General features: G+C 44.9%; 2 protein-coding genes and 1 pseudogene across 4 annotated transcripts; 2 read left to right on the top strand and 1 right to left on the bottom strand.

The window, feature by feature from the left end:
* Positions 1–11,078: 11,078 nt before the first annotated feature.
* On the bottom strand, positions 11,079–11,699 carry LOC147443717 (2-C-methyl-D-erythritol 2,4-cyclodiphosphate synthase, chloroplastic pseudogene; annotated as a pseudogene).
* Positions 11,700–13,761: 2,062 nt separating this feature from the next.
* Positions 13,762–14,566, top strand: LOC147443716 (uncharacterized). The gene is made up of 3 exons (XM_086528033.1): positions 13,762–13,766; positions 13,812–14,006; positions 14,129–14,566. The coding sequence occupies exons 1-3, from the start codon at positions 13,762–13,764 to the stop codon at positions 14,340–14,342; spliced, it is 414 nt and encodes a 137-aa protein (XP_086384159.1). The 3' UTR covers positions 14,343–14,566.
* A 14,585-nt stretch (positions 14,567–29,151) lies between these two features.
* LOC147443715 (uncharacterized) lies at positions 29,152–127,033 on the top strand. 3 transcript variants are annotated; one of them, XM_086526517.1, is made up of 18 exons: positions 29,152–29,507; positions 54,582–54,661; positions 55,681–55,731; positions 82,182–82,673; positions 82,779–83,039; positions 83,681–83,749; positions 84,408–84,599; positions 84,710–84,761; positions 84,850–85,215; positions 85,353–85,463; positions 85,596–85,787; positions 85,948–86,226; positions 106,344–106,982; positions 107,060–107,574; positions 107,656–107,716; positions 107,935–108,003; positions 108,092–108,295; positions 126,761–127,033. In XM_086526517.1, exons 1-17 carry the CDS (start codon positions 29,259–29,261, stop codon positions 108,191–108,193), a joined length of 3,780 nt encoding a protein of 1,259 aa, XP_086382643.1. In that variant the 5' UTR covers positions 29,152–29,258; the 3' UTR covers positions 108,194–108,295; positions 126,761–127,033. The 3 variants fall into 3 exon arrangements, with proteins under 3 accessions (XP_086382643.1, XP_086382645.1, XP_086382644.1); XM_086526518.1 differs by lacking the exons at positions 29,152–29,507; positions 54,582–54,661 and adding an exon at positions 54,670–54,798; XM_086526519.1 differs by lacking the exons at positions 82,182–82,673; positions 82,779–83,039 and having other exon boundaries at positions 29,153–29,507.
* The last annotated feature ends 17,146 nt before the right edge of the window (positions 127,034–144,179 follow it).

Here is a 144,179-nt window from a genome sequence, read left to right as displayed (position 1 = left end):
TCCCTCTGGCTTGCCAAAGTATATTCATTCTTTTAGATAGGATCGGAGAGTGGTGGACTCTTTTGGTCTTAGAGGGAGTCTAGGGAGCGTGTGTCTGGCCTAGATCCTTCGTCTTAGGTAGTATTAGGTGGTAGTTGGTTGTGGTGTAGAGAGTAGGAGTTGGAGTGGTAGATGTGGTGGTAGGTTGACTTGAGAGTCCGTGTGAGGCCAGGAAGCAACCGAGACATCAAAATCACCATCTCACATTGATGAGTAGGAGTAGGGGAAGTAGGATATCTTGATTGCTGATCTAGAGTACTTTATGCATGTCTTATTTGCTGTTAGGCTCATCAGAGAAGTGGGAAACGCTAAGTAGGAAAGACAGTAAATTGTGTTTGGAAACTGATTTGAAGTCCAAAATTTTCTGTGATTATTGCTGAGAGCTCTACAGAGCATAGGGAGTACTACTGCCAGAAAAAAATTGCATTTTAAGACAGTAGACATCCTACGCGTAGGATGTCTCCAGGGCATTTTTTGCAAGGAATTTGGGAAAACTAAGGTTATCAGTGTGTTCAGAAGGGGGGGTTTACCCTATGGATACATTGAAACTAAAGTTTTGACCAACTCTTGACACCCAAAAGACCAAAGACGGAGTGTCAAAAACGGGAAAACAAGAAACTTAAGATTCTAAGCACAATTTTGCATAAAAACTGGTAGGAATGCTTGAAAAGTAGTGCTCAAGACTTGGGGATGCCTGTGGATGAATTATGCCACAAATTTTATCAGTAGACATCCTACGCGTAGGATGTCTAGAGAGTGATTCTGGAAGCAAAAATAAATCGTACCCATATTCTGCATGTTGTGTTGGACACACACACCAAAGTTCATGTTATTTGGACATATAGACTGAGAGTTAAGGGGATGTTACTCTTTCACAGAAATATTTTCCCAAAAGTGGTGATTCTGAGCAATTTTGACATCCAAAATTTGCTGTGATCACATATTCTTGTTATATGCATCAAGAAGCACCTTGGGTAGAAACAGAAGTCCATTCTGAGAAAAAAAGACATCCTACGTGTAGGATGTCTATAGGGTGATCTTGTGGAAATTTTGAAATTCTGAGTTGACCAGTGTGTTCAGAAGGTAGGTTTTACCCTATTTTCACCTGGAAAGTGGAAATTTGACCATATCCTGACAGGATAAGGCCAGATAGACTGAAATTGCCAGACATCCTACCCAAATTGTTCCAAGGCATTATTCCAAGACCAAAACCATAGGATGGCTGCAGGAGCATGATCTCCATGATATATTGGGTGACACTGAGAGTTTTCAACTCATTTGGGTGAGAAAATTGGGTTTTAAGCTGACTTTAGCACTTTTGACTGAAAAAGACTAGAACAGCTAAAATTGGGATTTTTTGAAATCCAAACCAAAATCTGAGCATACCATTGGGTTGCTGACATCAAGGGGAAGCTGTGGGACAAGTCTGGGGTCAAACAGGCCAAAAAGACATCCTACGCGTAGGATGTCTTTTGTGTGATTTTGAACTCTAAACAAAATTCTAAGCATACCACAGTGATCAACACCTTAAGGAGAGTCTGTGGTTCAAATTTGGGGCAATTCTGATCAGTTAGACATCCTACGCGTAAGATGTCTAAGGCATGATTTAGAGGCCAAATTCAAACTGTGGACATACCATGCTGTCATATAGCCTTAGGCAAGCCTTCTAGTCAAATTTGGTCAAATTTGGAGCTGATTTGACTTGGAAATTCATCAGAACAGACATCAGGCTTTTGGAACAGATTCTTGATTATTTGACCAACCTATAGGTGTCAGAATCAAAAAGTAAAAATAGCTGTGAGTTTAGCACATCAAGGGGAAGCTACAGTGCAAGTTTGAGCTGAAACAGAGCAAAAAGACATCTTACGCGTAGGATGTCTCCAGCTTGATTTAGGACTCCAAACCAACTTATAAGCACACCATTGTGATCAGCACATCAAGGAGAAGCTGGGGTGAAAATTTCAAGTCATTCTGAGCAAAAAGACATCCTACGCGTAATGTCTCAACGAAATATTTAGGTCCAAATGAAATTCTGAGCATACCATTGTGTTGTTGGACTTAAGGGGAGTCTCTGGACCAAATTTTGTTAAATTCTGAGCATATAGACATCCTACGCGTAGGATGTCTCTAGGTCAGTTTTAGGGTCCAAGTGAAATTTTGACCATACAGAAGTGTTCACAGTGTCACAAAGATCCCAAATCTTCTTCCATTCTAAACTGCATTTCACTGTTTTGGCCATAACTTTCACAAACGGTAGTGGATTGGAAAAGTTTTTATATCAAAACGTAGCTTGAGAGCGACTCTACAAATCTTAGAGCAGAACTTGAACTAAATGTATGCCAATGGCAACCATTTCGTTCAACTTTGAAAAAAACGTCGTTTAAGGCCTCAAAATGCATCCGGAAGTCAGGGGTGTCTAAAACCGACAGTTCGAAAGAATTGTGAGGAAACGGTCACGGTTTTGAAGACTGCTAAGTTAGCATATTGAAATTATCTTTTGGGAAAACCATTGGTCACCCGCTGGAAGGTGCTCAAGGAACAAGTGTGGCAGTTAAAGGTACATCAAGGATTTATGCATTCATTGTGAAAAAGTTTGCCAGCTAAATAGAATTTTGTAGATTGTGTGCTAAAGTGAACACAGGTTAGCTCGACTCAAGAATCTCTACAAAGGGAGCAGTCGTTGCAGTATAGTGGTAAGTTGCATAACTTATCACAGTGCTTCCACTAGATTGAGGCCTACTAAAAAGCTCTAGGAAAAGCAAGCAGCCAGACAAGACAGTATCAGTCTTGGCAAGCAAGGGAGCTAAGAAGTTCAAGCAAAGCCCAATTCAGAAAACTCACAGATTAAGGCATCCACAACAGCTGAAGAACCTCAAGCGAAAAAAACACCGACACAAGGGTGCTAATAATTTTTATTAGCATTGAGGCAAGCAATTAGAGCTATCATTGAACAGGTACAACAAGGGAGTCAAGACGAAAGCAATGGCGTCTCAAAGGAATCATACCAGTCAGGAAGAAGCTTCAAGTACATCCAGAGATATTACAAGAGAGCAAATTCGGATCTATCGGATTGGATACTACAAAGGACTGCCATGCTATGAGGATGACAATCGGAATTTGTACATCAAGACAAAGAAAGATACAGAGGAAACTCGGACATCTCAATATGTGGAAGTTGAAACAGCGAAGAATGTACTACACCCACATCAAGATTTCATGGAAGACTGTCTGGGATCAATTTACATGAGGCACGGAAAATACATCGACAATGAGATAGAAATGTTGTACAAGGATCAACTTACAGAACTCTACGCATATCCTCCAAGTATTTTTCTGTACAAAGCACAAGATGGAAAACGAAAAATTGGTACCCTCTATGGAGACGAAGATGGTCAATACTACAGGGCTGTCTCAAGTCACGAAGTTCCTGTAGAAAACAATCATTACTTTACAACAGAAGCGTTTGGCTCGAGAGGAGAAGACTACATGTCTAAAGGTGGTAATGTATACCATCTCGTCATGGGTTTACCTCTAACTATGCACTTGGAAGAGTCAACAACTACAACTGTCACTACACAAATGGGTGGCACAACACAAGGCACAACATGGAAAGACACAACACAAGTCTCGTGCGCTGCACCAGCACAAGAGGTACCAGCTATGAAGATAGCCCAACTTCAAAAAGAACTATCTTGGTCTCAAGAGCTACTTAACAAAGCACAAGAAGTCATATCATCAGGCATTGAACAGATGCTAACATCAGATATGGAACACTCTCAAATGGGGGGAGTTCAAACTCAACAAAGAGACCCTATGTCTTCAAGAGTGGGATTAAGAAGTCCAGTTTTACAAGAAGCAGTGTCATTTTCAGGAGTCCAAGTGGAATTTCAAGAAGCATTGGAAGATGCCGAGCCGGAGGAGAGACCGCTGGAAATTCACAATGCCCAATATAAAAGGCCAGGTCAAGATGTCATTGTGGTCGACAAATACGATAGGCACTATGAAATAGCCGATGTGAAAAAGATGGATGAGTTTAGCAATTGTGGGCAACTTGTAAGTCACATACTTGGACCCCGTCCAAAAGCACCATCAAGGGAAACGGAAAACAAAGATTCGGTTCAATCTTCACCCTCGATGCAGAACTCGCCAAAATCAACTCGGAAACATAGCCCTAAGGCTATGCAGAAGCCCCACGTCAAAGACCATATACTGATGGAAGAATTAGCATCACAACTTCTAGAAAGCATGGATAGTGATTTGATCTTGTATGCAAGCAATAATGGAAGCTATTTTCAACTTCTCAAGGACAAGACGATGAAGGATAAAGAGACAAAGCCAGTGGATACACCTAAGTCAGTCGTAACAACAGGTTCATGCATGCAAAGAAGAGGTCATATCTGTATCTAGATACCACAGGAAACCATTATCAGCAGTATTATGGAAAGCTGCCTCGTCCAAAGGGTGCACATGTTGAGATAACAACATATTGCAACCAATGTGCCATTGGTCATTTAGTGAAGGACTGCCCAGTAAAGCTCTACATGGAAAAGAAGAAGCAACAAGCCAAAAGCAAAGTTCAGACAGTGACAACAAGGGAACGGAAGAAAGAATCCCCAACAAGATCTCCGAAAAAGAAGCAGATCTTGTCGCAGAGCACAAAAGATAGGCTCAAGACACAGTTGCTTGAAGTCAAGGGTGTCAACGACATTATCATAGAGAATCAGGCTTTCAAAAAAGATCAATTGAATCAGCTGATTCAAGATCGTTTAAGGAACCTCAGTGAGGACAAGTCAGAGCATCCACAAGGTGATGAAGATGAAGCTCGTAGTTCAAGGTTCGAGAGCAAAAGAAGCCAAGATTCTGACGATAGTGAGCCAACGTAAGAAGAGGTGGCAGAGGTAACAAAAAATCTTAGTGCCACATCAGAAGTGGAAGACATGCAAATAGAGTCAATGGATGAAGCTGAAAGTCTACCAAATAAATTTTCTATTGTGGACTCTTCATTGGTGATTGAACAAATCAAAGAGTATGAGAAGCTAAAAGAAGATGTAACTGAAGACATACAATGCACAGAAGAACGGGAAATGACTGAGTCCAAGATTGACTACCAAGGACAAGCAATATACGATATGAATGAATATTTTCAAGAAGAGACTCTACAAAAACCCATGGAACAATGGAAACCAAAGGCCACGGCGACCATTGCATCAGAAGAAGAGAGTAAACCTCAACATCCTTCTACACAAGCTTCAAGACATTTCCAAGAAGAAAAGTCACCATTGAATGACCTTCAAGTGCTAGAAGAAGTAAATAGTGACAGAGAGCTTCTAAAATCAAGAATCAAGGCGTCACAGTCAGAAACTAGCAATGAACACCAACAAGCAGCTACAGCAGAAGATAGTAAGCACTTGGGACATGCTACAACCAGTCAAATGACAAAGAAGTTCAACATACAAGAGGATGACAAAGCTTCCAAGGCACAAAAGTCCAAGACAAGTACCAAAAGCAAAGAGGACATCAGTTACTTGGCAGCCAACAAGAAGATTAAATTCTCGTTGGATGTGTATGAGAAACTAAAATTCAACTTTACAGCAGAGATAGATTGCACTGCCACGACTAATGTCATGTCTTATGGGCTATGGTTACTTCTAGGTAAGCCAGAACTGTATGAAATTCAGGTACAGGTTCCTATATCACATGGAATAGCCATCACAAGTTTAGGGATTGTGAAAGCTACCCTTAAACTACGGTCAAAGGTAATCAAAGACAAATTTCTAGTGGTGGATTCCTCCAAAATGAATACGCATTTGATTTTGTCCAAGCACTGGGCAAAAACATTGGCAGAAGAACTTGGATTTTCAACAATGGTCATAATGACTAGCTCTCAAGAAATCCAGCCTACTACTGCTCCAAGATTATCGGCTTCCGACAAAGGCAAAGCCAGAATGAGCCCACAAATGTCCTACCAACAGAAGCGGCCCCTTAAATCAGAGTCTTCAATCCAGCCCCGAAAAGTTCAAGACAGAGCTTCAACATCAACTGACCACATGCTTCCACATGAAAGACAGACTCCAAAGAAAATATTTCAACCAAAATACCCTACACTGCACGATCATCGTCGACAAAAATCTTCAAAGGTCTACATCAAAGCTGAAGAAATCAAGGTTAAGGACCCAATATGGGTAAATGAGCCTAGCCGATTGACGAAAGGTAAACACATGGGATGGATAGCCTCCCACTACAACTTAGCAGAGCGAGGCTATTATGAGGGTCAAAAGAAACTTTGGTTACCAAAACCACAGACCTCGGCTTATGTGGTGGATAAAGGTTTCAAAAAGCGTCCCCAAAAGCAACAAAGCTCATATTTATATCGCCAAAGGAGACCAACCAACAAGGCTTGCCAAAGGGATGCAGGAAATTTCAAATCCAACTGGCCTTCATACCAACATAGGACTTCATCGATAAATAATCCCAAAAATGGCACTCTTGTACATCTCAATACGACATCAAAAACATCATGGGAAGTGCCATCTACAATTCTTCAAGCACAAGGTTACTATCAAGGAAATCGAAGAATCTCGCTACCAAAGATGCCAGGTAAACATTCTTCAAGCAAACGACTTCAGCTTGAAAATAATCGCAATTTCACGGAAGGCAAAATCAATGACAATGTCACACTCAAGGCAAAGGATATCTGCAAAGACACGCTAATCACACGATGCAGATACAAATGGGTGCCAAAAGAAAAACACATACCGAAGAAGATTGAAGTCGTCTCTAGCTCTCAAGAAATGTCAAGACATGATAGACAAAGTGTTACGGGGAATGGAGCGAGCCAATCTTCTCAACCAAGGGACCAACAACAACAAAAAGAAATTTTGACAACCAAGGTCACCCAGGTATGGCAAAAGAAACCAATATTGCCAGTATGGTCCTTTACAAATCCTCTCTTCGAGGATGGGAGTTTTGAATTTCAAAGCCTATTCTTGGTCGAAAGCTCCCGAGAGTAAGTCAAGTCGCCATAACAATCATGGCATAAGAGTCAAGAGTCGGGCAGCTGAGCCACTAAATGAGCAAGCGTCAGACCCAAGCTTCATGTCTTAATATTCTTTGTGGTCTATGAGTCTAGACATTTAGATTAAAGCTCAAGCTGGAGAGTTGAGCATACATAAAGTCATGTCACTCATGCTGGAAGAGGTGAGCATAAGAGTCAAAGTCTACTATTTTAAATGGTGGAGTGGCGGAGTAGTCCAGGAAACACTCACGCACATGAACACAGTGAGGAGAGTGGAAAAAACCTCGTCGACAAAAACCCTTCTTGTGAGTAACGGTAGCTCTTGAAGTCAAATATATTTTTGCTTCTCTAGCTACGTTCACTCTGGAAGCACCCATTCAAACTCCTCTCACACCGCATATTGTTTCCCATGCATCTATCTGTGCAAGCATATATAATGTCCCATCATTGGACATTTGCATTTGACACGATTTGTGTTCCACCCATGCACTTACACAACAAAATGACGATGACGAAGTGGTAACAGGTTTCATAAGCATTTGCTCAACAACAATGACTGTGACTTCAAGCAACTAACTCTTATCCATTGTATATCCAGTAATAGTAGCCATACGGCCATAAGTACTTTAACTCAACAAAACTCGGTTACATCAATCAATAAGTACATATAGCCTGACATTTAATGGTGACTAAAGGCATTTTTTTCCCACTGGGTTTTTCCCTTTAGTCCTATCCTGGTATCCAAGACCTTCATTTTGTAATATACGCCACATTTTATTTTTACTATTTTATTTTTCTTATAAAAACACAGAAAAGCAGACCAACGACATCCCCAAACAACTGCATGCTCATCAACTACAGGATCAAAGGGGAGCGGCCTAGAAAAAATTCAAAAAGGCTTCAAGTTTACAGGTACACGTGCAGGATGACACCCAAAGAACAAACAATGTAGAGCTGCCATGATAAAGCCTTGCTGCAACAACAAACCTCACTCGACTTATTCACGCTACAACAACCAATCGGAGGGGGAGAGCTATGGCTTCAACTACACTACATGTACAAGAAAAAGGTAACTCTACAACATACAAAGCATCTGGTAGAAGCAACTGCAACAACAAAAGATTCAACCAACACCAAAACATAAACCACTTGTCAAGGCCACTGCAGACGTAGGGTCTTGTCGGGGATGACAAGACTTCAGAGGGGGAGAGTGTTAAAAGATCAACCTTTCAACAACGCTTCCACAAAGATTCCATAAATATTCCTCAAAGATTCTCTAAAGATTCTAAATAAAGATGCTGATGAAGTGATGAAGACGAAGATGGATGCTGTAATGTGAAGATACAAGCTCATGGACATCATCGAATATCCCGTTATTATTATTTTGAGCCATTACGGCCACTTTTGTAATGTTTACGGAAACTTCATATTTTAAGTCGGCAATTGTATTTTGGCCACATATGCTTGTTGGATGAGCAAAGCCAGCTCACAGTGTTGTAATTAAGCTCTATAGAAGCCTAGGGACAAATCAGGTCATTTTGGTCAGACATTAGGTTTTCCAAGGCTTAGTATATAAGCCAAAACCTAAAACTTTGTAAGGGACTTCTAATAAATCTGATCTTTTGTGTCGTTGGGAGACTGCGAGAGAGTGAGAGAGTGTGTGTGTGTGCTAAAGGAGCTACGGTGGTCGGAATCGCAAACGGAGAGCAGTAGTGTGTTGCCCACGAGGAGAGCTACGCGTTGATGCTTACATCACCCGCGTTCGCCTGTGTTTTGGCAGATTCACCCGCGAGCTACTTTTGGAGTTTCGGTGAGTAACTGTTGTCCGTTTTTGCATTTCAGCATATCCACGCGATCAGAGCGAGTAGAGCTATACATTAGGCACTTTAGTTTTCAAAAATGTCGACCTGCAAAAACCGGCCAGACATCCTACGCGTTTCTGCACGGAGGGTATTGAGTAGGTTTTTATGGTCACGGACCTTAGGGAGAGTGGCCTATTGGTGTTGATAGGATATCCCTCAAGTTTCGTAACGTTTCAAGAACGTCTAATGGGCTTTTGGCTTGCGGTAGCATCATAGGAGACTCTCACATTCACAGAACCGATGGCATGTAGAGTTGATATCTCTGTAGGAAGTAGTCATTAGTCGGTCGAGTAGAGGTTGACACCCTTTGCTTGCTTCCACGCGCCTGCGGGTCGAGCTTCGTCCTCAGTTGACATTATATGTTAGGTGAGTTCTCGCTATGCTGACGTCCGTCGTGGCGTATCCGTCCAACACAGGGATACTCGGGCTTGACATAACGTTGTCATGTCACCGTTAGTCAATGAGTACGCATCAACCAAAAAGTTGGAGTTTTTGATACACTGATTTGACATCCTCAACATCTCCCCGTAGTTGACACATATGATGCTTGCCATAATCGTGAATCACACATTGCACTTGCACAACAAAATGATACCAAGCAATATTAGAATCAAGATAAATTTGGGTGACCAAAAGGGGAATAACATGATGAATCATCTCTCAAAATGCCTCATGAGAGAGGTAGGCATTATTGATGTGTAGTAAACGTTTTTGAGAGAGAGGCTGGTCACAATGTAGACCCCCCAAGTGCAAGGTCATCAGAAGGAGCATGATCGGACAACAACAATGTGTGATCAATGCTCACCTCGCATCCAAATTCATCATATTGTTTCATATGCAGGATATACCGCGGATCTAATCTTGCACGATACAAGGATTGAGCATTGTGCCAAAAAGTGTATCCAAAAACATTCGGATGCAATAAACTCCACAAATCCAACATATGTGTGTGTGAAATAAAATATGTCCAAGCGTGCAATTCCACACCCAACATGTGTGAATGACCTATAGTGTTATCGGAAGATGCGGGGGCATTATTAAAGTCATCACAAAGCAAAGCATTGGAGAGCCATGGATATGAAGAGATATCATGCCATAAAGCAGCCCGTTGACCGAGGCTATATGCGCATAGACCCCCCCAAACTCATACACTTGGCCATTAATCATACATTGAACCACCATCTAGTGACCCACTAAATCCTTGTACATAAGAACTGGTTGCAGCTCATCCCTAACCATCATCAAAACACCTGAAAAGCTTGTCAAACTAGCATATGCAATCTAGTAACCCACAAAGTACAAGCATTGCCTAGCAAACTCATGTTGATTGTGTTCTTACAAAACAACAATACCTGCCTTACATGTATGTACATAGTGCCAAGGTTGCATAACCCACACACATTGTATAAAATGCATTTAACACAACTATGCATTCTAAGGATGAGTTCTACCAAACATCGAGCGAACTTATCCGAGCAAGCTCAAAACTGAGCAAAGTTATTAAGTGATTTGACACACAGAGAGAGAGAGAGAGAGAGAGAGAGAGAGAGAGAGAGAGAGAGAGAGAGAGAGAGAGAGATTTCTTTGAAACCAAATAGTAAATGTCAACACCATTGCTAGCAAAAACATAATTTTTGGAAACTTAGAAATACTTAATGTGGAAAGTTCTAGAAGTTTATGGACCATGTTTTGAAGTTAGGTCACCATTATACAAATCTAGTGATCGACTTTACTATTAGTATGAGTACCAGCAACTGCAAGGCATCTTCACAAGTGTGCTATGTGTGAAAGAAGACACAAATTTACTAACACATATATCATGTGACTATGCATTAAATCTCTCTGAGTTATTTCTCATAAGGCACGTCTCTCTCAGGCTCTCCCCTTCCTTACCTTCCCTTTAGAGAAGCACTTCAAGACTTGTCGATAGAAATGTGAAGTATCTTGTGGAATGTTCCTATGACATTAAAACGTCTCTTCCTCTTCCTCTTTTGCCCCTCTCTCTCTCTTCTCTCTCTCTCTCTCTCTCTCTCTCTCTCTCTCTCTCTCTCTCTCTCTCTCTCTTTCTCTCTCTCTCTTTGAATCATTGCTTAATCAATAATTAATTGGTAAAAACACCAGTAGCAATTAAAGCCTAAAAATATTTACTATATATTGTTTTCTTATTTCTTCATCAATAACATAACAGTGTGGGCAACAATGCTACGATTCTCTCCCAAGCTATCGACCTTTTCATGGGTTTTGACCTTAACATCAACTAGTAAAGGATCTATGCTAAGAAGCTCATAGAGGTTTGACTTTATGGCCTCCTTATGGGGACTCCACTTTGGCCTTCGTAATAAGCAGGTGACATCTAAATTGCCCATAGTATATCTCGCTTCATGCCTCAAATATTGAACAACTTCTTTCACAAAAATTGAAGATGCAGTTCCTTTCCATTTTGAATCATTGTTTGGAAAAATCTAGCAGATGTCAAAAGGAAATAGCATCTACCACACAATGAACAAGCACATCACTGTTGAAATATGCTTCACATCATGGTGTTGCCAATTATAAGAGATCATTGTTTGGAAAAATCTGGCAGATGTCAGAAGGAATCTACCACACAATGGACAAGCACATCACTATTGAAATATGCTTCACATCCTGGTGTCGCCAATTATAAGAGGCAAATTTGGCTCCAATTTGTGAAGATCAAAACCAGACCCTACTCTTAAAGGTAGTACAAGAGGCTTATCCACATCTCGAATGACAGTTTCAACAAGATGGACTTTCCATACCATTTTTTTTGCAGCAAAATTTAGTCTGTTTTGAGCTTGTGTCTGCTCAAGATGAGGTGGTAAGAAAATCTTGCTACCTGGACGATCATGTCACCCACTAGGAAGAATGCTACTAAGTGAGAGAAGATGCTTAGATCTCTCTCTCTCTCTCTCTCTCTCTCTCTCTCTCTCTCTCTCTCTCTCTCTCTCTCTCTCTCTCTCTCTCTCTCTCTCTCAAAACCGAGAAACAATATCACTATCATCGGGACAATAAGCTATCTATTTTCAACAGATCACTCTTTGGGAAAAGTGTGCCTCAACTTGTCCTTGGGCCGGTTGAAAAATCAAAATAACTGATTGATGGGAGAGGAAAGGAAAAATTTCGCTTGAAAAATTTAAGAAATTAAAGAGTAAATTATCAGCTATTTAAAAAAAATCTCTTTGAACCTATCCTAAACGGAATTTTGTATGTTTGTGAATTTGTTTTTTCCTTAACACTGCATTAGATACAAAAAATGTCTACAGAAAAATGTCGAGCATGGACAAAATGTCGAGCCTCGAGAATCTCCATGAAAATTTGCAAGTATTCAAAAAAGTCCTTGCACTGCGAGAGACCACAGGTGACTACTTCGATGTGTGCCCTCATATCTCTTCGCCTTCTAGTCTTCAGCTGCCATGTTTGTTTTTTCTTCCACTTAGCTCTCATGATAACAAAGCCAAAGGGTGAACACCAACACACATATTATGGAGGAACCTCTCTCTCTCTCTCTCTCTCTCTCTCTCTCTCTCTCTCTCTCTCTCTCTCTCTCTCTCTCTCTCTCTCTCTCTCTCTCTCTGAGATTTTATAGTCCTTCATCCTCAATGCCGGTCTTGAACCACGGTGGGTGGGAAGGCAATAATCTGAGAGCTATGTGTCTAACCGTTAGGATGAGCTTGTTCACTTGGTTGCACCAAATTTAAAGATTTATCTTCCCTACCGGCCTTTGAAATTGCACTGCCACCTTGTCAGTGGCAACTACCATCGATGGAGCCCGATTGCAAGCCCCTTCGTGCCCACTATCTAGCCGACACGCTTCTCTTGTATTGTCGTCGTCATCGTGCAGTACCCCATGTCCTACTACCTCCTCTTTTATTTCACATTACTTGCGTATACCCCATGCCAATAGAGCGAATGATGGACACTGAGAAGATCGCATAACGTTAGTGGCTCTCAGAGCACATAGAGAGAAGTATGCAGGATATCGTCAACGTCTTGATATGTAATAATGTGCTAGAGATATTTTCATGTCACTGTCAATGAGCGAATACCGCACAACCGAAGAGAAAAAGAGGGTCACGGGCTTTTCATGGCATTTAGCCATTTCTCTTTCTCCAGCGTGACAAAAATTGCTCACGTTGGAACTGTCGCCTCTTACATACATACTGGCAGGATTCCACTTTGATTGCCCGGAATCTGATAGATATCAGATTCCCTTTGCCTTGCTGCCTTGCTGCCTTGCAGGACTGACAAGATTTTGCAGGTTTTGAACTCTCCCAAACCGTTTCAAAGTGTTAAATCGCATACCCTAACCATCATGCACGCAAGCGACTCGTCCTCAAAGTGTACTTTTACTTCAATAAAAATTGTGTTTTCCCCAGCTTCATGCGACAGTGCACAAGGCTCCGTGCTCTGCCCTAGCCTACTGGCTCCTGCACATCGTTGCACTGCTGCATGCCACCTTCCTCTCCATGCTCGTCGTCTCATCGCCAACCATGCTTTAGTTTTGATCCTCTTAAATAAATGCATCTTTGTCTGATTCTGGCCTCCTACCATTTTTCTGAAATCGGTGAGACCTACCTCTTTCTCTATAAAACAAAACTCTCTGAAAGAGCGCGCGCCGGCGCGCTTTTTCAGAGAGATTTTTTACAGAGATAGTTCTACTGTACGAGCTGGAGCCTGGACCTTGTGTAAGAGTTGGGGCGTCGGCTTGAAAGAGGGGGCGCACTGCGCCGGCCTTGGGAGTCTGTGCAAGGCTGCTACTGGCCTGGAGCAGAATAGAGGAAAGAAAGAGAGCGTTGTAGTTTGGAGGGCACCATATGATCGGTAATGGGGTATCAATGGAGGGAGCTTTAGAAAGGGATTCTGTTTTTTCGGAGACTCTGTCTTGAAGGCTTTGTGTCTCTGACGCACAAGGGGGCTGCTCTAGTGCGGCGGGCCCTGGATTGGCGGAGTGAGTTGCAGAATTGTCAAAGTACTGTGTTTCCCCCTCTTCCCAATTGGGGACTAATTCGGTTTCCGCACTGGAAAAATGGGCTTCCCTCTGTTCGATTGAAGGTGTTATTGTGTGCGAGGTATGTGAGAGGCATTCTCCCTCTTGAAGAGAGCTGGGGGAGAGAGAGAGAGAGAGAGTATAAATCATGGGCAAATTACGATTGAAGATGCGGGCAATGACGCCGAGTGTGTGGTATCGCAGACTAAAGATGGAGCTGCGCATGCGCGCAGGTGGAAGCCCTCACCAGCAAGGCGCCATCAACTACAAACGGTTCTCTCAGCGCAAGCAGTTGGGCTCCTCCCGGAAGCAGCTCATCATTAATGGCTCCCCTCTCCCCAGCTCTACTCTTTCCCCTATCTCTGCTAGCTTCTCCCAGATCTTTAAGGTCTCTTGGGATAGTTTCCTACGATGTTAAAACTCTCTTCTTCTTCTTCTTCTCCTGATCGCCTGCTTCTCTAATACACATAGGTAATCATGCATTTTTGCGCATTGTGCAGGTTATACTCTAGAGGGTGGCCGCATGCTACAAAGAATTGGGGTTGCCAAGGTGACCAGTAGGCGGGGTCTGCAGTCAGGAGGGATGGCTCACCCGCACATCAAATCTTTTTTCAATACAGACCCACGTAGCATGCACTTGGAAGGATGTGCACTCCCCAAAGAGAGAATTTTGTAAACTCCATAATTGACTACTAGAGGTTGAAGTTTGGGTGGTTGCTATTTGCTGGCACTTAGAACTCACCTTGTGTCCTCCGAGGGCTTCTGTCCTCAGAAGAGGTAGTACTTATATATATATATATATATATATATATATATATATATATATAGAGAGAGAGAGAGAGAGAGAGAGAGACAAGGGGGGGAAGGGGGGGAGGGGGGGGGGGGGGGGGGGGGGACGGCTACGATTGCATAAAATCTTGTGTGTCGACTTGGCAGCCATGGATCCCCTCACTACCTCGCATTCAGTTCACTAAAGGCTGCAGTCGCTAGCTCAACGGCTCATGCATGGAGGGGAGTAGCAGCTAGTTCGTATCTATCAGCAAGACGGGGTGAAGAGCAAGTGTCTCTGTTCTATGCTCACTCTATCTGTCACTTGCTTTGTCATTAGTTCTTGATTACTCAGTTGAGGTAGCTAGGATCGTTATCAAACTTCATGCAGTGTCGGATCAGCTTCTCGTCCTACTAGCCACTAGCCTACCATGGCCGCTTTTGTTGAGTCAGCTCCAACATGCAGCCCTAATGAGCCCCTTCATGCCGGATCTGCTTTGCCCAAACCTTAGCACCATCTTGAGCATGCCACATGAGCCTCTTCAACATTCATTGTCGTCTCCTTTCGGCAACCTGTCTCACAGATGTCAAGGGTCATGGGCTATTGATAAGTCCGCTTCACTCAAGAAAGTTTCAACAATTTGAAGGACTTGGCTTTGCAAAGACACGAGCTTGCAATTAATATTTGCAACACTTTAAGGAAAGCTAGCTCATAGGCCACTAGTGCTCCTTGTAAGTCTGTAACCATTTTTGTGGTCTAAAATGGGTACCCAAATGAGCTAGTAGGGAATTCTCTCTCTCTCTCTCTCTCTCTCTCTCTCTCTCTCTCTCTCTCTCTCTCTCTCTCGTTAGAAAGAGAGAGAGAGAGAGAGAGAGTCTAGAGATAGAGAGGGAGAACTTTCAAAACTCAAAGAGAGAGAGAGAGAGAGAGAGGATCTGAAACTATTTGAAATAGTCCATGCCGGCATGAACTCTTTGAGAGAGTTTTTTTATAAGGGTTTTGTTTATAGCTGGTGAAATGACGGTCGAACTTGAGGACCCTCTCGCCTTAGCTAGTGTTTCTCCAAATGGTTTCTAGACTTTCCTTGCCAAACCCCTTCAAAACCAAATTTGTTAATGAATCTAGGGACCCCGATATTTGCCTTTTCCAAAGTGGCACAATGTTGTTAGTTGTAGCAAACAACAACCCAGTCACCCCTTGGAGGTGGATACCTTGTGGGGTGCTAAGGTAGGTGCACACTGGTATTTCACTTTGTTCACATTCTACAAAATAGAGCATTGCATATTAGGGTAGGTGGGACAACTCCAAAGGAAGTCAAGAGGCTCTAACATGAGGACAACGGACATGTCAAAGGGAGCCACAGGAGTGGAGCCAAGATGTTGCATATCGTGGGTGACACGACCTTGTAAGAGTCTTAAAATTAAGAAGAGAGAAATATGTTGAAGCCCTCCGGGCATGGTACATTATCCTCCGGCCGAGAAGGTAGAGATGCTAACAAGGGTGAATCTGTCGACCGAATTATTGTGGATGTTGTTGCACCCAACTCATTGTTCACTTTTGTAGTATATCAAAACCTTTACGTGGCATTCATAGAAAATGTGGTACTCTTTCATATCTTTAGGTTGGGCCATTGAAGACTACGTGCATTGTAGATGGAATGATAAGGCAGTCACCTACAGTAGGATAGTTTTTTTCTAAATTAGAGAGAGAGAGAGAGAGAGAGAGAGAGAGAGAGGGATACAAGGGGAGAAGATGAAAAGTTTAAATGTTGTAAGAACAAGCCAAGGAGAACTTAAAAATGTAACCAACACTGTGCAACTTCACTAGTACATTCCATTTTGGCTATATAGGAAACAATTGCTTTACCTATGTGCACTTAGATTTGTGAGATTCTCTGCAAATTGTATATGCCTTTTGGCTGCTATTACATCTGTTCAAAAGGGTAGTGACCAATAAAAAAGTCTTTCTTGAAAATACAAAGTTCCTTTCAATGACATTTATAAAAGTCTTGAAAATTTGATAATTTCTTTAATGTTTTCACACCATTCTTTTCAAGTATGTGGAGGAAATTTTTCTTTTCCTCTTTTTTTCTCAAGTGTCATTATTGTAATTTGAGACATCCTTTTTGGGAGCTAGAAAAAATGGAGTCACCCATGAAAAACATTTATCTACAATTTCAATAAGATAAAATCTAGAACCAGAGACTACAAATACAAATTGCTCATATTGACTCCAACCTGCAAAAAGGCTCCACCAACTCTACCTCTTCTATAGCTTCCCTAAATTAGGCATTTCTTGACAACACTTTCTTTTAGAAACAACCCTCTCTCCTGTCAAGCACTTGCCATAATATTATGTATTGAGAAACCCCCCTCCACAACAAAGCGTACACATGCATGCTCTCTCTCTCTCTCTCTCTCTCTCTCTCTCTCTCTCTCTCTCTCTCTCTCTCTCTCTCTTTTGACTACCTATGACCATCAGCCATGCTTCGAGGAAGGGAGCATAACCTTGGATAATCAAGGAGTTAATATAAGGGTGGATGATTGAAGTTTCCATAAGGAATGCTATAGGAGGAACAATGATAGATAGATAATATGTAATTTGATGCTAAATGTTTCCTTTTATGATTTAAGTTCTATATGTATCTTGTTGGGTTTTGCTCGCTTTTATGATTGCTCGGAAAGGTTTGCTCGGAGTTTGAAATTCCCCTCTAAGAATATGTACAAGGCAAGAGAAGAAGGTGACTACGTTGACGTGCCCATAGGCACATCAACATCAACCAAACCTATTTCAACTACAATATCCCGCATGCCTGTATCAGGGGGAGCAGCGCCAGCAAGGGATGGAGAAGCCCCATGAAGCATTGCATCTCTATAAGAGTGCACCACCTTGTTCCATGCTTTCGCAAGTGTGCGATTATCATTACAAGGAAGGGGGTTTGCACTACATATTTCATAACAGGGGGTACATAATTTGTGTAATGGAAATGGCCTATTAACTTGGAGAGTAGCATAAATTAGAGAAGTACTTTTATGAAATTACTTTGTGAGCATAGCGGGTGAACTTAATTCATGGTAGCAACATAAACATAGCATTTAATTAACTTGGCATGAACAATACTTTTGCAAGAGAGAGTTTAGAGAACATGACAACAAGTGAGAACCGAATTTATGTGGAGCCGGTCCCCCCCTCCAATAGGCATTTGTATTATAGTTTCTCCCATCAAGAGAGACTTGTTACGATACAATCTTTGTGTTCCTTGTGACCTAGGTGATGCAATGAAGATGGAAAGCTTTGCATCACGAGCATAACATAAAATTTGTGGAAATCATTAGCTATCCCAAGCCTCGATCCTAAGACCTCAAACACCTTCGAAGGTGGAGAGAGCTAGCAAGGAATGAGGGTAGGGAAGAGGACAAAGAAACAATTCATAGGAGAAAGAATTAGTTCCTCACTTATCATCACTCTTCTTGCTAGCATACATAATAGCATAGTAATGAATATGGAGAAGATGGCAAGCTTAAGCATTGAAGCATGGCTCTTGGTTGGATTTGCATTCCATAGATGAGAGTGTTGGTGTAGGCTCTCAACCTCTCTACTTGCTTGGAGAAGGAGAGGGAGCTCGTGCACTTTGCACAATACACAATGAGTGTGTGTGTGTGTGGGGGGGGGGGGGGAGTATACCCCCCAAGCATGCCCCTAGCTTCCTTGGTTGACCCTCCCTTGTAGCTCAAGCTTGATGCTCATTGGACCCCTGCAAAACTGGCCAATCACATGCAAGATGCATTACAAGCAACAAGGGTAGTCTTGGGACAAGTGTCCCCTTTCCCATTTGAGAGAGAAGACTTGATAAATGCAAAAACAATTAATTAAATCTTCTAAATTATCATTGGACCCCTTGGGTGGCCAACCAATAGGCTTTAGGCACACCATGAGGGCAACATGAGGAGGAACTTGACAAGTGTCACTTTTTCCTTCTTTGTACCAAGCTTGCCTTGTGTGAGGGTGTGTGTGTTCTCTCTCATCCCCCCTCTTGTAGGGCTCGCCCCCTCCTTGTAGGCATCATTGTTGACTTTTGCATACCTTATCCCGAAGCACCTCAGTCAACAAGCATGAAAAAGCAACTCAAGCCTGGGTAGTGTTCCCACAAGCACCTCAGGCTCCCTAGTCGGCAAGCACAACAAGCACCTCAAGCACCTTAGTCATCAAGTACAACAAGCACCTCAAGCACCTTAGTCATCAAGCACGACAAGCACCTCAAGCTTGGGCCGGGTTCCCACCTCAAGCTCAGCCCTAGCTTACCTAAGGTCAAAGGACTTTTTACCACTAACCTTTGGAGGTCTTAAATGAAGCTAACCCTAAGGTCTTTAAGCTCCATTAGCTAGCCTTGCTCTTTGACATACCATCTCTCATTTGGACCCCTTTACCATTGGCCCCATGTTGAGATAGATATGAAAGCACATGTCTATATTCTAACCCTTGTTCTCATAATCATAGTCGTCCTCAACTATGAGGTAGAAGAGATAAAGCCTTAGTCATTAGTCAATCTTGCTTAGCGGGTGAGGATCCTTTTTTATCCTACGATATCTTTCCAAGATGGATGACTAATCCATTTGGTGCTTGGGAGACATGGCTGCCGCAAGCATGTATACTCTTTATTCCATTTCATTCTCCCAAGTAGAGTGACAAATTCTACTTGATGTTTGAGAGACTTCGTCATCACAAACATGATTCTAAGCATGCATACTATTTAAATTTATGCACAATAAAAAGAGAATTAGTCTTATAAGACAAAAGCATTGATCATTTGAAAGAAATTTGTACATTTTCTTACTCTGATGTAACATTGTAAGCACTGACAAGGTTCATAATATCCTTAAGTTGTATTCTTTGCATCCATCTAGCATCTTCAAAAGGATAATTTTTTAACTTAATAAGATATCGTCGGATAATCTTACCATGTCGTAGCACCTTGTCTTCATATCGAAGGATAGCTTCGGGTTGTAGCACCTCTTCTTGGTCTTCAACTTTGGGTGAGACTTCAATAATTGGTTCACTTGGTGGCTCTCCTTTGTAGGGCTTAAGTAGGCTCACATGAAAAGCATTGTGTATGAGCCAATGGTTGGGCAACCTGAGTTGACAAGCCATCTTATTGATGGGATTCAAGATTTGGAAAGGACCACAATATCTTTTTGATAGCTTAGCATAATACTTTTGATGGACCGTAGGATTTTTACCTCTCGTTTGCTTCAATCGAGCCTTAGGAAACTTACATATGACCCAATCATTTTCTTTGAATGTTAAGGCCCTTCTTTGCTTGTCAGCACAGCAGCTTTTTGCCTTTGTTAAGAGATGGATATAGTCTCCTTAATCTTTTGAAATATTCTTGTAGGTCACGGCTATACGATCTTCTCATGTACTTTAAGTAACAAGGGGCTTTTAGGTCTTCCCTCAAGTATTTCAAAAGGTGCTTTTTCCGTAGAAGTATGCACAATATTATTGTAGGCATACTCTACAAGAGGTAAGTATTTTTCCCATTGTGAGCATTGATCTACTTCTATAACATAAGTCTTTAGTAGATCGAGTATCATAAGATTGTCTATTTCACTTTGGCCATCCATTTGTGGGTGATAGGCTTGAAGAGAAATTCAATCTTGTGCCTAGATTTTCAAAGAGACCTTTCCAAAAAGTAATGGTCATTCTAGGGTCTCTATATGACACAATGGATATTGGCAATCCATGGTGTTTGAAAATTTGTGATATGAATTGAGTTGCCATTTGGTGTGCCTTAATATCTTTTGACAAGAATAAAATGTGCTTGCTTACTAAACCTGTCGACTCTTGTCCATATTCCCGTATATCCCATGGATAGCTTGGGCAATCCAAAGATGAAATCCATGGATATACTCTCCCATGGTGAATTTGGGATAGGCAATGGCTGGCGTAATCCAAGTTGCTTTCCTCTATCATACTTGGTCTTTTGGCACCCTACACATTTTGAAATATACTCTTGTATGTCCACTTTCATGATAGGCCAATAGACGTATGTTTCTACTCCTCAGAGGGTAGGTTGAATGCCTCTATGCCCCGCATAGGGAGGAGCATGGAGAAGATAACCATCTTGTAAGGTGAATGGTTCCTCTTTCTTCCCAAAAGCAAGGGTTGACATTATGTCTCTATAGTCAGGGTCAATAGCATACTCATCTATCATAGAAGATATATCATTGTGAGCAGCTATAGACACCGCATTAACTTTTGGTCATCATCGTGAAAGTGCATCAGCCACTTGATTGTGCTTACCAACAATGTGAGCAATATAGAAAGTAAATTGCAAAAGAAATTTTGCCCATCTCATTTGTTTGTCGGAAAGCTTGGTTTGCGTCATAAAGTACTGGAGACTTGGTGGCCGGTTTGTACAATAAATGAGTCCCTAATAAATAATGCTTCCATGTGTCTAGGGCATGTAGAACGGCTAAAAGCTCTGTCTCATAAATGCCTAAGACACGTTCAATTGTATTGAGCCTTTGGCTCTCATACGCTATGGCATGCCTTCTTGAAGCAAAATTGCTCCAAGGCAATCACCACAAGCATCACATTGGACCTCAAATGGCTTTGAGAGATCCGGAAGCATGATGACTGATTGGGAGGTAAGCTTCTCTTTGATCTTGTCGAAAGAATTTTTCTCCTTAGCAGTCCATAAATACTTAACGTTCTTCTTAGTTAAGTCAAATAGTTTAAGTCAAGTAGTGGTCTTGCTATTTGGGAAAATTTTGCTATGAAGCGTCTATAGTATGCACACATACCAATAAAGCTTCTTAGCTCATGTAGATTCCTTGGATTAGGCTATGCTTTTATTACCTCTAACTTTTATGGATCCATACGGATACCATCTTGAGAGATAATATGACATAGATATTGATTCTTTTGAAGGAAAAATTTGCTTTTCTATTGGTTGAGAGAAAGCTTGTTCTCCCTCAATGCTTAAACAATCACTTGGAGATATTGCTTGTGTTCCTCGAAAGACTTGGAGTAGATGATGATATCATCAAAGAACACTCTAGTGAATTTTTGATAGGGTCTAAATATTTTCTCCATTAGATGATTGAACGTGGCTGGTGCATAGTCAAGCCAAAAGGCATGACTAGCTATTCATAAAGACCAAACATTGTATGAAATCTTTAGGATATCTTCATTCACTATCTTTATTTGATGATAGCCACTTTTAAGGTCAATTCTCCTGAAGTAGGTAGAGCCTTGTAGATTATCAAACAGATCTTCTACCCGAGGCACATGAAATCTTTTTTGATAGTGATATGGTTTAGTGCTCGATAGTCCACACACATACGGTATGTACCATTTTTGTTTTGCACTAAAGGGCTGGAGAACAAAAGGGAGAGGAGCTAGGCCCAACCATCCCTTTGTCAACCAATTCTTGTACTTGCCTCATGATCTCCTCTTGTTGAGCTTGAGAAACTCGATAAGGAGGCTTGTTAGGCGATGAGCTTCTTGGAAGGAGCTCAATGCAATGGTCATCATCCCCTCGTTTTGGAGGTAAGTCCACAGGGATATCATCGATGAACACATCTTGGAATCCTTTAGAAAATTAGACAAGTCTAACTCTTCTTAATTCCTACCATTTACATTTATGAAACATTAGGATCTTTTAGGGACTCTTTATAAAAAATCATGTATGCAGAAACTGAGCTCTTCATTGATTTATCAAAAGCAAGAGGATTCACAAGTGGTATAGTACAACCACACTCACTAGCATCTTTATACATATTCTTTCCCATGTAGGTGAAGTAGATTCTCCTTTCAGGGAACTTCATGTTGGCAGCCATGCGATCAAACAATGTCGTGTCTAGGATAGCATCCTCATGTTGGAGAGGAGAGATGAAAAAGTCTTCTTTGTCAACATAGCTTGGACATGAAGCCTCAACTTCCTAATCAATGGATTAATGGAGGCTTGCTGTCCCTTGAAAGTTGTGTCAGCAGTTACAATATCTCCCATCTCAAAAGCTTGAATGCCCAACTTGGTGGCCAACTCCGTTAATATGAAGTTGTGAGTAGAGCTAGGGTCAAACACGATGAAGGCATCATTCTCCCTTACCTTTCTCCAAGCATAGGAGAGAGATGATCCTTTGCAATGAGCATCCTCTTTTGGAGCTTCGATGGTGGAATTCCTAGGAGTCTCATTGCGAGCATTTTTCTTGGGGCAAGAACGATAGCCATGTCCTTGCTCCCCACATTTAAACAACTTATGGTCCTTGCAAAAAGCTTCAAGCTCTTCAGGAGAGAGTTTGTTTTTTCCTTTGTAAACTCCCTTCTCCTTGGACCGATTGTTGTTGTTGTTGTTGGAAGTGCCTTGGGAAGAATTTTGGGCATTGGTTTTCCCCTTTGCATCATTTTTGTCTTTATTTTCCATGGGCTTGACATTTTGTCTAGCCCCTTCTTGGAAATTTATGTGTGAAGCAACCATGGTGTGATGGATTACTTCAGTGATAGAACCATGCCGTTGAGAGTTGACGTATTCGACCATCTCTTCAGGTAATCCCGCACATAATTGTTGCTTTTGCTCGGTGAAGTCTATCTTTTGGAAGACAGTAGCCTTGAGATGTAAATCTCAAAACTTGCCTACATATTTGTGGATAGATTCATGAGAGAGAAGCTTCAAACTGCACCATTCGGTGAGCACTTTGTCCTCTGCATCGCTTGCAAGGAATTGCTTCATGATGGAAACTCATAGAGTTTTCCATGTCTTTGGGGCTTCGCCGTTGCCACAAAGGTTAGCCCACCATTGACAAGCCAATTTCTGGAAGTGCATAGCTACATGGCATAGCTTGGAGGACTCTATGAAGCCCTCATCTCCAAATGCCGCATCAAATTTCCGGATGAAGGCACTTTGTCGATGGCGCCAAAGGTGCCATCATAGGTGAAAAAAAAATACTCTATCCTCCCTCTTTAAACTTATTGAGCTTTTGTGACCTTTGCCATGGAGGGTATGATTTGCGATGTCCTTGCCTCTTGTATTCTCTAGGAGAATAGCCATAGCTTTCGCCGAAAGAGGAGGAAGGTGAAGAAGAAGGAGAAGAGGGCAACCTCTTTCTTGCCCTTTTCTTCCTTTGTTTCCCTCTTCCCTTTTGGAATGACGAGGACAAGGACTGTGTGTTGATCTTTCCCTTTTGGGAGGAGTTGGTGATCATCTAGACCGCCGTCTACGTGGAGCCACATCTTCATTTCTTTCTTGCTCTTTGGATTTCTCTTCTCGTATGTGAGAGAGTCTTCTTTTGGGGTCCTCTTCAAGAGGCCTCCTAAGATCTCTCTCCTCTTGGAGAGGAAGGGAAATCCCATAAGCACGAAGTTGTTGAGTAACTTCTCTTGCAAAGCAGGGTTTCCCATAGCTTGTTGCAGCCTAGTAACGAGATAATTGACAAACATGGGAGCATCATCATTAGCACCTTCATGTGAAAAATCAAAGCTATCAATGTTCATTCTACTCTCTTGGTTATTGTCAGCCATATTAACAAAATTTGTGTACTTACTTAGTGTATGCTTTGGCAATTCAAAACCTTAGTTGCTACTCCCCTTAGTCGTTGAAAATTGGCACTTGAATATCTACACACACGACTCAAAGTGGTTAATTATAGAGAGTAGAGGAGTGGGTCTAATATTGTAGAATTGCCAAGGGCTAGCTCCTTTCGGCCTTCTTATGGCTCAATAATGGTAAAGCCGTAGGCAAGTCTAAAAAGTCCCCATTATTAAGTCCAAAGTTCCCGAGGTGTGCACCATATACCACATAGTGGGCAAAACAAAACAAATAATAGATCCCAGTCCCACTTACCCTAATATAATTAACAAAATCAACCGTTTATAGGCTACTTAAGGACCTCTCTTCTTAAGCAAGAAAAGAGAAACCAAATGCTCTGATACCAATGTAATGGAAATGGCCTATTACCTTGGAGAGTAGTGGAAATTAGAGAAGTACTTTTATGAAATTACTTTGTGAGCATAGCGGGTGAACTTAATTGATGGTAGCAACATAAGCATAGCATTTAGCTAACTTGGTATGAACAATACTTTTGCAAGAGAGAGTTTAGAGAACATGATCAAGTTGAGAACCAGATTTATGTGAAGTCGGCGGTCCCCCCTCCAATAGGTATTTGTATTATAGTTTCTCCCATCAAGAGAGACTTGTTACAATACAATCTTTGTGTTCCTTGTGACCTAGGTGATGCAATGAAGATGGAAAGCTTCATGCATCACGAGCATAACATAAACTTTGTGGAAAGCATTAACTATCCCAAGCCTCAGTCCCAAGACCTCAAACACCTTCGAAGGTGGAGAGAGCTAGCAAGGAATGAGGTAGGGAAGAGGAAGAAGAAACATTTCATAGGAGAAAGAATTAGTTCCTCACTTATCATCACTCTTCTTGCTAGAATACATAATGGCATAGTAATGAAGATGGAGAAGATGGCAACCTTAAGCATTGAAGCATGGCTCTTGGTTGGATTTGCATTCCATAGCCAAGAGTGTTGGTGTAGGCTCTCAACCTCTCTACTTGCTTGGAGAAGGAGAGGGAGCTCTTGCACTTTTCACAATACACAATGTGTGTGTGTGTGTGGGAGAGCATACCACCCAAGCATGCCCCTAGCTTCCTTGGTCGACCCTCCCTTGTAGCTCAAGCTTGATGCTCATTGGACCCATACAAAACTGGCCAATCACATGCAGGATGCATTACAAGCAACAAGGGTAGTCTTGGGAAGGGTCCCACTTTCCCCTTTGAGAGAGAAGACTTGATAAATGTAAAAACAATTAATTAAATCTTCTAAATTATCATTGGACCCCTTGGGTGGCCAACCAATAGGCTTTAGGCACACCATGAGGGCAACATGAGGAGGAACTTGACAAGTGTCCCTTTTGCCTTCTTTGTATCAAGCTTGCATTGTGTGAGGGTGTGTGTGTGTTCTCTCTCATCCCCCCCTCTTGTAAGGCTCGCCCCCTCCTTGTAGGGATCATTGTTGACTTTTGCACACCTTATCCCCAAGCACCTTAGTCAGCAAGCATGAAAAAGCACCTCAAGCCTGGGTAGTGTTCCCACAAGCACCTCAGGCTCCCTAGTCGGCAAGCATGACAAGCACCGCAAGCACCTTAGTCAATAAGTACAACAAGCACCTCAAGCACCTTAGTCATCAAGCCATGTTAACAAATTTTTTTCCATAGTAATGTCAGATTGAATTACCAATGTGAAACCTCAAAATGAGGAAAACCCATAGAAAATATTACAAAATTGTAAATCAGAAATAGTCAAAGTAGAGCTCGTAATGACTAGCGGGAAGCTCATCCAAGTCATATGCAGCTTGTAGAGACTATCGAACAGAAATTTTGAAGAAGGAAACATACTCCACTTGAATTTGCTGAAACATGAGGAAATTCCGTGCTCTCCACACTGTTCATAGCACCCAAAATCTAACCCAGCCAAAAAAGTATGCATACGACCAAAGCAATGGCGAAAGCACTCCAAAGATCCAATTTTTTTAAACCAAAATGTATGCAAGGGAAATGCATGCGAAGAGCTGTAGAGATGCAATCCATAAACTGTTGCGTACGAGAACAAGACCACAATAAATGTGGAATCTTCTCAATGCCTGCACCGTAATAACGAACACATCGCGAAAAGACCAATCTTCTGGAGCGCAAAAATTCTCCGGTTGAGAGAACCCCAACAATGCATCAATATATAAATAAACACTCCTTCAAAGGTATCTTAGCATGCCACAGTTTCATAACATTACTCCACCACCATGTAGCACTCTTATTTATATTCCATACCTTATTACAGTGTTCTTGGATCCAGGAAGATGACTGCAAATGACAATACACTTTGTTTGCACATTTTGAACGGATCAAACAACCAATGTAGAGCCAATCACAAACTTGATTCTCCGCAACCAGCAGGGGAGCTATCGAGTCAATAAGATCCTTAATGGTGTCCCACATGCGCCTGTAGTACATCCCAAGCCCAAAGATAAGATTAGCCTGTCTAAATGAGAGCACCGTCCATCATTGTTTATCGCATATGTTATCCTGTCAATACCTTTACGAGAGAGAAAATAAGCCTATCTAGGAGAGCGTTGAACAAGAGTTCTAAAAAAACTCGACTCCAATGCAAACTCTCCAACCGAAGTGAAATTTCCACAGACATCATCTCTACCATGCCACAACAATTCCCGCGTGACCAATTTTCAATCTGCCACAATACTGGAAGCAATGGGACATCCAGGTATTGTAGCTTCAAACTTACCAAAAACCACATCCCAATACAACGGCTGCCAATGGCCAAAAGCTGGCGTAGAAACCGCATGAGAGCACATAAACGCAAACATCTGTATCCATGGCTGTTTTTGCTCAACTAGCACCACTAACAAAGTAGCCTTCCTTGTTGTAACATGAGAACACAAATGTAGTATATTTAGACCACCATAACGCTTTAAAGTACACAATTTATCCATCGCGAGCAATCGCAAGCCCTTTTTTTGGAAGGAAGTAGACCAGAAGTGCTCTAGAATCCAAGACATGAAAGCCCGAAGACGACGAGGTGGCCAATGCAACAAAGGCAAGAAAAATTGCATGTATGCCACCAAGATGGACTGCACTATTCTGAGTCATACATGCAATGGCCAGGTAGACAATTTCCAATAGTGCAATTAAGACCTCAGTTTATTCTCAACCCAATCCAACAACTTTGCATTGTTAACCGACCAAGCCAATGGGTAACCAAGATGCCTCACAATTTGATCAGGCTTCACTATCTCACCTGGCCATAATACAAAGTGCCAATCCATTTGATGCAAGGACAACAATTTAGATTTTTGGAAATTCACTTGCAGGCCTACAGCCAACCCATAAACATATAGAGCTTCAATGATACAACGAACATCCTCATGTTGATTTCTAGGCCAGAACATGGAGTTAGCCGCATATGCTTGCACCACAAAATGATCACAAGATGGCAGTTCCAATCCATGAAAGTGGCCAGATGCCACCAAGGAGTTGAGATACAACAAGAGAGGATGTGTAGCAATAACATACAACATAGCACTCACAGGACATCCTTGCCTAATCGTTCGACCAAGATCCCATAATCGAGTCAACTCACCATCAAGAATTCCAACAGATTGACTGTGCTCATAAAGATATTAGACAACCCAACGCATTCTGGAGCCAAAGCCCAAAGCCATCATGATATGAGAAATGAAGTCCCAATGAACAATGTCAAATGTTTTCTCTATATCAACCTGCATGATAAGTACATCTTGTCGAGTATATTTTGCATACTCAATTCCAATGAAAGCATTAACAATATTATCCATAATTTGCCGACGAGGAATGAATCCATACTAAAGCAGATGTATACCAGATAACAACTAATCATTAATACGTGCAGCTATCATTTTTGACAACAATTTGTAAATGACCGGCATAAGCGTGATCGGACGCCAATGTGAGAAATATTCACATAATGCTTGCTTGGGGAACAATTTCACCAGTCCTTCTTTCCATGATTGAGGCAAAGATTGCGCAGTCCATGCATGATTTATCATGAGGTTGCTTAAGGGACTCCCAAAAGGAAAAAAAATAAAAATACAACCATAAGACTGTCCCATCCAGGAGATTTCCAATGACCAAGATGTAACAAACTGTCGTGCAACTCAGCCTCAATAAAACTGGCCTCAAGGGTAGTTACATCATTCATTGTCAATATAGGATGTACATATGACAATAGTAGTTGTCTAGCTTGCGAAACCTCACTTGAGGGAGCCTCAGGGTTGGGAAAATCACACACACACACCCACCCACCCACCCACCCAATTGACACCTACTCAAGCCACAATTCCTTTCAGGTTGAGCAACAATAGAGATAGCCTCAATGACACTTGAACCCTTAACCTCGAGGAAACTATTCAAGCACCTTACTAACTAAGGTTGGGTTTAGACGTGCTAAGGTAATTTGCATGAAAGGTACATGCGTCCTTGTTGCACATAGGGATAACACCAAAAATGCTATGCTTTCCTCTAGACCCACCAAAGTTGGCTGTGACCCCCTTCCTTAGAATAAAACCATTGCCGTGTGCTTTATCAATGAAAAATGGGGATTGTGTAGCTGTACGAATCAAACTCTTCATCGCTATGCCAACAACCCTTGGGTTGACATAGTACAACACAAAATTTGCTTGGATAATTGTCTTCATCCATAGTTGGAGGCTGAAAAAATCAAGAATTCTGTTGGCAGCTTGCCCTAAACTATCACGTGATTGTTGTAATATCACATTAGCATGCTCATAGCCCCCCTCTCCACACATACAAGAACAAAAGTAAAGCAAAAGTTTGCTTGTGTGAATGGCCTTGTACTGAGGGGACATCTGAGCATCTTTTGGGGGAGCTTTTTGCGAGAGCGCATTTTTTATGCACATTTCCAGCTTTCAGCTTCTTTTTTGCCTCTCTTGACTTTCGACCTGCAAAGCTACAGCTCCGCATTGGAGAAGAGAAGAAAATTATGCTCCCGAAATGTTGCGGGGCGAGGAAGATCGCAAGCAGAGTAGGAGCTCTGCTCATGCTGTAGATGAAAAGTCTCACTCGGGACTTGGTTGGCTTCATATGGAGAAATCTCCATTAGGTCCGTCGCGCTTTCAGGTTCCTTTATCTCAGAGAAATCGGCCCTTCTCAAGGAAGCCTCCAGAGCCTCTTAGGCGTGCCGTTGCTGCCTGTCTTTCTGCACCATATCCTCCAAGTTCTGAAGCTGTCGGCACACTCCAGGTTTGCAATATCTGAATTTGCCCTGTGAGCTTAAACTGCAAACCGGAGTGCTCATGTTTGAACACTGTCTTCCTTAGAAGAAAGTACTGATCTTTTCTGTTCTTGCCATTAAAAGAACTAGGGGAGTTTTGTTTGTTCTTATGGAACCTCAACTGCAGGTTTACTGTATAAAACCAGCTTGGCATCGAGAGAACGTTGCATTTCTGTCTTAACATATTATTCATTAGATACTACTTCTTGAATATAAACTCCCATACTTGGTTTTTTTTGTCAAGGCCATGAAGATGCTGACAAGGTGTCTCGGATAAATCCTACTTTGATTTTTTTTCCCTTGCTTGTGAGCTGGCTACCTTATCCAACATTAGTCTCTGTACACGGATAAAAAGCCTGTGTTTGAGTGCATGGTTTGGATTAATCAGCCTTATTCTAGAGTTGACTGGCAGGTGATTGTTCCTTATCCTCTATCAGGATTGGAAATTCTTTTTCATGCTGTTTTGCTGTTGTCATCAGATGCAAAGTTGTTTTCCAAGCAATTATCAAATAGAGTGATACTGTGGATAGATACATACAGAGAAAAGGGGAGGCCTCAATGAGAATTAAAAGAGAATTATGGTCTACTTATGATTGCAAAAAAAAAAGGCCCATAGGAAAGAGAATTCACATTCTCTTGTATCATGAGACAGCTAGTTCTTTTGAAAAAGAAGACAAACTAACCTTGTAGACACACACAAGGCCACAAGCCCAAAGACGATTGCTTTAGTTGGGCAATTCACAAGTGACCCTTTAGGCTGGCTAGCAGGGTTGCAAAGTTATCCTTAATTGAAGTTAAGGAATTATACGTGTGCTTTGCTTTGTAACAATTAGACATAAAGTACTATGATGTACACTTGGGGGGCCGCAGCATGGTCAGTTTACTCAGAGCCAATCATTGGCTACGAGATAGAGCATGGCAGCCCATGGATTAGGCTTTCGGCGGAATGGCCTCGTTGCTCTGCTGGCTTTTGCTGCCGGCTTTGCTGGCTCCCTCTTTCGGTGGTACTTTTTGGTGGCTCCCTGGTTGTGATCGGAGGTCTTCTTGATTCCATCATGCAATGTCCACCAATAAACCCAGCAACCCATAAATATGGGAAAATCTATGAAAATAGGATAAGTGGGTGTCGAACTAAAAACTGGGCTACTGGATCAAAAGTGTCCGGTCAGGACCAGATGCAGCGTATGCTATGAGTGGCCAACTCAGGAGACACTAGCCGTACAACCATACCCTAGACCAACGTGAAGTAGCAGTGGTGTAAACTCATTGTGTGGCTCTTCCCCTCTCCCATTTTATGATCTAGCCGTTGTACTCATGTTGTTGATCATGGCAGTCCACCCTTTTTCCTTTTTACGATGTACCCTCTTGATAGGAGACATGTAGCTCACTGGGCAGATTAAATAACTGATAGAAGGATGTAATGTGCAGCATAAGTGATTTATGGTGATAATTCAGGATGTGTGCTCAATGCGTACTCAAGGTCTCCTTTTATTTCATAAGAGAGATGTGCAATAGACTAGAGAGAGGAGAGATACTGTGAGTGAACGTTCTGTGAGTGATAGTGAGAGAAAGAAGACTAACACCGGATGGGTTCCCAAACCCCCCTTCAAGGGCCCCGTGTTTATCGCTAGAGAAGTATTTGCTTTAGATTGCACAAATGCTAATACAATGGTCCTAGATGCTATTGAAACCTCTCTCCATATCTCTATGCCAGTTAAATATAGGGAGAAGGAGAGCATGGGACTCTGTCTACCATGTAAAAGAGAGCGTGCCTTCTGTGCACGGTGTAAAATGTACAGCCGAACCAATAGCGGACCAGTGTTGTCACCGTTGTACTCAACTCTAGAGAAATGCCAAGCTGGAGGCGCAAAAGCGATGAAATTTAGGAACATGAGGGGGTGGTGGTGGAGCGCACAATAGAGGTGGAGAGGATAGTGTGTTATGGGTGGGGGTGGTTGGTTGGGGTTGTGCGGCAGCGGATGATGGTGTTTTAGTATCAGTGGGAGGGAGTGGAAGGAAAGAAGGGGTTGGTGAAGATGGCAAAGGTGGGAAGTTTGTCTCCACAGCTAAATGCGAGGAAGCTTCGGGTGGATGCCGCAAAGTATAGGGCATGTCTCGTAGCGGTTGAAGCGGTTGAGTAGTTGAGACCTATGAGACTGTTGGGGAGATAGGCTGTTGAGGTGGGTGTGATGCTGTTGTTGAAGGCGGCACTTGCCGAAAAGTATGGCGACAAGGGGCCTTCTGCCAACCACCCGTTGCGCCTTGAGGTGGGGGATGTCGTGGCTCAGAGCAACGCAGAGTATGGGAGGGGCAGTCTCTCACCATGTGCCCAAACTGATGGCATCTGAGACACTGAATCGGGCGACCAGTAACCACCAACCTCTGTAGACGGACCTGGTCTCTGGTGGGATCGCGAAGTGGTCATGTATTCGGGGAATGGGTGTCCCCAGGTGCGTAGACACATATCCGTGGTGTGCCGATCTTTGTAGCTAGTGAACTTGGTATAACCAGGCCCCACCTAGTGGCTATACTAGTAACAAAACTTGAGAGACGAGCTGGGAGCGATGGAAAGGGGAGAGTGACTAGCTGGTGATCAAACTCCTCAACATCGAAATCTGGTGTCCAGTGCTCTAAGACCAACAATCGGGTTCTTGCAACAATAGGAGAGCGATTGTAGAGAGACTCAGCACAACTGTCGTCTCAAGGCTGCACCTAGAAGATGCCACGGCCCAGCATGATGAGCTCCAAGATACTGCCTTCAGAGCCACCAAGGGCCAGATTGGAGCCACTCTCGAACTATGCCGCATAAAGGGAAGAGGTTTGCCATGCAGCCAACGAGTGTCCGGCCTAGGTAATGCCTAGTGGTGGCTTCGATATTGGCTAGGTCCTGTGTAGTCAGGTAATAAGTCCATGTGAAGGGTGCATGGACAGTCGTCGTGACACCTGGTGCAGGTGTGGTGGCCACCGTGGAGCAAGAACTGACCAAAAAGTAGAGGTCGAAGAAGTCGAAGCTCTCTCTCTCTCTCTCTCTCTCTCCTTACCCGACAGGACTTGATTCAGATGGACACCAGGAGGACTTGGATAGAGCCTACGCAAGAGTTGGGCACGAAGATGGCTTTTTACAGAGAACATTTTCTCCAACTCACAACAGATGGCTTTGTAGTCAGGCCCAACTATATGGATACACATTTATCATATGGGGTGCGGTATGCTATTGGCCAGATACGCACATCCTCACACCAGCTTGAGATTGAGACTGACAGATATAGAGAAGCTCCGGCTAAGGCAAGGGTATGCTGTTTATGCCATAGGGGGTTAGTGTCACAAAATGGTGACGTGGCATGACCACCCGCGAGCAGAAACAGTACGGACAGGTGCTGACGTGGCAGTACAGACATGTGCTGACGTGGCAGAAACTATATGGACAACAATACGGATCTTCGCATATCGCGGTGACATGCTGACGTGGCTGTTGTACGGATTTTCGTAAAATGCGCTGATGCTTTTTCTGGGCAGATTTTTGGGATCAGTTGCTTTTGGAACAAATTGCTTTAGGGACTATTTGCTTTTGGGGCTCTGCTTTTGGCATCCCTTGTAAGAGTAAAAGAGCCCTAAGAGCCTCACCTCTCAGAGCATCTTGACGCAGAGTCTGAGAGCAGAGGACTCTGTGGGAGTTGTACTTTGCTCAAAGATTAATATAAAAGAAATACCCAAAGGGTGCTAGTCTTTGGGGCCAATCTCTCTTTGGCTCGGAACTACGCCGGGCCGTGTCGACCAAATTGAATTGTGATTTTAAGGTTGGGAAGTATTTTAAGTGATTCTCTCTTGTGTCGCGACAAAATCTAGACTTGGGGTGCCCAAGTTTGTTACAGTGGTATCAGAGCATGGCCGATTTCTCTTCTACTTGGAAATCCGATCCTTTTCTCGCGACACTTATGGATTCCAACAGAAATCAGTCGACTTCTTTTGCATCTGCGAGTGCGGGAGGAGATCACGAAGATTCTCATGAGCAAACAGAGGAAGAGTATGGCCCACCTCGGCCTACTCAGTTCGAGATTGAAGAGATGGAACGTCGACAAATGGTTGACGAGGCAACGAAGCAGATGATTAAATTTGCTAAGGATCCCCAATTTGCAAAATTTTTGACCCAACAATTGATGGCAGAAAACCACCAAGCCACCAATCAAACCGGCGATCAAGAAGCCTCCTACTCCGAGAATGTTTACTGAAGAAGAACTCCATGGAATCGCTGGATTTAGGCTGAAAAACGCCAGGCTGAATCGCTGGATCTGCTGCCCTTCTATCTGCTGAATTTGCTGGTCTTTCTAGCCAAAAACGCTAGAGTCTATGGCTGGAAAACGCTGGTGTCTGCGGGCCTTTGAAACGCTGAATTTGGCTGTAGCAAAACGCTGAATCTACTGGTTGGAATCGCTGAGGCTTTAGGCTGAAAAACGCCAGGCTGAAGGGGCTGGAAACGCTGGCTTGGCGGATGAGCCTGGTGATCTTGGACTGTGAAAGAGTCAGAGAGGGGGCATCCAATGAGTACTGGAAGCGGGGCAATTTGTCCATGCTGAACCCATGTACCTGAAACCACAGCAGAGCTCACATTCTCCTCACACCAGAGGCACATTGATCGATCGAGCGACCGAGCTAGGGAGATCCAGACGCACACGACTACGAGGACAACACAACAGCGATGGAGGCTGCATCAGAGGATTCGGATCACTTTGGCCCGACATGCACGTCGCTCGGTTAGACTATTGACCATGGAGGAGATTGATGAGATCCGCTAGCAACCGATGATGGATCTCCTATGATTTAGCTCTTTTGAGGATTGTACACCCTGCTCATCTTGTATCAGCCTTTGTATCAACTCTCACCCATTATATTCCCACATGCACACCCACATTGTGTTGTATTAGCCCTTAGTCACTACTTTCACCCCCCTACTCATATCCTACACAGTTCCAACTAGCTGCTTAGTTCACATCTAGCAGTTAACATTTTAGTTTTTTACTTCATTTTATTTTTGTACCCAGACATTGTATTAGATCCACCAAGATTGTATTAGTTTGGTCTCATAGGTCATTTTGGCCTATTGAAGACGTTTAATGTAATATTTCATTTCATTTCATTTCTCTCTCTCTCTCCCCCCCCCCCCCCCCCCCCCCCCCCCCCCCCCCCCCTCCTTTCGGCTCTCTTGCGAACCCTAAACCTAAGCCAACCCTTGCGAGTCTCCCCTGGGCGAGGGCAGCCCTGTGGGGGCGTTACGCCCAAGCTCTGCCCATGCCCAAGACAATAGCGGTTGCTACATACCCGTCAGCGTTTTTCTGCTGCGACCTGCTCGTCGGTGCAACTGCTGTGGCGACCTGTTCAACTAGTTAAATCCTCACCTTCTACCACCGCCCCAAAGCCTTCGCCCTCTGTCTCAGCCCGTCGAACCACCCTCTAGCCCATCGAACCGAATCCCCACTCTCTGCTCTTCGATACCAAAGCTTGGCTTCATGCCTCCAAAAAGTTTAAATCACCATAAGCCCTCGATCCCACATAGCCCAACCGAAATTCCCGGCTCGATGTCATCCTTTGGCACCCCTACTGCGCGCAAGAGCTTTCTTGCGGTGGCAGCGGCACCAAGGAAGGACCTCCCGCCTGCCAGGAAGCACGAATCACAGCCCTTGAGGCTTATATTCAAGAACTCGTTGGGGAGAATGAAAGACTCAAAGAACGTCTACGCAAGCTTGAAGATGCGAAGGAAGTAGAGAGCCAAACTCTACTTGTGAAAGCACACAAGGTCGAAAACGCTTTTGCTGAAACTGTCAAAGCAGCCAAGGAAGAAGTCCACGAAGCAACTCGTAAAAAAATTGTCAACAAAGTTCAAGCAGCCTTACAAGAAAATCGGCTACAAGAATCTGTTAGCCTCAAGGTTCGGATCGGAGGACTCCCCTCACCATGGTGCACAGACGAAGACACTCTTGAAGATGCAATCGCCAAGCTCAATGACATTCTCCAGCCAGTAAATATCAAGCCAGAAACCGTCTCATGGATCAATGAAACACATAAAAAGGTGCCACCCCAGCATTGTATCCTTACTCTCAAGGACAAAGAAGAGCGATGGAAGCTACTATGCCAGTCTCATCTCCTAAAGGGAACAAAGCTATGGATCGCCGAAGAATTGACCCCGAACCAACTCAAGACCAAAGCAAGTGAACTCAAGAAGATGCATGAAGCTCACAAACAAGGTAAATGGGCAGTCTATCGAGGTGGTAAAGCCGTCATCCAGGAGTTTCGAACTACCAAACCGGCTCCCCCCTCACTGAGCCTTCCTAGGTTTCATCCTTCTTTTTCTTTTCCATTACCCTCTTGATGGACCCTCAGTCCTTAACTGATATGTATCCATGCTTCACTTGAAAGCAAGCATTGTAATGTTTTGTTTTTTGGTCCCATAGGTCATATCTGACCTCCGTGAACGATAATTCAATCTCTCTCTCTCTCTCTCTCCCCACTCAAGGCCATCATCAAGGAGGGAAGATCCCGTGGGAAACGGATCTATTGTAGCTTTGTGGACTTCCGCAAAGCATTTGACACAGTACCCAGAGTTAGACTGATGCGCAGATTACAGGAGATGGGAGTACCCACAGAACTCAGTTGGGGGATCATGGCATTGTATAGATCAGTAGTAGGGCATGTGTGCACCCCAGGGGGTCTATCTACACCGGTTCACTCCACTATTGGGGTGAAGCAGGGCTGCCCGCTCTCTCCTACTCTATTTGGTATGTATGTGGATCAGGTTTCTGACTACATTGAGAGAGATGGGGATAGAGGTGCACCGCTGGCGGGGACATGGATCCCGCTACTGTTATACGCTGATGATCTTCGACTCCCCGGAGGGGATGCAAAGTCACCTGGATGCTTTGCATAGGTTTGCCCATGACAGTGGTTTGTCCGTTAACCTTGGTAAAACCAAGGTCATGGTATTTAATACCACCCCACAGTGGATCAAGAGGTCATCGCCTACATTCGCATATGGCTAGGAGACGGTGGAGTATACAGATGCTTACACTTACCTTGGAGTGGTTTTTAGTGGACCAGCGTTCTCATTAAGGAGAGCAGCCGAGACTAGATTGACCAGACATTGGGTAGATTGGAGAGGATGTGTTCACAGGTTCAGTTTCAGGAGCCTCTGACGAAGCTTTGGCTCTTTGACACATTAGTGGCTTCTGCATTGCTCTATGGAGCTGAGATTTGGGGGCCTTCATTGGATCATCGCGGAGAACAGGTTGCACTGATGGATGGGAACATGGAGAAGCCCCTGGTCTCTATGATTTCGCGGCTCATTAGAGCCAAGGCTTCAGTACCACGCGCCATTATCCGAGCAGAGCTAGCTGCCCCCCCACTAGTGGTTGAGGTGCTTACCAGATGTGTCTCCTTCGTACACTGCGTGTGGGAACTTCCCAGAGACAAATACGCCCGCCTTGCACTTGAGTCCTCTCGACAGTTAGCCATGCAGGGAGATACAACATGTTGGTATGGGGAGATGACATCATGGTTCCAGGCGCATAGGTTCAGTATAGACAGATTGCCCCCCTTCCAATACTCATTGGACGCACCCTCCATAACTCTTACACAATCCGAGATCACCAGGCTCATCCGCCAAGACCTGACTCAGCTAGACACTAGAAGGACATGGATACAGCCAGCATAGGAGCCGGGCACTAAGATGACTTTCTATAGAGAACATCTTCTCCAGCTTACGGCGGACGGTTTCGTGGAGAGGCCCAGATACACGGACACCCACTTGTCTTATGGGATACGGTGTGCTATTGGCCAGATACGCACATCTTCACACCAACTGCGGATCGAGATTGGGAGATACAACGGAGTACCAGCAGAGGCCAGGACATGCCCCGTGTGTAACATGGAGCCTGAGACAGAGTTACACTACACATGCCACTGCCCTGTCTACCACGAAATATGAGGCTGTTTCCACTACTTGTTCAGAGAGGGCTTTGGACCCGCTTTCCAAAGTCATGGGGTACGAGGATCAGAGATGCCTTGGTTTGTTTCTGCTCGAGCTGTGCAGACACAGAGAGAGCTTGCTGAGAGGAGAGGCCAGCCAATCTCAGAGACATCACAGACTTCTTAAGAGCAGACACTGGACACCCGGAGGAGTTACTACCACAGCAGATCTTGTCGCCTCACACCAGAGGCACATTGATAGACCGAGCGATTGAATTGGAAAGATCCAAACGCCCACGACTGCAGAGGACTACACAGCATCGACGGAGGCTACATCAGAGGATCCGGATCACTTTGGCCCGACATGCACGTCGCCCAGTCAGACTGCTGACCATGGAGGAGATTGATGAGATCCGCCAACGACCAATGCTGGATCTCTTGTGATTTGTGGTTTAGCTATCCCAACTAGCTGCTTTGTTCACACCTACCAGCTTAGGATTTCATAGTATTTATATTCCATCATTTTGTCATTTCATTTCATTTTGTTACTCTGACTTTGTATCAGATCCACCACATTGTAACGCTATGGTCTCATAGGTCATGGTCATTTTGGCCTTTTGAAGAGGTTAATATAACATTTCATTTCATCTCTCTCTCTCTCTCTCTCTCTCTCTCTCTCTCTCTCTCTCTCTCTCTCTCTCTCAGATGCGAGGAACTGTAAGACGGAAACAGCAGCAACTGCTACAGTACAACAAAGTAACTCACGAGGGAAGCCTTGCAAAGATGCAAGTCGGGTTGCTGATGAAAAAGCCAATACATGCAGGAATTGCAACGGTGATGACAGTGTGAGCTGCTCAAAAGTGCAAGGTGCAATGGCACTGAGCAAGGGCCCAAAACTCCAGGAGCCTCTATTAGCAGTAGGCTGCAAAAGGCTGTTGTGAGCCCCTGTAACAAGGGCAAAATCTGCAGCACTTGTAGGCAGCAGGAGCAGGCAGCAAGGGGTAAGGACTGCAGTAGCAAACCCTGAACTGGCTGCGAGCAGGACAATGCGCAGAGGGGCAGGCAGGAGCAGCTCGCACAGCAGGTGTGGGGGTGATTCTTGCAGCAGAGAGGGTGCGCACAGCAGGTCTGAGGGGATGCGCAGCACTTGCAGCAGAGGTGACGTGCTCAGCTGCAGCACCACGCGCAGGCGAAATTAGGGTTTGCGCTACTGTTTTTAGGGCTCTCACTGCTGTTTTTTGGGTTGTAAGGCAGCGCGTTAGGCCTGAGGGACAGCGTGTATGGCACAACAAACCCTAAACGCGCGTCTCTCTGCTAAACCGCACACAGTTTGCAGATCGACTCTCTCTCTTGCTCTCTCTCAGTGTACTATGAGATTCGGGGCCGTTTCCACTGCTTATTCAGAGAGGGTTTCGGTCCTTTCTCTAGGGTCATGAGTTATGAGGATCAGAGATGTCTTGGGCTATATCTACTTGAGTTCCATAGATAGACACTATACTGGGGAGAGCTAGAGAGAGAGAGTCCCAGAGACATTACAGATTTCTTTTCACTAGATATGGGACAGCCATAGGAGCAGCCATCACTGCAAAGCTCGGCCCACGCTCATTCGACCACTACTGGCACTCTCATCGACCGAGCACTGGAGCTACGGAGATCCAGATGTCCACGATTGAGGAGAAGGGCTACACAACATCGACGGAGACTACAACAGAGGATTCGAGCCATACTCTCTCGACAAATAGAGTGCAGATGAGGATGGATTCTAGTAGTAGTAGTATTTTTGTTCTAGTTCTTTTGTACCCAGACATGGTATCAGATTCACTATTTTGTAACAGATTGGTCTCATAGGTCATTTTGGCCTTTTGAAGACGTTAATATAACATTCATTTCATTTCATCTCTCTCTCTCTCTCTCTCTCTCTCTCTCTCTCTCTCCAATCTGGGGAAAACCAAGGTTATGGTGTTCAACACCACACCATAGTGGGTCAGGAGGTCAGCACCCACATTTATGTATGGCCAGGAGACTGTGGAGTACACAGATGCATATACTTATCTTGGGCTAGTCTTCGTGGACCGGTGTTTTCACTTGTCACGTGACACATTTAACCCTATGTGTCCGTGGAAAAGCTACACCATAACAGGGTTCAGTCAGTCCAGTTAGTCTAGATTAGAAGTGATTTGGTACTTTTTGTGAGTCTATTCGTAGACCGTGCATGCCTAGTCACTTAGCATAGATGCATATCCTCTGATTGCACACAGCATGATCATCGGTATTCCCATCAGAATCCATCAGATTCCATCAAGGGATTTTTCCAGTGCATTTAGCTTATTTTCCCTATTTTTGACATTTTTCACTTATTAATTTAAGTGACTTCCCAACAAAAGTAGGTAGGGTAATTTTGCTAAGAAAATATATAAGCAAACCCAAGTTAGCACTAAATGGCAGAAGAGGCAGTAGGAGCTTCCCGCTCAACAGGCATCTTCTCAGCAAGAACCCCTCAGCACCTTCAAGTCCTTGGCGTTTCCACCCTCTATCAGCATTAGCGTTTTGGTCATCGCCATCACTTCCCCTAGCCTGGCGTTTTTCAGCATTGCTATCATCGCCCACACCTCCCCCTGACCTTGGCGTTTCCAGTTTGCTACCATCGCCAGCATTTCCCAGAAGCCTAGCATTTTTACTAACGCTACCCCAAGCTGCCAGCGTTTTCATTTTCAGCCTTCGATGGAGAAATTGCAGCAGCATTTTCAGCATTCAAAACAGTAGCAGATTCAGCCCTAGATGCATGCAAGAGATCGTCATTTTCAGCCTTCAAAAACGCAGCCAAAACAGCGTTTTCAGCCACCCCGAAACAGTCCCAGAATTTCAGCCATAGCGTTTTTATGGACAGCAGATATAAGACCGCAGATTTCAGCCCTTAAGTTGTTGTCGTCATCCCCGGCGTCGTCACCGACATAGTTCCAAGTTGCATCAGTCCATTGCATCGTCATTGTACCACTTTGTGCAAACATAAGTAGACCACTCTCGCTGACAAGAGTGGGCCCTTCGGAGGAGGGTTTTACGTCTTTGGTGTCGTATCTCTCTTCTTTCTCTCTCTCTCAGTGTCATACACTTGCACACACAGTGTCCATTCACTTTGTTTGTGATCATAGCATTCTCTCATTAAGAACGGAAGGCTCTCCCTTCCATAAGAACAAAAGGAACCTTGAGCACAGTTCGGAGCACTCATCTTGAGCAAAGCGCAACATTCATTCCGTTGCACCTAACATCACTAAGGAGAGCATCAGAGACCAGACTGACGAGAGCATATGCAGCTTTGGGAGGACTGGAGTGGATGTGTTCGTTGCAGGTTCAGTTTCGAGAACCGCGGCTTTTTGACACTTTAGTGACTCCAGTTATGCTCTATGGAGTTCAGGTATGGGGACCCTCAGTAGACCACCATGGGAGATCTGGCAACACAGATGGATGGAGATGTATGGAGAGGCCTCTGGTCTCTATGATCGCTCGGATGATTCGGGCTAAGGCCTCAATACCACATGAGATTATCCGAGCCGAGCTAGCCACCCCCCCCCCCCCCCCCCCCCCTCGTGGTGGAGGCGTTGACGAGATTAGTTTCTTTTATGCACGGTCTATGGGATCTCCCTAGGGACAGATACGCTCGGCTTGCCTTGGAGTCATCTCGACAACTAGCTCTACAAGGCAATACAACATGTTGGTATGGACAGATGACAGCATGGTTTCAGTCGCATGGTCTCAAGATGGATAGATTACCTCCGCTTCAATACTCTCTGGATGCACCCTCCCTGTTTCTCACACGGACAGAGATCACCAAACTCATACGTCAGGATTTGATTCAACTAAATACCAGGAGCACATGGATACAGCCGACACAGGAGTTGGGCACGAAGATGGCCTTCTACAGAGAGCATCTTCTCCAACTCACGGAGGACGGCTTTGTGACTAGGCCTGCATACATGGACACACACTTGTCTCATGGGATAAGATGCGCTATTGGACAGATACGCACATCCTCACATCAGCTCCAATTCGAGACTGGCCGATTTCGAGGGGTGCCGGCAGGAGCTAGGATATGTCACCTATGCAACTTAGAGCCAGAGACAGAGCTGCGCTACACATGTCACTGCCCGGCACACTATGAGATACGCGGCCGCTTCCACTGCCTTTTCAGAGAAGGGTTCGCCGGTTCGGACCTTTTTCTAGAGTCATGAGATACAAGGATCAGAGGTGTCTCGGATTGTTCCTGCTAGAGCTACGCAGAGCTTGCTGAGAACATCAGAGGAAAGACAGTCTCAGAGACGAATCACAGATTTCTTTACACCAGCCAGAGGAGAGCCAACGGAGCAGTCATTACAACAAATCTCAGAGCCTACTCATACTAGAGGTACACTACTTGATCGAGCCACGGAACTTGGCAGATCGAGACGTCCACGACCGCGGGGGGTCTCCCACTACCGACGAAGGCTGCAACAGAAGATACAGATCACTCTAGCTCGACATGCAAGACGCCCAACCAGAGTACTGACCATGGAGGAGGTCGATGAGATCCGACAGCGGCCAATGAGAAATTTCATCTGAACCCCCTCTCCCCCCCCCCCAATTTCCTTTCTCCTTAGCGTCTAAGTGTTAGTTCTTTGTAACTTTGTAATTTCCGTACTCAGACATGGTATCAGATCCACCAATTGTAACTTTTTGGTCTCATATGTCATTTTGGCCTTTTGAAGACGTTAAGATAACATTTCATTTCATTTCATTTCTCTCTCTCTCTCTCTCTCTCTCTCTCTCTCTCTCTCTCTCTCTCGTAACTTGCAGCCAGGCCTCAGCGCGTAGGTCCCAGCATGCAGCATCTTCAGCGTGCAGGTATCAGCACACAGGTCTTTGGGACTCTCTCTTGCTAAGCATTGCTGGGGGAGCTGAGCAAGGGCGTCGTCACCGAGCTGCTGTTAGCAGCACCACAGAGGACAGCCAGGTTGCGCTAGGGTTCTCCCCGTCTCTCTCTCTCTCTCTCTCTCTCTCCCTCTCTCCCTCTTGCGCGTAACCTGCAGCCCCTTGCACGTTCTTTTTCACGCGTAACTCCCCCCTGTTTTCTTTCTTTTCTTTTTTCGCGTGCCCCCCCCCCCCCCCCCCCGCAGGTGCAGGTTCCCACACGTGTCTACTCCCAAACGAGTTTCAAATGGCTTTCTCAGCCCTGCAGGAAAACAGTAATTGCAAGCATAATTCAGATTTTCACAGAATTTTCAGAATTTGCAAAACTTACAGAAATTGCAGAATTGGCAGTTGCAGAAAGCGGAAATTTGTTTTGATTTGCAGAAATTGCAGGAAAGACAAATGTATGCCATGTATGCTTAAAGTGGGGAGAAGTGGTGCACATAGGGAGGTCTCCTACTACCATCGCAAATTTCCCCCTCGTTTTTTGCAGCGACCAAGTATGCGGAAACAGAATGATAAGCTTGATCCTTTAGAGGATGCATTTCAAAAATGCAAAGAAGAAATGACCGAACAATTAACAAAATCAACTGCAATTTATTGGGCACAATAAAAATGCTCGACGAACGCGTGTTGGCCCAAGAAAACAAGATAGCTACACTAGGAGATCGTGTGATAGCCCAAGACCAAGAGATTGCTTCACTCAAGAGGGAGCTCGCAGAGGCACGATCACGAAATACACTTGAAGAGGGAGAATTGCAACCTTCAGTAATAGAAGAGCTAAACACGATCAAAGAGCAAGTGCGAGCCATCAGAGAGGGGGAAGAGCAGCACAAAGAAATGATGACCTCTTGGGTGGACGTTATTACAAAGACTCAATAGAAGGCAGATGAGGCCGAGAAGTGGATTGAGGTTGCCAAGAAAGGGAAAAGCAAGGAAACAACTACGTCCACACCCAACATCATTAACCTGACACTTGAAGAGGAACAAAGAAGGCGTGTGCGCTCTCTACATGTGAGGATCTGTGGTCTTAAAGACAAAGATAATGTGGATGAAGAGGTAAAAGAACTCGTGGCTTTGATGGGGGTTCATGAGCCGATGCACTCAAGAGCCTGGAGAGTGGGCAACAAGAAAAACGGGAGCAAGGGGGAAACCTCGAAAGAAAGGGCACTCATCCTTCGTTTTCCATCCATGGTAGCGAAGGACTTTTTGAAGAAGAGACCAACTCTTAAGAAAACGGGCATCTTCCTCGGGGATGACCTTACCCTGTCACAGATAGCTCATATGCAGGAGGTAATGCTAGAGATTAGAGCGGCAAGGGAAAAAGGTAAGATTGCTTTTTACCGAGATGGAAGAGTGGTGATATTAGAGCCACGCTCCACATGATGGTGTGAGACCTATGGGACCACACTCAAAGTTGCTACCTGGAATTGTAATGGATCTATGCGTCTAGATGTAGGTGCTTTTGAGGAAAGTTTTAGTGGAAGAGATATCATCTTCTACTGTGAGACACATCAGTCCCCTGGGCAGTCTATGCCTCACATCAGTGGATACAGATGGGAGATCGCATGTAGACAGGAGACACGATCAGAGCATAGAGGGCGGGGCTCAGGTGGAGTGGCAGTGTTATTCAGAGAGGAGTTGCAGCCATTGATACATATAGCTCGCAGGGATGAGCAAGCTAGGTACATGTGGGTGAGATTGAGAGCAGAGACAGACAGATATCTTTACATTGCTATTTGCTACTTTCCCCTGAGTACGTCAGTGTATGCACGACCGAGAGGACAGTCCCCCTTCTCTATTTTGGATGATGACATCTGGGAGTTCTCTAGAGATGGTGACATCGTTATTCTAGGGGATTTCAATGCTAGGACTGCTCATCATCAGACAGTTTTTTTATGGTACTTCAGAGGAGATGCTGAGAGAGATGGATGTTGTAGAGACGGGCCTATCAAGACTATCATAGGATGGGGAGTATACTGAGTATGGACGACATTTGATAGACATGGGGACTGCACATGGATTGGTCATCTTGAATGGCCTACAGAGATTTCCCGCTGCAGCGGGTTTTACATGCTTTCCACACAGACATGGAGCTAGCACAGTGGATTATGCCATGGCGCAGCCGAGTCTCATCTCTAGTATCCAAGACCTCATAGTTGGACCCAGACCTGTTGGTGTGGCAGTGAACCATGCTCTTGTGTCGTTGACCATCTCTTTCGAGTTTAGTGTAGCACACAGGCCACAGGCAGCAGCTCCTACTCGCTACACCTTCACGCGGGAGATGGACTTTGTATACATAGATGGGATCTACAGACGCTTGTGTACAGAAGAGCCAAGGTGACCTTTGGAGGAGCTTACTACTATACTGACACAGACGTTACATGATGCAGCAACAGAGGCATACCCACACACACAGCCTGAGTAGAGAGTCGAGACGCCATTCTGGGAGCATGCTCCAGAACAGCTGGTATGATGAGGAATGCCTCGAGACCAGAGCTAGACTTCAGAGGGAGGTGCTTTTGGGGGACATCACTCACAGATAGTCACAGATTGACTTCCGATGCCTAGTGTGGCAAAAGAAGAGGGCATTTTTGGCTCCCCTAGAGCAGGATCTATACCAGCTATTCTCGAGTCAGGACTCACGTGAGGCATGGCGGCTCTTTCATGAGCACCCCCCCCCATTACCTCTATAGAGGCCTGGGGCCAGTACGCGTCATCTCTGTACACGGTTCCTGGACAACCGCCCCTTCCCGATCCATGCCCCCACACATGTGATTTTTTCACCGCTGAGATGGTGAGGAAGGCCATTGACAGGATGAGGACTGGGAGAGCATATGATCATGATGGCTTAGTGACTGAGCACTTCATGCATGCTAGAGATCTACTAGCAGAGCTCCTAGCAGTTATGTTTAACCGTGCCATGTGTGAGGGCTTGCCTGATACTTGGAGCCTATCTACGATTGTACCTATCTTCAAGTCAGGAGACCCTATGGAGCCTGGGGAATTATCGCACTATCATGATTGGACACACATTGGCATGGTTGTACGCATCCATTCTTGAGCAGCAGCTGAGTAGATGGGCAGAGAAGGAGGGGATACGCGCAGCCGGGCAGGCAAGATTCAGGAGAGGTTTTTCTACTCTTGACCATATCTTGACGCTCAAAGCCATCATTGAGGAGGGAAGATTGCATGGGAGACGGATCTATTGCAGCTCTGTGGACTTCCGCAAAGCATTTGACACAGTACCCAGAGCTAGATTGATGCGCAAATTACTAGAGATGGGAGTACCCACAGAGCTCATTTGGGGGGTCATGGCACTATACAACTCAGTAGTGGGGCATGTACGCACCTCAGAGGACCTATCTACAGCGGTTCATTCCACTATTGGGGTGAAGCAGGGTTGCCAACTCTCTCCTACTCTGTTTGGTATGTATGTGGATGAGGTTTCTGACTACATTGAGAGAGATGGTGATAGAGGTGCACAACTGGCAGGAACATGCATTCCACTATTGTTATATGCTGATGATACTGTGTTGATCTCCGACTCTCCGGAGGGGATGCAACGTCTCTTGGATGCTTTGCATAGGTTTGCCCATGAAAGTGGTTTGTCCGTCAACCTTGGTAAAACCAAGGTCATGGTATTTAATACCACCCCAGAGTGGATCAGGAGGTCAGCGCCCGCTTTCACATACGGCCAGGAGACTGTGGAATATACAGAGGCGTACACTTACCTCGGAGTGGTTTTTAGTGGGCCAACATTTTCATTGAGGAGGGCAACAGAGACTAGACTGACCAGAGCCCATGCAGCATTGGGTAGATTGGAAAGGATGTGTTCATAGGTTCAGTTTCAAGAGCCTCGGACGAAGCTCTGGCTCTTTGACACTCTAGTGGCTTCTGCATTGCTTTATGGAGCTGAGATTTGGGGACCTTCATTAGATCATCACGGGAGGACAGGCTGCAGTGATGGATGGGGGGACATGGAGAAGCCTCTGGTCTCTATGATCTCGCGGCTCATTAGAGCCAAGGCCTCAGTACCACGTGCTATTGTTCGAGCAGAGCTAGCTGCCCCCCCACTAGTGGTTGAGGCGCTCACCAGATCGGTCTCCTTCATACACCGCATGTGGGAACTTCCCAGAGACAGATATGCCTGCCTTGCACTTGAGTCCTCTCGACAGTTAGCCATGCAGGGAGATACAGCATGATGGTATGGGGAGATGACATCATGGTTTCAGGCACATGGGTTCAACATAGACAGACTGCCCCCCTTCCAGTACTCACTGGATGCACCCTCTCTGACGCTCACACAATCCAAGATCTCCAAGCTCATCCGCCAGGACGTGACTCAGCTAGACACCAAGAGGACATGGATACAGCCAGCACAGGAGCTGGGCACGAAGATGGCTTTCTACAGAGAGCATCTTCTCCAGCTCATGGAGGACGGTTTTGTGAGAAGGCCCAGATACATGGACACTCACTTGTCTCATGGAATACAATGTGCTATTGGCCAGATACGCACATCTTCACACCAGCTGCGGATCGAGAGTGGGAGATACAGCAGAGTACCAGCAGAGACCAGGACATGCTCCCTGTGTGACCTAGAGCCTGAGACAGAGTTGTAGTACACATGCCACTGCCCTGTCTATTACAAGATACGCGGCCGCTTCCACCTCTTGTTCAGAGAGGGCTCCGGACCATTCTCCAGAGTCATGCGGTACGAGGATCAGAGATGCTTGGGTTTGTTTTTGCTCGAGCTACGTAGACATAGAGAGAGCATGATGAGGGGAAAGGCCAGCCAGTTAGAGACGGATCACAGACTTCTTTAGAGCAGACACTGGACACCCGGAGGAGCCACTACCACAGGAGAGCTCGCCGCCTCACACTAGAGGCACACTGATCGACCGAGTGACCAAGCTAGGGAGATCCAAATGCCCACGATTGCGAAGGACTACACAACATTGATGGAGGCTGCATCAGAGGATTCGGATTACTTTGCCCCGACATGCACGACGCTCGTTTAGGCTATTGACCATGGAGGAGATTGATGAGATCCGCCAACGACCGATGCTGGATCTTTTGAGATCTGTGATTTAGCTATCCCACCTAGCGTTTCACATCGAGCTGTTTCGGATTCCATAGCATTTTATTCTCCCATTTTATTTTATTTTGTCATTTTCATTACTCGGACTTTGTATCAGATTCACCACATTGTAACTTTCTGTTCTCATAGGTCATTCTGGCCTTTTGAAGACGTTAATATAACATTTCATTTCATTTTTCTCTCTCTCTCTCTCTCTCTCTCTCTCTCTCTCTCTCTCTCTCTCTCTGCAATAAAAGTGGGGCTTGAAATCTGCCCAAAGCTCCATCCACCTTGGGTGATGTAATGAACACCACCAAGTCCAATGCTGTTTGTCAGACTGATATAAAGCATCCGTTGTAAAAACCTCGTGTAGCAGCTCACAACAGCCAAGGGGCTGTGAAACCCCAAGGCAGTGCCCCCAAACGAAACAAGATTATCCAATGGTAACAATAACAATGATGGTAAGCAAAACTCGGTCTCATAACTCAGACACATCTTAGGAAGAGAGAGAGAGCAAAAGCAAAGAACAAAGGAAAGAGCACAAAAACGAACAATGAATCTAGTACAGATTCTCCAATTATCTCTTTGTAAAAGTTACGCATTCTCAAGTGAACGCCCAAATTCAAGCTCATTTATAAATTTGTCATTTTTAGGTACATATTACTTATGTCACATGCTAAATTGTGTTGGGAAAACTCATTTGGGGTTTCTTCTGTACACCTTGCTGCTTGTAAAAACAAGACAATTGATTGTTGGAGGTGGTTGGTTATGAAGCTCTCTCTCTCTCTCTCTCTCTCTCTCTCTCTCTCTCTCAGATGGCTTTCTATAGAGAGCATCTTCTCCAACTCACTCATGATGGTTTGTGATTCGACCTAGCTATATGGATACACATCTCTCTCATGGGTTACGATGTGCCATTGGTCAGATTCGAACATCCTCACACCAGCTTGAGATTGAGATTGGTAGGTTTAGAGGGATACCAGCAACCAGCAAGATATGCCGCCTCTGCCACACAGAGCTAGAAACGGAGATGCAATATATATGTCAGTGCACAATGTATTACGAGATACGGGTCGCTTCGACTGTCTATTCAGAGAAGGCTTCGGACCTTTCTCCAAAGTCATGAGCTATTAGGACCAGAGATGTCTTGGACTATATCTACTCGAGTTACAGAGACACCGAGACAGTTTACTGAAGAGATATGGAGAGAGACAATCCCAAAGACAGATTACTTACTTCTTCACACCAGACACCGGACAGATAGAGGAGCAACCACCACAGATAGAAGACGTTATTATATCATTTCATTTCATTTCATCTCTCTATAGCCGACACAGCTTTGCAAAGGATAGTGGATTGTCTGTGAACCTTGGTAAAACCAAGGTTATGGTGTTTAACACCACACCACAGTGGGTCAAGAGATCGGCACCTACACTCGTATATGGTCAGGACACTGTGGAGTACACAGATGAATATACATATCTGGGGGTAGTATTCACGGGACGGAGGTTTACTCTGAGGAGAGTAGCAGAGACTAGACTATCCAGAGCCTATGCGGCATTGGGAGGGCTAGAGAGGATGTGTTCGCATGTTCAGTTTCAAGAACCACGAACAAAGCTATGGCTCTTTGATACTTTGGTTGCTTCAGCTATGCTTTATGGGGTCCAGTTTTGGGGACCATCTATGAATCATGATAGTTGGAGGAGCATGGAGAGACCCTTGGTATTTATGATATCCCAGATGATTAGAGCCAAGGCCTCCGTACCACATGCGATTATTCGAGCGGAGGTAGCCGCCCCTCCTATAGAGATCGAGGCTCTTCCAGATCAATGTCCTTTATGCACAGTCTATGGGATACACATAGAGGCAGATATACTAGATTGGCTTTTGAGTCCTCTAGACAGTTAGCGATGCAGGGAGACGCATCATGTTGGTATGTGCAGATGACCTCATGGTTTCAGAGGCATGGTTTCAGCATGGATAGATTGCCTCCTTTTCAGTATTCCCTGGATGCACCCTCACTGCCAGTCACACGGACGGAGATCACTACTCATTCGTCAGGATCTTATACAGTTGGACGCCAGGAGGACATGGGTAGAGCCGATGCAGGAGTTGGGCACGAAGATGGCTTTCTACAAAGAGCATCTTCTCCAACTTTCGAGAGATGGGTTTGTGATTCGTCCGAGCTACATGGACACTCATTTGTCTCATGGTCTGCGATGTGCTATTGGTCAGATTTGCACATCCTCACACCAGCTGGAGATTGAGACAGGTAGATTCAGAGGGATACCACCGGAGTCCAGGATATGCCAACTATGCGATAGAGAGCCAGAGACAGAGCTACACTACATATGCCACTGCACTGTGTATTATGAGATACGAGGGCGCTTCCATTGCTTATTCAGGGAGGGTTTTGGACCCCTAGATAGAGTCATGAGGTATCAGGATCAGAGATGCCTTGGCTTATATCTACTTGAGCTACACCGACATAGAGATAGTCTGCTGAGGAGACATCGAGTACGATAGTCACAGAGACAGATCACAGACTTCTTTGGATCGAGGGAGCTAGGAGACCAACCACCAACACAAGGTGGTACCCACATTCATACCAGAGGCACCCTCATTGACAGGGCGACTGAGCTCGGGAGATCGAGACGACCACGACCGAGACACAGGAGCACACTCCATCGACGGAGACTCCATCAGAGGATCAGAGGCATTCTAGTACGACACCCAGAGTGTCATTGAGGGCCTATTCTACATTTTCACATTTCACACTTCATTTTCAGTTTTCATTTTTACATTCAGTACTTTTTGTACTTGTACTTCAGACATTGTATTAGATTCACCACTTTGTATCTGATGGTCTCATAGGTCATTTTGGCCTTTTGAAGACATTAATATATCATTTCATTTCATTTCATTTCTCTCTCTCTCTCTCTCTCTCTCTCTCTCTCTCTCTCTCTCTCTCTCTCTCTCTCTCTCTCTCCATCTAGAATATAGACGAGGATGGATTTATCACCCTCTTGTATTGGGCACCCATTGTATCAGTGATCACACATACCCACACAATTCCCGCTAGTAGCTCTGCTAGATTCATTCGAGTATCTCTTTTTTTGTACCCAAACATGGTATCAAATTCACCAGTTTGTAACAAATTGGTTGCATAGGTCATTTTGACCTTTTGAAGACGTTAATATATCATTTCATTTCTCTCTATCCGAATTGGTACAGAATAAAAGAAAAACCTTGGTGTATGATGGGATCTCTCTCTCTCTCTCTCTCTCTCTCTCTCTCTCTCTCTCTCTTTGATAGGATGAAGACCAATAGAGCATATGATCACAATGGCCTAGTATCATAGCATTTTATACATGCTTGAGATCTGCTTGCAGATCTTCTAGCAGTGATGTTCAACCGGGCCATGTGCGAGGGCCTACTTGATACTTGGAGTTTGTCCACTATCATACCTATCTTCAAGTCAAGGGACCCTATGGAGCCTGGGAACTATCGCACCGTCATGATTGGACACACATTGGCATGGTTGTACGCATCCATCCTTAAGTAGCAGTTGAGTAGATGGGCAGAGAGAGTTTGTGCAGGCAACAGGACATGCCAGTTTGAGGAGAGGTTTCTCTACTCTTGATCATATTCTGACACTAAGAGCCATTATTGAGGAGGGGAGATCACGTGGGAGACGGCTCTATTGTTGCTTTGTGGATTTCTGCAATGCCTTCGATATAGTGCGCAAAGCTAGATTGTTGCATAGACTTAGAGAGTTGATTTGGGGGATCATGGCTCTATACAAGTCAGTAGTGGGGCATGTACGCACTCCAGAGGGGATTTTTGATTTGGTTTACTCCACTATTGCCTACTCTATTTGGCATATATGTGGATGAGTTGTTGACTACATTGAGAGGGACGGTGATAGAGGAGCACAGTTGGCAGGGACATGGATCCTACTATTGTTATATGGTGATGATATTGTGTTGATTTCTGACTCCCCAGAGGGGATGCAGCGTCATTTAGATGCTTTGTACACATTTGTCCACGACAATGGATTGTCTGTTAACCCCTGGGGAAAATCCACACATAATATGGTCAGGAGACGAGGGAGTATACATATGCATACACCTATCTTGGGGTAGTTTTCAATGGACTGGTGTTTTCATTGGGAGAGCGGCAGAGACTAGATTGACGAGAGCTTATGCAGCCTTGGGAGGATTGGAGAAGATGTGTTCGTAGGTCCAGTCTCAAGAACCTTGAACAAAGCTGTGGCTTTTTGACACTCTAGTGGCTTCAGCTATGCTTTATGGGGTTCAGATTTGGGGACCCTCAGTGGACAACCATGGCAGAGCTGGTAGCAGTGATGGATGGAGATGTATGGAGAGGCCTCTAGTCTCTATGATCTCTCGGCTGATTCGGGCTAAGACCTCAATGCCCCATGAGATTATTCGAGCTGAGCTAGCTGCCCCCCCTATCGTAGTTGAGGCCCTTACCAAATCAGTTTCCTTCACCTCCCCTGAGACAGATATACTCGGCTAGTGCTTGAGTCATTCCGACAGCTAGTGCTACAGGGAGACACATCATACTGGTATGGGCAGATGACATCATGGTTTACGTCAGGATTTGATTCAACTAGATACCAAAAGCACATGGATATAGCCGACACAAGAGTTGGGCACGAAGACAACTTTGTATAGAGAGCATCTTCTCCAACTAACAGAGGATGGATATGTGATCAGACCGGCCTATATGGACACTCATTTATCCTATGGGATACGATGTGCTATTGGTCAGATGCACACATCATCGCATCAGCTAGAGATTGAGACTGGCAGATCTAGGAGAGTACCAGCATAGGCTAGGATATGCCAGTTGTGTCTTATAGAGCCAGAGACATAATTACATCACATTTGTCGTTATCCGGTATGCTATGAGATACTAGGCCGCTTTCATTGTCTATTCAGAGAGGGCTTTAGACCGTTGGCTGGAGTCGTGAGATATCAAGATCAGAGATGCCTCGGGTTGTTTTTGCTAGAGCTATGTAGACACAGGGAGAGTCTCTTGAGGAGACCAAGCAATGGAAGACATTCACAGAGGGAGATCACTGACTTCTTTAGAGTAGGGACTCAACAGCCTGATGAACATGCGGCACAACAGACTTCAGAGCCCACTTATACCAGAGGTATATTAGTGGACAGAGCTAGACGCCCACGTCTATGAGGGCGACCATGACATCGACGGAGGCTCCATCAGAGGATAAGGACTATTCTAGCACGATATGGGAGACGCCCAGTATGACTATTTACAGAGGCGGACATTGACGAAGCTCTTCAGCGACCGATGCAATTTCTTCTCAGACAATTCCGATGCCGGGCATCCTCGGGCATTGACGTTGATGATGATGATTGTACTCTTGACGATTTTAGTCTTTTAGTTTTAGTCTTTTTAAGTCTTTCACTTTACTTCATTTTATTTTTGCACCTAGACATTGGATTAGATCCACAAGGATTGTATGAGTTTGGTCTCATAGGTCATTTTGGCCTTTTGAAGAAGTTTAATATAACATTTCATTTCATTTCTCTCTCCTGTGCGTTCTTCCACTACGTGCATGGTTTTTGATATGGTATTAGAGCACAAGATCTTAGGTTCCGGTTGTGCTAATGCAAAGAGGAATCTTGGAGGAGAGGCTTGCTATAGAGCGCAAGGGTGAGGATCGAAGGCAGATCCTGACGATTGGGATGCGAGTAATGCAAAGGCCATGTTCAAGCACTCACAAAAAAAATCTCTCCTGCTATCCATGCATTGGAGACTGCCCCTCTCCTCTGGGCGAGAGGGAAGCGTGGAGCAGAGGCTTTCTGTGGAGTGCAAGGGTGAGGATCCAAAGGGAGATCCCGATGATTGGGATGCGAGTAATGCAAAGGCCATGTCTGCTATTGTTCAAGCACTTCAAAGGTAATGTCTCCTGCTTCTAGACATCGAAAATTGCCCATGATATGTGGTCAAATCTAAAGGAACTGTTTGATTGAGACTCTACTATGTGAGCGGTCATGACGTGGAAGTCAAGACTAGCTTGATACCCTTGCTTGCTAGAGGCACTCCGAAAACAACAATGTTGCACATTGTGTTGTCATAAGCATAGGCCAGTAAGTGAAAACGAGTAGGGCACTTTTCCCTCTATTAAGCAATCAGTGTACAACTTAATCCAGCAGTATTCCTCCACAACATGACAAAGCTGAAGAAAATGCTGACAAAGCTGGAGACAGGGCAAAAGAGTTAAGACTTGAGAGCTGCCTAGATAGTTTGCATGCCTTGGCTTGCATTGATAATGCTAATGAGCAAAACTAGAAAATTAAGGCGTCTAAAAGGTAAGCCTCTATTACAAGAGTGATGTCATATGGAATCTAGGATTGCTTTCAGAGTCCAGTTTATAACAATACTTATATTTAGAAAATTTGTCTGTATCAGTTTGTGACAACTGTATGCGGTACCATCTTGGCTGTACGTCTGTTGAAAGCGGGTCACATTTTGGCATGGAGTCTGGGCCTTGTAGTTTTAATAGGAATCAGTTGAACACACACATTAACAACCGCGTGTAGATGGTTACAACTTACCATTCAATGTGCAATGTGTGATGAACATTCTGAATGCTAAGGGGACATTGTTTCTTGCAATGATATCTATCTTTTTATAGATGTGTGTGGGTGACATTAATTGGGAGGTCTACCGCCTTGCATGGGAATATAATATTACCGATTCTCTACCTTACTTGCACTGCCACACTTCGACAAAGGTTCACTCCCTTCTTCCTTTAAACTGACATCTATAAGTGGGTTAAAAAATGAGTTATATTTGATGTTGCATCTCTTGTTTCAAGAAAGCGAGTTAGTTTCTCAATTAAATTACGCTCCTCCAGGGTTTATTTGTGTTGAGCCACTTATTTTACTTTTCTTAGCTTGAAGATTACTTCAGACGTTTTCAACCAATTAAGTTCCAGTTTTATTTACGTATCTTATTTATGATGGATGATCTTACTGATATGCCTTACTGTTGTGACATGCTTCAGGATTACCTGTCAAATCCCTCTACAGTCGATTTAGCATATGCAGTACTTTTAGAGCATGCAAATGCAGAGAGGGAAAGAAGGTGGTGTATGTTTTAAATGACTCTTCTTCCTGAAGGATTACTGATAGGCATGACCAAGAATTCACATTGTCAAGTTGTCTTATGCTCCTCTGTTCACGATTTTTTTAGACTATGACAAAATCTGCATCAAGACATAGGTAACATATTTACTCTCCACAATCTTAGATCATTGCTTAAGTAAGTGCCTATAAAAGAATGTTCTGGGGGTCACTTCTGGCAGATAAGTGCATGGCTGCGTGCGCGCGCGCGCGCACACACACACACACACACACACACACACACACACACACACACACACACACACACACACACACACACACACACACACACACACACACACACACACACACACACACACACACACACACACACACACACACACACACACACACACACACACACACACACGACAAATGCATGCCTGCATGCTTGCACATAAACATGCATTCATGTGTGGTTTTACACACACATACTGGTTAAATCCGTATATACACATATACATATGTATGTATATGTATATATGCAGTTGATTAGGCTCAAAGCTCTATTCAAGTGTGTTGATGAGGCTTAGTATGCTTCTTGCTAGTATTTTACAGGGACTTAAAAATAGTTGTTTGCATCATATTACTGCCCCTCAACATAAACATTAATTATCAAGAGTCATTTTGGTTGTTACTATATTTAAAGGGAAATTTATTTAAAGGAAATCTCTCTTGTAAATTTCCTCAATTTTGTTAAAAGATAGCATCTTGTTTTGAGTGCTTCCGCTGTTTGGTGATAGGATTGAAAATGGTTTCTGGGTGTCAGTGATATGTGCAGAGTTGGTGTTATGTGTACATTTTGTTTTCTCAGTGTTGTTTCAGATACTTGAAGTCTTTTACATCATACTGTTTTGTTCTTTCTCTCTGCTTGCTTACCTTTTGCTGTTTAAACATTGTGCTAGGCCACCAGCAACGTTTTAAGACACAATTTGTGAGCAGAGTAAATATCTAAAAGGAAAATTTCATGTGCTTTTGCAGTCCGCCTGTTGTTGCGAGGTGTGTTTCGCTCCTCAAGCGATATCTAGTAAGGTATTCAAGGATTCTCTCTCTTTCTCTCTCTCTCTCTCTCTCTCTCTCTCTCTCTCTCTCTCTCTCTCTCGGGATAGTTTCCTACAATGTTAAAATCTCTTCTTCTTCTCCTCTCTCTCTCTCTCTCTCTCTCTCTCTCTATTTCTTCTATATCTCAATAAACCTATTTATTTATGTGTGTGTGTGTGTGTCTTTGTTCTAGTATTTTTGTACCCAGACATGGTATCAGATTCACAATTTTGTAACAGTTTGGTCTCATAGGTCATTTTGGCCTTTTGAAGACGTTAATATAACATTTCATTTCATCTCTCTCTCTCTCTCTCTCTCTCTCTCTCTCTCTCTCTCTCGCCCCCTGCCCCTTGCACTCCCCTGCTGCTCCCGCACCCTCTCTCTCTCGCTCGCCCCTGCCTCTCGCGCTCTCTGCTGCTCCCGCACCCTCGCGCTCCCCCCTGCCCCCCTGCTCCTGCCCCTCGCGCTCCCCTGCTGCTCCCGCACCCTCTCTCTCTCTCGCTTGCCCCTGCCCCTCGTGCTCCCTGCTGCCCCCCGCTCGTGCTGTGCTGCCCCTGCCCCCGCTCCCTCGCGCTCTCCCCGCAACTCCCCAACCTAGCGTAGAGAGAGAAAGAAGGGGGGAAACTTCCGGAGAGAGAGAGAGAGAGAGAGAGAGAGAGAGAGAGAGAGAGAGAGAGAGAGAGAGAGAGAGAGAGAGAGAGAGAGAGAGAGAGAGAGAGAGAGAGAGAGAGAGAGAGAGAGAGAAGACTTAGCCGCGTAGAGAGAGAAAGAGAGACTTAGAAAAGACTTAGCCGCGTAAAGAGAGAAAGAGAGACTTAGCCGCGTAGAGAGGGGGGGGGGGGGGGGGGGGGGAAACTTAGCGGCGGGGAGACTTTCTACCTCTCCTAGGGCGGCCTTCTGACCATGGGGAAGCAGAGTGGCAAAGATGACCCGGTGGAGGATGCCATCCAAAATTGCAAAGAAGAATTGAGCGAGCATGATCAACCGCCACCTCCTAGGTACTATCAACGTACACGACGCGTGTGTGGCAGCACAGGAAAACACGATAAATACACTCCAGTATCGCGTGAAGGCTCAAGATGAGGAAATCGCACTACTCAAGAAAGAGCTTGCAGAGATGCGATCGCAGAATGTCCTCGAAGAGGGAGAGCTTCAACCCTCAGTAATTGAAGAGCTTAACACGATTAAAGAACAAGTGCAGGCCATCAAAGAAGGTGGGGAGCAACAAAAAGAAATGACGACCTCGTGGGTAGATGTCATCACAAAGACCCAACAAAAAGCAGAAAAGATCGAGATTGTCAAGAAAGGGAAAGGCAAGGAAATAACCCCCACCCCCACACCAACCATCATCAACTTGACACTAGAAGAGGAGCAAAGGAGACGTGTGTGGGCCTTACACGTAAGGATATGTGGCCTCAGAGACCAAGATAATGTGGAGGAAGAGGTGAAAGAACTCATGACTCTGATGGGGGTCAACGAACAGACGCATACGAGGGCCTGGAGAGTGGGCACAAAGAAAAGCGGAAGCAACGGAGAAACCTCGAAGGAAAGGGCACTCATTCTCCGCTTCCCATCCATGGAAGCGAAGAAGGATTTCTTGAAGAAGAGACCGACTCTAAAGAAGACTGGCATCTTTCTTGGAGATGACCTCACCCTCTCGCAGATGCTCATATGCAAGAAGTAATGCCGGAAATTAGAGCAGCAACAGAAAAGGGGAAGATTGCTTTTTACAGAGATGGAAAGGTGGTGATATTGGAGCGACGTCCCGCATGACGGTGCGAGACCCATGGGACCACACTAAAGATGGCAACCTGGAATTGTAACGGTTCACTTCGTCTTGATGTAGGGGCCTTTGAGGATAGCTTCACAGGGAGAGACATCATCTTCTACTCGGAGACGCATCAAGCCCCTGGGCAATCCATGCCACAGGTGAGCGGATATAGATGGGAGAAAGCCTGTAGACAAGAGACCAGGTCGGAGCATCGAGGACGAGGCTCAGGGGAGTTGCAGCCATTGATATATATAGCGCGCAGGGATGAGCATGCTAGGTACATGTGGGTGAGGCTCAGGGCAGAGACGGGCAGATACCTCTACGTTGCTATCTGTTACTTTCCTCCTAGTATGTCAGTATATGCATCACCTAGGGGACAATCTCCCTTTGCTATTTTGGATAATGACATATGGGAGTTTTCTAAGGATGGTGACATTATCATACTAGGGGATTTCAATGCTAGGACTGCCCACCACCAGACAATATTTTATGATACGTTCGAGGAAATGCTTAGAGAGCTGGACGATACAGAGATGGGTCTATCCAGATTATCACAAGATGAGGAATACACGGTATATGGCAGATACTTGATAGATATGGGAACCGCACATAGATTGGCCATTTTGAATGGCCTACAAAGATTTTGCGACAGCTGGAGGTTTTACTTGCTTTCCACACCGACATGGTGCGAGCATAGTGGATTATTTTATGGCCCAGCCAGGTCTCATTCCATTCTTTCAAGATTTCATGGTGGGCACTAGGCCAGTTGGAGTAGCAGTTGATCATGCTATTTGTCCTTCACCCTGACGTTTTAGTTCAGCAGAGCTCCATTAGGAGAGGTCCCTACACACGTCCGGTATACCTTCATGAGGGAGACGGACTCTGTGTATATGGATGAGATATACAGGAAGCTATGCACCACGGAGCCAGGACGGCCACTAGATGAACTCACTCAGATACTGACAGAGACGCTCCATGATGCAGCATCTGAAGCATACCCCCACAACCAGCCTACACGGAGACGATTTGGAAAAATGCCCCAGAACAGTTGGTATGATGAGGAGTGTAGAGAGATGAGGATCAAGTTATAGAGGGAAGTGCTCATGAGTATTACCACACATAGAGACAATCACGGATTATCTTTCGCCGCCTAGTGCGACGAAAGAAAAGGGCTTATTTATCCCAGCTAGAGCAAGATCTGTATCAGTTATTTATAAGTCAGGACTCGGGCGAAGCATGGAGGCTATTCCACGAACATTCACCACCACCAGCGGTCCTCTCCAATATTGGAGTAAAGCAGGGATGCCCCCTATCCCCGACTCTTTTTGGGATGTATGTGGATGAGTTTTCGGACTATGTAGAGCGTCAGGGGGGCTCAACTAGCAGGGACATGGATTCGGTTGTTACTATATGCTGATGATATTGTGTTGATCTCTGACTCACCAGAGGGGATGCAGCGTCACTTGGATGCTCTGCATACATTTGCTCGTGACAGTGGATTGTCTGTCAATCTGGGGAAAACCAAGGTTATGGTGTTCAACACCATACCACAGTGGGTCAGGAGGTCGGAACCCACATTTATGTGTGGTCAGGAGAATGTGGAGTACACAGATGCATATACTTATCTTGGGGTAGTCTTCGGTGGACCGGTGTTCTCACTAAGGAGAGCATCAGAGACTAGACTGACGAGAGCATATGCAGCTTTGGGAGGACTGGAGAGGATGTGTTCGCAGGTTCAGTTTCAGGAACCGCGAACAAAGCTTTGGCTTTTTGACACTCTAGTGACTCCAGCTATGCTCTATGGAGTTCAGGTATGGGGACCCTCAGTAGACCACCATGGGAGATCTGGCAACACAAATGGATGGAGATGTATGGAGAGGCCTCTTGTCTCTATGATCGCTTGGATGATTCGGGCTAAGGCCTGAGTACCACATGAGATTATCCGAGCCGAGCTAGCCACCCCCCCCCCCCCCCCCCCCCCCCCCCCCCCCCCCCCCCCCTCGTGGTGGAGGCGTTGACGAGATTAGTTTCTTTTATGCACGGTCTATGGGATCTCCCAAGGGATAGATACGCTTGGCTTGCCTTGGAGTCATCTCGACAACTAGCTCTACAAGGCGATACAACATGTTGGTATGGACAAATGACAGCATGGTTTCAGTTGCATGGTCTCAAGATGGATAGATTACCTCGGCTTCAATACTCTCTGGATGCACCCTCCCTGTCTCTCACACGCACAGAGATCACCAGACTCATACGTCAGGATTTGATTCAGCTAAATACCAGGAGCACATGGATACAGCCGACACAGGAGTTGGGCACGAAGATGGCCTTCTACAAAGAGCATCTTCTCCAACTCACGGAGGACGGCTTTGTGACTAGGCTTGCATACATGGACACACACTTATCTCGTGGGATAAGATGCGCTATTGGACAGATACGCACATCCTCACATCAGCTCCAAATCGAGACTGGCCGATTTCGAGGGGTGCCGGCAGGAGCTAGGATATGTCACCTATGCAACTTAGAGCCAGAGACAGAGCTACGCTACACATGTCACTGCCCGGCATACTATGAGATACATGGCCGCTTCCACTGCCTGTTCAGAGAAGGGTTTGGACCTTTTTCTAGAGTCATGAGATACAAGGATCAGAGGTGTCTCGGTTTGTTCCTGCTAGAGCTGCGCAAACTTAGGGAGAGCTTGCTGAGAACATCAGAGGAAAGACAATCTCAGAGAAGAATCACAGATTTCTTTACACCAGCCAGAGGAGAGCCAACTGAGTAGTCATCACAACAAATCTCAGAGCCTACTCATACTAGAGGTACATTTCTTGATCGAGCCACGGAACTTGGCAGATCCAGACGTCCACGACCTCGGGGGGTCTCCCACTACAGACGAAGGCTGCAACAAAAGATACAGATCACTCTAGCTCGACATGCAAGACGCCCTATTGGAGTATTGACCATGGAGGAGGTCGATGAGATCTGACAGCGACCGATGAGAAATTTCATCTGAACCCACAAACACCCCCCTCCCCCCCCCAATATCCTTTCTTCTTAGTGTCTTAGTGCTAGTTCTTTGTACCTTTGTAATTTCCGTACTTAGACATGGTATCAAATTTACCAATTATAACTTTTTTGGTCTCATAGGCCATTTTGGCCTTTTGAAGACGTTAATATAACATTTCATTTCTCTCTCTCTCTCTCTCTCTCTCTCTCTCTCTCTCTCTCTCTCTTTATTTCTTCTATATCTCAATAAACCTATTTACTTATGTGTGTGTGTGTGTGTCTATCACCCAAGTGTTGTAGATTGGTTACGCCATTTCCCTCTTGAATAATAGGTCTTGAGTTCGTAGATCTTTGAGGTCTCTCGGGATAGTTTCCTACGACGTTAAAATCCTCTTCTTCTTCTTCTCTCTCTCTCTCTCTCTACTCCTTAGGCTCTTGATACCCACCTTTTATAGATTTAGTAGTGTTTTTGTTTAGTTAGTTTCTTTCTTTTTATCCAGACCTTGTAGCAGGCTCACCATGACGTAACTCTTTGGTCCCATAGATCATTTTGGCCTTTAGAAGACGGTAATATGACATTTCATTTCATTTCTCTCTCTCTCTCTCTCTCTCTCTCTCTCTCTCTCTCTCTCTCTCTCTCTCTCTCTCTCTCGTCTCATAGGTCACTTTGGCCTTTTGAAGACGTTAATATAACATTTCATTTCATTTCATTTCTAGCTATTTAGCTATCCCAGCCAGCTGCGTACTTTGCTTTTGCTTAGTTCACATCGAGCAGCTTAGGATTCCATAGTATCTTCGTTTTGTTATGTTGTTAGTTAGTTTATTTTGTTACTCTGACTTTGTATCAAATCCACCACATTGTAACCTTCTGTCTTCTAGGTCACTTTGGCCTTTTAAAGACGTTATTATAACATTTCATCTCTCTCTCTCTCTATCTATCTCTCTCTCTATCTATCTATCTATCTATCTATCTATCTATCTATCTATCTATCTATCTATCTATATATATATATATATATATATATATATATATATATATATAGATAGATAGATAGATAGATAGATAGAGAGAGAGAGAGAGAGAGAGAGAGAGAGAGAGAGAGAGAGAGAGAGAGAGAGAGAGAGAGAGAGAGAGAGAGAGAGAGAGAGAGAGAGAGAGAGAGAGAGAAATGAAATGGTATATTAACGTCTTCAAAAGGCCAAAGTGACCTATGAGACCAGAAAGTTACAATGTGGTGGATCTGATACAAAGTCAGAGTCAGAGTAACAAGATGACAACAATGACAAAAATGAAACGACAAATGTCACAATAAAATACTATGGAATCCTAAACTACTAGGTGTGAACTAAGCAGCTAGCTGGTATAGCTAGATCACAAGCGATCCAGCATCGGTCGCTGGCGGATCTCATCAATCTCCTCCATGGTCAGTAGTCTGACCGGGCGTCGTGCATGTCGAGCCAAAGTGATCCGAATCCTCTGATGCAGCCTCCGCCGATGCTGTGTAGCCCTCCGCAATTGTGGGCGTCTGGATCTTCCCAGCTCAGTCGCTCGGTCGATCAGTGTGTCTCTGGTGTGAGTCGACGAGCTCTGCTGTGGTAGTAACTCCTCCGAGTGTCCAGCGGCAGCTCTAAAGAAATCTGTTATCTGTCTCTGGGACTGGCTAGCCTCTCCTCTCATGAGGCTCTCTCTGTGTCTGCGTAGCTCGAGCAAAAACAAACCCAAGCATCTCTGATCCTCGTACTGCATGACTCTTGAGAATGGTCCAAAGCCCTCTCTGAACAAGCAATGGAAGCGGCCTCGTATCTCGTAGTAGACGGGGCAGTGGCATGTGTAGTGCAACTCTGTCTCAGGCTTGATGTCACACAGGGGGCATGTCCTAGCCTCTGCTGGTACTCCGATGTATCTCCCAGTCTCGATCCGCAGCTGGTGTGAAGATGTACGTATCTAGCCGATAGCACATCGTATCCCATGAGTAAGTGGGTGTCCATGTATCTGGGTCTCGTCACAAAACCATCAACTGTAAGCTGGAGGAGATGCTCTCTGTAGAAAGCCATCTTCGTGCCCAGCTCCTGTGCTGGTTGTATCCATGTCCTCCTGGTGTCTAGCTGAGTCTAGTCCTGGCGAATGAGCCCGGTGATCTCGGACTGTGTAAGAGTCAGAGAGGGTGCATCCAGTGAGTACTGGAAGGGAGGTAATCTGTCTATGCTGAACCCATGCGCCTGAAACCATGATGTCATCTCCCCATACCAGCATGCTGTATCTCCCTGCATGGCTAACTGTCGAGAGGACTCAAGTGCAAGGCAGGCATATCTGTCTCTGGGAAGTTCCCACATGCGGTGTATGAAGGAGACCGATCTGGTGAGCGCCTCAACCACTAGTGGGGGGGGCAGCTAGCTCTGCTCGAACAATAGCACGTGGTACTGAGGCCTTGGCTCTAATGAGCCGCGAGATCATAGAGACCAGAGGCTTCTCCATGTCCCCCCATCCATCACTGCAGCCTGTCCTCCCGTGATGATCTAATGAAGGTCCCCAAATCTCAGCTCCATAAAGCAATGCAGAAGCCACTAGAGTGTCAAAGAGCCAGAGCTTCGTCCGAGGCTCTTGAAACTGAACCTGTGAACACATCCTTTCCAATCTACCCAATGCTGCATGGGCTCTGGTCAGTCTAGTCTCCTTTGCCCTCCTCAATGAAAATGTTGGCCCACTAAAAACCACTCCGAGGTAAGTGTACGCCTCTGTATATTCCACAGTCTCCTGGCCGTATGTGAAAGCGGGCGCTGACCTCCTGATCCACTCTGGGGTGGTATTAAATACCATGACCTTGGTTTTACCAAGGTTGACGGACAAACCAATTTCCTGAGCAAACCTATTCAAAGCATCCAAGTGACGTTGCATCCCCTCCGGAGAGTCGGAGATCAACACAATATCATCAGCATATAACAATAATGGAATCCATGTCCCTGCCAGCTGTGCACCTCTATCACCATCTCTCTCAATGTAGTCAGAAACCTCATCCACATACATACCAAATAGAGTAGGAGAGAGCGGGCAGCCCTGCTTCACCCCAATAGTGGAGTGAATCGGTGTTGATAGACCCTCTGAGGTGCGTACCTGCCCCACTACTGACCTGTATAATGCCATGACCCCCCAAATGAGCTCTGTGGGTACTCCCATCTGCTGTAATCTGCGCATCAATCTAGCTCTAGGCACTGTGTCAAATGCTTTGCGGAAATCCACAAAGCTACAATAGATCTGTCTCCCACGCGATCTACCCTCCTCAATGATGGCTCTGAGTGTCAAGATATGGTCAAGAGTAGAAAAACGTGTCCTGAACCCTGCCTGCCCGACTGTGCGTATCCCCTCCCTCTCTGCCCATCTACTCAGCTTGCTGCTCAAGAATAGATGCGTACAACCGTGCCAATGTGTGTCCAATCATGATAGTGCGATAATTCCCAGGCTCGATAGGGTCTCCCGACTTGAAGATAGGTACAATAGTAGATAGGCTCCAAGTATCCGGCAAGCCCTCACACATGGCACGGTGAAACATCACTGCTAGAAGCTCTGCTAGTAGATCTCTGGCATGCGTGAAATGCTCAGCCACTAAACCATCATGATCGTATGCTCTCCCAGTCCTCATCCTGTCAACGGCCTTCCTCACCATCTCCGCGGTGAAAAAAGCACATGTGTGTGGGCATGGATCGGGAGGGGCGGGAAGGGGGGGCTGCTCAGGAACTATGTACAGAGATGATGCGTACTGGCCCCAGTCCTTTGTAGAAGTGATGGTGGGGGGGGGGAGAGTGCTCTTGAAAGAGGCGCCATGCCTCACGTGAGTCCTGACTCAAGAACAACTGATATAGATCCTGCTCTAGCCGAGTCAAAAATGCCCTCTTCTTCCGCCGCACTACGCGTCGGAAGTCAATTTGTGACTGTTTGTGAGTGATGTCCCCCAAAAGAACCTCCCTCTGAAGTCTAGCTCTAGTGTCCCGACATTCCTCATCATACCAACTGTTCTGGGGCATGCTCCCCGAACGGCGTCTCTGCTAAGGCTGGGTATGTGGGTATGCCTCTGCTGCTGCATCATGTAGTGTCTGTGTCAATATAGTAGTAAGCTCCTCCAGAGGTCGCCCTGGCTCCTCTGTGCATAGGCGTCTGTAGATCCCATCTATGTATATAGAGTCTGTCTCCCGCGTGAAGGTGTAACGAGTAGGGGCTGTTGTCCGTAGCCTGTGTGCTACACTAAACTGAAAAGAGATGGTCATTGACACAAGAGCATGATCCACTGCCACACCAACAGGTCTGGGTCCAACCGTGAGATCCTGGATACTAGAGATGAGGCTCGGCTGTGCCATGACATAATCCATTGTGCTGGCTCCATGTCTGTGTGGAAAGCATGTAAAACCCCCTGAAGCGGGAAATCTCTGTAGGCCATTCAAGATGGCCAATCCATGTGCCGTCCCCATGTCTATCAAGTGTCGTCCATACTCAGTGTGTTCTCCATCTTGTGATAGTCTGGATAGGCTTGTCTCTGCAGCATCCAGCTCTTTGAGCATCTCCTCTGATGTATCATAAAATACATTCTGATGAATGGCAGTTTTAGCGTTGAAATCCACAGTCCTAGGTTTATGAATGGCAGTCCTGATGATGTCACCATCTCTAGAGAAAGGGGATTGTCCTCTGGGTGGTGCATACACTGACGTGCTCGGGGGAAAGTAGCAAATAGCGATGTAAAGATATCTGTCTGTCTCTGCTCTCAGTCTCACCCACATGTACCTAGCTTGCTCATCTCTGCGGGCTATATGTATCAATGGCTGCAACTCTTTCCTCAATAACACTGCCACTCCTCCCGATCCTCGCCCTCTGCGCTCTGATCGTGTCTCCTGTCTATAGGCAGTCTCCCATCTATATCCACTAATGTGAGGCATAGACTGCCCAAGGGCCTGATGTGTCTCACAGTAGAAGATGGTGTCTCTTCCCCTGAAACTATCCTCAAAGGCGCCCACATCAAGTCGCATAGATCCATTACAATTCCACGTGGCAACTTTGAGGGTGGTCCCATGGGTCTCGCACCGTCATGTGGAGCGCCGCTCTACAATCATAACCCGGCCATCTCTGTAGAAGGCCTCTTTCCTTTCTCCCTTGCCGCTTGAATCTCTGGCATTACCTCTCTCATATGCGCAAGCTGTGTGAGAGTGAGGTCATCTCCAAGAAATATGCCCGTTTTCTTTAGTGTAGGACGCTTCTTCAAGAAGTCCTTCTTTGCCTCCATGGATGGGAAACGGATGATTAGAGCTCTCCCTTTTGAAGTCTCCCCATTGCCTTGTGTCTTCTTCCCCACCCTCCATGCCTTTGTATGAGTAGCCTCACTACCCATCATGCGGAGAAGTTCTTCAACTTCCCCTTCCACCTCATCTCGGTCTTTTAGACCGGTTACTCTTATATGCAAAGCTCTAGTTTTCCTTCGTTGTTCTTCCTTTAGAGTCATGTTGATGATTGTAGGAGTGGGGACAGATGTGGTTTCTTTCCCTTTGCCTTTCTTAACGACTTCTATCCACTTCTCTGCCTCTTCCGCCTTCTTTTGCGTCTTCGTGATCACATCCATCCACGAAGACGTCTTTACCATCTTTTGTTTCTCCTCCTCTTTGATCATCCGTACCTGCTCTTTGATGACCTTGATTTCCTCTACTACCGAAGGCTGGAATTCCCCCTCCTCTAGTCCACTGCTCGCTCTATCAGCAAGTTCTCGCTTGAGAGCTGAGACCTCTTCTTTAAGTGCTTTGGAGTCCGCCTTAAGTGCTTGTAGCTCTGCGTGCAGGTCTTCTTTCTCTTTCTTCCATTGCGCATCTTCGTTGAGAAACATTTGAAGAAGGTTGGCCTTTTCTTTCCACCATCCCTCCATATCTGCTTTCCAGTCTTTCATCTCCCTCTCCATTTGTGTAATCCGCTTGTTTGTAAGCACAAAGGTTGCCTTCGGATGGGGCTTACATACCGGCGAAGCAGACATGACCTCCATCAAAAATACAAATACAAATGCACTTCTGCCAAGTCAACCCACTATGACATACATCCCTGTCCCGCATAATGCATACGTGTGTGTTCCCCATATCAATCGTACATTTTTGAGATTTTCCTTTTCTGCAAATTTCTGTCAATGCTGAAATTTATGTAATTCTGAAATTCTGAAAATTCCCCTGCAGGTCTGCAACTCGTGAAAAATGTGAATGTAAATTCTGTATTTTCTAATTCTGCAGGTCTGAGTAAATTTTGCAGGTTTGAAAAATTTTCGAAAAATTTCAGGTGACTGCCCACTATCTGCCCTGTAATGCACCTGCGGGCTTTGGGAGGGGGGGGGGGGGGGGTGCGGGAGGCACAGTCCAACTGGTGAGAGAGTGAGCGCGCTACTGTCCTGCTGAGAGAGAGAGAGAGAGAGAGAGAGAGAGAGAGAGAGAGAGAGAGAGAGAGATGAAAATGAAATGAAATGTTATATTAACGTCTTCAAAAGGCCATAGTGACCTATGAGACCAGAAAGTTACAAGGTGGTGGATCTGATACAAAGTCAGAGTAACAAAATAACCTAATCAACAGTACAAAACAAAGATATATATTATGGGATTCTAGATAGGTCGATGTGAGCTAAGCCGAAAAACTAAGCAAGAATGGGCGGCTAGTTGGGATAGCTGAATCACAAAAGATCTAGCATTGGTCGTTGGCGAATCTCATCAATTTCCTCCATGGTTAGTAGTCTGACCGGGAGTTGTGCATGCCTGGCCAGCGTGGTCTGAATCTTTTGACGTAGCCTCCGTCGATGCTGTGTAGTCCTGCGCAGTCGTGGGCGCCTAGATTTCCCCAGTTCAATCGCTCGGTCAATCAATGTGCCTCTGGTGTGAGACGGGGGGGGGGGGGGGAGCTCTGTTGTGGAAGTGGCTCTTGCGGCTGTCCCGTGTCTGCTCTGAAGAAGTCTGTAATCCGTCTTTGAGACTGGTTAGCCTCGCCATTCATCAGGCTCTCTCTGTGTCTGCGCAGCGCGAGCAAGAATAGACCCAGGCATCTTTGATCTTCGTATCCCATTACTCTTGAGAGTGGTCCAAAACCCTCTCTGAACAAGCAATGGAAGCGGCCTCGTATTTCGTAGTAGAAGGGGCAGCGGCATGTATAATGCAGCTCTGTCTCAGGTTCCATGTCACACAAGGGGCATGTCCTGGCCTCTGCTGGTACTCCGCTATATCTCCCGGTTTCAATCCGCAGCTGGTGAGACGATGTGCGTAACTGGCCAATAGCACACCGTATCCCATGAGACAGGTGGGTATCCATGTATCTGCGTCTCATCACAAAACCATCTTCCGTAAGCTGGAGAAGGTGGTCTCTGTAGAAAGCCATCTTCGTGCCAAGTTCTTGTGCTGGTTGTATCCATGTCCTCCTGGTGTCTAGCTGGGTCAGGTCTTGGCGAATGAGCTTGGTGATCTCTGATTGTGTAAGAATGAGAGATGGTGCATCCAATGCATACTGGAATGGTGGCAGCCTGTCTATGCTGAACCCATGCGCCTGAAACCATGATGTCATCTCCCCATACCAGCATGTGGTATCTCCTTGTATGGCTAACTGTCGGGAGGACTTAAGTGCCATGCGAGCATATCTGTCTCTGGGAAGTTCCCATGTGTGGTTTATGAAGGAGACTGATCTGGAGAGCGCCTCTACCACTAGTGGGGGGGCCGCCAGCTCTGCACGAATAATGGCCCGTGGTACTGATGCCTTGGCTCTAATGAGCCGCGAGATCATAGAGACGAGAGGCTTCTCCATGTTCCCCCATCCGTCTGTGCGACCCGTCCTCCCGTGGTGATCCAATGAAGGTCCCCATATCTCAGCCCCATAGAGCAATGCTGAGGCCACCAAGGTGTCAAAGAGCTAGAGCTTCGTCCGGGGTTCCTGAAACTGAACCTGCGTACACATCCTCTCCAATCTACCCAATGCTGCGTGGGCTCTAGTCAGTCTGGTCTCTGCTGCTCTTCTGAGTGAGAATGTGGGTCCAGTAAAAACCACTCCAAGGTAAGTGTAAGCGTCTGTGTACTCCATAGTCTCCTGGCCGTATGTGAATGTAGGTGCTGATCTCCTGATCCATTGTGGGGTGGTATTAAACACCATAACCTTGGTTTTACCAAGGTTGACAAACAAACCACTTTCGTGGGCAAACGATTCGGAGATCAACACAATATCGTCCGCATATAACAAAAGTGGAATCCATGTCCCTGCCAACTGTGCACCTTTATCCCCGTCCTTGTCAATGTAGTCAGAAACCTCATCCACATACATACCGAAAAGAGTAGGAGAGAGTGGGCAACCCTGCTTCACCCCAATAGTGGAGTGAACCAGTATTGAGAGTCCCTCCGGGGTGCGTACATGCCCTACTACTGATCTGTATAGTGCCATGATCCCCCAAATGAGCTCTGTGGGTACTCCCATTTCCTGTAATTTGCGCATCAGTCTAGCTCTGGGTACCGTGTCGAAAGCTTTGCGGAAGTCCACAAAGCTACAATAGATCCTTCTCCCATGAGATCTGCCTTCCTCGATGATGGCCTTGAGTGTTAGGATATGGTCAAGAGTAGAGAAGCCTCTCCTGAATCCTACTTGCCCAATTGCACGCATTCCTTCCCTCTCTGCCCATCTACTCAGTTGTTGCTCAAGAATGGATGCATACAAACGTGCCAGTGTGTGCCCGATCATAATAGTGCGATAATTCCCAGGCTCCATGGGGTCTCCCGATTTGAAGATAGGTACTATCGTAGATAGGCTCTAGGTGTCCGGTAGGCCCTCACACATGGCACGGTTAAACATAACTGCTAGAAGCTCTGCTAGTAGGTCTTTGGCATGTATGAAATGCTCAGCTACTAGGCCCTCATGATCATATGCTCTCCCAGTCTTCATCCTGTCAATAGCTTTCTTCACCATCTCAATGGTGAAAAAGACACATGTATGTGGGCATGGGTCGGGGGGGTTGGGGAGGGATGGCTGTTCAGGTACTGTGTACAAAGATGATGCGTACTGACCCCAGGTCTCTGTGGAGGAAATAGCGGGGGGGGGGGGGGGGGGATTGCTCATGAAAGAGCCGCCACGCCTCACGCGAGTCTTGACTCATGAATAGCTGATATAGATCCTGCTCGAGTTGGGCCAAAAAAGCCCTCTTCTTCCGCCGCACCAGGCGTCGAAAGTCCATCTGTGACTGTCTGTGAGTGACGTCCCCCAACAGCACCTCCCTTTGAAGTCTGGCTCTAGTCTGGCGGCACTCCTCATCGTACCAGCTGTTCTGAGGCATGCTCCCAGATCGGCGGCTCTGTTGAGGCTGGGTGTGTGGGTATGCTTCTGTTGCTGCCTCATGTAATGTCTGTGTCAGTATAGTAGTTAGCTCCTCCAGAGGTCGCCCCGAGTCCTCACTGCATAGGCGTCTGTAGATTCCGTCCATGTATACAGAGTCCGTCTCCCTTGTGAATGTGTAGCGAGTAGGGGCTGCTACTCGTGGCCTGTGTGCTACACTGAATTGGAAAGAGATGGTCATTGACACCAGAGCATGATCCACTGCCACCCCGACCGGTCTGGGCCCAACTGTGAGATCTTGGATACTAGAGATGAGATTCGGTTGTGCCATGACATAGTCCACTGTGCTGGCTCCATGTCTGTGTGGGGAGCATGTAAAACTTCCCGCAACAGGAAATCTTTGTAGGCCGTTCAAGATGGCCAATCCATGTGCAGTGCCCATGTCTATCAGGTGTCGGCCATACTCAGTATATTCCTTATCGTGTGATGGTCTGGAAAGGCCCGTATCTGGCACATCTATCTCTCTTAGCATCTCCTCTGAAGTATCATAAAACACTGCCTGGTGATGGGCAATCCTAGCATTGAAGTCCCCGAGGATGATAATGTCACCGTCTCTAGAGAACTCCCGTATGTCGTCATCTAAAATAGAGAAAGGGGATTGTCCCCTAGGTGGTGCATAAACTGATGTGCTTGGGGGAAAGTAACAAATAGCTAGATAGAGGTATGTGCCTGTCTCTGCTTTCAGTCTCACCCACATGTACCTGGCCTGCTTGTCCCTGCGGGCTATATGTATCAGTGGTTGCAGATCCTCTCTAAATAACACTGCCACTCCTCCCGAGCCCCGCCCTCTGTGCTCTGAGCGTGTCTCCTGTCTGTAGGCTGTCTCCCACCTATATCCACTGATGTGAGGCATGGATTGCCCCGGGGCCTGGTGTGTCTCAGAGTAGAAAATGATGTCTCTTGCAGTAAAGCTATCCTCAAAAGCACCCACATCAAGACGCATAGATCCATTGCAATTCCAGGCAGCTACTTTGAGTGTGGTCCCATAAGTCTTGCACCGTCATGTGGAGCGTCGCTCCAGTATTACTACTTTTCCGTCTCGGTAGAAAGCGATCTTGCCTCAGAGTAGAAAATGATGTCTCTTGCAGTAAAGCTATCCTCAAAAGCACCCACATCAAGACGCATAGATCCATTGCAATTCCAGGCAGCTACTTTGAGTGTGGTCCCATAAGTCTTGCACCGTCATGTGGAGCGTCGCTCCAGTATTACTACTTTTCCGTCTCGGCAGAAAGCGATCTTGCCTTTCCCCCTTGCCGCTCTAATCTCCGGCATTACTTCCTGCATATGAGCGATCTCCGAGAGGGTGAGATCGTCCCCGAGAAAGATGCCAATCTCCTTAAGAGTTGGTCTTTTCTTCAAGAAAGACTTCTTTGCTTCCATAGAGGGAAAACGGAGGATGAGTGCTCTTTCTTTCGAGGTTTCTCCACTGCCTCCATTTTTCTTTATGTTACCCACTCTCCATGCCCTTGTGTGTGTCGGCTCATGAATCCCCATCAGGGCTGTGAGTTTTTTTACCTCTTCGTCCACATTGCCTTTGTCTTTAAGACCGCAAATTCTCACATGTAAAGCGCGCACTCTTCTCCTCTGCTCCTCCTCTAGTGTCTGGTTAATGATGTTGTTGGGTGTGGATGTGGGCGTTATCTCCTTGTCTTTCCCTTTCTTGGCCACCTTGATCCATTTCTCGGCTTCGTCCGCCTTCTGTTGGGTTTTGGTAAGAACATCCACCCAAGAAGTCGTCATTTCTTTGTGCTGTTCTTCTCCCTCTTTGATGGCCCGTACTTGTTCCTTGATCGTGTTGATTTCTTCAATTACTGAGGGTTGCAGTTCGCCTTCTTCCAGTGTGTTTCTTGATCGGGCTTCGGCGAGTTCTTTCTTGAGTGACGCGATCTCTTTCTCTTGGGTTGTCACTCGGTCTTCCAGCGTGCTTATCTTGCTCTCTTGGATCAGCACACGTCCTTCGAGAATGTTTATTGTGCCCCAGAGATTGCGGTTCAACTTGGTGATGGTCTCTGTCATTTCCTCTTTGCATTTTCGAATGGCATCCTCTAGGGGGTCGGCTTTATCGTTTGTCTTCCTCATGCTGGATCGTTGTCCGCAAGGGGGGGGTTAGATGCACGTATGCACCGACACTAGTAGCGGTCCCGGCGAGTGGTAGAGCGGAGGCGGTACGGCCTGGGGGTGAAAACGTTAGTTACGAGAGAGAGATGGGGGGGGGGGGGGGGGCGCGATATACTGAAGAGGGGGGGGGGGGGAAAGGGGGGTAGACTTTACTTCAAACCTTCATTTAGCTTTCACCCATTATTAGTCGTCTATTATACCTGCGCTATAGTGACACAAGAGAGGGGAATGGGATACAGATGCTAGAATGCACCTGTATGAGAAGACCGACACCAGATTGGCCCCTAACTTAGGCGCCACTTTCGGTATTTCTTTATTGTTTAAAAGAGGGAATAAACGCTCTGGTTCTTTCCAAGCTGCCTCGCACAACCTTGGCTGAATTTTGACTGTTCTGGCCTGATTTCGGCAGCATAACTGTACTAGAACCCTTCACGGTCAATATTCCCACGCATTAAATGACTTTCCCGACGCATACGGGCACGTTGCAAACCTGGCGAGAATCTGCAGCACGCTGAATTCTCTGTTTTCAGCCCCGAAAATACGCCAGATCGCCTGTACAGCGGTCCCCTTGCGTCCCCGAACCTCCTGGGGGTATTAGGGTCCGTTTAGGGCCAAAACCCTAAACCTGCAAAAATACACAGCAGGATGTAATTCACTGTTCGGGCTCCGTTTCGCGTGTCGGTCGCATCCGTAGCAAGTCCTCGAGCTCCCGCACCTGTAGGGCTACTTGCCCTTTGAATCAGACGAGATTTCTGGCGTGAAACCTCTCCGAATTCACCTGTACCTGCGGGGGGGATTAGCCGCTAGCTAATCCAGTACGTGTGCAAGAGGCTCTTGCCTCGGCAATCGCGCATGAACCCACACAACTGTACATTGGTGAAATGAAGAGCCCACTAGAGGGGCATAACATACTGCCAAAGGGGAGAGAGAGGGCAGTGCGTAGCGTGCAAGGCATCACTCCTGGCACCGCACTGTGCATAAGAGGGAAAGCAAGCACTCCATAGCTCTTAACCTGTGACAAAACTGAAAATGAGGCTCTCTCCCTCCTAAATTCAGCACCAACTCTTGTTGCATGAGGCAAGTGCACCAGAAGGTGCCACTTGGCACATTTATAAGCATTTTTCCGTTTCGGGGTTGCCGTCTAAAAATATCCCAACCGGTTGCCCAGTTGACTTCACAGCAGAGTAAGAAAATGTTCCCCTTGTCATTCCGGAGGTAATGACGTCAACACATTTTCAGGTCCCAAAATAGCAGTTTCCTAAAATTTAGGAGATGCTGCCATTGTATCTTTCTAGGTCATCCGACCCTCTTTGTACACTGTGGCCACACCTAGAATTGAAATGTAGGCTCTGTAGCAAAGGATTCCACTTTGGCTAGTCAATGACCCCACTTTGGCTAACCATAGTCTTTGTCCAACCTTAGTGCTCTCTTGCCCTCAGGCCTGGACTCCCTCTGGACAGTTCCACACTAGCTATGCACTGCAGGGCAGTTAGATTTCCCGAGGGGTGTTTCCAAAAAGTGAAAGTAAATAGATAATAAGAAAGAAATCAACAAAAAGGATAGATAGTAGTCACACGCCGGTGACATACCCCCCTCTTGAAATCTCAAACGTCCTCGTTTGCATCTATGTCGTACAGGCTCCTAGTCAACATTGATGTATTCAACACCTGTCGACACATGTACGACACATACATGCTCATTGTCAACCCTGGTGTATTCAACCCCTCGTCGACTCATGTATTGCCTGCGTGTGAACCCTGTCCCAATGACATAGTGGTAGCTTCGCACTCTGCCATTGCTTTGAGTCACTAACTTTCGAATGAGAAAATGGTAGCTGCACATTTTGCCACTATCTTATAGTACACGTTGGATCCCGTAACACTTTCGAGCATACCCAAACCGACAGTTTAAGAATGCAGTTACACATGTACTCTTCAATAGAAGCAATTACTGTATCCTTGACAAACTGACAAGAAATACTCACTTCTATAGCACTAACCAAACTTTTGGACATTCCATAAGAGCAATTGCCAAACTGACAATCTGTACAGCTCTAACATTCATGTAACAGGTATTTGATTTGAGCTCACTTTAAATACCATGTACATCATTTGTTTCAGAAGCCATTGTCACACTGACAATCCATTTAGCTTTGAAACTCAAGGGGTCAAGGTAGGTTGCAAATCGAAGGCTTCAAGGTAAAGTGATAACACAGTTGGTGACTCTGCAAGTTCACCTTCTTCCATCCAGTTAGCATCCATTGGTGGATAGTTTCTGAACTTTACCAAGTATTGCCTAGCAACTTGCCTTTCACTTTCCTTTCTTTGTGTGCCAAAATCTGTTCCGGGACCAAGATCTCGTCAAGTTCCTCGACTTCCGGCTGATCTTCAGCTGGCATATCTTCTGGCACATCACCCACATAGGGTCTGAGAAGACTCACATGAAACGCGTTGTGAATCTTCCAACTATCAGGCAATTTCAGCCTATATGCAACATCACTGATTATGTCGCATACTTGAAAAGGCCCATAGTAACGCATGCTGAGCTTTGGAAACAGTCTTTCCTTGCCCTTCATCTTCTTTAACCTTGCCTTTTCAAAGCGTAAAAGCACCCAATCACCAAGTGAATATACCACTTCACGACGGTGACGATCAGCTGCTTTCTTTTGCTTTGCCTGAGTCTTTTCCAAGGCCACTTTGACCTTCGTGTACATTTCATCCATGTCCTGAACATACTTATCTGCTTCAAATATCTTGTCCTTTGTATGCAGTATGGGAGGAACTTTCTTGCCACCTTCAACTATCTCAAAAGGTGCCTTGCCAGTTGATGAATGCACTGTATTATTGTATGCATACTCCACCAATGGCAAATACTGCTCCCACTTTCCTTTATGCTCTGACACATAACACTTCAGCAGATCTAGGACAGTAGAATTGCCTCTTCTGACTGCCCATCTGTTTGAGGATGAAATGACGAAGAGAATTTGAGCGTTGTGCCCATATTCTCAAACAAGCCTCTCCAGAACAAACTTGTTATGCGTGGATCACGGTCGCTAACAATCGATTGTGGCATGCCATGATACTTGAAAATATTGCTCATAAACAAGCGTGCCATGTGATCTGGCTTTATCTTCTTCCTGACAGGAATAAAATGAGCCTGTTTGCTGAATCTGCAAATAATGGTCCAAATACCATCGTTTCCTGTCTGCGTTCTCGGAAGATCAAAGATAAAATCCATAGCAATACTTTCCCATGGTTTATCTGGAATAGGTAGTGGTTGCAATAACCCTTGTGCCTTTTGCCTGTCAAACTTGACCTTCTGGCAAATTAGGCATTCTCGCACAAAGGTATCCACATCTCTTCTCAATGTAGGCCAATAGAAGAATGTCTCAACCGCTTTAACTGTAGCATCGATACCACGATGCCCTGCATACGGTGGGACATGACTCTCTTCCATAACTTTGCGTCGCAATGGCTTTGTGACACACAATCTGCCATGCATCATCATGAACCCATCTTTAAGAAGATAGTGTTCATGACGTTGTCCATCCATTAGTTGCTCGAAGACCCTTGCAAAATCTTCATCATTTGCATACTGTTCTCTCATATCATCAAGTTCATGATGATAAGGAATTGACACAGCTGAAATTTGTGGCTTCCTTGACAAGGCATCAGCCACAACGTTCTTCTTGCCTTCCACATGCACAATCTGAAAATGGAACATTGGACAACATATTTGCCCATTGCATATGCTTCTCAGATAACTTTGTTTGTGTCAAGAAGTATCGCAAGGTCTAATGGTCCGTTTGGACAACGAAATCTGCACCTAGCAGGTAGTGTTTCCAACTTAAGAGCGCATGAATCACAGCCAGTAACTCTTTCTCATAGACCTGCATGGTCATCTCTGGCCCTTGCAAAATTCTGCTCTCATAGGCTACTACCCTGCCATCTTGCATTAGCACTGCACCAATGCTACTACCGCAGGCATCACACTGGACCACAAATGACTTCCTAAGATCTGGCAACACAATGACTGGATCTGAAGTCATCTTTTCCTTTAAGAGATTAAAAGCTGAAATCTCTTTTTGTGTCCATCTAAAGGTGACTGCCTTCTTTTGAAGAGCATGTAAAGGTGAAGCAATCCCAGCGAAATTTCGGATAAACCTTCTGTAATAGGAGCATAGTCCCAAGAAACTTCGGACATCGTGCACCGTCTTCAAATCTGGCCATGACTTGATCGCTTCAACTTTTGCAGGATCCATTCTGACACCATCCTTTGAGACAATGTGTCCGAGAAAGTGGATCTCTTCCAGAAAAAATTCACTTTTCTTTGCATTGATGAGCAACCTATGACTGCGTAACTCTTTGAACACAATGGCCAAGTGATGCCTATGCTCCTCTTCATTCTTTGAGTAGACTATCATGTCATCAAAGAATGTACCAACAAACTGCTGGTGCGGACGGAAAATTCTGTCCATCATCTTATTGAACGTAGCAGGAGCATTTGTGAGACCAAAGGGCATCACTAAAAATTCGTAAAGGCCAAACGTCGTTCTAAGAGCAGTCTTGTGCACATCCTCTGATCTAATGCGGATCTGATGGTACCCACTCTTTAGATCTATCCTGCTAAACATAGCTGCTCCTTCTAATTTGTCCATAATATCATCAATTCTAGGTATAGGGAACCTATTCTTGATGGTATTCTTGTTCAGTGCACGGTAGTCTATACACATACGCCATGAGCCATCCTTTTTCTGCACCAACAACACTAGAGAGCAGAATGGAGATGAACTGGGCTGAATCAGCCCCTTTTCTAACAGCTCCTGTACTTGGCCCATTATCTCTTTCTGCTGAGCCGCACTAACCCTGTATGGAGGCTTATTTGGTGGGCTACTGCCTGGCACCAAATCTATCGCATGGTCCTCGGGTCTCTCTGGCGGTAATTGAGATGGTAATGAATCGGAGAAACAGTCACTATACTGTTGTAAAAACATTGACCTTTCTTTATCTAGCACAGATAAATTTGATTCATCACAATCTGACACTTCACGTGCAAAAACCAAGTACGAAGAAAGATGCTTTTTCATTACAGAAGTAATAGCAGAAGCTGATACAGTGGGAATAGACTCCCCTTTAAGCTTTACATCCAGAATGTGAGTCTTTTCCTTGCTCTGTACAGTGATCTTTTTGTTGTAGGCATCCATGATTCCCTGTACACGAAATAACCAAGGAATACCTAACAACACATCACATCCGTCCAGTGGCATGATGTAAAATTCTTCAGCATCTACATAGGATTGGATATGTAGACGCAACTTTCCAATGATGGGTGTCACAGCCTTTGCATGGCCAGGACATGCCAAACCTGCCTCTGCTGTATACCCCATCTCTTCAAGTCTGATTCCCAACTTTGAAGCCAATTCTGGGGAAATGAAGTTGGCTTTGGCACCTGGATCAAAGAAGATAAGCACTGTTTGATCCCTAACCTTTCCCCATGCTCTGCAAAGCTCACTTGCATCTGAATTTGGCTTGTCGCCCACCATATCTGGCACTAGACCAGCCATGGGCTTCTTTCCTTTCCTGTCCTCCTTGTCTTCAAAATCAGCTGGCCTTTTCTTTGTAGGACAGTTGTAAGCAATGTGGCCAGGCTGCTCACATATAAAGCATTTGTTCTCTGTCCTCAGGACCTTTCTGCTTTTCTGACTTGCGAGGACAACGTCTTTTCCATTTCTTTGTTGGTCCCTTTTCTGATTCAGCCGAAGCTTTATCTTTCCCTGCGTTGGCTGACTCCTGAGTCCCTTTAGGAGCCTCATTGGGAACGTGCTTCTTGGCTGAATTTTTCTTGCCTGATCCTGCCTTGACGCCGGTGTTAAATTCACAATCTTCTCCCTTGAGCAAACCATTGCCAGTGTTTGCTACCCGATGAGCTGCGTCAAAGTAGTGACTTTTGTCTTCGTACAGTACTTTCTCAATCCTTTAGGTAGGCCATAACAATATTTTTCAATCTGTTCTGTCAATGGCACAAACCTATAGGAAGTTACTGGAAGTAGAGCTTTCCAAAACTTCCGATTGTAATCATCCAGATTTCTGCAAGTGGCAGCATTAAGCTGGTGCCATTCTGTCATGACATCTGCTTCAAAGTCATCAGATAACCATGCTGCTGCAAAAATCTGCTTGAAATAAATCCATGTGGACGGAGCTTGCCCTTGAAGCAATAAAGTTGTCCACCATTGTCCCGCATTCCCTGTCAAGAAAGTGGATGCCTTGCGGACCTTTGAAGCCTCTGTAAAGTTTCCCCCTGCATAGGCCTTGTCAAACTGCCGGAGGAATGAGAGAGCCTTCTTCCTGTCATCAAACCCTGTAAAGGTCGTGAAAGACACACCTTTGCCACCTTTGTACGGAGTTGGCCTCTCCAGCGGCGTCAAATTGTCATATGGAAGTGACTGAAACATGGGAACACTGTTAGGGTTCATCTGTGTTCCTTGGCCGCTATTAACTTGACCTAGAAATGCCATATTTGGCTGCTGATTTGTAATTCCAGCCATACCAAAATTTGCCTGGGGCATCCCAAATTGGCCCTGAGTGCTTTGAAACCCTGGTTGCATACCCATGACACTGTACATGGGGTTAGGCATCATCGTTTGAGCACTCCCGAACACTGTTCCTGGCGTGTAAAACTGATTTCCAGGTGCATGACCAGCCATGCTTTGGAATACGGATCCACCTATAAAATAGCCAGGGTGTACTGAAGGTGGTGGGAAGACCTGTTGCATAGCCTGTAGGTTGCTTCCCTGCCCATTAGAACCAGTTATAGGCTGCTGAAAGGTGGCGGGCTGAACTGGTACAGCTTGAAAGATTGGCATCTCAGCCACCTGTTCTTGCACCTTAGGCACTGGTTGTGGAGACTGCATGTTCTTCGTCAAGTGTACAGGTGTTTCTATTGACTGTGCGGTATGAATCACCTGTGATCGAGCCTTAACAGGCTTTTGAATATGATCCAGTGACCCAACTTGCTGAGACGGAACAGGAGGTTGCAGAAAGGCTAAAAACCTCGGGTTTTGCATTACTTGTGTGAACATAGCCACAGCAGTAGCCAACTGGGTCCTGAATATATCGTCATCTGTCTGTGGTGGTCTTGAGGACTCACCCACTTCATGTGTCTGTTGACCCTGTGAAGAGGAAACCTCTTCAGTCACATCATCTGGTCTGTCAGCCATAATTGCAATTCCCTGTGTCTGGTCTATGATCCCCTGTGTCTTCAAGCCCAAAACTGACCAAGGCTCACTTCTATGGGAAAAAGTGATTTAATCCCGTCGATGGAACCATGAAACCGGCCTGTTCAATCCAAAAAGGGCGGTAGACTTTACTTCAAACCTTGATTTAGCTTTCACCCATTATTAGCCGTCTATTATACCTGCGCTATAGTGACACAAGAGAGGGGAATGGGATACAGATGCTAGAATGCACCAGATTGGCCCCTAACTTAGGTGCCCCTTTCGGTATTTCTTTATTGTTTAAAAGAGGGAATAAACGCTGTGGTTCTTTCCAAGCTGCCCCGCACAACCTTGGCTGAATTTTGACTGTTCTGGCCTGATTTCGGCAGCATAACTGTACTAGAACCCTTCACGGTCAGTATTCCCACGCATTAAATGACTTTCCCGACGCATACGGGCACGTTGCAAAACCTGGCGAGAATCTGCAGCACGCTGAATTCTCTGTTTTCAGCCCCGAAAATACGCCAGATCGCCTGTACAGCGGTCCCCTTGCGTCCCCGAACCTCTTGGGGGTATTAGGGTCCGTTTAGGGCCAAAACCCTAAACCTGCAAAAATACACAGCAGGCTGTAATTCACTGTTTCGGGCTCCGTTTCGCGTGCCGGTCGCATCCGTAGCAAGTCCTCGAGCTCCCGTACCTGTAGGGCTACTTGCCTTTGAATCGGACGAGATTTCTGGCGTGAAACCTCTCCGAATTCACCTGTACCTGCGGGGGGGATTAGCCGCTAGCTAATCCAGTACGTGTGCAAGAGGCTCTTGCCTCGGCAATCGTGCATGAACCCACACAACTGTACATTGGTCAAATGAAGAGCCCACTAGAGGGGCATAACATACTGCCAAAGGGGAGAGAGAGGGCAGTGCGTAGCGTGCAGGGCATCACTCCTGGCACCGCACTGTGCATAAGAGGGAAAGCAAGCACTCCATAGCTCTGAACCTGTGACAAAACTGAAAATGAGGCTCTCCCCCTCCTAAATTCAGCGCCAACTCTTGTTGCATGAGGCAAGTGCACTAGAAGGTGCCACTTGGCACATTTATAAGCATTTTTCCGTTTCGGGGTTGCCGTCTAAAAATATCCCAACCGGTTGCCCAGTTGACGTCACGGCAGAGTAAGAAAATGTTCCCCTTGTCATTCCGGTGGTAATGACGTCAACACATTTTCAAGTCCCAAAATAGCAGTTCCCTAAATTTTAGGAGATGCTGCCATTGTATCTTTCTAGGTCATCCGACCCTCTTTGTACACTGTGGCCACACCCAAAATTGAAATGTAGCCTCTGTAGCAAAGGATTCCACTTTGGCTAGTCAATGACCCCACTTTGGCTAACCATAGTCTTTGTCCAACCTTAGTGCTCTCTTGCCCTCAGGCCTGGACTCCCTTTGGACAGTTCCACACTAGCTATGCAATGCAGGGCAGTTAGATTTCCCGAGGGGTGTTTCCAAAAAGTGAAAGTAAATAGATAATAAGAAAGAAATCAACAAAAAGGATAGATAGTAGTCACACGCTGGTGACAGCGATAGATAGGGGAGGGGCGAAAGTTTGAAAAATTTAAGTGGGGGGGGGGGGAGGTGGGCGATAGACTATAGTCAAAAAATAAAAACTTAAAACTTAAAAAAGGCTGAAAATTAACCTGCGATAGACAAGGGGAGGGGGCGTGCGATAGACAAGGGATTAACCCGCGATAGACCAAAAAAGGGGGGGGGGGGCGGGGAGGGGGGGGGCGATAGACAACAGGGGGTGGGCGCGCGATAGGCAGCAGGGGAGCATGCGAGAGAGAGAGAGGGTGCGGGAGCAGCAGGGAGCGCGAGAGAGGGGGGGGGGGGGGGGGGGTCGGATGGCACGCGAGAGAGAGAGGGTGCGGGGGCAGCAGGGCAGCACAGAGAGAGAGAGAGAGAGAGAGAGAGAGAGAGAGAGAGAGAGAGAGAGAGAGAGAGAGAAATGAAATGAAATGTTATAGTAACGTCTTCAAAAGGCCATAGTGACCTATGAGACCAGAAAGTTACAAGGTGGTGGATCTGATACAAAGTCAGAGTAACAAAATAACAACAGTACAAAACAAAGATATATACTATGGGATCCTAGATTGGTTGAGAGAAAATGAAATGAAATGTTATATTAACGTCTTCAAAAGGCCATAATGACCTATGAGACTCGAAAGTTACAAAGTGGTGGATCTGATACAAAGTGGTGGACCCGAGAGAGAGAGATATCACCCTCTTGTATTAGGTACCCATTGTATCAGTGACACATATCCCACCACAGTACCAGCTAGTAGCACTCCTAGTTTCATTTTTAGCATCTCTTTTTTGTACCTAGACATGGTATCAGATTCTCTAGTTTGTATCGGTTTGGTCTCATAGGTCATTTTGGCCTTCTGAAGATGTTAATGTATCATTTCATTTCATTTCATTTTTCTCTCTCATGCTGGCAGACCCTGTCGCAATCATACGTGCAGTCCTTACACCACACCCACCGATGCATCAGATCTTACACCCCAGCTTGACATAGAATGAAGCTAGTCAGTTGATGCACTTCATGATTGTACTTCCTTGAGCGTATAGAAGTGCACCCATACCCCCTAGAAATAGAGCGTCCCCCCATATACCATGTATCTTGTATCCTAGCCTCCCATAGATCACCCTCTCCCCCCTTCTCCCCCCTTACCATAGTACCACATTTTGTTACTTTTTACTTTTTTCCTTTCCCGATAGAAAGATGCACACACATGTATATTTGATTTGTCTCATAGGCAGACTTCAGCCTCTAATAGACGTGTAAATATTTTGTCCGTGTGTGTGTGTGTGTGTGTGTGTGTGTTACACGGGTCGTGGTCTTCTTTGTTCACTTCAATAGCATTTTACCAGCCATCTAGAAGGGTTTTCGTTTTCTTTCTTACATGTATTACTCTGAAGCAGATATGTGCCAAAGCATGCGATGCTACAACAAGTGGACACCTTTTGTGCCACTTTGATTGCTGAGTGCAGCCCTACAATTAAATCTCCACTAGGGTCTTCATTTTCTCAAGCAGTTGGTGCGCCGGCCAACTCTGGACAGGCTGGGATAACATCACAAGTGTCAACAAAGGCGGATTTTGCATCTGTTTCTCTCGTGAAGTCTCTAGCTTATGTGCGGTCACTTGTAGCACGGCACTTGCCAAGTAACTTGCTGCAGTCTACTCGTATTGCAGAACTATCAAATGCTTATACAAAACGAAGCAGAGCCCTTTACACAGCATTTGGTCCACCGGGCATGCAAGGGGCATCTGACGATAAGGATTTTGGGAAGACAATGTCACTTCATAGCCTGGAAGACAATGAGGAGTTCATAGCCGGTAATGTTTTAAGGTGGCGCTGGATAGGTGGCAAGAGGAACCAATGTTGGACACCTTCACCCGTTATGACAGACAGGTGCATAGTCTTTTGTAGCCTTGACACAAGTTTTTTGAGGCTGTGCAAGGTATTGTCATTACTGTAAAAATGTAACTTTGGTTGACATGTTGGTGTGGAAGGCAGCGGGGGCATCTCAAGGCCGCAAGTCAAGCAGTTGTTTGAGTACTCTGACATGGGAGCTGGATCGCTGTTCATGAGAGGTAGTGATTTTAAAGGTCAGAAACAACAGGGTAAGCAAGTGGAGAAGAGTGTCAATCATGACAGTATTGGTGAACAGTTGTTGCAACCATCCAAAGTGACAACTATAACAGATGGTGTGTCAACACAATCGCATCTAAGAGCAATTGCTACCTCAAAACGGCAGAAGTCCCAGTCCCAAGTCTGGTATATAGTAACGTTCTTGTAGTTTCTTGTTGAAAATCAAGGAATGTTTGTACTTTTGAGAGCACAGTTAAAATTAGTTGAAAATGAAACGCTCTTAAGAAATTCTGGCTGAGATACAAGTTGTAGAGTGGCTCCTTGGTGATTTTGAAACGAAGGTCAATTTTAGATTTTCACGGCTTAAAGAGCAAAGGGCAGTTTATTGAATGTTTGAAGTATGAGAGTATTTTAGACCTAGATTGGCTTTTTAGTCCAGGTTGATGGGTGTTGACTGCAAACCAGAAATAGGCAAGCGCTCATAAGGTGTAATGAGAAATATGAACACACATAGTAGTTCTTTTTAAGCAGATGACTTTGAAAGCTGTGCAAATAAAAAACACAGGTTTCATGAGCAAGGCAAATTCTACTGAAGTGATGCTAAGCAAACAAGGTCTGTAAGAGTTTGCACAAATTTTTTCGCTATACACATAGTGAAGGGTAATCAAGCAGGTTCAGGGTTGTTCGAAGTGGCTTTGTTGCATGTAATGGTTAACATTTCATTTCAAGCTTGACAAGATGAAAACATAAAGTCATTGCAATGTACGCGCTTTATAATTTTTCTTTACAAGTGTTTGCGCTGAATTTTTCACATATTTTTTTATCAGGAATGCTGATGTGCCAAAAAGCACATGGAGAAAACGACCACGACCGCTTTTCCAGTACAAACATTACAGGTATGGAACTGTTTCATCAGCTGTTGGAGACATGAAGTAAGGTTATGACAGACTTTCACTCACTGTTTTTTGCTTTAAAATCAAGCTAATGCTCAATAGGTAGCACACTGTAAATTTAGGAGGATCTTACACCAAGAAGCTATGGGATGGTGTAACAAATAATATTTGAAATATTGTTTATCACGTAGTTATTTGCAGCACAGATAAAACGGTGGCTCTCTATCAGCATGGAAATTTGTACTTCAGGTTTGCCTATTAAGCCATTTGGGCCTTTTTACATCACTTAATATTGCCTTTTTTCTCTCTCTATCTTAGCATCCCAATGGCACTGTTTCTTTAACATGACGGGTTGCATATTCCTGTGTCAGCCTGGCTCTGGCTGTTGTTGGTTTAGTCTCTTAGGAAGGGGAGATTAGGCTTTAGCCTTTTTCTAGTTCTCAGACTAGGTTTTTGAAGTCAGTAAGGTTTTCTGTATGTGGTCGTTTCTCCAGGACATTGTGCATGTATGAGACAAAGTAACCACATAACTACAATGTCTTTGATAGTACCCTTTGCATATTTTAAGTGTTTTATAAGTTTGAATGGCTAATTATTATAGACTGCATCAAATTGTTTCGTGAAGTTTTCTAATGGTCCATCTGTGCACGTAACCAAACAGTGAACAGCAGCCTCTTCGTTTAAGTAATTCGGAAATTGAGGAAGTTTTATCTGCCTTCCATATTGAGGGAACTGTGGTGGGAGGCATCACCCAGGGAATCACTCCAATGTTACCAGTGGTCCATCCTGGAAGAGTCTCAATTGAAGCTGCAGATGTTGCTGGCAGTGTTTTGATCAAGTTGATAATTGATATGTAAGATATCATTGCAAGTTTTGCAAGTATTCTTGGCATGTCCTGCTCACAATCTAGTTCAAGTTTTTCAATGAAAGTATGCAAGCTTATAACTTTCCTGCTTTCTGCAGGTACATGGCAGATCCTATTACTGCATCTCCCCTCACTCTTTCCATGCTAGAGGTATGTTATTGAATGCAGAGTGGTCTACCATATCAACCTTGAAACAGTGATAGATATATTGTGATTCTCTTCTATTTAATGATGCCAGGGTATGCTAGGCTCTTCCACTATTGCGGCCAGAGTGCGCTGTTTTGATTTAATTTTAAACCTTGGCATTCATGGCCATCTGCTTGAACCAATGCAAATGGAAGAGCAATCCGTACTCGGGGAAGAATCAATAGAGGCATCTGCACTTTTGGCTAGTGCAGGGCCTTTTTCTTCCTCAAAAAGAGGTCTGAATCTGGAAGAAGCCTTCCGGGCAGAGGAACGGCTTGAGCTCATGCGACCTCAAGAAAGCAGTGGTTCTTTCAAGGCCCCTGTTGACAAGGTTGATGGATCCACGCCAGAAGCAGTCAAACTTTTCGAGTTATGGTTGCTTCAAATATTGTTTGAGATGCTGCTCTTTCTTGTCCAGGTATCACTACGAGGAACAGGTTTTGACGCTTTGTAAATATATGATGGTGTGTGTGTGTGTGTGCGTGTGTGCGCGCATGCGCACGGTGTGTGTTTGAAGATGATACATCCATCTAACACAAGCAGGTGCATCAACAGATAAGAGAGACAGAGGAGTCTATCTGGGTTGCTGCTTTGAGTTGTTTGTTATATTTTGTCTGTGATGGGAGTAGAATTCAGAGGCATCGGCTACATGGTTTAGATATAAGGGTAAGCTTTATGTGTGTTTTAGAAATAGTTAAGGGGTGCATGACCTTGAGTACATATGGATGTGTGATCTGGTTTTGAGTTTTGAGTTTTGGACTTGATTTCAACATTTGAGAGGCCTTAACTCTTGGACAGGTGTTAAAAAACCTTCTAGATATAAGTTGGGCTCGTGCGTGGGCTGATGAACTCCAATGTACTTTGGTATGTATGCTATCAAATATGCTATATAAGATTGCCAGGGCTGGGGACGGTTGTGCAGGTAGATATGCTGAGTTTGATGTGGAACAGCTGGAGCTTCTTGGAGGCATTGAGTTTGTTTGTCTTGAGGTTTGAACAACTTTTACTGGTCTGAAACAAAATATTTTATGGAAAGGTTCTCTGTGAAATCATTTCCCTGTGCTATTTCAGGGTCCAGCAATTTATGCATATACTTCATAGAGCTTATTGCTTTTATTTGAGCTGATATCACTGTGGTTTGGGTATGCAGTATACAAGGGCAAACTCAGCGGAAGCCAAAGCCAATCTTTTTTGTGTCATTTTGGATTATGTTCTGCTTCAGCTGAACATAAACCATTCGTCAACTGGGAGATCCCAACCATCTGCTGATGACATTCAAGCTGTCTTTGGGGCACTTCTTCTTGCTGATGGTGCAAAAGTCCTTGGCTTTGCATTGAAGCATGGAATCAGAAACGTGGGAGAAGGCTTATTTGAAACTATTGCAACTGCTATGTCAAGAGATATTGACAGTGGACGCTTGAACTCACAGGTATGTGGCAAGTAATGATCATGGGCTGCCAGCCATTATGCATTGAACTAGGATCTATAGTCTGAATAGTATAAATTGCTTAAGAATTAGGGTTGCGTTTGAATGTGCCAAGGGTTCCGAGTCAAACTCATTTCATATTTTCAAACTCGTATGCATTTAACATTTGACTGGTGTTCAAAAAAAGTATGCTTCTAAGCGACCCTGTTACATCCAGCAAGAGTACATGTCTCTCGACTAGCCTGGCCGTGTGATACATGCAGCAATGGCCTTTTAGCTTAACAACACCTCGCCCCCTAGAGAAACAGTGTTGTTTCAAAACACTTTTCTACCCATCTGAAACTTACGAAACATTTCAAAACATTTCTATGTATGAAATCATGCTAACCTAAAGTTTGTAAAGTTGACGTTTCTTATCAACATCTGAAATCATGCATTATAGGTTATGTACAATTCTATTGCAGCGTATGCCATACACAAGTATATTATATCGCTCTGGACCAGCAAATCTCTGACCAAAAATATTTAATTTTGCACGTTTTGGGTCTTGGATCTCTCTCTCCCCATCTTTCATCTCCGCTTGTGCATTGGCCTCCCATTTTTAACGTGTAGTCATGTAGGGGCAACCCTCTTCTCGCAGTAGTTTTACACATTGTGGTATGTGGAATCAATTTGATTATCGTTAACGTTATTATGAGTTTTCTCTCAAGGTTTTTCTCAAGCTTTCAAGTGCCTCAATTGGTATGATCTGCAAGATGAGATTTTTCTTTCAATGTGTATAAAGGATACTGATCTAGTCAATGCCTCGACCACGAGGGGTGGGGCGGCTAGCTCTGCTTGGATAATCTCATGTGCTAGTGAGGCCTTAGCCCAAATCATTCGAGAAATCATACAGACCAAAGGCCTCTCTGTACATCTCCATCCATCCGTGCTGCCAGAACTGCCATGGTGGTCTACTTAGGGTCCCCATATCTGAACTCCGTAAAGCATAGGTGAAGCCACTAGAATGTCAAAAAGCCAGAGCTCTGTTTGCAGTTCTTGAAACTAAATCTGCAAACACATCCTCTCCAATCCTCCCAAGGCTGCATAGGCTCTCGTCAGTCTAGTCTCTGCTGCTCTCCTCAATGAAAACACCGGTCCACTAAAGACTACCCTAAGATAGGTGTATGCATTTGTGTACTCCACCGTCTCTGGCCATGCGTAAATGTGGGTGCTGATCTCCTGACCCATTGTGATGTGGTGTTGAACACCATAACCTTGGTTCTCCCAAGGTTGACAGACAATCCATTATCATGAGCAAATGTGTGCAAAGCATCCAAATGATGTTGCATCCCCTCCGAAGAGTCAGAAATCAACAAAATATCATGAACGTATAACATCGAAATCCATGTCCCTGCTAGCTGAGCACCTTTGTCTCCCTCTCGCTCTACAAGTTTGAAAACTCATCCACATACATCTCAAAAAGAGTCGGATATAGGGGGCATTCTTGCTTCACTCCAATAGTGGAGTGGACCATGTCAGATATACCCTCAGTATTGCGTACCTCCCCTACCACTGTCCTATATAAAGCCAAGCTCCCCCAAATCATCTCTGCGGGCACACCAATGTCCTGCAGTCTGCGTATAAGTCTGGCTTTCGGCACTGTGTCAAAAGCTTTGTGGAAATTCACAAAGCTACAGTAAATCCTCCTGCCATGGTCTCTACCTTCCTCAATCATAGCTCTGAGTGTCAGAATCTGGTCAAGGTGGAGAAACCTCTCCTGAATGCTTCTTGGCTTGATGCTCGTATGCCCTTTTTGTCTACCCATTTACCGAGCTTCTTCTCAAGAATAGATGCATACAGCCTAGCCAATGTGTGACCAACCATGATGGCGCGATAAATTCCGGGAATCATGGGATCTCCTGACTTGAAATCAAGCGCAATCTCCAAGTCTCAGGAAAACTCTCATACATGGCGCGATTAAACATCATAGCAAGAAGCTCTGCAAGCATATCTCAGCATGGGTGAAGTGCTCTGCTACCAAACCATCATGATCATGTGCTCTCCTTGTCTTCATCTTGTCAATGGCTTTCCTTACCCTCTCAACAATAAATAAAGAACATGTCTAAGGGCATGTCTCCGGTGGGTCCTGCAAAGGTGGCTGCCCAGCTGCTGTGTAGAGAGATGTGGGTCTTTGTGGAGGTGATGGGTGGTGGTGGTGAATGCTCATGGAATATGCCTCGCCTGAGTCCTGACTCATAAACAACTTATACAGATCCCGCTCTAGCTGAGATATATAAGCCCTCTTCTTTCGTCGCACTAGCCGGCGAAAGACAATCCGTGACTGTCTATGTGTGGTAATACCCATGATCACCTCCCTTTGCAATCTGATCCTCGTCTCTCGACACTCCTCATCATACCAAGTGCTCTGGGGCATGCTCCCAGATCGTCTTCGTGTAGGCTGACTGTGGGGATATGCCTTTGATGCTGCATCATGGAGCGTCTTTGTCAGTATATGAGTGAGCTAATCTAGTGGCCGTCCTGGCTCTTGGGTGCATAGTTGCTTGTATAACTCATCCAGGTACACGAAATCCGTCTCCCTCATGAAGGTATACCGAGTGTGTGCGGAGACCTCTTCAAGTGGAGATGTGTTGAACTGAAACATGGCCCATGAGCCTAATGTGTCTCAGAATAGAAAATGATGTTCCTCTCGGTGAAACTATCCTCAAAGGCACCTACATCAAGGCGTAGAGATCCATTACAGTTCCAAGCGGCCACCTTTAATTTAGCCCCACATGTCCGGCACCGTCATGTAGAGCGTCGCTCCATTATCACGACCCTCCCATCTCTATGAAAAGCAGTCTTCCCTTTTTCCCTTGCTGCTCTAGTCTCTGGCATTACCTCCTTCATATGAGAAATCTGCAAGAGAGTGAGGTCGTCCCCAAGAAAAATACCTGTCTTCTTAAGAGTTGGTCTTTTCTTCAAAAAGTCCTTTGCTTCCAAAGAGGGGAAGCGGAGGATAAGCGCTCTTTCCTTGGAAGTTTCCCCCTTGCTTTCACTTTTCTTGTTACCTACTCGCCAAGCCTTTGTATGCATTGGTGCAGTAACCCCCATCATAAACATGAGTTCGTTGACGTCTTGCTCAACATTATCTTGGTCTTTGTGGCTGGTAATCCTCACATGTAAGGACGCACACGCCTCCTTTGCTCCTCTGCTAGTGTCATGGTAATGATGGTGGGTGTGGGGGTTGATTCTTTGCCTTTGCCCTTTTTGGTGATCTAAATCCATTTCTCGGCCTCATCCGCTTTCTTTTGAGTTTTTGTATGTATGTCCACCCAAGAAGTCGTCATTTCTTTATTTTGCTCCTCCTCTTCTTTGATGACCCGCACTTGCTCTTTTATGGTGTTGAGCTCTTCCATTATTGATGGTTGAAGTTCCCCTTCTTCGAGTGTACTTTGTGAGCGCCCTCTTCAAGCTCCTTGAGTCGTGCAATCTCCTCATCCTAGGCCGTCACCTGATTCTTAAGTGTCTTTATCGTGCCTGGGAGGCTACAATTGATTTTGTTGATGGTCTCTTGCATTTCCTCTTTGCATTTTTGGATGGCATCTTCGAGGGGGTTGTCCTTGTTGTTTTGCTTCCTCATGTCCACTTGTTCTATGGGTGCCTTTGTTCCACAATTTGTGCAATTCCTCTGCTGCTAAAACATCCTTCTCGCTGGCGGAAACCCTAAGTGACTTGCCACTGTAGTTGACCTACTGCTGACAAAACTGCTTCACCCAAGATGCTTTGGACAGTGAGCACTGTCCGCTGCCTGCATCGCAAACCCTAAACTGGCCTGCGTGAACCATAGAATGACCTGCTTCCTGCAACGCGAACCCTATAACAGCCTGCTCTCTGCTGCGTGCACCCTAAAAACAGGCCTCTGTCTGCTGCCCGAACCCTAAAACAGGCCTCTGTCTGCTGCGTGAACCCTAAAAACAGCCTGCTGACTGCTGCATGAACCCTAAAACCGCTTGATGACTGTAGCACGAACCCTTACACAGGCCTTTGTCTGCAGCGTGGACCCTAACATAGGGGAGAGAGAGCTTACACAGGCCTTTGTCTGCAGCGCGCACCCTAACATAGGGGAGAGAGAGAGAGAGGGAGGGAGGGAGGGAGGGAGGGAAGAGAAATGAAATGAAATGTTTTATTAACGTCTTCAAAAGGCCAAAATGACCTATGAGACCAATCTGATACATAATAGTGAATTTGATACCATGTATGGGTACAAAAAGACTAGAACAAAATTATTACTACTACTAGAATCCATCCTCATCTGCACTCTGGATGTCGAGAGAGTATGGCTCGAATCCTCTGCTGTATTCTCTGTCGATGCTGTGTAGCCCCTCTCCTCAATCGTGGCCGTCTGGGTCCCGTAGCTCCAATGCTCGGTCGATGATAGTGCCGGTAGTGGTCGAATGAGTGGGGGCCGAGCTCTGTAGTGATGGCTGCTCCTCTGGCTGTCCCATATCTAGTGAAAAGAAATCTGTAATCTGTCTTTGGGACCGTATCTCTCTAGCTCTCCCCAGTAAAGTGTCTCTATATCTGTGTAATTGAAGTAGATATAGCCCAAGACATCTCTGATCCTCATAACTCATGACCTTAGAGAAAGGACCGAAACCCTCTCGGAATAAGCAGTGGAAACGGCCTCGAATCTCATAGTACACTGTGCAATGACATGTGTAATGTAGCTTTGTCTCTGGCTCTAGTTGGCATAAGCGGCATACCCTGCTGGCTGCTGGTATCCCTCTGAATCTACCAGTCGTCTCTTGGTTTGATCACAAATCCATCCTCTGTAACTGAAGAAGATGCTCTATAGAAAGCCATCTTCGTACCCAACTCATGTGTAGGCTGTATCCATGTCCTCCTGGTATCCAACTGAGTCAAGTCTTGCCTGATGAGCCTAATAATCTCTATGTCAGTGAGGGAGATGGAGGGTGCATCTAAAGAGTATTGAAATGGGGTAGTCTGTCCATACTAAAACCATGCAGCTGGAACCAAGATGCCATCTCTGCATACCAACATGATCTATCTCCTTGTGATGCCAACTGTCGTGAAGACTCCATGGCTAATCGAGTGTATTTATCTCTGGGGAGAGTCGAGGTGCTATGCATAAAGGAGACTACTCGAGTGAGTGCCTCCACTACCAACGGAGGGGCAGCAATCTCCGCCCTAACAATCTCATGTGGTACCGAGGCCTTGGCCCTAATCATCCGAGAGATCATATAAACCAAAGGCCTCTGCATACATCTCCCAGCCATCAACACTACCAAATGTGTTGTGATGATCCTCTGAGGGTCCCCATATCTCCACTCTGTATAGCATGGTGAAAGTGACTAGAGTGTCAAAGAGCCAGATCTTTGTTGGAGGTTCGTGGAAGTGAACCTGCGAACACATCCTCTCTAATCTCCCTAATGCTGTGTAAGCTCTTGTCAATCTCGTCTTTTTTGCTCTCCTCAAGGAAAATACTTGGCCATTGAAGACCACCCCGAGATAGGTATATGCATCTGTGTACTCCACAGTTTCTCGACCATATGTAAAGGTGGGAGCTGTCACAAGGCGGGCACCATGCGCCAATAGAAAGGAACAGACTGAACAGACCTTTAGCACTTCAATAAAAACAGAACTGAGAGAGAGAGAGAGATGACACGCGACATGGAGTGGCGGAATTCCACCCCAAAGAGTATTGGCCCCAAACCTTGGCGCCCCTTTCGGTATTTCTTTATATTGCATCAACATAGTACAAGCCGGCACTCTAGACTCTGCACGCAAATTTCGGAAATCTGCCTGCTGTCCTCAGGGTTAGGGTTAGGGTTTCTGTAATTTTTGGGTTAGGGTTTCAAGAATTAGGGTTTGCAGGTTTTAGGGTTAGGGTTTTTGGCAAAAATTAGGGTTAGGGTTTTTGCTCTCGGGCAGCCACGTCATCACTTTGTGATAGTTTAGGCCCCTCGGCCACATCTGTAAGTTGGCTCCATTCTTTAGGCTTTGACACGTCAGCAGTTTGTTACAGGAGCTGACCTCTTGACCCATTGAGCCGTGGTGTTAAACACCATTACCTTGGTCTTACCAAGGTTCACTGACAATCCACTATCCTGGGCAAAACATGCAATGCATCCAAATGACGCTGCATCCCCTCTGGAGAGTCTGAAATCAGCACAATATCATCAACGTATAACAACATTGGAATTCATGTCCCTGCTAGCTGAGCACCTTTGTCTCCCTCTCGCTCTACATAGTCTGAAAACTCATCCACATGCATGCCAAAAAGAGTCGGAGATAGGGGACATCCTTGCTTCACCCCAATAGTGGAGTGAATCATGTCAGACATGCCCTGAGTAGTGCATACCTGCCCCACAACTATCCTGTATAAAGCCAAGATCCCCCACATCAACTCTATGGGCACACCAATGTCCTGTAGTCTGCGTTTAAGTCTGGCTCTCAGCACTGTGTCAAAAGCTTTGCAGAAATCCACAAAGCTGCAATAGATCCTCTTGCCATGGTCTCAACCCTCCTCAATAATAGCTCTAAGTGTCAGAATCTGGTCAAGAGTGGAAAAACCTTTTTAGAACCCTGCCCCCATATGCCTTCTCTCTCTGCCCATCTACTCAACTCCTGCTCAAGAATAGATGCATACAACCTAGCCAATGTGTGACCCAAGGTGGTACAAAACGTAATGTACGTGGTGTATGTGTACGCATTGTACGTTGTTCCGTACAAGATTTTTTTTTAAATTACGTACTCTTGTAAAAAAACTGCAATTTACCTCCGCACATGTCTTTGCAACGTGCAATTTCTCTGCAGTGAAGAGTTTCTGCACCTAGTGTTCTAACGTCTACAAATTAAGGCCTAAAAACTACTCGCCCAGTTGAAGCAAAACCCTTAGCCACGCCAAAAATCGGACAATTTCTTTTTTTAAAAACAGCACCGTACAGATCGTTCCGCACGTTCGGGTCCGCACAGAACGTCCGTACGAACGGATACGTTCCGTACGTACGTTTTGATCCTACCTTACGTTTTGATCCTATGTACGTTCGATAATTCACGGGAAGCATGGGATCTCCTGACTTGAACATAGACACAATCGTAGACATACTCCAAGTCTCAGGAAAACCCTCATACTGAAGGGAACGCTTGCAGTAGGAGAAGGTAGCACTGGTGTTTTGCTGCAGACAACGAGCGTGAAAGAGAGAGAAAACGTACACAGGTTGGGGTAGCGTGATCAATAATATCACTCTTTATTTTTGATGTTATACGGGTACAAGTATGAGGGTCACTTTGTAAGTGACCCTAGGGGTGGTTCACACCCAAAGAATAAAAAACATATACAAGGGTGGCTAGAGGGCCTTTAGACCCAACAACCTCCCACTTAAAGGCCCGATGTGGTACCTTCAAGTAACTTTTACTAAGTGTAAGCAATGCTGATGTTGTGTCTTAGCAAGACACTTAGTGAGAACATCTGCAGGGTTATCTTGTGTTTTGACCTTTGTCAAAGTGACAAGGCCATCATCCAGTACCTGGCGTATGAAATGGTACCGCAGATCAATGTGTTTGGTACGAGCATGGAACATGGGATTCTTGGCAAGGCATCAACACTTTGACTATCACAACCAAGCACTGGAGCATGAGCTGGAAGACCAAAAGTCCTCACAAGACGGCCAAGTCAAATGGCTTCTTTTGAAGCCTCTGTGACTGAAATATAGTTAGCGTCTGTAGTGCTCAATGCAACAATCTTTTGCAATCTTGAACACCAAGAAATAGCTCCACCAGCCAATGTAAATACATAACCACTGGTAGATTTCCGAGTGTCAAGATCGCTTGCCATGTCCGAATCACAGAATCCCCGCACAGGCAATGTACCCTTTCCATAACATATGCATGTGTTGTGTGTACCCTTAAAAGTATCTGAAAATGCTCTTCACTGCCTCCCAATGTGGTTTGCGAGGGTTAGACATAAACCTGCTAACAACTCCCAGTGCATAAGCAATATCCAGTCGTGTAGCAACCATGGCATACATCAAAGACCCACAAGCTGATGATGCATAAGGAATACCTTTCATAGCATGGGTAGCTGCAACATCTTTTGGGCAATCATGCTTGCTGAGCTTTGTGTGTGGAGGTAACGACACACCAAGAGGCTTAGCATCAGCCATATTAAATCTCTCAAGCACCTTTTTGATGTACTTGTCTTGAGAAAGGAATAAAAGACGCTTCTTTCTATCCCTTGCAATGGGCATACCCAAAATATGTTTAGCTGTACCCAAATCTTTCATAGAGAAAGCTGAATTTAACTCCTTTTTCAAAGCATTCAAAGTTTCCTTATGCTTGCCTGCAATTAGCATCCACATATAGGACTAGCACAATAAGTCTACCATCAGGAGCGTTTTAGTGTAAAGACAGTTATCTGCATGACTGCGTTTGAACCCATGGTTGAGCATAAAAGTATCAAACTTTTTGTACCATTGCCTAAGGGCTTGTTTCAGCCCATACAAGCTGCGTTTTAGTTTGCATACCAAATGCTCTTTCCTTGGAATGACAAAGCCCTTAGGTTGCAGCATGTATAGCTCCTCATCCAAGTCACCATGTAAGAAAGCAGTAATTACATCCATTTGATCCAACTCCAAATCCAAGAGAGCACATAAATCAAACAAAACCCGAAGCGTAGTCATCTTCACCACATGTGAAAAGATCTCTTGGAAGTCTATGCCTTCCTTCTGTGCATAACCCTTAGCAGCCAAACGTGCTTTGTACTTGGTTTTGTCATAAACACATTTGACCTTATAAACCCACTTGTTAGGAATAGCCTTCCTACCTTTGGGCAAAGGCACAAGCTCCCATGTATTGTTTGCATACAATGACTGCATCTCAAATTTCATGGCAAGCTCCTACTTACTTTTGTCTTCACAAGACTGGGCCTCTTTGTATGTAAGAGGCTCTCCTTCATTTGTCAACAAAATGCAATCCATAGATGGTTGAAACCTCTGTGGTTGCCTTCTAACACGTGTAGACCTTCTCACCCAATGATCTGTATCAATTGGTAATGGGTCTACATTGTCCGGAATGTGCACACCATCAATTGGCGGCCGATTTCAACATTACCTTGCTACTGCAATTCATTTTCAGCATGCTGGTCATGTGGTATAATCTCATTCTGTGCATCTCTTTGTTGTCCATTGTTTTCTGGCAATTGCACAATAGGTTGCTGCTCATTTTCAGCATCAAAAGGAGTTGAATTTTCAGCCAAAAGTGGCTTTATGGCTGGCTGATTTTGCTGAAACTTGACCTTCTTTTTGTCAATGTCTACATGTGTAGCATTTTTCAGCAATTTAACCTCATTGAAAACTACATCTCGGCTACGTATTATCTTCCTGTACTGAGGTATCCAAACTCGGTAACCCATCTCTCCCTCATCTCCATATCCCATGAAGATGCCCTTGATAGATTCATGTCAAGTTTGGGTCTTCTGATCAACAGACACATGCACAAATGCATCGCAACCAAAAATTCGTAAATGGTCATATGAAGCTGGTTTTCTAGACCAAATTTCTTCAGGATGCCATTATCTAACGCACGATTCGGAGAGCGATTGTGCACATGAATTGCAATTTTAAGAGCCTCTCCCCAAAACTCTCGAGGGAGATTAGCCGTGGACAACATGCATCTCACTCTCTCACAAATTGTGTGATTATATCTTTCAGCCACACCATTAGATGATGAACCAAGGGGCTGTCAATTCTTGCTTAATACCATACATCTCACAAAAACTATTAAACTCACGTGATACATACTCTCCTCCATTATCCATCCTGATAGCTTTTAACTTAAATCCCTTTTGTGTGGTCATAAATGCATGAAACTTTTTGAATGAGTCAAGTACATCACTTTTACGTTTTAGTACATACACCCATGTCTTTCAATTGTGATCATCAATGAAAGACACAAAGTACCGTGCACCTCCATGTGATTTCACAGGCATAGTGCAAACATCATAATGTACTAAATCAAGAACATGCAATTTGCGAGCGACACTAGAGAAATAAGAGAAATTCACTTGCTTTTCATAGATACAATCATTACAAAAATCAAGGCCAAGGCCTTTTACATCAAACTTCCCCAACGAGGAGAGAACATCAAGCCCTTTTTCACTCATATGGCCAAGTCTGTTGTGCCAAAGATCCTTGTGAGAATGAACTTCAGCCACAGCCAAAAACTTGCTAGGTAATGCCTTGCAATGCAAATAATAAAGAGTTCCCTTCTTGCTGCCCTTTACAATCAGCGTAGAGCCTTTAAGCACTTTCCAAGAGCCATCACCAAACATAGTGTGATAACCCTTCACATCTAGCTGCCCAACCGAAAGTAGACTTTTCTTGATGCCAGGTACAATCTTCCAAGTATCTGGTAGCTTAAGTCTAAGAATACATCACTTATCTTTTCCTATACTGGGAAGGGCCCATAGTATCCCATACTGAGCTTTGGAAAAAGCCTCTCGTTACCCTTCCACTTTCCTAGGCGTGCTTTCTCAAACCAGAGTAGCACCCAATCATTCTCCTTCAACTGAAGTCACAACGATGCTTGTCTGTTGGCTTCTTATGCCGTGCTTGAAACTTTTGCAAAGCATCCCTTACGTCGGCAAAAGCAGTGTCTACATCCTGTGTATAGATCTACTTAAAAAAACTTATGATTGATGCACCCTCGACAATCTCAAATGGTGCCTTCCCCGTAGACGTATGAACCGTGTTGTTGTAAGCAAACTCTACCAAAGGCGAGTACTTCTCCCACCGAGTCTTATGATCAAAGATATAGGACTTCAACAAGTCCAAAACTACTGAGTTGGCAGCTATCTCCAATTGCCCATCTATCTATGGTTGAAATGAGAATAAGAAGTTAATCCGAGTGCCTACATTCTCCAGTATTGCTCTCCAAAAGAAGCTCGTAAATTAGGGATCTCGATCTGACTCTATAGATTCAAGGATTCCATTTTATTGGAAAATCTGTGAGAGACACAACTTGGCCAATTGATCGACTGTCACTGTCTTCTTTATCGGAATGATGTGAGCCTGCTTGATAAATCGGTCGATGACTGTCCAAATCCCATCATGCCCACTCTGAGTCCTGGGAAGATCCATTGCTATACTCTCCCAAGGTCGGTGTGCAATAGGTAAAGGTTGTAATAGTCATGGTACTTTGTCTATCGAACTTGCCTTTTTGACAAGTGCGTACAAACTCATGCACATCTTTTTGAGCTAAGGCCAGTTGAAATACTTTTCCATCCCTTTCAAGGTACTCTCGATGCCTCTATGCCCAACAAAAGGCGGGTTATGACACTTTGTCAACACCTTTACCCTTAAATCCTTAGTGACACACAACATTTTTTTTCTCATGAGATAACGTTGATTGGCAGTATAACCTGCAATTGTCTCCCCAGTCAAAGATTTCTACAAAATCGGGATTTGTAGCATTCTGATAAATTATATCTTTAAAGTTCTAATGATGTATTGCCGAACTGGCCGATACTTGTGGCTTTCAAGACAACGCGTCTACCACCAAATTCTTCTTTCCCGTCACGTGAACAATTGAAAATGGAATTGTGGTAACATGTTCGCCCATCTCATTTGCTTATCCAAAAGGTGCTGCAAGGACAACAAGTATTTCAAACCTTGATGATTTATAAACACTTTGAAATTTACTCAAAGCAGGAAACGTCCCCTCTGAGACAAAGCGTGTATCACTCTAACATCTCCTTCTCGTAGATCTATGCAACCATGTCTCGTCTAGAGAACATACTCAATGAAGAGATTAGAAGAAAGACCAGCGATGAAAGCAGCAGGTTAGCGTATAATGTAAGAGGCACGTCTGAAAAAGAAGAATAATGCAAACAATAGAGGCAAGAACAGGAGTAAGAGTAGGGGTAAGTCCCAGGATGTTACATGCTATCAATGTGGACGCAAAGGGCATAAAATGCCCGATTGCAAGTACTACAAGCAGAAACTTGAAAGAAAGAAACAGCAGGGCAAGAAGAAGAAGGATTCTAATGATGCTGAAAGTGATGATCATGACTCTTCTTCCAAAGAAGTTGCAAAGGCAAATGTTGCTTTGAGTGTTGTCATTGAAGAAATTGTTGATACGGATGATGCACTTGTTGTTGACTCATGCCTTCATCATGATAGTGTAGCAATGGCTAGTGATATGTATATCACAAAACCAGAGGTAGTTGATGCATTTCTTTCAGCACAGGATGGTTTGTCACAATCATGGATAGTAGACAGCGGTGCCTCGTTTCATGTTACTCCATCTTTGGAGTCTTTTGCTTCATACACTACAGGTAGTCTGGGTAAAGTTTACTTGGGCAATAACCATGCATGTGAGATTGAGGGCGTTGGCACTATACACTTGGCGCTTGAAAATGGTCAAGAGCTGATTTTGCATGATGTTAGTTAATGCATTCCATGTGAGTCTCCTAAGACCTTTCAAAGGTGACGTGCCAGTGGACAAGGCGTTGGTTGAGCAACGAGAAGTGGAAGAGGCAGAAGAGATTCTCATTCGAGAACAGATATTGGAGTACAAGGAAAGGAAAGTGAAAGGTAAGTTGAAGCGTAGATATTTGGTCAAGTTTAGGACTTATCCGGCTCTGGATGCCAAGTGGATGGAGGACTTCTTAGCAAATAGTCTTTACATATTAGAGCTTTACCTTGAGGCTTTTGGTTTAGCTTCGACTTTTATGAAAGTTATTGATGAATCATCATGTTGAATCTGGTGCGGTTCGGACTGCACAAGAGGGAAGCCGCTCGACTCCTTTGTCATAAGTTACGTCGATGGAAATAAAGTCACTGATTCTTTTTAGATTTTAGGGATCCTGACATGCCGACAATGTTCTTCTGAGTTACATGTACTCTCTCATGTGTATATTGTTTGAGTATGTGTTTGAATGATGAAATGACTACAACATTTTGTTTAGTCAAGGGTGATGTGAATGTGGTAGTAACAAGATTTAGTAGATCAAGCCATCGTTGAAAAGATCAGTGCGACCGAGATGTGATTACTAAATAAGTTACAACGATCATGATTTTTATTTGAGATCTCGACGGGGATAATGATGTGAATCTGGGCTTATCCTGGATTCATCTAGGTTTATATAATGATGTGAATGTTCAACGACTGTCGTCTTTGGGCAAGTGCTAGATGCATACAATCTAGTACGTTAGTACTTTGAGTCAGTGTCTACTGAGATAGTTTTTGTCCTGTGAGGGCGATTATAATTCTTGCGAGAGGGAGGTATGTCACAAACTTATGACGTGGCATGGCCTAACTTACAGATATTTACCGAGAGGCCCAAAAAGGGGGCTTAAGATTAATAATCTAAGCCTCCCAACTTATCAGGACCCGACAGAGGGGTCTAAAATCTGAAAATAAAGCAAGGAGCCCAATTGCGTAAAGGCTGATGTTGTGGTAGCGCATGTACGTACTCCGAAATTTCGGGTTCATGCTGACCTGGCAGGACCGTACGAACAGGCCCACAATTTGCTTTGAGGCTTTAGGCGCTAGCTTTTGGGACAATGCTTTTCATTGTATTCTTTTGGCCAGGGGCCTTTAAAAAAGTGCCATGGCCTCTTCTCTTGGCAGATTAGCTTGGGAGCATTGCAAGAGAGAGGACCCTCGCGGACATTGTACTCTTGCAATTTATAACAAAATACCATGAAGGGATGCCATTATTTAGGCCTAGTGCATCTGGGACAGAACTCCGTCGTTCCATGTAGACTCTTCTTCCTCCCTCCCTCTCTCTCTCTCTCTCTTGCTCTTCTCAAGTACAGTTCAGTTGCTTGCAGTTTTCTCATGTGTGTTGTTGTAGATCTTTGGTTTGGAGCGTCCAAACCTATTACATTTCAAGTGTGAATGTACACTTGCTTCAGAGCTGAGTAGGAATCTGCACTAGTGCTGTGGGAATACACTTCTAACATGAGGTTTCTTTGCAAACGCTATGCATGAAACAATGCTTATCAAATATAGCACTTGTGCCCAAAAGAAAGCTTTTGAGCCTTTGTGTGAAAGAGACCTTGGGGCCTTGGGTCTCGAGGCTCAAGTAATAAGTGCCGCAGGAAGGGGGGCCTCTGGTGGTTGGGTGAAGTTGAAAGGGGTATGAATTCCTTTGAGTCGAGGGTGGCATCTGGATTGAAGCCCCAAAGAAAGGAGTTGCATATGAAATGCTACCAATGGACCCACATTGAATCTTCAGCCAAATATGATTTGGCTTTGAGATCCGTCCGTTTTTCTCAAAATTAGCGTGCGAGTAATGACCTCATAACGTGTGGGTCAATGGTCTATTGTTGATGAGCCAACCACGCGCTCCTTGACCTTTGCTTGTGTGAGGATGCCAAAAAGTACGTTGATAAGCTCGGCCTTGCAGGGTAAGCCACAAACACACACCCAAAGTTTGAGGGTGATTAATCGATTTGAAGGAGGCCGAATGCAGAGGTTGAGGGCTTGATGCAAAGCTCTTTATGTGGCCTTCTTCCACACATAAATGTTGCTTGAGTGTGATTAATCAACTTGAAGGAAGCCGAATGCAAAGGTTGATGGCTTGATGCAAAGCTCTTTTTGAGACCTTCTTCCACACACAAATGATGCAAAATGCGCACTCAAGGGAGAGAGTAACCGTAGCTCTAAGACAATTACAAAAATTCTTCCTAAATGCAAACTGTTAACACTTGGTGCAAGCTTCTAAGTGACTAATTAGAGATCTTCTATGCTAATCAACATCCTAACTAAGTTGGAGAGTAGTGGCCCAAGGGATTAAGCCCAGGGGACATGCTCACACAACATGATTAGTCACTAATTAGGCACACGAGATCAAGTAGAGAGAGTAGGGGCTACTAACTAATTAGGCATAGGAGACTAAGTAGAGATAGTAGGGGCTACTAACTAAGGATCTAATGATAATTACGAGATACTTATCATGCTAATAGATCTGATACTAGTTGAAAGGTTAACACTAGTTTGGTACCAAAAAGGACACGTAAGTGTCCTTTTTTCACGAGTTTAAGTAAAATGGTAGATGAAATCTAGAAAAGATATCAAGAAATGCTTTTACAAACTTATAAAATGTTAGACAAAGTACTCATAAAAATTATAATCCCCCACTTTTGTATGCAAACCCAATAGTAACCATTCTCATGAAAAGCATCTACGCAAAATAGCAACTGAGTTTTCACTAAAACGGGTACCGTAGTCTAAGAAAAAAATGAGCATTGTACATACAATAATCATGGTAACTACTTATATATGTGCTTGAGATTTTTTGCAACTCTCATGTGAAAAGAAAAAACTTTGGCTAGAAATAAATATAGAAAGTTGTGTAGGTCAATTATGCAATATTTGTGAATTCAATTAATGACCACATACAATATTTATTTCATCTAAATTTGCATTGTCTTATGTGGCATATATACTATATCTACCACTCCATTACTCAAGGTGGTACTATTTGATGGTTATGCAAGCCACATTTGGTAATTTATGTCATATCCGAAAAACTGCACATGTTGAAATTCTTATTTTTTATTTATCAAATATTAGCCTTAAAAGTCCACTTTTGGATTTTTCATTGATCTTATTTATTTGTATACAAATCCCTCATATGGACGCAATTGGAGAATCTATATGTACACTTTCATTGGTTTTTCATAGCAATGGTTGTTTTTCAAGAAATTACGAATCATAAATTTTCTTGAATAAGCTTAAATTACAAGATTCTTATGCGTCTGAAAGCTTGAAAAATGCTTAGTTGATGGGTGCTGGCCTATAGATACATTATAGACCTTAAGTTTTGCCCCATAACCTCATCATGTTAATGAAAGAGGCTTTGAAAGACCAAAATTTCCCCAATTGTCAACGTTTTCAAGATTTGGGTATTTTTATTATAATAAAAAATTGGTCAAGTTCTTGTTATAATAAGTTTTTTCCTATACATAAACCTTGAAATCTATAGAAAATCTCACTTTGATGAAAAGTTATATTCAATTTATGAAAATTTTGTTGAAATTGTACTAGATTTTTATAAATTTTCATCTTAAAACTTATCATGATAATCTAATATGGTATTAATTTCGTTAAAATAAAAAATTTGGCCATGTTCTTCACCTCATAACTGACGTAGGACATGAACGTGACCTATAAATCTTGTTTTTAGCTTCACCGAATAATTATGACAAGTTTCTGGAAAATTAGGACGCTTGAGTGTCCAATTACAGAACTTGCGTTAAGGCGGATTAGAGTGTAGTATTTATGTTAGTAGTATGATAATCACTAGCTTAATTAGTCAAGGAGGGAGAGAGAGAGAGAGAGAGAGAGAGAGAGAGAGAGAGAGAGAGAGTAGAGTCAAATGCACACTAAATTAAGTTGTAAGTGTCATTACATGGGGTGCTTAGATAGCACAAGAGAGACATTTTTCACTTGCCACATGCATGAACGAAAGAGGGAGCTTAGTTTTTCGGATCCACTTTTCTAGGGCATTTTTGGATGACTCAACTTACTTCAAAATGGGTTTACTATGCTCCCACATGGGTAATATAACGACTTAGGCCACTCTTGGCCATGCTCCGTATGCCATAGGCCACCTTGTATCCATGTAGATCAGAGATGATTCTCACCTAGGCTAAAGCATGCTATGCCTCCAAATTCATTTGCATCCATTCCATCATCTTTGGATGTGGTAGCCCAAAATATGATCCAGATCTTTGGCACAACCAAACTGAAGGAGAGGAAGGAGGGACCCATTTGTCTGCCATCACAAATTTCAAGGGAAGGAACAAAGGCAAACATTTCTTGGACCAAATCAACTTTCCCAAGGCATCAATGGTCCGTCTCTCATTCAAATTTACAAAATGTCTAAATATCCATGTAATAGCTGGTCTCCACCATTGTCTGCTTCCAGAGACCTCCCTCATCCAAGAGACATGTAGAGTGTGCACTGTGAATCTGATCATAGGCCATGGACCACACATAGAGAATAAGCAGGAAAAATCATCGATATTGGGACATATGTTGGTGATGCGAAACTTGCTGAATAACCAAACTCCTCAGCTAATTGAGGAGACTCACTCTCTTGCTGTCCCCCAATAGTGCTGTTGTGAGAGGCACTTGTGACTGAATCTCCAAAGAATCAACATGCTATTGAACTAGCCTATCCTAGGGCACTTCAAGCTGATTCTAAGCGGTCGAATGTTGATCCTCATGCTCTATTTGTTTGTTCGGCTGCTTGGAATCATCCCCTCGATCCTCGTCTAGTAACCTTTCCTTAAGAGGTCTATCTAGGGGTTCCTCTGCCTCATAAATCCTCTATCTCACTACGCGTCTGTAAACAAGGACTGGCTGTACCTTACATTGTCTACATGTCTGTCTTTGTGTCTTCTAGTCACGGTGATACGATTGGTTCTCTACAGTGGCGTGTTTAGGGCAACTTGGTGATGAATTTGGTTGTGGTGTATCTATATCTTAAGGAAGACATGTTAAAAATGTGGCCTTCTTATGTTGAATTGTGGAGGGGGAAACCATTGTCTTGAGATGCATCAATTGGTAAGGGCTGTCTTAACATGTTTTACCCTTCTATTGTCCTTCTGGGTGGGAGGTGGCTTGAAAATTCCCAGCGGATACATTTGTTTGGTGTGGTAGTTCAGTGAGGAGAATCGAGGAGTATTTTGTGATGTTGAAGCTGAAGGTTTGACATTTTGGGGACGTCATAGCTATAAAGATATGGCACTTGTGCGTTTGCCCAATAGTGTTTTGGTGTCTCCGGTAAGGAATCCTCCTTAATTGACCTTTTATTTGCAGAACATAAATAAAAGATGATACTTCAAAAGCTTGTTATATAGAAATTTACGTCAACGCTTGCGATAAAGTGTTTGGAGATCATGGTGTGAAAGATGATGCAGCATAGGGATACTTGTTTGCAGGTGCTAGTGCACTGAGCAGAGATGAGGATGCCAGCAAACCATACATCCAAGGGCTGTGGAATTCAGGAGTCGTGGCTGATAGGCAGGAGAGTGTAGTTGCTATGGATTCCACTTGGTCTCTATAAGACCGTCATATAATATACTTTTACAACGGCTTGGAGCAGTGGCCGCGGACTTATGAGAGCTCACGTGTTTCCAAAAGACAGGCACCAGGGGTTGGAGTACAATTGAATACATCAAGGGTCTACATCGGCTCTGGGATTACTACGTTTGTTTACCATTCACCCATGCTTTATGGATGCAAATCAAAGATACTTTGCGACTCTCCCCAGCAGCCAACTTTCAAAGTCATCGCCAACCCCGTAGCCACAGCATACTGCTATCTTCTTCACACATGAGCTAGATTCTATCTATAGCTATCATATTACGAAGGGCCTAATTGGCATGGACCCCTCTGCTCCACTATCCACATAGACCAAGAAGCCATAACAACTTCAGTGCACTCAACTGCGGTAGAGAGCTCTTCCCGCACCTACTACCAGTCCTAAAGACTATGCCCTAGACCGGGTGTAGGATGATGAGTGCACATAGCTCTATAGACGCCTCAAAGAGTAGGGATTCCTAGGCCTAATTCATTGCTTAATATTCTACATTAAACCTATGGTATTTGATGCAACTATGCCTTATCATGTCCTTACTTGCATGGAGGCTTGTATGGTAAATTACTTTGTACATGGGGTACTAGTATTGATATTCTACTAGTCCTAAGACTGCTCTAGACCGGGTGTATGATGATGAGTGCACATAGCTCTATAGACGCCTCAAAGAGTAGGGATTCTTAAGCCTTATTCATTGCTTGGTATTTTACATTAAACTTATGCTATTTGATGCAACTAGATGAGATCCTTGGATGTAGTAGTGCCATATCATGTCCTTATTTGCATGGAGGCTTGTATGGTGAATTACTTTGTACATGGGATACTAATATGAGTTTCACCAACTTGTTTATGTAGCTATTATTTTCCTTTTGTTGCATTTTACTTTTGTATCCCATGCTGTGTGCATTGCGATGCGATGTTGTAGAAGTTGTGTCTTATAGCTGATCCTCAAAGCTTATCTAATGCGCTGTCGTGAAAAGGAAGTAGTACCTGTTCCCTATTTCAGACAAAGCAGAGAGAGATTCCACTATTGCTTTTGTATCCCATGCTGTGGGCATTGCGATGCGATGTTGTAGAAGTTGTGTCTTATAGATGATCCTCAAAGCTTATCTAATGCGCTGTCATGAAAAGGAAGTAGTACCTGTCCCCTATTTCAGACAAAGCAGAGAGAGATCCACTATTGTCTAAGCAAAATTGCACATGAGGATTACTTTATGTGACCTTTCAACGAATGAGGCACAAACTGCAGCTGGGTGTCCCCGTGGTATGGTGCACACCAAGAGGGTGAAAGAAGGGCCCCTTCGCCTTTTTTTTTGGGGGGGGGGGGGGGGGGGGGGGGGGGGGGGGTTTGGTGGTAAGGTAAGGGCGGCTAGTATGCGTGTTTTAGTGGAGCTATAGCTTGGCTCAGGTTACCCATTAGCTTAGAATTATACAAAGGATGCAACATTGTATTGTTATGATGAAAACAAAAGTTCCTACCCTACCCCATACTTGGGTGTGGGATGGCATACTTTGAGTTAGGGAAATATTGTTTTGCTCTTCAAACGTATTGGAGCTTTTATTTCTCACATCTCCGTGTTTGTGGAACCACCAGACATCTCTCAGTTTTGGGTGAGCCGGTTGTGGCTTGGAGCACTGAAATAACTTTTCTTAGTGAAAAATTGTAAACTTCATAGGTTTGTGACATCGTTAGCACTTGTAAAGTCTTTGAGTGTTGATGACATCAATGAACTTCAATAGCCCAAAATTTTCATATCAGTTTGCTTGTAGCTCCTTGTTCTTGTCTTAATTTCTGCGTCCCTGAAGTCTGCGGGGTTCTCTACTTGGATTACTAAAGTATTGCTGCTTGTCGAACGTTGTCCGATTAGTTCGGGTTTTTTATTGTGTGATCACATTTGATTTAGCTCTTCTAGTTGTTAGAGAGACTAGAGGAAGCTGTTTTGATCATGGTAAATAAAAAGAAGCGGATTTGTAATATGTACTATTGGTGTGGATTTTTTAGCTCTTGCAAGAGATAACTGTACTGCTCGAAGCTTTGGTCGTGACATTCACGCAACCAGATGAAGAGTTCACCGAGCATGTTTCCCTTACAATGGCTGTTGAAGAGCCTTCCAGCACTCTGAATTACTCTCCAGCAGAACTTACTTTGGTTTCAAATGCATGGGCTACATTGAATTCTTTACTTCATTCTTCAAAGCTCTCTTGTCGTTTGAATGGGTATTCCTGGCTTGTAAATCTGTTGTCAAGCAATATTGGACATGATACCATTGGCACTTTGGACAATGTCTTACAGCAAAACATCTTAAACTCTTCATGGAGCAAGGGTTTGAATGGGTTCAATGAGGGGGCCGGGAACAAGTCAGGTCTCCTGGTGGCCCTTCACTTACTGTATGGCCTTTTAAGGTCTAGGCAAGCAGTTATAAGAAGGGGTTTTATTCTAGTGTTGGAACGGTTACTCGTCAATTATCAGAAGCTAGCTGTAAGTAGCATTTCAATGCAAGTATCTGAAGGAGAGGGCACTAGAGTTGACAGAGAACCTTTGCTAGCAGAAAAGTGGCAAAACAAACTTCTCGGACTGATTAATGGGGCTTTGTTGCAATTTGTGTCAGCAAATGATACAAATCATGTCAACATTTTACAGGTAGTTATCGTATTTTTCTTAAGCAGTTGGACAATAGCATATGGCCTGATTTCTGATGATTTTGCTCTGTGTTACAGATGTGTAATGTGATGTTCTCGCAACTTTGCATTGTACTTCCTTCGCCATCTTCACTTGTAAATCCTTCAAACACGTTCATGAAGGACAATATGGTGTTCAACAGGTTTGGTAGCTATCAAAACTTTTCGAGCAAACATTTCTCAACCTTTATGAATAGTGGACAATTTGATAGTAAGCAATCTAGTGGTACCACTGAATATCGGGGTTATGTTAACAACAAAGGTCAGCGTTCCATGCCAGTTTCTCTGGCCTCAATGTTATTAAAAGGACAAGCTGCGGCCCCCAGGGTTTTGGTTGCAAACATCCACACCAACCTTTTGTACTGGCCGCTACTGCAACTTGCTGGAGCAGCAACTGAAGATATGACATTAGGTGTAGCTGTGGGAAGTCAAGGCAGAGGACGAACTTTGGGTGGAGCTTCAGATGTAAGGGCAGCATTACTGGTTCTACTCATAGGGAAATGTTCTGTCCATCAATCTACATATGAAGAGGTTGGCGGCGAGGAATTTTTCAGGTGTAGCAAGGTTGTCTCTTTTGTCTTTTTTCAGAAAGTACTGATTGCTTGTGCTGACTTATAATCAGTTTTGGTATTCAGATCATTGCTTGATGACATGGATGCTCGTGTTGCTTATTACACAGCTTCATACCTACTAAAGGTTTCAAGTTTAACTCACTTTCGCTTAATCTGATTGAATGGTAAGATAATAGATTAGCTGCGCAGAGTCTTGGCATACAAGTTGAATGAAGGTTTGTGTAGTATCTAGCATTGCATGTTTCCATAAAAGCTGTTTTTGTGTGCCAGGTCAGGCTCAAGTTTAGGTCGTCTGTAGAAATAAGGCAAATCTTGAATAAATTATTATTTTTTCAATTGCAGAGAATGATGTCAGAGGAGCCTGAGCATTATCAGCGTGTGCTTCATACTCTCGTTTTCCGTGCACAGCAGGTGCAACTGAAATACCTATGCGCATGAATTTTGTAATTTCTTGCTCATGGGTGGGGTTAATTTGACACGGTTCTCCCATTTTCTCCAGTGCAACAATGAAAAGCTTCTAGAAAATCCATATCTGCAGATGCGCGGAATTATGCAACTGTCCAACGACCCAGGGGGTCTCACCACAATTCAAGAAACCTGATAAGATAGGCAACTAAAATTATGGAAAAGCTTGAGACGTTTCTCAACATGTAAAAGCAAGTCGACCGAAACGGTTGTCATTATTTGTTTTCTTTAATCTGGGGTAAGTATTCTAATCTACCTCGTTTATGATGCATTTTAACTTTTGTGTTGCTAAGTGTTTCTATATTCATGTAGTTGCTGGTGATTTTATGCCTTTATAAGCTTTTTATGAGGATGATTGACAATGGGGCGACAAGGGGTGCTAGGTAGAGGGTTGCATTGTTTACATTATCTGCCAGGTGTGCACTGTGGGTTCAATCAACCTAAGTTGTACTTGCAAACGATGATGCAGTTTAATTGCAGATGGAAGGAATTTTATTCATCGATGTAGCGGAACTCCTCATTTGTCAGTTGTACAGATGCATATTCCCAACTGAGATATTGAATGGTTTGATCCTATGCTCAGGTAAAGCCTTGGCTTCAGCCTTCCCTCAACATAGTGACAATGCGATAGAGGGGACAGCACATTGGGATGCCAGGATGTGCAACCTTGATATGGGAACGACCTGTCAAAGGTGCAGCAGAAAAGGTTGAATTGGGTGATGATCTAGTCTGCAACTGCGAGCAAACCTCCTCTCGGGATTGCGCAGCCAATGCATCTCAGAAGAATCGTGTTAGATCTCCTTGAACATGTCCTCCTAGTGCTTACTACCCACCACATGGGCAATGGCAACACCACTTGTAACACAATGTGGGGGGGTGGGGCGAGAAGGAAATAATGGCGCTAGCAGATAGAGGGGAGGTTGCAAGCATAAACGCATAGAGAGAGGGATCGCTGGTGGAGTGAGAAAATGCTAGAGAGGGAAGAAAGAATGCTAGACAGAGAGAGTGTGCCCAAAATGCTGGCAAGCTCTGCACGTAATAGATAACAAAATGCAAGGGATGTGGTGGTCCCTATATAGGGACTCCCCAAATCTGCCCTACCTCCAGTAGATACCCACAACCTCATAAATACAGGCCTAGCCCCTAATAATATGAAAACTCACTATAAAGTGACTATAATTGCACAATTAATAGGGACATTGCAGAACACTAGAGACTCTGACCCTGGGATGTGGTGGTCCCTATATAGGGACTCCCCAAATCTGCCCTACCTCCAGCAGATACCCACAACCTCATAAAATAATATGAAGACTTACTATAAAGTGACTATAATTGCACAATTAATAGGGACATTGCAGAACACTAGAGACTCTGATCCTGGGAAACCCTAGAACTGGGGTCTCGCTTTATACCGTCCTACCAAGTGGCACAATAGTGGAAAGTACCACCGGGAAGGTGTCTTCCTCGGGTACGGCCAAGCACAGCCATAAAAAAGCCCTCACTCCGGAATCTGCTCCTTGGAGATACTGAAGTTACCATCAAATAGGAAATTGAACACCCCCCTCCAATTCTTGGACGGGGAACTAATCCAAGAGAGCTGGCATAAAGGGATAATGTTACTTGTGGTAGAGGTTTGGTGAAGATATCAACATGGTTATCTAACGTGGGACAATACTCTAGTTGAGTAGAGACATCCTTGGTGCCATCGAAAAATTGAAATCAAACCGGGTATTGAGTATCCAAATAAGGGAACCAACTACATCTAAGGGGTCATATTGTGACAACTTAGTCATGCCAAATGCTTCCAACAACTCTTGGACATAGCGCTGCTGAGAGAGAGAGAGAGAGAGAGAGAGAGAGAGAGAGAGAGAGAGAGAGAGAGAGAGAGAGAGAGAGAGAGAGAGATGCCTCCCTCTGTTCGCCATATCTCCAATCCAAGAAAGTAGTGAAGCAAGTCTTGGCTTCCAACAACTCTTGGACATAGCGCTGCTGAGAGAGAGAGAGAGAGAGAGAGAGAGAGAGAGAGAGAGAGAGAGAGAGAGAGAGAGAGAGAGAGAGAGAGAGAGAGAGAGAGAGAGAGAGAGAGAGAGATGCCCCCCTCTGTTCGCCATATCTCCAATCCAAGAAAGTAGTGAAGCAAGCCAAGACTTGTCATCTGAGACTCTTTAGCCAAGGTCTCCATAGCACTGCGGATGTGCTACTCATGGCTACCTGTAATCACAAGATCGTCCACATGGAGGATAATAAGAGCTCTAATCCTCCCTCAATGAAAATATACGAATCTGGAAGAAAGAGTCTCTCTTCTACTACCACGCTCGAGAGGCTTGCTTCAGGCCATAGAGAGCCTTTCACAACTTGCAAACCATGTCACTAAAATTTGGATCTAAGAACCTTGGAAGTTGCTCCACATGCACCTCCTCCTCTAAGTTGCCATTGAGGAAAGTGGACACGATATCCATCTAAAACATAGGCTGACCAAAAAAGGCTGCAATGGCAAAAATTTTCCTAATAGACGCCATCCTCGCAGTCAATGCAAAGATCTTGTGGTAGTCCACAACATGTCTGGGTAAAAAGCCCTTGGCAACAAGCCGTGCCTTGTGCTTATCCAAAGAACCATCAGATTCGTTCTTGTCTCGTAGGCCCATTTGACACCAATCACTTTCTGTTGTGCTGGACGCGGAACCAACTCCCATGTGTTATTGTTCTCGACGGAATCAAGTTCTTTCCGCATGAACAATTTCCACTTCGGTTTTGAAAGGGCCTCCTCAACTCTAAGAGGGTCTTTGTCCTTGATCACCCGGAAATCAAAGGATAGTTCACTTATAATAAAGATTTGTCTCAACATTCCAAAGTCATCGAGATTGTCGCGTAGTACTTCCATCATGCCAATTTGGTGGAAAATTTGACGTAGTTGTATCGCACAAAGTCTCCAATAGACACTTCGGTAACTTGTCGGGTGTGCCCTTGGAAGAGGGAGCTACTGGTACATCCTCCTCTACATCGGCACCATGGTGAGAACCATTGTTATCTGCATCTTCAGGTGCATTCTCCTCCTGAGCTTGAGGGACAAGAATTGGAGAAGAGGGTTCGTTGATCTCAAGAACATTATTATCAAGAAGAGGGTTCGTTGATCTCAAGAAGAACATTATTGTGGAGGACTTGGGAGCGGAAGCCCCCTCTGAAGGAATACGCTCGTCGAAGACCACATTGCGGCTGAGTAAACGTCCTTCTTCACTAGATCATAAAGTTGATATCCTTCGGAAAGACTATTGTCCCCAACAAAGAACATTCTGTTGGACTTGGGGTCAAACTTCACCCTTTGCTTCTTTGGTACATGGAGGTTTGTATCGCTCCCAAATATCCAAAAATGAGAGACATCGAGCTTTCTTTCTAAGTAAGTAGTAAGCCTCAAAGCGAGGCTTCCTTGGAAATTGAAGACAAAGGAGACCGGTTCATAATGTAAATTGCTATCGTTGTCGCCTCCTCCCATAAAGACTTCGGTAGGTCTCTATGCTCGAGCATAGTCCTCGCCAGCTCCACCACAATTCTATTCTTCCTCTCTACAACTCCGTTTTCCGAAGACGATTGATTATTTGCAAGCTTCCGCTCGATGCCACGGTCCGCAAAAATCTGTATAAAAGCTTTGGAGGTAAACTCCCCACCTTTGTCTGATCGAGTTCTCTTCAACACTTAGTTTCTTTTTCACGAGTGTACGCGAGTTTTTGAAAAGATCAAATGCCTCTGACTTGTGGCGTAGAAAATATACCCAAGTAAAGCATGTGAAATCATCTGTAGTAACGTTAGAGGAGTGCACGAGTGGAGCGCTGCAGGTTGTGTATGGTAGAGAAGGTTCGAGCGTGAGAGAGAGAATGCAGAAAGATGCGTGTACCTTATCCGATTGTACACAAAGAATAAAAAATGTATTTTATAGTTTAGGGTACTAAGGGTGTGTTCACACCCTGTATGAATGAATACATGAGATAAAGGGCCTTTACACCCAACAACCTGGCACTTAAAGGTCCGAAGTGGTACCTTTAAGCTAACCAACTTCCACTAATTGTATGTAATGCTCATGCTGAGCCTTTGCAAGACTTATAGTGAGAGGGTATCTTGGGTTTTGGTCTTGCTCGAAGTGGCAAGGCCGTCATCAGGACGAAATGGTACCGAACATCTATGTGTTTGCTACGAGCATGGAACATGGCATTCTTAGCCAGGCAAAGTGCACTTTGGCTATCACAATCAAGCACTGGAGCACGTGTAGCAAGACCAAAATCTCTAACGAGATGGCCAAGTCAAATAGCTTCTTTGGAGGCCTATGTGGCTGAAATATATTCAGCCTCTGTAGTATTCAGTGCAACAATTTTTTGTAATCTTGAACACCAAGAGATAGCCCCTCCAACTAGAGTAAAGACACATCCACTGGTGGATATCCTCGTGTCAAGATTTCTTGCCATGTTTGAATCACAGAACCCCCACAATTCTAGTGTACAATGTCCATAGCATATACATTTCTCTTCTTACCTTTTAAGTACCAAAAGATGCATTTCATTGCTTCCCAATGTGGTTTGCCAGGAATAGACATAGATCTACTGACAATTCTCACTGCATGAGAAACATCAGGCCGTGTGGCAACCATGGCATACATCAAAGATCCACAAGCTAATGCATAAGGTATACCCTTCATAGCATTTGCAACTACATCATCTTTTTGATAATCAGCTTTGCTAAGCTTTGTATGTGGCGGTAAAGAAACACCAAGAAGCTTAGCATTAGCCATATCAAACCTTTCAAGTACTTTGCCAATGTACTTGTCTTGAGAGAGAAATAACAAGTGTTTCTCTTTATCTCTTCTAATCTGCATGCCCAAAATGTGTTCGTCTGCCCCCAAATCTTTCATCGAGAAGGTTGAACTCAACCGCCTTTTAAGAGCATTGACAATACTCTTATGCTTTCCTGCAATTAGCATATCATCCACATATAAGACTAGCATAATAAGGCTTCCATCATCAACCTTTTTCGTGTACAAGCAATGATTGGAATGACTGCGTTTAAATCCATGATTGAGCATAAAGGTGTCAAATTTCTTGTACCACTCTCTTAGGGCTTGTTTGAGCCCATATAAGCTGCGTTTTAGTTTGCATACCAAATCCTTCTGGCTGTTCCATGTACAAGTCCTCATCCAAGTCACCATGAAGAAAAGCAGTATTTACATCCATTTGATCCAACACTTAATCAAAGCGTAGAGCGAGAACAAACAATACATGGACGGTAGTCATCTTCACCATTGGTGAGAAGACTTCTTGGAAGTCTATGCCCTCCTCCTGTTTATAACTCTTAGCAACCAACCGTGCTTTATACTTGGGTTTCACATCAACACATTTCACTTTGTAAACCCATTTATTGGGGATAGCTTTCCTACCTTTAGGAAAAGGTACAAGCTCTGATGTGCCATTTGCATACAGACAATTCATCTTGTTTTGCATAGCAATTTCCCACTTTTTCTTGTTTTCAAATGATTGTGCCTTTTTAAGTGTGAGAGGCTCATTTTCATCGGTCAACAAAATGCAATCCAAAGATGGTTGAAACTTCTTTGGCTACCTTGTGACATGTAGACCTTCTTACCCAATGATCCGTATTTTGAGGCAATGGGCCTACATTCTCAGGAATGTGCACACCATCATTAGGTGGCTGATTTTCAGCATTTCCTTGTTGCTGTAATCTGTTTTCAGCATGTTCTTCTTCTTGTCCTATCCCATCCTGCGCATCTATTTGCTGCTCAGTATCTCCTGGCTGTAGCACAATGGGTTGATGCTCATTTTCAACATCAATAGGAACAAATTCTCCAACTAATGGCTGGCTGTTCATGCTGAAATTTGACCTTCTTTTTATCAAGATCACCTTGTGTAGCATTGTTCAACAATTTTGCCTCATTTAACACTGCATCTCGGCTGCGTACTATTTTCCTGTTTTGAGGTAACCGAATTCTATAACCCATCTCTCCCTCGTCTCCATATCCATGAAGATGCCTTTGATGGATTTCATGTCAAGTTTGGTCCTTAAGTCTACATGTACACGCACAAAGGCATCACAGCCAAAGACACACGAAGGGTCGTATGAAACAGGTTTGCCAGACCAAACTTCTTTAGGGATGCCATTCTTCAAAGCACGATTTGGAGAGCGATTGCATACATGAATTGCAGTTTTAAGAGCCTCTTCCCAAGGGAGATTAGCTGTGGATAGCATGCATCTGATTCTCTCACAAAGAGTGCTATTACATCGTTCAACCACGCCATTTGATGTAGGATTGTAAGGAGCCGTCAACTCCCTCTTAATGCCATGCATCTCACAAAATTTAATGAACTGATTAGAGACATACTCTTGCCCATTATCCGTTCTAATTGCTTTGAATTTAAGCCCTTTTTGTGTGGTAACAAAAGAATGAAATTGTTTGAAATTATTCAACACTTTATTTTTGCTCTTTAACACTTACTCCCATGACTTTCTACTGAAATCATCAATGAAAGTAACAAAGTACCGTGCACCCGTTGTGAAGAACATGCTTACTACGTGTGTTTATTCATAATTGAACTTAGATAAAAATTGAAATTGAACTAGAACTAGAGACAAAGACTCAAGAGACTGAATGTGTGTTGATTGATTGAAATGTGTTACAAGGGTGTTCTTATATAGAAACCGAAGAGACACGATGAAAAGACATGACCGTAGGTCAAGAGACATGACTCTAGGCCAATAGTCGTGTCCTCCTGTTGTAGAGTCGTGACCTTTCGGCGTAAAGGTGCAGCCATTCATTGAAGAGGCATGCCGAACAGATGCGACTCTTGGGCGAAGGGACGCATCCTTTGGAGAATCGAGGGTCTCGGATCTGGTGCGTTGTCGTATCTGCAAAAGAATCAAGCGAAGAAGATAATACAAAGACAAAAAATACGTCACAATCGTGACACCTCCATATGAATTAACCGGCATAGTGCATACATGAGAGTGTACTAAATCAAGAGCATTAGGCTTCTTACTGACACCGGAGTAATAAGGAGACTTCACATGTTTTCCATATATAAAATCATTACAAAAGCCGAGACTAGGGCCTTTTACATCAAATCTCTCTAAAGAGGAGAGAACCTGAAGGCCTTTTTGGCATATATGGCCAAGTCTTCTGTGCCAAAGCTCCATTTGAGATTGAACTTCAGCTACAACCAAAAACTTGCTAGGGAATGCTTTGCAATACAAACAATATAAAGTCCCCTTCTCGGTGCCTTTTACAATCAACATAGAATCCTTGTGTACTTTCCAAGACCCACCACCAAAAGTTGTGAAATAGCCTTTAGCATCTAGCTGCCCCATTGATAGCAAACTTTTCTTAATGCCAAGGACATATCTCACGTCCTGCAAAACCAGCTCTTTGCCATTTTTGAGAGCCAAGTGAATGGTGCCCACACCTGCTATCTCACATGCATAGTTCTTGGCCAAGTAAACCTTGCTTAGGTAACTTGTACTTCTTTAGTGTCAGGAAGCTCTTCAATGACCACACTAGATACAACATTTGCTTCTGCAAATTCTTTTAAGAAAGAGCTATCATCATTTTTTTTTAATCATCCTTTGTTTTCTTTCCCTGGTGTTTCTCTCTTTCTTTCTTTCTTGCTCTTTCTTGTAATATCGACAATCGGGCCTTTTATGGCCTTCACGATTACATTGATAGCAAGTAACATCCTATTGTTTGCCCTTGCTTCTACCTCTGCTTTTGCCATTATTGGTTGCATTATCCCTCTTTCGGATCTGCTTCTAACTTGATAAGCTGCTTTCACCACTAGAATTCCTCGTGATTTTCTTCATTCAGGATAGAACCCCTAATACCATCAAAGGTTAAAGCAGGGTTGTTGCTAAGTGAAAAACCAAAGATTCCTAGCTATTGGGTAAGTCATCAACAAGAAATTAGCCTTTAAGTTATCATCAAAGGCTGGCAGACGTGAATCTTTTTCGAAGCTTCTGTGCGCCAAATGTGCACGCAGATTTTGTTGTAGAGCAGCAGGAGGGCTGTATTTATATCCGTAAATGGGGTTCTACCTTGACTTGCGAGCAAAGATTTGGGCTGCCTTAGACCTGCAAACGACCTGCACGTGCTATCTTTTGGGTTTCGCTCGTTGCTGCGTGCTTGGAAAGAGGCTCTAGTACCTGTTTGTAGTAGCGGTAGAGGAGTGTAGGAGTGGAGCGTTGCAGGTTTGTGTACGACAGAGAAGGTTCAAGCGGGAGAGAGAGAACGTAGAGAGATGCGTGTACCTTATTCGATGATACACAAAGAATAAAAAATGTATTTCATAGTTTAGGGTACTATAAGGGTGTGTTCACACCCTGTTTGAGTTTGTACATGAGAAAAGGGCCTTTACACCCAACATCATCCACCAACAACATGAATGTAAAGAGCGTTGCCCATAGATAGAGTCTGCATAGGTTCACAAAGGTCGGTGTGAACCATCTCCAAAACCGCAGTAGCTCAGCGTGTAGATTGCGTTTGAATAGCCTCTCTATGTTGCTTATGACGAATGCAAGTAATGCATGTCTCATGCTTACTCCCAACGCCTAGTAAGCCTTCAATCAATTGTTCACGAAAAGCACGACGAAGAATGTTCAAATGGCCAAACTGATAATTCCATAGATCACTTGTGGGAGTCTTTGATTTTCTTATTCCTCTCCTCATATGCCTTGTGACGCATATTTTGTTGCTTATTAGTGCGATCTTCACATACAAAACATTTTGTATCCCTCAAATAGATCCAACTATTATCAAGGATAATATCTCGTTGGGTCTCATCCGGCGTGGTGTATACAATTGGCCATCCTCCTTGCTTCCCCACTCTATGTGCTCCATCATGCTCCTGGGAGGTACTGGAGCCACAATGACGAAATTTAACACGATGTGGGTCGGTTGGACATCTCCTCTGCCGCCTTTGGGAGGATTGCCATTTTTGGGATGATGATAGTGCATCCCGTGTGTAACAGACTTGGACACCCCAAGTTGAGAATCTGGCACGACACACGAGAGAAATCACTTAAAAACACTTCACAACTTTAATCACAATTCACTTGAGTCGACATGGCCCGGCGTAGTTCTTTTCCCAAAGATATTGGCCCCAAAGACTTTCGCCCCTTTCGGTATTTACTTTTATATTAATGCTTGAGCAAGGGTACAAGGCCCGAGGGTCCTCTCTGCTGTTGCTTGTCAGCAAGATTGAGCCAGAGAGTGGCCCTAGGTTCATGTTTAAAAGGCCCGAAGGGCTCTACAAAAGCAGTACATGAAAAGATTTAAACTCAAAAGCTTTGAGCCCCAAAAGCTAGCGCTAATTTTTGCCAGTGCAAATTACGGAATTTCGTGCGGCTGCCAAGTCTCAGCTAGCGCAAAACGCGGAGCGTCCGTACAGCTGCCACATCAACGCTTTTTTCGCGATTTTCTCTCTTTAATTCTCTAGTGTCCCTAGGGCCCCATCTGATGGGAAACAACTTATAACTTTAGGTCTCGTCAATTGGACATGCCGCATCATCATTTTGTGACATACCTTCCTCTTGAAATAATTGTAATTGCCCTCGATTACGCTTGCAAAAAGAGACATAAGCCATAAACCATTTCAGTAGACATTGACTCTAAGTACAGACGCACTAGACGACACAAATCTAGCACTTGCACAAAGTCGACAGTCAGTGCACTTTCACATCACATTCAAATCATATCACATAAAATCCATCTAGATCTAGGACTATGATTCTTGGCAACGTGTTTAGTAATTGTATCTAGATCCACACCGGACCTCACTGATGTCGGATCAACTAATTCTTATTGCGATCATGTCCGTAGAATCTCGAGACCGAGATGCTGCAGTCATTTCGTCTTTCAAACCTGCACTCAAACAAAATCACATAACAGAGTAGAAATAATTCAGATTCATTTCGGGAATTCGCATTTCCAAGTTCTTTATTTATAAAATCATTATTCTGTTAGCACAATAGTATCCTTGAAATCCGAAGGAAAATCAATGACTTTATTCCATCCACATAATCTGTGACAAAGGAGTAGAGTAACTCCCCTCTTGTGCAATCTCGTCTACACAAGATTCAACCTTGCTGATCTGCGGGATCTCTTGGAATAGAGGCAACTAGACCGAAGACCTCAAGGTAAAGCTTCAATTTCTGAGGAGTATTTGCTAGGTCTTCCTCCTCCATCCACTTCGAATCCAATGCCAAATAGTTCTTGAATTTCACTAAGAACCGTCGTATCACTTTACCTTTCACTTTCCTTTCTTTGTGAGCGAGTATCTGTTCTAGAACGAGTATCTTCTTCCTTCCACTTGGTTGCTCATCAGGCTCCATGTCAACTGACACATCACCCTTAAAAGGTTTCAAGAGACTCACATGAAAAGCATTGTGAATTTTCCACGTATCTAGCAACTTCAGTCTGAAGGATACATCATTTATCTTTCCTTGAATCTGGAAAGGGCCATAATATCTCATACTTAGCTTTGGAAAAAGCCGCTCTTTTACCTTTCTTTTCCTGAGGCGTGCCTTCTCAAACCGTAGGAGCACCCAGTCATCTTCCTTCAATTGCAAGTCTCGTCGATGCTTATCTGCTACCTTCTTATGCCGTGCTTGAGACTTCTCAAGAGCCTCGCGAACCTTGGCAAAAGCAGTGTCCAAATCCCTCGTGTACTGATCTACCTCAAAAATCTTGTCTTTGGTGCTTAGAAATGGAGGAACCTTCTTAGCACCTTCAAATACTTCAAATGGCGCCTTCCTTGTCGATGAATGAACCGTGTTGTTGTAGGCAAATTCCACCAAGGGCAAGTACTTTTGATCCGAAATATAAGACTTCAATAAATCGAGAACCACTAAATTGGCTATCTCAGATTGCCCATCTGTCTGTGGGTGGAATGAGGATGAGAACTGCAACCGTGTGCCTATGTTCTCCCAAATTGCCCTCCAAACAAACTTGTGAATTGGGATCTTTGTCCGAGATTATCGACTCAAGCATGCCATGTAATTGAAAAATTTGTGAGATGAATAGTCTTGCCAAATGGTTAGGCTTGATCATCTTCTTTACCGGAATAAAGTTAGCTTGCTTGCTAAGTCTGTCAATGGTGGTATCTATGCTACGATGGCCCGAAAAAGGTGGACAATGGCCCTCTGTCAAAACTTTGTCGCTCAAGGGCTGTGTAACACAACATTGTTTTCTGCATCAAATAGCCGTCCCGTAAGGAATAGCCTGCAACCGTCTCCCCACAGTGAATCGGATGAAAGATGTCTGCAAAATGAGGATCTGTGGCGTACTGATATACCATATCCTCAAACCTTCGATGATGTACTGTGGAAATAGCCAAAACCAAGGGCTTTCGAGACAATGCATCTGCAACTAAGTTCTTCTGTCCCAAAACATGGACTATTTGGAAGTGAAATTGTGACAATATGTTAGCCCACCTCATCTGCTTTTCCGAAAGTTGCTTCTGCGACAAGTAGCGTAAACTTTGATGGTCTGTGAAGAGTGTAAAATCAGCTCCGAGTAAATAGTGGCGCCATTGCGTAAGAGCATGGATAACTGCCAATAGTTCTTTTTTATAAATCTGTGCTACCAACTCAAGACGTGAAAACATCTTGCGCTCGTAAGCAATGACATGGCCTTCTTGCATCAAAACTGCTCCGAGACTACGATTACAAGCATCACAATAAACTTTGAATGGCTTTTGCAAGTCTGGCAAGGCCAAGACAGTTCCTGTAGTCAATTTTTTTTTGAGAGTCTGGAAAACTGTAGTCTCTGTCGGTCCCCATATGAATTCAACCCCTATGTGAGTAAATGCAAAGGAGAAGCTATCGCTGCAAATTTTCGAATGAACCACCGATAATAAGAGCACAAGCCCAAAAAGCTTCCAATTTCATGAACATTCTTTAAGTGAGGCCAATCACAAATAGTCTCAATTTTGGCCAGTTCCATCTCTCGTGTTGCTGAGACGATGTGCCCCAAGAAATGTATCTCATGTGAGAAAAATTCGCTCTTTTTCACGTTAATAACCAATTTATGCTTCCGCAATGCCTGAAAGACCTGTTGTCACAAGATTGGCACCACGTGCCAATAGAAAAGAACAGACTGAACAGACTTTTAGCACTTCAATAACAACTAAACTGAGAGAGAGAGAGAGAGAGAGAGAGAGAGAGAGAGAGAGAGAGAGAGAGAGAGAGAGAGAGAGAGAGAGAGAGAGAGAGAGAGAGAGAGAGAGAGAGACGACACACGAAACGGAGTGGCGGAATTCCACCTCAGAGAGTATTGGCCCCAAACCTTGGTGCCCCTTTCGGTATTTCTTTATATTGCATCAACACAGTACAAGCCGGTACCCCAGACTCTGCACCTTCTTCGGGAAGCATCCTGGAGAATGAGCCCTGAGCACATATTTAAAGGCCCTTGGCCTATGAAAAGCAGTTTACATGAAAAACCTTCAAACTCAAAAGCTTCTCGTCCAACAACAATGCCAAAAGGCTGCCAGCGTAAATCATGGAATTCCGTACAACTGCCACGTCAGCAGCCAATGCAAAACGCAGAAATCCGTAGTCTGCCACGTCATGAGACAACGGAATTTTCGAGTTTTCGTACAGCTGCCACGTTATCAACCGCTCCGCCAACCTTTTCTCTCTGTGTGTGTGTGGGTCTTGCTTTATTTTAATCCTTTATGTCACTTGGGCCCCATCGGACGGGGTCCCCATAAGTTGGTAGGACTTCTTCTGCTGCTACTTGTTCTTCTTAGGGTTTAGGCCCCTTAGCCGGCATCTGCAAGTTGGCTCCATTTTTAGGGCTTTGACACGTCAGCAGTTTGTTACACTTTGTAGCAGATGATGTTTGTGTTCTGCTTCATTCTTGGAGAAAACAATGATGTCGTCAAAGAAAGTGCCCACAAATGATCGATACTCTTTGAAAATCCTATCCATCATTCCGTTGAATGTCGTCGGAGCATTTGTAAGACCAAAAGGCATAACCAACTATTCGTACAAACCAAACGTTAGCCATAAAGCTGTCTTGTAGACGTCCCTCGAAACGATTCGGATTTGATATCCACTCTTCATATCAATTTTGCTAAAACAAGAGGACCCCTGAAGTTTGTCAAGTATATCATCAATCCTTGGAATAGGAAATCTGTTCTTGATGGTGATTTTATTGAGAGCTCTATAGTCAATGCACATCCTTCAAGATCCATCTTTCTTTAGGACTAGCAACAACAGAGAACAAAAAAGTGAAGTGCTAGGTTGGATGAGACCTTTTTCAAGACGTTCGTTTACTTGGTTCATTCTGGGCTCTTGATAAGGTGGCCGGTTTGGTTGGGTACTACCGGGAATCAAATCAATCGTGTGATCCTCGGGACGAGAAGGAGGTAGGCCTTTAGATAAACAATCAATCTGTGTGTACAGAAATTCTTGTCGTTTCTTTGCCAATTCAGACGTGTTTGATTGTTGTTCATTATTCAATTCTTTCAAGAAGATTGAGTAAACAAAAAGATTGGATTTCATTAATTTGGAAATGGCTGAAGCCGATACAAGTGGGACGGACTCACCCTTCAGTTTTACATCAAGGACAATTTCTCTACCCTTCTCATTTTTCAAAGTCGCTTGCTTGGCCCATAATCGACCATTGCACTGTTCTTGTGGAACCAAGGGATTCCTAGGAGGACGTCACACCCTTCCAAAGGCATGTTGTAAAAGTCCTCGTGCCCTAAATACCCCTGACAATGCAAACCAAGTTTTCCAATGACAGGTGTAATGGCAACATCCCGTCCAGGTGCCGCTAGAATAGCCTCCGCGTGTGGCCCCCTTTTGTCAGGCGTAATTCCAAGTTGAGCTGCCAATTCAGATGAAATGAAGTTGGCCTTGTCTCCTCCGTCAAAGAAGATGAGGGCTTCTTGATCTCGTACTTTGCCCCATGGGCGACAAAGTTCTGTGCTTTCATCCATCTGATTTGGGTCGGTTCCCACACAATCTGGTATCAGTCTTGCTTTCATCTTTCCTTTTCTTCCACGTTCTTCGGTTGCTTTGGAGCTCTCTGACGTATCTTCTGCTTGTCCACTGGGTGCCTTTTTGTAGGACCGTGCAAATATATGTCCTTGTTCGCCACAGTGAAAACACTTCCCTGCTTTGAGATACTCGACTTTTTGTTCCTCTATCAATCGGGGACGAGTATCTTTCTTTTTCTGAAACTTCCCTTTTCTTCGGTTCTCATTTGTCGAGTTTTGTCCGGTCCTTGGTGTCAACTGTTGATTTGTTGGATATGTCAGGTTACCCGAATGCATAGCAAACCCTTGCTTAGCGTGTCCCATAAGTTGTTGCTGGATGGACTCGGACTTTTGTAATAAACAATAGTCTCGTATCTCTTTGGGAAGTCCACAACAAAATTGTTCGATTTGCTGCTTAAAATGAATCTTTTTGAAGGAAGGGGCAGGTAGAAAAGCATCCCAAAACCGTTCGCAAAATGAATCCAAAGTGTCTCCCTTGGTCATCTGAACATGATTCCAAGCTGAAATGACATCATGTTCATACTCTTGAGTGAGCCAAGAGGAAATAAAAAGTCGCTTGAATTTTGGCCACTTTGTCGGTGCTTCTTTTCGTAAGAGAAGAGTGGACCATCATGTCCATGCATTTCCTTTCAAATAAGATGTTACCCTCCTGATCTTTGAGTGCTCTGAGTAGTGCCCTCCAGAAAAAGCTATGTCAAATTGTTGAATAAAAGCGAGGGATCTGTGAGCACCTCTAAAAGCTGAAAAGGTATCAAATTTTATTGCTTGTTCACCCTCCTTGAATTCTTGGGTCTTCTTGTTCTCATCTTTGAGAAAGTCATGTTGATTGGCTCTATAAAAGTGCTTCCTTTTTGAATGAAACATCTGGTCCTCAGAGTCCGAACTCTAAGAAGAGGAGGAATCGTCGTTACAACTGTTAGAAATTTGCCGAGATCTTTGGTGGGATTTGCTTTTCTTGGCCTTCTTCTTGTTCTTTCCATGTCTCCGGTTCTTTCATTGTTTCTTGCCCATCTGTCCTCATCATTGGAATCCGAAGAGGAAGAACTGCGGAATTGTCAGAAGAAGATGAGGACACCTTGACACACCCTTGAAATGTACATGCTTTGGTTTTCACGCATTTAAAAGAAGACTGATGACCCAGGTAACCCGAGTAATTTACTCCTTTGTTGCGTCTCCTTGAGTGTTTCTTGGCCCCCAGAAGTTGGTTGACTCGTCTTTCGACAACATTGTCGAGTTCATCTTCAGTGAACATCCGTGCAACAGGAGGTTTTTTGAGAGCTGACTTCAGGGGTAAACCGATGGCCGTCCGCCATCGGGAATGCATTTCATCAATCGGGTGCCGAGTCAAAAATTGTGCGTACTGAGGATCCTTCGAAAATTGGAGCATCTGTTTCGCACAAGGATCAACCTGCTGTTGATGCTGCATGTCCATTCGTTCTTATTCAGTAGGCCGAGGTAGCCTGTACTCCATAGTTACACGGAACGGGAACGGGGGCCCTCGGGGTGGCGGAATGGGAACGGGGGCCGGAATTGTAGCCTTGAGGGAAAGGGAGAGGGAGAGGGAGAGGGAGGGAGAGCCTTGAGGGAGAGGGTGAGGTAGAGAGCTTGAGAGAGAGAGGGTTTAAAGCCCTTCTTTATATAGGATAGGATGGAAATAGCACCCCCCCCAAAAGTTCAAAAAACTTGTCCCAAGCTGTAAAACTTGGGTGTTCTGAATTTGCCGTTCCGCGTTCCGGCTGCCGTTGCGGTTATGCTTGCGAAGGGAACGGTGTTCCGGTCCCATTCCCGTTTTGAGGAGGCATTGGGCTTGGGAACGTGTTCCGAGAACGAGAGGGCCTCGTTCCGCGCGTTCCCTGTTACTATGCTGTACTCTTTGTTTGATGTTTTGTTAGAATTATTCGTGCTGTCACTTGATCCGGAATTGTCGGGTGGGTTCATCCGAGTCTTGCGGGAGTCATCACCTGAATCCATGTGTGTCGCAGAAAAAGGGATCGGATTTTTGGTGGGAGGAAAATCGATTGAGCTTTGATACCGCTGTAATAGACTTGGACACTCCTAGTCGAGAATCTGGCACTACACACGAGAGAATCACTTAAAAACACTTCACAACTTTAATCACAATTTACTTGAGTCGAGGCGGCCCGACGTAGCTTCGTGCCTAGAGATACTGGCGCCAGAGATTGGTGCCCCTTGCGGTATTTATTTTTCTATTAATGCTTGAGCAAAGGTACAAGGCCCGAGGGTCCTCTCTGCTCTGTTGCTCGTCAGCAAGTTTGAGCGAGAGAGCGGCCCTGGGTTCATGTTTAAAGGCCCCAAGGGCTCTACAAAAGCAGTACATGAAAAGCTTCAAACTCAAAAGCTTTGAGCCCCAAAAGCTAGTGCTTTTTTTGCCAGCGCAAATCATGGAATTCCATGCGGCTGCCACGTCATCAGCCAGCGCAAAACGTGGAGCATCCGTACAGCTGCCATGTCAGCGCTTTTTCTGCGATTTTTTCTCTCTAATTCTCTAGTGTCCCTAGGGCCCCATCGGACGGGACCCAATATAAGTTTCCAACTTATAACTTTAGGTCTCGTCAATTGGACATGCCACGTCATCATTTTGTGACACTTTGGTTCGGGATGCCTTTGGTAGGATAAGAATAGGAACTATTCAATTTAAGAATGCAGTTTTGTGTTTTAGCCCCTTCCAAGCATTGGAAGTGCTCTAAGCACTTTCTTTTGGAGCCTTTGCACCAAGTTGTCCCTGGGACTCTCCCCTCGTTAAGCTCGCCTCTTCGTCGCCTCTTCTTTATAAGTTTTATGCTGTTCTTGTCTATTATCCAAGTGCCCATAGCCCATAATGCTCAAGTTTTCCATCAATCTCCCTGTGTTGTCAAAGCTGCTCTCGCTACGATTAATGAGACGCATAAGTAAGGTTTTATATCAAACTAATGGTTTTATAGGGCACCAGATTTCTGCATGCTGTAAAGATCTCTTAAAAAATCCCATAGTCTGTAGTTTATACATTAGACAACAACATGACTTGTCCTAAAGTTGCTCATATCCATAGGTGCATGTGCCTTATAGACGAAACCAAAAGTACAACTGGTCCATGCCAGCAGAAATCATGTTAGCGGCTATGTAACCCAATACGGCCCATGAGACAAAAGTTGCTGATGGTGCTGTCATTGTCTACCCCAATACCATATTATACATACATCTGGGGTGTAGTAGGTGGATGATGGGAAGGGGATCTCTTAAAATTGCTGTCAATGATATGCGACTGGGAGTTGTCATTTCTGTAGTATCTACTCAGGTTCTTCTTAATCAGCCTTTAACAAAGCTCCATTTTCATCCTGTAGCATGTTTGTTGGTGTAGCCTCTTACCGCCTTTCAGGGCAGTGAAGGCCTATTGCAATAGGAGGTTCACAACAGAGTTGAGCTGATGCCACTGCCAGCTAGCTGCTGGACGGCCTGACAGAATCTATGCCACTCAGCTGCAATAAGTGAAGGTGTTGGGGAAGTTCTTGGAGGCAGGCTACGTTAGGCAAAGCTGATCCCCTTTTGGCACCCTATTATTGTTTGTCACAAAAGTACACTGGTGATGGTATCGCTTGAGTCTAGACTACAGAGCACTAAAAACAATCACGAACTGCTATTGTCTCCCTCATATGAATGATCTGACAGACTGTATTTGTTGGTCTAAGTACTTGTGAAAAAATCGATGTACAGTCCGCATAGCCAAATCCACATTACAGCTGGGGGGATATATGAAGAGGCTATCAAGGTATGGATCCATTGAATGGCTGGTCCGAGCAATTGGCCTCACTATTACACACTAGCCACATTCTACAGTGGCATACTGGCTTCAAAGTAAGACGAGTTCCTCATCATTTATGCAGGGCAAGATGCTGAGTCAGTGCGAGTTGCAGAAGGTTTGAGGCTGATAAATACAGGAGGACGAGGAGCCTTAAAGGAGGCGCCCACACTTTTTGAGGACGGATAATCCAAGAAATTGACAGGTTGATTGAGAAAACGTTTCTCCTCTCCTAGAGATGGTTTTCTTTTAGATTTATCACCCTTGTCCATTCAATCACTTACAGAGATGATTGGGCAAGTTACCTGTGAAGCTATTATTTCTAGAATTAGTGCATCAGAAGATAGCTCTGTTTCAGTTTCATCTTGTTCGTTTTCAAGGGCCTTTCGTATTTGCCACAGGCTGCTTATAAATTTGGGCAATGTATCATGAGAAAGGATTTTTTTGAGCAAAATTTGTTTGGTGCTTCCTTGTCTGAGGCCTGTTAAGGTAAAGTGGATTCCTGCAACAAGTTCTTTGGGAAGAGAATTCCCGTAGTGGTCTCACGTTCGCCTTAAAGGAGGAAGGAATAACTCGTTCAGATTGGTATAAAGAGTGCCTTGAATGTTGTTACAAATTCAATTATCGTCGCTGAAGATGCCAATGAGTAGTCATTGTCTCCACCACTGAATGTGTTTTATCATGCTCATTATATGTTTGGCGGTTTGAGGTTCTCATCTAGATGGAAAAGCTATGCGTACATTACCCTTTTGCATCTTAATCAAAAAGACAAAGACTAAGGCTGCTTTTTCAGCAATTTATTTTGCTCCTTTTAACAACTTCTAAAGAAGTTGCACTGACAGCTTGTTTGTGCTCACAGGTCTAACGCAAAGGCGATTGATGCACCAGAGAGGCTTTTGTACATTAGAAGAGATTAATAGGATTTTTTAATTGGGAATGTAAACTGGCTGTACAGTAGCAAAGCTCCCTCCTTTTCATCCGATTGATACATTTTCCCAATTACAGGAAGTCTACTCACTGAAATTGGCACCCACAATCCCTTTTTTTTGCTTGTGGTATACACACAACTGTACAAAATTATCTACTTTGTAGCAATTTGGCTTTAACGGGAATAAAGGGTTGTATGGTCTCATATTGCCTTGCTTGCTATCATTCATAATGTTTATACGTGTCAGGAAGTATTCACTGTTAAGGTCAGTTTTGTTAACTGTGTGTGTGTGTGTGTGCGCGCGCGCGTGCTACCATCTACATTCTCTTCCATTTGCCATAAGTCATTTTGTGAACTTTGAGGAGGACAAGGCTTTTTCCTTTACTGGAGCTGCTGTGCTCTTGCCTGATGAAAGTCCTGTCACATTTGTAGTTAAGCAAACGATCTATGCTCCAGGAAAAGGGGAAATGTGTTTAAAGCTTGTTTTCTGACACCAGCACCAGTCCGAATCTCACCTCATCTTTGGGTGAAGACGGATTGAGTTGTGTAAGTGGTAGTGGGCACCATGGAAGCAGAAGGCGGCCCTTTCATGGGGTTGCTCACCTCCAAAGGTATGTCGTTAGAGGCTGCTCACTGCAATCTGAGACACTAGGTTTGTCTTGCCTATCACTAAACAGAACCAATCTATGATATGCCTATCTCTGTTGTTGTCTCGTTTGCTCTGAACCTTGTGCTCTGATTTGGTGCTTGTGCCACTGATACAAGAGCCTCCAGACCAATGTCTTGCCATATCGACTTTCTTTACAGCAGTGATGCTGCAGAAAGCCATCTGCTCATATCCACTCCAGAGATGATACAAGTATGCAGGGCGAGCACCTTATCTATGACGTCGGCACCCTAGCTCCTTTCATTGCACGCTCTTCAATATAGCACTGGCAGACGAACCACCAACAAAGTGGACCGTGCTCACCATTGTGCCTATCCACAAGTCCGGCCACACATTCGAACCATCATGATTGGCCACACTTTGGCCAAGCTTTAGGAAGCAGTGTTGGAGACAGAGCCGATTCATACGTAGGGAGCGTGGGCCTATAGGGACGTGCCGGCTTAATATGAGGGTTTTCTACGATTGATCACATCTTCACTTTGCACTACTCAATTGATCAGACAAAGGTGTGGAACAAGAGATTGTTGATATGTGGATTTATGCAAAGCTACTGAAAGAGATCCATGGGATAAGACTCTTGCATCGTCTTTCAACTCTTGGTGTGCCTGCGTAGATAATTTGTGGTTTCTATGCTGTATATGAGCAAGTGACCTGTGTAGCAAGCTAGCTACAGTGTCACAAAACATGGAGAACAGTTACAGTTGGCCTTGGGTTGACACTTGGTGGACTCTTGCTTGGGCAGTGATACTAGTAGTCTTGGACATGTGGTAGACAGAGGGAGTGGTGGTTGAGAGGACACCGTGGCCAGTTCACATCCACCACCAGTCTCGAGATAGGTGTAGTTGTGTTGTCAGAGATATTTAGGTTAGCCGTTGGTTGCCCTTTATGTTTTGTATGTATGCTGCTCGGTTGGTATTGGGAGATCAATGAGTCATTTGAGTCTAGAGTCTTGTGTCCTCAGTCTAGCATTTGCACACCTGCACTCTCCTTGCACAGTTGGAGCCTCGACACCCCCCATTGTAGCTATGAGTCCTGGGCTTGGAGTTGGGTGTGGTGCCAGCCAGTGTCTGTATCGGTTCTTTAAGTATAGTCGAGCTTCCATTTGGGTTTGGAGTTTGTTGTGTCATTCTGAGTATAGTTTTGCTATCTCGATTTATTCTATATTGCTCTACAGTGTTTGATCTTTGTGTGAGAGATCTTGCATATTGCACTGAGGAGCACCCACAGCAAGACATAGATTTCTTGCTACAAATGCTCTCATTTTTGGCACGCCTGCTGGGACCTCAACTGAAGTCTCACTCCGTTGCTAAATTTACACAGTTGAGGAGCTAGCTGGCCTAGTCTCTCCCCTTGGTCTAGTCTAGCGTGGTCTAGTTTGGTCTAGTGGGTCTAGTCTGTCGAGCAAGCTCATGGATCCTCTTATCCATAGGTTGTGTGGATCTGTTGCTGCATGACACATACAAAATACTCTGAAGACCGACCTACTTTTTTAAGGAGTCCTCTGCAGTACTACCACAAAAAGAGTCAGCCCTTTTTCCCTAGTAGAAGTCCACCTCCGCTTCCGCTACCTACTCATGCATCTGCCTCAACCAGCTCTTCACGACCCTCATCACCTCAAGCACACTTTCCGCCACCTGTGTTACAACCGGCTCCTCAGTAGGCCGCAATGGAGAAGCTGAAAGCATTCTAGCCAAGGTGAGCCTAAATTTTTTGACTCTCAAGGGAATCTTCATAGAGGATGGAAACGACCATGTGAGGAGGTTTGTATCTCTCTGTAGAGGTCGTGGCCTCAACAGAGAAGATCCCTACCTAGTGCTCTTCTATCAACCTTGGATAGCTTAGGAGACAAATGGTACAGTGTGTTGCCTGAGAACCACTTTGCAGATTGGGTGACACTAAGGCAACACTTTTGTGAAGCTTTCAAACCAGGCGACTTTCAAGAGAACATTTTAGATGAGTTAGGGAACTTGGTTCTCCAACCTGATGAGACTTTTGCGGAACAAGATTGAGAGCTTTGGTTGCCAAGCTTTTCTAGCAACAAGGAGACTTCATGGTCAAGAAGTGGGTGGAGAAGGCTCTTCCCAGGGCTTCTCAACAGAAGTTAAGGGAGTCTTTCCCCGACTTGAAGCCATACTGGATGAGTTTGTGGCCGCAGATACCAAGATAAAAGGAGCAAGGAGATTGTTCAAGGACCCTTCTAAGTAGAGTTTGCTTTAGTTCTCTTGGAAAGTGCATCTAACCCCTTTGATTTCTTTTTGTAGGGAACTAGAAGCACTAAAATTATATTGATCTCTTCGATAGGAGAGGTCCTTCTCTCTTTGACATGAGAAGTCCCCACATTAGGAAGCTTTGGACCAGATCAAGAGAGAGCTAGCAGAGCTCAGGTCTTAGGAAGAGTCTAAGTTTGTGGTCTGGTGTAGCTCATGTTGCTCTCCTGGGCATCCTTCACAAGAATACCCTCTTAGGGCTTATTGCGGTGTTTGTGAGAAACATGTACATGAAGACAAAGATTGTTATTACTTGAAGAGATTGCGCCATTTACAATAGAGCCTTGCCCTTACTCTTCAACAAGGGTTGGTTCCTACCTCCAACGTGGTCTCCCCTTATGGCGAACCAAGTCAGTTGCCGCTTATGCAAGGGATGAAAGGTACTTTTCCATGTCAGAGCTTCTACACATCAGCTACTACCTTAGTGCCGGAGCAGACCCACAACCACCTCGCCCCTTGTCTCGTCCATCTGATCGACCAATTTTGTGTTATGAATGTGAAGAATATGGGCACTACCAAAGCAAATGTCCTCTTCGCGAAGGGTCTCCTCCTTGCCGACATTGCCCAAATGCCAAGGATCATTACAACAGACAGGGGACATGGTCCCATATATGTCAATGTTGCCCACTAGACCCTACGTATCCACTCTTCACTTGTACATCATTACTTTTTGCCCTTTGAGTATGATGATTAATCACCGCGTCAACGTGCATGATGCGCACGCGCCGCGTCCTTACCACATGTCATGTTTTGGTATTGTGATTGTAAAACCCACTTTTCTTTGCAGTCTTGTACTTGTAGTGTTGTCTAATATACGCTTTTTTAACACGCGGCCACTGTTTAGCCATGTCCCCGTCCCCAGGACCCCTCACGTCCCCGAGACCCGTTCCCATCCCCATGTGACTAAAGTAGGAGTCCTATTCAGAGAAGAGTTTACGAGTGCTTGTGCACATTGTGCGGAGAGATGATCAGGTGAGATACATGTGGGTGAGATTGAGAGCTGAGCCAGGTAGATTCTTATACATTGCTTTATGTTACTTTGCCCCCCCGCACATCAGTTATGCTGCACCTAGAGGACAATCCCCTTTCTTTGCACTAGATGAGGACATATGGGAGTTTGCTAAAGATGGGACATCATTCTCTTAGGGGACTTTAATGCCGGCACTAGAAATCATCAGACAATTTTTTATGATACCTCAGATGAGAAGATAAGTCACCGAGAGAGCTAGATACCGGTGACATGGGTCTGGACAGACGTTCACAAGATGAGTACACTAAGTACGGGAGAAGATGGAATTGGGGGTCTCACATGGATTGGCTATACTTAATTGCCTACAACAATTTCCTGTAGTAGCTGGTTTTACTTGCTTCCCACATAAGCATGGCGCTAGCAGAGTGGACTATAGCTTCATCCCGTGCATTCAGGATTTCATAGTAGGACCTAGACGAGTGGTTGTAGCAGTGGATCATGCTCTTTTGACATTTTTAGTCTCCTTTTAGTACAGTACAGCCCAGGTGTCAGGAAGGAGGACACATACCCACTGTATATTTACATGAGAGACTTACTGTGTCTATAGAGAGGAGATCTATGGTCATCTATGGTACAACAGTCAGGCCAGGATTTTCAATGGAGGAGCTCACCACTTTACTGACTGAGACATTGCATGATGCAGCAGCAGAGGCATATCCACATACTCAGCCTGATGAAAGACATCGGCGTGGGAGCATGCCTTAGAACAATTGGTATGACGAGGAATGTAGAGAGATGAGAGCACAACTTCAAAGGGATCTTCTCATAGGGGTCATCAATCACAGACAATCTCAGATAGCCTTCCGGCGCCTTGTGCGACGAAAGAAGCAAGCGTTCCTAGCTTAGATGGAGTGGGACTTATACCAGCTGATCTGGAGCAGAGACTTACGGGAGGCATGGCGTCTCTTTCATGAGCACTCCCCTCCTCCAGTAATTACTTCCCTTGATGTATGGGGTCAGTATGTAACATCCTTATATACGGTCACTGGATAGACACCCCTTCTAGACCCTTCTGAGCCATGCCCATCTACTAGTACCTTCTTTATTTTATCACTGAAATGGTAAAGACGGCCATTGATAGGATGAAAACTCGGACAAGTAGTAGAGCACTTTATACATCCTAGAGATATGTTGGCAGAGGTTCTTAATCGTGTCATGTGTGAGCGTCTACCTGAGACTTGGTGATTGTCTACTATTGTGCCTATCTTCAAGGTAGGTGATCCTACGGAGCCTAGAAACAACCCTACTATTATGATTGGACACACATTGGCACGGTTGTATGCAGAGAGTGAGGGCGTACGCGCAGCGAGACATGCCGGTTTTAGGAGAGGCTTCTCCATTCTTGACCACATTTTGACACTCAGAGCCATCATCAAGGAGGGGATGGCACATGGGAGATGGATTTATTATAGCTTTGTGGATTTTTGAAAAGCATTTGACATGGTGCCCATAGCCAAATTGATGCGCAAACTACAAGAGATGGGAGTGCCCAAAGAGTTGATTTGGGGGATCATGTCTCTATACAAATTAGTGGTGGGACATGTACGTTGCACTCTTGAGGGGATATTTGATTTAGTGCACTCAACTATTGGAGTGTAACAAGGTTGTCCTTTGTCCCCTACTCTATTTGGTATGTATGTAGATGAGGTTTCTGATTATATTGATAGAGAGGGTGACACAGGTGCCCACATAGTAGGGACATGGATTGTTGCTATATGCTGATGATATTGTGTTCATATCCGACTCACCGGAGGGTATGCAAAGAAATTTAGATGCATTACATAGTTTTGCAGAGGATAGTGGATTGTCGGTAAACCTTGGTAAAACCAAGGTTATGGTGTTTAACACCACACTGCAGTGGATTAGGAGATCATCACCTACATTCACCCATGGTCAGGAGAATGTAGAGTACACAGATGCATACACTTATCTTGAGGTAGTCTTCACTAGGCCAAGGTTTTCTTTGAAGAGAGCAGTAGAGGCTAGATTGACCCGAGCGTTAGCGGCCTTGGGAGGATCGGACAAGATGTGCGCACAGGTTCAATTCCAGAAACCCTAAACAAAAACACACTGGCTCTTTGATCTCCAACTGAGAGAAGATGGGTTTGTGATTCGACGCAGCTATATGGTTACATATTTATCTCATGGGTTATGGTGTGCCATTGGTCAGATACGGACGTCTTCCCACCAGCTTGAGATTGAGATTGGTAGATTCAAAGGGATACCAGCAGCCAACAAGATATGCTGTCTATGCCATACAGAGCTAGAGATGGAGATGCATTATAAATGTTAGTACACAACGTACTATGCGATACGGGGTCACTTCCACTGTCTATTCAGAGACGGCTTCGGACCCCTCTCTAGAATCATGAGCTATCAGGACTAGAGATGCCTTGGATTGTATCTACTTGTGTTACACACACACACAAAAACAACTTACTGAGGAGATTTGAAGAGAGACAATCCCAGAGACAGATTACTAATTTCTTCACACCAGACATTGGACTGACAGAGGAGCAGCCATTGCTACAAAGCTCAACTCATACTCACACCCGCGGTACTCTCATTGACTGAGCATTGGAGCTAGGCGATTGAGACGCTCGCAACTAAGAAGAGGAGCTTCATAGTATCGACGAAGACTGCTGCAGAGGATTTGAGCCATACTATCTCGACATCCAGAGTACAAATGAGGATAGACTCATGACCCATTATATCACTCTCTTGTACTAGGCACCCATTGTATCAGTGATCACACATATTCCACACGTACGAGCTAGTATTTTAGCATCTCTTTTTATAAACCAGACATGGTATCAGATTCATCAGTTTATGTCGGTTTGGTCTCGTAGGTCATTTAGACCTTTTGAAGACGTTAATGTATCATTTCATTTCAGGAACCTCGAACAAAACTTTGGCTCTTTGATAGTGTGGTGGCCCCTCCGATAGAAATTGAAGCTCTTACCAGATCAATGTCCTTTATACATGGTTTGTGGGATACAAATAATTGCCGATATACTAGACTGGCCCTCGAATCTTCTGGACAATTAGCAATGAAAGGGGATACGTCATGCTGGTATGCGCAACTGTCCTCGTGGTTTCAGAGACACGGGTTCCACCTGTCTCATGGTTTGAGATGTGCTATTGGTTAGATTCGTACATCCTCACATCAGCTGGAAATTGAATTTGGCAATTTAGGGGAATCCCACCTGAGAGGAGAATTTGCAAGTTATGCGGAATGGAGGCGGAGACAGAATTACACTACATATACCATTGCACCGTATACTATGAGATACGTGGGTGTTTCTATTGCCTATTTAAAGAAGGCTTTGGACCTCTAGATAGAGTCATGCAATACTAAGATCAAAGATGCTTAGGCTTGTACCTACTGGAACTACATCGGCACAGGGATAACCTAATGAGAAGACACAGAGCACTACAGCCTCAGAGGCAGATCACAGATTCCTTCGGATCGAGAGAAGCAGGAGTGGAAGGAGAAGCAAGAGGCCAGCAGCAAGCACAAAGGAGTACCCACATTCATACCAAAGGCACCCTCATTGACAGGGCGATTGAGCTTAGGAAATCGAGACGACCACGACCAAGATGCAAAAGCACACTTCACCGGAGGTGACTACAACAAAGGATTAGAAGCATTATAGCCAGACACCCAGAATGCTCCTAAGAAGTTTATTTAATAATTTGTATTTAGTTTTTCACATTTATTTTCACACTTTCACACTTTTCACACTTAGTACTTTAGTACTAAGGTACCCAGACATTGTAACGGATTCACCACTTTTGTATCAGTTTGGTCTCATAGGTCATTCTGGCCTTTTGAAGACGTTAATATAACATTTCATTTCATTTCTTATCTCTCTCTCTCTCTCTCTCTCTCTCTCTCTCTCTCTCATGGAGAGGCCTTTGGTCTCTATGATTTCTCGGATGATTCGGGCTAAGGCCTCAATGCCACATGAGATTATCCGAGCCAAGCTAGCCGCCCCATCCCTCGTGGTCGAGGCATTGACTAGATCACTATCCTTTATGCACAGTGTATGGGACCTCCCCAAAGACAGATACGCTCGGCTAGCCTTGGAGTCATCCCGACAGCTAGCACTTCAGGGTGACACATCATGTTGGTATGGCCAGATGACATCATGGTTTCAGTCAAATGGTTTCAGCATGGATAGATTGCCTCTGATCCAGTACGCACCTTCCCTATCTCCCACACGGATAGAGATCACCAGACTCATACGTCAGGATCTGATTCAGCTAGATACTAAGAGCACATGGATACAGCCGGCACAAGAGTTGGGCACGAAGATGGCTCGCTATAGAGAGCTTCTTCTCCAACTCACGGAGGACGGTTTTGTGACTAGGCTTGCATACATGGATACGGTGTGCTATTGGGCAGGTATACACATCCTTACGTCAGCTTCATATTGAGACTGTCCGATTTCGAGGGGTACAAGTAGAGGCTAGGATATGTCATTTATGTTGCCTAGAGCCAGAAACAGAGCTGCACTACGCATGTCACTGCCCCATGAGATACGAGGATCAGAGATGTCTTGGATTGTTTCTACTAGAGCTGCATTGGCATAGAGAGAGCTTGCTGAGGACATCACGGGAGAGTTAGTCTTAGAGACAGATCACAGACTTCTTTACACCAGCAAGGAGACAGGTAGAGAAGCATTCATCAGAGTAGATCTCAGATCCCACCCACACCAGAGGTACGCTGATTGATAAAGCCATTGAGCTATGCGGATCCAGGCGCCCACCACCACGGGGGGCCTCACATCACCGACGAAGGTGGCAATAGAGGATCTAGATCATCCTAGCTCAGCATGCGAGACGACCAGTCAGAGTATTGACCATGCAGTATCTTGATGAGATTCGGCAGTGACATTTGAGCTTGACCTGCCTACCTCTGACTACTTGTATCTCATTTGTATCATTAGTGATCTGTATCCATCTTTGTATTAGCTTTGTATCAGCTAACCTATTATATCAACCCTCACCCTATCACCCCTCCCCACCTATTTCGTTTCAGTTTAGTTTTTCAGTTCTTTGTACTTGAAACCGGCCCGTAGGGCGGTAGGCGTTGGCTTTCACCCGAAATTCTTTACTTAAAACACACACACAGAGCACTTTGCAAAGAGAACCTGCGACGGGAGTTAACACTTGAATACACACACGGCTCGGAAGCTAGAATGCTCCGAGCAGATGCGGACAACCTGTAGGCCCCAAAATTGGCGCCCCTTTCGGTATTTCTTTATTCTTTAGGAGGGTAAATTACAAGGTAAGGTCCTGGGAATCCTTCACGTGTATCCACCTAGATACCATTTGATTTGGCCAAATTTCGGCAGCATAACAGCCCCAAAACTTGCGCAAAACCAATTCCCTTGCTGGAACTCGCTTGCACTGTCGTATACCCTCTGATTCCTGTCCAAAAACAGTAATTTCAGCACGCTGTATTTACTGGTTTTTGCCCTGTTTTCAGCCCCAAACAGTCCCCTAACTGTCCTCTGCCAGTGGGGCACGATTCCCAATGGTCCTGGCGTCCGTATGGCTGAAAAACAGTGAATTTACAGCACATACACAGCGCTGATTTTGCACCTGTACGGTGAGGTTATGACCCTCACCAGTGCCTGCTTTGGAGCAGCAGCTAGCTACCCCTGTTCCTGCTCAAGGAGGCTCTTGCCTCAGCACAAAAGCATGAACCCACACAACTGTACATCAGTCAAATGAGGAGCCCTCTTGTGGGGCATCACATAACTGCACGTAGGGGAGAGAGAGAGCAGTGTGTAGTGTGCAGGGCATCACTCCTAGCACCACACTGTACATGAGAGGGAAAGGAAGCACTCCATAGCTCTTAACCTGTGACAGGTTGCAAATGAGGCCTCTCCCAGCATAAAAATCAGCGCCCATTTTTCTGCAAGAGGAAAGTTCACGAAAATGTGACACTTGGCGCATTTTCAAGCATTTTCCCGTTTCGGGTTTGCCGCTTAAAAATATCCTGACCGGTTGCCCAGTTGACTTCGCGGCAGAGTTATAAAATGTTCCCCTAGTCATACCGGAGGTAATGACGCGAACACTTTTCACGGCCCAAAATAGCAGTTCCCTAAATTTTAGGAGATGCTTCCGTTGGGTTCCCACTGGTCTTCTGACCATCTATCCTCGAGCCGCATCCAAAAGTGCAATGTGGCCCAAATGTCGGATACTTTTTGTTGGTAGTCCCACCTTGACTTTACGCCTTAATTGAGTTCACTTCCTAGTATCCACCAACTTGCTAAGTGCGACGGGGGGACCTATATGATCTTGCTCTGAGCCTAGACATCCTCTTACCATACGAATTCCAGTGCCGACCACTTCCCGTCTGCGGGTGAATCTACCGTTCACATTGGCCATACAATGTCCGACCGTTTGCTACTTCAAAAAGAGGGTCTCAAAACAAATAAAATAAACCCCATTGGAAAGAAACCAACAACCAAGGTTAGCAGTTGCCACATCTCTGTGACATGGTTAATAACTGCCACGTCCTCGTGACAGTACTTCTTGTACTCGGACATTGTATCAGATTCACCAATTGTAGCTTTTTGGTCTCATAAGTCATTTTGGCTTCTTGAAGATGTTAATTTAATATTTCATTTCATTGCATCTCTCTCTCTCTCTCTCTCTCTCTCTCTCTCTCTCTCTCTGTCTCTCACCGGCTCACCCATCTCACATACACCACCTACATCCACACCACACACCACTATACACTTCACACATGAGCTAGCCCGCGTTTACTCATCACATGTATATGAGGGGATCTACACTCTCGATCCAGACACACCACTCTCTACACTCACTAGCCAGCTCTCAGCAGTTCTACACACGTCACCCCTTAGCTGCTTTCCACACACTACTCACAGTGGCCGACCCCCCCTCTGGGACGATGCCCCAAAATCGATGGTACGACGGGGAGTGCAGAGGTCTATATAGACAGCTACGAGCTCGACGAGCCTTAGAGGAGATTACTGAGAGCGAGGTCAGGGGACAGATGAAGGCCATCACACGTCGTAAATGGCGGGCCTTCGAGGAGGCACAGGAGCTTGAGCTATACCATCTCCTCATTAGTACAGATTGCGCCACAGCATGGAGGATTCTGAGAGAGCCACGCCCCACCACCCCCTTGGAGGACCCCTAGATCTGGCATGATTATGCCGAGGGCTTGTACCAGGTACCTGGGCAGCCACTGATCCCAAAGCCACCTGATCCTCGACCTACCACCTCGAATTTCTTCACAACTAGCATGGTGGAGAAGGCCATCCGACGCCTTCAACGTGGCCGATCAGCAGATCACACTGGACTACAGAGTGAGCACCTGATATATGCAACAGACACTCTCTCCCCCTTGATAGCACGTCTCTTGAACCGGGCTTTGCAGTCGGGCTTTGGTTGAGGGACTACCAGAGGAGTGGACTATGTACACCAGCGTGCCTATCCACAAATCTGGCGATACCGTGGACCCAGGGAACTACAGGACTATCATGATTGGCCACACATTGGCCCAAACTATATGGGGCTGTTCTTGAGGCAGAGCTTAGCACACATGCAGAGGCATTAGGTATACGAGCACCAGGACAGGCAGGCTTTCGACGCACTTTCTCGACTATTGACCACATTTTCGTGCTTCGCTGCTTGATCGATGGAGCGAAAGCACGGAAGAGGAGACTCTACTGCTGCTTTGTGGATTTCCGCAAGGCCTTTGACACTATCCCTAGAGAGAGAGAGACTTTTAGCTCCTTTAAGAGCTACAGATACCATTTGAGATGATGTGGGCCATTCACTCTCTATACGCACAAGTCTTTGGTAGAGTGCGTTGCCCAGGTGGACTATCAGATTCCATTGCTAGCACTATTGGTGTGAAGCAAGGATGCCCCCTCTCCCCGACTCTATTTGGTCTCTACATCGACGAGATATCAGATTACATTCTACGAGCAGGAGGGGCGGGATCAGACTTGGCAGGTATACCAATCCATATTATGCTATATGCTGATGATATCATTCTAGTTTCTGAGACACAGGAGGGACTACAGAGCCACCTACGAGACTTGGATGATTTCTGCACACATCGAGGGCTCACAATGAACCTTGGCAAGACCAAGGTCATGATTTTCCACACCTCCAAGACAATTCGGAGCAGAGTAGTACTCACAGTAGCAGGCGGGCAGGTCGATGTGGTTGATTCATATGTATACCTGGGGGTGACTTTCACTGGCACCACTGGTAGATTTTCCATGGCACAGGCAGTCCGAGACCGCCTTACACGAGGGTATGCAGCGCTGGCCACCTTGGAGCGCAGATGCCATCAGGCCCATTTCCAGGAGCCCCGCACCAAGGGATGGCTTTTCGACACTGTAGTCACACCTGCCATGATGTATGCAGCCGCAGTATGGGCACCAGGGCTATCCACATCCCTATGGACACAGATAGAGTCTCCACAGATCATCATGATCTTCTGTTCGCTCCACAGCAAACCCTGAGTACCACATGATATCATCAGAGCAGAGCTAGCTGCACCACCGATGCTAGTAGAGGCTCTCTTTCAGATAGACTGTTTCTTCCAACGCATGCGAGAGCTCCCACCAGACAGACTCACCCGCAAAGCTTTTGAGGCATCGATACAACTGCATCAAGAAGGGGACACGAGGGCATGGTACTCACAGGTTATAGAGTGGTTTACATCCCATGGCTTGGAGATCACGGATCTACCTCCTTTTCAGTATGATCCCAACTCCCCTCACATACACCTCTCACACATCGAGAGGAATCGAGCTCTCGGACAGGATCTTTGGCAGCTATACATCAGGGGGACATGGATCACACCCAGAGAGCCTCTTCCCACGCAGAGCCAGTAATACAGAGACCACTTCCTCACCATTCTAGAAGATAGTTTCATTCAGAGATCGAGATAGATGGATATCTACATGCCACATAGCGCACGGTTCGCCATCAGACAACTCAGAGTATCATCACACCAGCTAGAGATTGAGGCAGGGAGAGCTGCACATGTCCCCAGAGTGGAGAGGATATGCAGATTTTGCACAGCAGAGATTGAGAGTGAGGAGCATTACGTATGCAGATGTAGAGCATATGAAGAGATTAGAGGCAGATATCCGACCTTGTTTGCAGATCAGCCCACTCTACATCAGATTTTTGAGTCCAGAGACCAGCGACAGTTCGCCCGTTTCCTCATAGAGGCACAGCAGCATCGGGACTCCCTCCTCCAGGCAGCATCAGGAGTGAGAGACGAGCACCAGACACAGCTCACGTATTTTTTCCAGAGGACAATAGCAGCACCATCACTTTCAACCACCCAGAGAGGAGTGACTACAACAGGCTGAGCAGGTCTGAGCTCGCAAACGCCCACTCACCCATGGACGTAGCGCACCCCGCCTACACCAGAGAGAGATCCAGGAGATCGAGGAGCCCTACTACAGATCCTCGGAGGAGCGACGCACTCGGGCTTTTGTAGATCCAGCCGCCATCTTACGCGGATTGTTCGCACCCTACCCACCCATGCATCCAGTGTGACATAAAAACGTGTTTCATGCAGATGAAACCCCGAAACCTATGAAATTTTTTACCGAAACTCTTGAAACGGACATGCATTTTTTATGGAACGTTGAAAACCGGGGCCTTTTTTCCATATTTTTGAGGTCTAGCTCCAATTAACAGATGATTGTGGTCCTTAAAACTTATGGTTTGTGACATTGAATTAAGTTTGAACTTTGTTCGATAGAAGTACTTTGCTAAATGTATCAATGACGCATCAGTTATGATTCATGAAACTAGTGGCTGTGTTTCTGAACATCTCTTTGATCATGCTCGCTTGAAGTCGCTTCTAAGCAGTGAGCACGTCTCTCTCTCTCTCTCTCTCTCTCTCTCTCTCTCTCTCTCTCTCTCTCTCTCTCTCTCTCTCTCTCTCTCTCTCGGACATTAAAGTCTAGAGTCATGTGCGCTACATTGTATACATATTTATCATATTTTATTAATATATAATTTAATGTCGTTTATGAAACCCGTTTCATGTTTTGACGTTATGAAACGAAACGTTTCAAAACCTCGAAACCCCGAAAGGTTTCACGTCACACTGCATGCATCATGTATTGCACCTTGATTATGGGACTGGATGGAGCTAGATATAGGATAGCATCTCATGATGTATTAACCCATCATATAGGATTGCATCTTCCTCCCTAGTCTTCTTGGAGCTCCACCCCCACCCTCTTATACCACCTACCCCCCTGTCATTACACATGATAGCTTATTCTTACTTTTGTACCTTTTATCCTTTATGGATACATAGAGGACACCCACCTCATGTACTTTGAGTTGTCCCATAGGCAGACTTCGGCCTTTTTATAGACGTTAAAAAAATATTTCTCTCTCTCTCTCTCTCTCTCTCTCTCTCTCTCTCTCTCTCTAAGTTCCACCTAATAGCACTTCTAGATTCATTTTAGTATCTTTCTTTTTTTTGTACTCAAACATGGTATCAGATTTACCAGCTTGTAACGAATTGGTCTCATAGGTCATTTTGGCCTTTTGAAGACGTTAATATATCATTTCATCTCTCTCTCTCTCTCTCTCTCTCTCTCTCTCTCTCTCTCTCTCTCTCTCTCTCTCTCTCTCTCTCTCTCTCTCTCTCTCTTTGTGTGTGCAACCCCACCTCCCTCGCGCTGCCCCTGCAACCCCGCTCCCCTCGCATTGCCTCTACAACCCCGTCTCCCCCTCGCGCTCCCCGTGCAACCCCGCCTCCCTTGCACTCTCTCGCTCTGCCCGTGCCCCCCCCCCCCCCCCCCCCCCCCCCCCCCCCCCCCCCCCCTCTCTTGCAACCCTGCCCCCTCGCTCTCTCTCTCTCTCTCTCTCTCTCTCTCTCTAATCATCAACATGACTCTAGAAGAAGAGCAGCGAAGGAATACTAGAGCTTTGCATATAAGAGTAACCGGTCTAAAAGACCGAGATGATGTGGAAGGGAAGTCGAAGAACTTCTCCGCATGATGGGTAGTGAGGCTATTCATACAAAGGCATGGAGGGTAGGGAAGAAGACACTAGAAAATGGGGAGACTTCAAAAGAGAGAGCTTTAATAATCTGTTTCCCATCCATGGAGGCAAAGGACTTCTTGATGAGGTGTCCTACACTACAGAAAACGATCATATTCTTTGGAGATGACCTAACTCTCACACAGCTTGCGCATATGAGAGAGGTAATGCCAGAGATTCAAGCAGCACACCCCCCCCCCCCCCCGTTCCCCTCGCCATGACTTCTATAGAGCCCTGGGGCCAGTACGCATCATCTCTGTACCCAGTTCCCGACAAACCCCCCCCCCCCCCCCCCCCCCCCCCCCCCCCCCCTTCCCCCCCCCCCCTGATCCATCCCCACGCACATGTGCTTTTTCCACCGCTGAGATGGTGAGGAAGGCCATTGACAGGATGAGGACTGGGAGAGCATATGATCATGATGGCTTAGTGGCTCAGCGTTTCACGCATGCCAGAGATCTACTATCAGAGCTTCTAGCAGTTATGTTTACCCGTGCCATATGTGAGGGCCTACTTGATACTTGGACCCTATCTACTATTGTACGTATCTTCAAGTCGGGAGACCCTATGGAGCCTGGGAACACTATCGCACTATCATGATTGGACACACATTGGCACGGTTGTATGCATCTATTCTTGAGCAGCAGCAGCTGAGTAGATGGGCAGAGAGGGAGGGGTTATCACAGCCGGGCAGGCAGGTTTTAGGAGGGGTTATTCTACTCTTGACCATATCTTGACACTCAGAGCCATCATTGAGGAGGGTAGAGCGCATGGGAGACGGATCTATTGTAGCTTTGTGGATTTCCGCAAAGCATTTGACACAGTACCCAAAGCTAGATTGATGTGCAGATCATAGTAGATGGGAGTACCCATAGAGCTCATTTGGGGGGTCATGGCATTATACAGGTCAGTAGTGGGGCATGCATGCACCTTAGAGGGTCTATCCACACCGGTTCACTCAACTATTGGGGTGAAGCAAGGTTGCCCGCTCTCTCCTACTCTTGGTATGTATGTGGATGAGGTTTTTGACTACATTGAGAGAGATGGTGATAGAGGTGCACCGCTGGCAGGGACTTGGATTCTGCTATTGTTATATGGTGATGATATTGTGTTGATCTCCGACTCTCCGGAGGAGATGCAACGTCACTTGGATGCGACTCTCCGGAGGGGATGCGCCCGCCTTGCACTTGAGTCCTCTCGACAGTTAGCCATGGTGGGAGATACAACATGTTGGTATGGGGAGATGACATCATGGTTCCATGCGCATGGGTATAGACAGATTGCCCCCCTTCCAGTACTCACTGGACGCACCCTCCATAACTCTTACACAGTCCGAGATCACCAGGCTCATCCGCCAAGACCTGACTCAGCTAGACACCAGAAGAACATGGATAGAGCCAGCACAGGAGCTGGGCATGAAGATGGCTTTCTATAGAGAACATCTTCTCCAGCTAACGGCGGACGGTTTCGTGGAGAGGCCCAGATACACGGACACCCACTTGTCTTATGGGATACGGTGTGCTATTGGCCAGATACGCACATCTTCACACCAACTGCGGATCGAGATTGGGAGATACAACGGAGTACCAATAGAGGCCAGGACATGCCCCCTGTGTGACATCGGGTTTGAGACAGAGTTGCACTACACATGCCACTGCCTCGTCTACTACGAGATACGAGGCTGCTTCCATTGCTTGTTCAGAGAGGGCTTTGGACCACTCTTGATAGTCATGTGGTACGAGGATCAGAGATGCTTGGGTTTATTTTTGCTCAGGCTGCGCAGACAAACAGAGAGAGCTTGATGAGGGGAGAGGCTAGCCAGTCTCAAAGTCAGATCACAGACTTCTTTAGAGCTGCCACTGGACACCTGGAGGAGTTACTACCAAAGTGGAGCTCGTCGCGTCACACCAGAAGCACACTGATTGACCAAGCGACCGAGCTGGGGAGATCCAGACGCCCACGACTGCGGAGGACTACACAGCATCGACGGAGGCTGCATGAGAGGATTCGGGTCACTTTGGCCCGACATGTACGATGCCCGGTCAGAACACTGACCATGGAGGATATTGATGAGATCCGCCAGCGTTCGGTGCTGGATCTCTTGTAATCTAGCTATCCCAGCTAACTGCTTAGTTCACACCTAGCAGTTTAGTATTCCATAGTATTGTATCAGATCCACCACATTGTAACTTTCTGGTCTCATAGGTCACTTTGGCCTTTTGAAGACGTTAATATAACATTTCGTTTCATTTCATTCTCTCTCTCTCTCTCTCTCTCTCTCTCTCTCTCTCTCTCTCTCTCTCTCTC

Source organism: Adiantum capillus-veneris, chromosome 13 (assembly GCF_014529385.1).
Source record: "Adiantum capillus-veneris isolate H3 chromosome 13, ASM1452938v2, whole genome shotgun sequence".
NCBI lineage: Eukaryota > Viridiplantae > Streptophyta > Polypodiopsida > Polypodiales > Pteridaceae > Adiantum > Adiantum capillus-veneris.
The sequence above is the reverse complement of the archived record's forward strand: the minus strand, read 5'-3'. Positions and strand labels throughout refer to the sequence as shown.

What these genes read in the sequence shown, in the direction of transcription:
- LOC147443716 (XM_086528033.1), top strand. An exon ending in AAGGTGTTATTGTGTGCGAG is followed by an intron (nt 14,007 to 14,128) that starts GTATGTGAGAGG and finishes GTGGTATCGCAG; the next exon opens with ACTAAAGATGGAGCTGCGCA.
- LOC147443715 (XM_086526517.1), top strand. Translation starts at nt 29,259, where the DNA reads ATGTTGCGGGGCGAGGAAGATCGCAAGCAGAGTAGGAGCTCTGCTCAT. An exon ending in TTGAGTTTGTTTGTCTTGAG is followed by an intron (nt 85,788 to 85,947) that starts GTTTGAACAACT and finishes TTGGGTATGCAG; the next exon opens with TATACAAGGGCAAACTCAGC. An exon ending in TCGTTTTCCGTGCACAGCAG is followed by an intron (nt 108,004 to 108,091) that starts GTGCAACTGAAA and finishes CATTTTCTCCAG; the next exon opens with TGCAACAATGAAAAGCTTCT.